At 50.1% G+C, this 132,364-nt stretch overlaps 48 protein-coding genes across 48 annotated transcripts; 26 read left to right on the top strand and 22 right to left on the bottom strand.

Annotated features, from left to right (window-relative positions):
- Window positions 1-449: 449 nt before the first annotated feature.
- M437DRAFT_70049 (mannose-1-phosphate guanyltransferase) lies at window positions 450-1,732 on the top strand (the record flags this gene model as incomplete). Its single annotated transcript, XM_041025396.1, has 4 exons — window positions 450-456; window positions 536-726; window positions 783-1,621; window positions 1,675-1,732. The coding sequence occupies 4 exons, from the start codon at window positions 450-452 to the stop codon at window positions 1,730-1,732; spliced, it is 1,095 nt and encodes a 364-aa protein (XP_040875391.1).
- A 926-nt stretch (window positions 1,733-2,658) lies between these two features.
- Window positions 2,659-4,155, top strand: M437DRAFT_79077 (uncharacterized protein; the record flags this gene model as incomplete). Its single annotated transcript, XM_041027101.1, has 1 exon — window positions 2,659-4,155. The coding sequence occupies one exon, from the start codon at window positions 2,659-2,661 to the stop codon at window positions 4,153-4,155; it is 1,497 nt and encodes a 498-aa protein (XP_040875390.1).
- Window positions 4,156-4,478: 323 nt separating this feature from the next.
- M437DRAFT_79075 (Actin/actin-like protein) lies at window positions 4,479-5,940 on the bottom strand (the record flags this gene model as incomplete). The annotated part of the gene is made up of 6 exons (XM_041027100.1): window positions 4,479-4,565; window positions 4,622-4,699; window positions 4,755-5,546; window positions 5,607-5,753; window positions 5,820-5,866; window positions 5,922-5,940. The coding sequence occupies 6 exons, from the start codon at window positions 5,938-5,940 to the stop codon at window positions 4,479-4,481; spliced, it is 1,170 nt and encodes a 389-aa protein (XP_040875389.1).
- A 369-nt stretch (window positions 5,941-6,309) lies between these two features.
- On the bottom strand, window positions 6,310-8,717 carry M437DRAFT_70046 (uncharacterized protein; the record flags this gene model as incomplete). Its single annotated transcript, XM_041025395.1, has 3 exons — window positions 6,310-6,380; window positions 6,432-7,468; window positions 7,522-8,717. The coding sequence occupies 3 exons, from the start codon at window positions 8,715-8,717 to the stop codon at window positions 6,310-6,312; spliced, it is 2,304 nt and encodes a 767-aa protein (XP_040875388.1).
- A 722-nt stretch (window positions 8,718-9,439) lies between these two features.
- On the top strand, window positions 9,440-10,843 carry M437DRAFT_79073 (PLP-dependent transferase; the record flags this gene model as incomplete). Its single annotated transcript, XM_041027099.1, has 3 exons — window positions 9,440-9,580; window positions 9,638-10,558; window positions 10,613-10,843. 3 exons carry the CDS (start codon window positions 9,440-9,442, stop codon window positions 10,841-10,843), a joined length of 1,293 nt encoding a protein of 430 aa, XP_040875387.1.
- A 166-nt stretch (window positions 10,844-11,009) lies between these two features.
- Window positions 11,010-12,310, bottom strand: M437DRAFT_16932 (MFS general substrate transporter; the record flags this gene model as incomplete). Its single annotated transcript, XM_041018879.1, has 3 exons — window positions 11,010-11,669; window positions 11,718-12,188; window positions 12,242-12,310. Coding segments are annotated over 3 exons (1,200 nt in total), but the record flags the coding sequence as incomplete, so codon positions are not given.
- A 142-nt stretch (window positions 12,311-12,452) lies between these two features.
- Window positions 12,453-16,554, top strand: M437DRAFT_88672 (uncharacterized protein; the record flags this gene model as incomplete). The annotated part of the gene is made up of 2 exons (XM_041028884.1): window positions 12,453-12,466; window positions 13,185-16,554. The coding sequence occupies 2 exons, from the start codon at window positions 12,453-12,455 to the stop codon at window positions 16,552-16,554; spliced, it is 3,384 nt and encodes a 1,127-aa protein (XP_040875385.1).
- Window positions 16,555-16,956: 402 nt separating this feature from the next.
- Window positions 16,957-19,955, top strand: M437DRAFT_70042 (uncharacterized protein; the record flags this gene model as incomplete). Its single annotated transcript, XM_041025394.1, has 7 exons — window positions 16,957-17,519; window positions 17,581-17,671; window positions 17,876-18,163; window positions 18,220-18,582; window positions 18,644-19,139; window positions 19,684-19,712; window positions 19,770-19,955. The coding sequence occupies 7 exons, from the start codon at window positions 16,957-16,959 to the stop codon at window positions 19,953-19,955; spliced, it is 2,016 nt and encodes a 671-aa protein (XP_040875384.1).
- Window positions 19,956-21,107: 1,152 nt separating this feature from the next.
- On the top strand, window positions 21,108-24,507 carry M437DRAFT_59501 (uncharacterized protein; the record flags this gene model as incomplete). Its single annotated transcript, XM_041023591.1, has 2 exons — window positions 21,108-22,017; window positions 22,070-24,507. The coding sequence occupies 2 exons, from the start codon at window positions 21,108-21,110 to the stop codon at window positions 24,505-24,507; spliced, it is 3,348 nt and encodes a 1,115-aa protein (XP_040875383.1).
- Window positions 24,508-24,778: 271 nt separating this feature from the next.
- On the bottom strand, window positions 24,779-26,631 carry M437DRAFT_79068 (propionyl-CoA carboxylase; the record flags this gene model as incomplete). The annotated part of the gene is made up of 2 exons (XM_041027098.1): window positions 24,779-26,517; window positions 26,616-26,631. The coding sequence occupies 2 exons, from the start codon at window positions 26,629-26,631 to the stop codon at window positions 24,779-24,781; spliced, it is 1,755 nt and encodes a 584-aa protein (XP_040875382.1).
- A 346-nt stretch (window positions 26,632-26,977) lies between these two features.
- Window positions 26,978-28,969, top strand: M437DRAFT_79067 (uncharacterized protein; the record flags this gene model as incomplete). The annotated part of the gene is made up of 1 exon (XM_041027097.1): window positions 26,978-28,969. The coding sequence occupies one exon, from the start codon at window positions 26,978-26,980 to the stop codon at window positions 28,967-28,969; it is 1,992 nt and encodes a 663-aa protein (XP_040875381.1).
- A 531-nt stretch (window positions 28,970-29,500) lies between these two features.
- M437DRAFT_59514 (3,4-dihydroxy-2-butanone 4-phosphate synthase) lies at window positions 29,501-30,248 on the top strand (the record flags this gene model as incomplete). Its single annotated transcript, XM_041023593.1, has 2 exons — window positions 29,501-29,561; window positions 29,626-30,248. 2 exons carry the CDS (start codon window positions 29,501-29,503, stop codon window positions 30,246-30,248), a joined length of 684 nt encoding a protein of 227 aa, XP_040875380.1.
- Window positions 30,249-30,582: 334 nt separating this feature from the next.
- M437DRAFT_59518 (FAD/NAD(P)-binding domain-containing protein) lies at window positions 30,583-32,228 on the bottom strand (the record flags this gene model as incomplete). The annotated part of the gene is made up of 2 exons (XM_041023594.1): window positions 30,583-31,281; window positions 31,335-32,228. 2 exons carry the CDS (start codon window positions 32,226-32,228, stop codon window positions 30,583-30,585), a joined length of 1,593 nt encoding a protein of 530 aa, XP_040875379.1.
- A 1,119-nt stretch (window positions 32,229-33,347) lies between these two features.
- M437DRAFT_88665 (glutathione peroxidase 1) lies at window positions 33,348-33,971 on the bottom strand (the record flags this gene model as incomplete). Its single annotated transcript, XM_041028883.1, has 3 exons — window positions 33,348-33,691; window positions 33,749-33,865; window positions 33,929-33,971. The coding sequence occupies 3 exons, from the start codon at window positions 33,969-33,971 to the stop codon at window positions 33,348-33,350; spliced, it is 504 nt and encodes a 167-aa protein (XP_040875378.1).
- A 1,090-nt stretch (window positions 33,972-35,061) lies between these two features.
- On the bottom strand, window positions 35,062-35,852 carry M437DRAFT_59499 (uncharacterized protein; the record flags this gene model as incomplete). The annotated part of the gene is made up of 2 exons (XM_041023589.1): window positions 35,062-35,524; window positions 35,575-35,852. 2 exons carry the CDS (start codon window positions 35,850-35,852, stop codon window positions 35,062-35,064), a joined length of 741 nt encoding a protein of 246 aa, XP_040875377.1.
- Window positions 35,853-40,072: 4,220 nt separating this feature from the next.
- M437DRAFT_59606 (uncharacterized protein) lies at window positions 40,073-42,564 on the top strand (the record flags this gene model as incomplete). The annotated part of the gene is made up of 3 exons (XM_041023607.1): window positions 40,073-41,872; window positions 41,969-42,391; window positions 42,448-42,564. 3 exons carry the CDS (start codon window positions 40,073-40,075, stop codon window positions 42,562-42,564), a joined length of 2,340 nt encoding a protein of 779 aa, XP_040875376.1.
- Window positions 42,565-43,174: 610 nt separating this feature from the next.
- Window positions 43,175-43,975, top strand: M437DRAFT_31745 (uncharacterized protein; the record flags this gene model as incomplete). Its single annotated transcript, XM_041019211.1, has 1 exon — window positions 43,175-43,975. A coding segment is annotated over one exon (801 nt), but the record flags the coding sequence as incomplete, so codon positions are not given.
- Window positions 43,976-44,968: 993 nt separating this feature from the next.
- Window positions 44,969-45,499, top strand: M437DRAFT_59439 (uncharacterized protein; the record flags this gene model as incomplete). The annotated part of the gene is made up of 1 exon (XM_041023580.1): window positions 44,969-45,499. The coding sequence occupies one exon, from the start codon at window positions 44,969-44,971 to the stop codon at window positions 45,497-45,499; it is 531 nt and encodes a 176-aa protein (XP_040875374.1).
- A 54-nt stretch (window positions 45,500-45,553) lies between these two features.
- Window positions 45,554-46,942, bottom strand: M437DRAFT_59426 (uncharacterized protein; the record flags this gene model as incomplete). The annotated part of the gene is made up of 1 exon (XM_041023578.1): window positions 45,554-46,942. One exon carries the CDS (start codon window positions 46,940-46,942, stop codon window positions 45,554-45,556), a length of 1,389 nt encoding a protein of 462 aa, XP_040875373.1.
- A 1,058-nt stretch (window positions 46,943-48,000) lies between these two features.
- Window positions 48,001-49,655, top strand: M437DRAFT_79060 (uncharacterized protein; the record flags this gene model as incomplete). Its single annotated transcript, XM_041027096.1, has 5 exons — window positions 48,001-48,064; window positions 48,124-48,833; window positions 48,872-48,895; window positions 48,951-49,100; window positions 49,155-49,655. The coding sequence occupies 5 exons, from the start codon at window positions 48,001-48,003 to the stop codon at window positions 49,653-49,655; spliced, it is 1,449 nt and encodes a 482-aa protein (XP_040875372.1).
- A 741-nt stretch (window positions 49,656-50,396) lies between these two features.
- M437DRAFT_34551 (uncharacterized protein) lies at window positions 50,397-51,455 on the bottom strand (the record flags this gene model as incomplete). Its single annotated transcript, XM_041019278.1, has 2 exons — window positions 50,397-50,792; window positions 50,874-51,455. Coding segments are annotated over 2 exons (978 nt in total), but the record flags the coding sequence as incomplete, so codon positions are not given.
- A 6,448-nt stretch (window positions 51,456-57,903) lies between these two features.
- M437DRAFT_59532 (uncharacterized protein) lies at window positions 57,904-59,724 on the bottom strand (the record flags this gene model as incomplete). Its single annotated transcript, XM_041023596.1, has 2 exons — window positions 57,904-59,228; window positions 59,286-59,724. The coding sequence occupies 2 exons, from the start codon at window positions 59,722-59,724 to the stop codon at window positions 57,904-57,906; spliced, it is 1,764 nt and encodes a 587-aa protein (XP_040875370.1).
- Window positions 59,725-60,165: 441 nt separating this feature from the next.
- Window positions 60,166-62,192, top strand: M437DRAFT_59605 (cytochrome P450; the record flags this gene model as incomplete). Its single annotated transcript, XM_041023606.1, has 2 exons — window positions 60,166-60,438; window positions 60,852-62,192. The coding sequence occupies 2 exons, from the start codon at window positions 60,166-60,168 to the stop codon at window positions 62,190-62,192; spliced, it is 1,614 nt and encodes a 537-aa protein (XP_040875369.1).
- A 5,904-nt stretch (window positions 62,193-68,096) lies between these two features.
- Window positions 68,097-68,496, top strand: M437DRAFT_18317 (uncharacterized protein; the record flags this gene model as incomplete). The annotated part of the gene is made up of 3 exons (XM_041018950.1): window positions 68,097-68,151; window positions 68,211-68,295; window positions 68,343-68,496. Coding segments are annotated over 3 exons (294 nt in total), but the record flags the coding sequence as incomplete, so codon positions are not given.
- Window positions 68,497-70,652: 2,156 nt separating this feature from the next.
- On the bottom strand, window positions 70,653-71,463 carry M437DRAFT_70026 (uncharacterized protein; the record flags this gene model as incomplete). Its single annotated transcript, XM_041025393.1, has 3 exons — window positions 70,653-70,910; window positions 71,087-71,229; window positions 71,424-71,463. 3 exons carry the CDS (start codon window positions 71,461-71,463, stop codon window positions 70,653-70,655), a joined length of 441 nt encoding a protein of 146 aa, XP_040875367.1.
- Window positions 71,464-74,970: 3,507 nt separating this feature from the next.
- M437DRAFT_59423 (uncharacterized protein) lies at window positions 74,971-78,539 on the bottom strand (the record flags this gene model as incomplete). Its single annotated transcript, XM_041023576.1, has 4 exons — window positions 74,971-77,823; window positions 77,879-77,934; window positions 78,006-78,085; window positions 78,139-78,539. The coding sequence occupies 4 exons, from the start codon at window positions 78,537-78,539 to the stop codon at window positions 74,971-74,973; spliced, it is 3,390 nt and encodes a 1,129-aa protein (XP_040875366.1).
- A 705-nt stretch (window positions 78,540-79,244) lies between these two features.
- Window positions 79,245-79,704, top strand: M437DRAFT_79054 (uncharacterized protein; the record flags this gene model as incomplete). Its single annotated transcript, XM_041027095.1, has 4 exons — window positions 79,245-79,292; window positions 79,355-79,451; window positions 79,519-79,613; window positions 79,684-79,704. 4 exons carry the CDS (start codon window positions 79,245-79,247, stop codon window positions 79,702-79,704), a joined length of 261 nt encoding a protein of 86 aa, XP_040875365.1.
- A 931-nt stretch (window positions 79,705-80,635) lies between these two features.
- M437DRAFT_59547 (NADH-ubiquinone oxidoreductase 51 kDa subunit) lies at window positions 80,636-82,189 on the bottom strand (the record flags this gene model as incomplete). The annotated part of the gene is made up of 2 exons (XM_041023598.1): window positions 80,636-81,865; window positions 81,923-82,189. 2 exons carry the CDS (start codon window positions 82,187-82,189, stop codon window positions 80,636-80,638), a joined length of 1,497 nt encoding a protein of 498 aa, XP_040875364.1.
- Window positions 82,190-83,004: 815 nt separating this feature from the next.
- Window positions 83,005-83,700, top strand: M437DRAFT_59529 (uncharacterized protein; the record flags this gene model as incomplete). The annotated part of the gene is made up of 1 exon (XM_041023595.1): window positions 83,005-83,700. One exon carries the CDS (start codon window positions 83,005-83,007, stop codon window positions 83,698-83,700), a length of 696 nt encoding a protein of 231 aa, XP_040875363.1.
- Window positions 83,701-84,736: 1,036 nt separating this feature from the next.
- M437DRAFT_88651 (uncharacterized protein) lies at window positions 84,737-88,147 on the top strand (the record flags this gene model as incomplete). The annotated part of the gene is made up of 1 exon (XM_041028882.1): window positions 84,737-88,147. One exon carries the CDS (start codon window positions 84,737-84,739, stop codon window positions 88,145-88,147), a length of 3,411 nt encoding a protein of 1,136 aa, XP_040875362.1.
- A 1,654-nt stretch (window positions 88,148-89,801) lies between these two features.
- Window positions 89,802-90,161, bottom strand: M437DRAFT_29194 (uncharacterized protein; the record flags this gene model as incomplete). Its single annotated transcript, XM_041019157.1, has 1 exon — window positions 89,802-90,161. A coding segment is annotated over one exon (360 nt), but the record flags the coding sequence as incomplete, so codon positions are not given.
- Window positions 90,162-91,028: 867 nt separating this feature from the next.
- On the bottom strand, window positions 91,029-91,598 carry M437DRAFT_17843 (uncharacterized protein; the record flags this gene model as incomplete). Its single annotated transcript, XM_041018920.1, has 1 exon — window positions 91,029-91,598. A coding segment is annotated over one exon (570 nt), but the record flags the coding sequence as incomplete, so codon positions are not given.
- Window positions 91,599-92,950: 1,352 nt separating this feature from the next.
- M437DRAFT_79049 (chromate transporter) lies at window positions 92,951-94,778 on the bottom strand (the record flags this gene model as incomplete). Its single annotated transcript, XM_041027094.1, has 4 exons — window positions 92,951-94,030; window positions 94,131-94,391; window positions 94,453-94,679; window positions 94,754-94,778. The coding sequence occupies 4 exons, from the start codon at window positions 94,776-94,778 to the stop codon at window positions 92,951-92,953; spliced, it is 1,593 nt and encodes a 530-aa protein (XP_040875359.1).
- A 440-nt stretch (window positions 94,779-95,218) lies between these two features.
- M437DRAFT_70019 (5-methyltetrahydropteroyltriglutamate-homocysteine methyltransferase) lies at window positions 95,219-96,524 on the top strand (the record flags this gene model as incomplete). Its single annotated transcript, XM_041025392.1, has 3 exons — window positions 95,219-95,691; window positions 95,745-95,905; window positions 95,956-96,524. 3 exons carry the CDS (start codon window positions 95,219-95,221, stop codon window positions 96,522-96,524), a joined length of 1,203 nt encoding a protein of 400 aa, XP_040875358.1.
- A 494-nt stretch (window positions 96,525-97,018) lies between these two features.
- Window positions 97,019-98,272, bottom strand: M437DRAFT_79047 (DUF1692-domain-containing protein; the record flags this gene model as incomplete). Its single annotated transcript, XM_041027093.1, has 2 exons — window positions 97,019-98,124; window positions 98,185-98,272. The coding sequence occupies 2 exons, from the start codon at window positions 98,270-98,272 to the stop codon at window positions 97,019-97,021; spliced, it is 1,194 nt and encodes a 397-aa protein (XP_040875357.1).
- Window positions 98,273-98,546: 274 nt separating this feature from the next.
- M437DRAFT_59504 (phospholipase C/P1 nuclease) lies at window positions 98,547-99,595 on the top strand (the record flags this gene model as incomplete). Its single annotated transcript, XM_041023592.1, has 3 exons — window positions 98,547-98,613; window positions 98,669-99,138; window positions 99,209-99,595. 3 exons carry the CDS (start codon window positions 98,547-98,549, stop codon window positions 99,593-99,595), a joined length of 924 nt encoding a protein of 307 aa, XP_040875356.1.
- Window positions 99,596-99,844: 249 nt separating this feature from the next.
- Window positions 99,845-100,976, bottom strand: M437DRAFT_59429 (uncharacterized protein; the record flags this gene model as incomplete). The annotated part of the gene is made up of 2 exons (XM_041023579.1): window positions 99,845-100,666; window positions 100,716-100,976. 2 exons carry the CDS (start codon window positions 100,974-100,976, stop codon window positions 99,845-99,847), a joined length of 1,083 nt encoding a protein of 360 aa, XP_040875355.1.
- Window positions 100,977-103,514: 2,538 nt separating this feature from the next.
- M437DRAFT_59608 (uncharacterized protein) lies at window positions 103,515-105,297 on the top strand (the record flags this gene model as incomplete). Its single annotated transcript, XM_041023608.1, has 3 exons — window positions 103,515-103,928; window positions 103,986-104,025; window positions 104,078-105,297. 3 exons carry the CDS (start codon window positions 103,515-103,517, stop codon window positions 105,295-105,297), a joined length of 1,674 nt encoding a protein of 557 aa, XP_040875354.1.
- Window positions 105,298-106,757: 1,460 nt separating this feature from the next.
- M437DRAFT_79043 (calcium/proton exchanger) lies at window positions 106,758-108,024 on the top strand (the record flags this gene model as incomplete). Its single annotated transcript, XM_041027092.1, has 2 exons — window positions 106,758-107,075; window positions 107,134-108,024. 2 exons carry the CDS (start codon window positions 106,758-106,760, stop codon window positions 108,022-108,024), a joined length of 1,209 nt encoding a protein of 402 aa, XP_040875353.1.
- A 762-nt stretch (window positions 108,025-108,786) lies between these two features.
- M437DRAFT_17307 (glycerol-3-phosphate O-acyltransferase) lies at window positions 108,787-111,057 on the top strand (the record flags this gene model as incomplete). Its single annotated transcript, XM_041018899.1, has 3 exons — window positions 108,787-109,507; window positions 109,554-109,822; window positions 109,876-111,057. Coding segments are annotated over 3 exons (2,172 nt in total), but the record flags the coding sequence as incomplete, so codon positions are not given.
- A 947-nt stretch (window positions 111,058-112,004) lies between these two features.
- Window positions 112,005-112,913, top strand: M437DRAFT_59441 (GAF domain-like protein; the record flags this gene model as incomplete). The annotated part of the gene is made up of 4 exons (XM_041023581.1): window positions 112,005-112,118; window positions 112,337-112,341; window positions 112,405-112,711; window positions 112,803-112,913. 4 exons carry the CDS (start codon window positions 112,005-112,007, stop codon window positions 112,911-112,913), a joined length of 537 nt encoding a protein of 178 aa, XP_040875351.1.
- A 957-nt stretch (window positions 112,914-113,870) lies between these two features.
- On the top strand, window positions 113,871-115,622 carry M437DRAFT_59599 (3-phytase; the record flags this gene model as incomplete). Its single annotated transcript, XM_041023604.1, has 3 exons — window positions 113,871-113,955; window positions 114,064-114,258; window positions 114,355-115,622. The coding sequence occupies 3 exons, from the start codon at window positions 113,871-113,873 to the stop codon at window positions 115,620-115,622; spliced, it is 1,548 nt and encodes a 515-aa protein (XP_040875350.1).
- Window positions 115,623-115,778: 156 nt separating this feature from the next.
- On the bottom strand, window positions 115,779-117,301 carry M437DRAFT_59573 (catalase-domain-containing protein; the record flags this gene model as incomplete). The annotated part of the gene is made up of 2 exons (XM_041023602.1): window positions 115,779-116,684; window positions 116,738-117,301. The coding sequence occupies 2 exons, from the start codon at window positions 117,299-117,301 to the stop codon at window positions 115,779-115,781; spliced, it is 1,470 nt and encodes a 489-aa protein (XP_040875349.1).
- Window positions 117,302-118,259: 958 nt separating this feature from the next.
- M437DRAFT_70009 (apses-domain-containing protein) lies at window positions 118,260-120,236 on the bottom strand (the record flags this gene model as incomplete). The annotated part of the gene is made up of 1 exon (XM_041025391.1): window positions 118,260-120,236. One exon carries the CDS (start codon window positions 120,234-120,236, stop codon window positions 118,260-118,262), a length of 1,977 nt encoding a protein of 658 aa, XP_040875348.1.
- Window positions 120,237-120,631: 395 nt separating this feature from the next.
- On the top strand, window positions 120,632-121,163 carry M437DRAFT_59442 (uncharacterized protein; the record flags this gene model as incomplete). Its single annotated transcript, XM_041023582.1, has 3 exons — window positions 120,632-120,689; window positions 120,843-120,967; window positions 121,059-121,163. 3 exons carry the CDS (start codon window positions 120,632-120,634, stop codon window positions 121,161-121,163), a joined length of 288 nt encoding a protein of 95 aa, XP_040875347.1.
- Window positions 121,164-123,005: 1,842 nt separating this feature from the next.
- Window positions 123,006-123,296, bottom strand: M437DRAFT_9394 (uncharacterized protein; the record flags this gene model as incomplete). Its single annotated transcript, XM_041029082.1, has 1 exon — window positions 123,006-123,296. A coding segment is annotated over one exon (291 nt), but the record flags the coding sequence as incomplete, so codon positions are not given.
- A 642-nt stretch (window positions 123,297-123,938) lies between these two features.
- M437DRAFT_88635 (uncharacterized protein) lies at window positions 123,939-126,248 on the bottom strand (the record flags this gene model as incomplete). The annotated part of the gene is made up of 1 exon (XM_041028881.1): window positions 123,939-126,248. The coding sequence occupies one exon, from the start codon at window positions 126,246-126,248 to the stop codon at window positions 123,939-123,941; it is 2,310 nt and encodes a 769-aa protein (XP_040875345.1).
- Window positions 126,249-126,548: 300 nt separating this feature from the next.
- M437DRAFT_88634 (uncharacterized protein) lies at window positions 126,549-131,985 on the top strand (the record flags this gene model as incomplete). Its single annotated transcript, XM_041028880.1, has 2 exons — window positions 126,549-126,619; window positions 126,669-131,985. 2 exons carry the CDS (start codon window positions 126,549-126,551, stop codon window positions 131,983-131,985), a joined length of 5,388 nt encoding a protein of 1,795 aa, XP_040875344.1.
- Between the last annotated feature and the right edge of the window lie 379 nt (window positions 131,986-132,364).

Here is a 132,364-nt window from a genome sequence, read left to right as displayed (position 1 = left end):
ACAGATTTAGACAGGTCGACATGTTCAGGTCGGACAAAAACAGACATTTTCATGAACAGAGCCAGCACGTGGTGTCACAAGGTGATTGTCCGCTCAGTCAAAGTGTAAAGGGGCTCAGACGGCTGGCGCAGGTCGTGTTCGTGTCATCAGGAGCTGGTGGCCGTTGTGTTCGAAATTAGAAGCAAGGGGAGTGGCAGCGGCCAGCCAAAGGCCACGGGGGTGCTTGCCAAGCCGTTCGGACTGGCTGCCCCCCTTGAATTGGACTCGGCCACGCTGTTCACTATGTAAAGTGGCAGCAGCCGTCGTCAGCCTCGCTCGCGATCCTTTGACCGAGTTGTCCCTTGTAATTTCTTCCTCCATTCGCTTCTTTACTTTTTTGATCATCCAGGTTCAATCCACACTTGCTACCTTCTTACTCTAATCAACAACCCCTCCACACTTAATTCATCATGAAGGGTGAGTAGCCGCCCACCTGCCCCTCATTACCCTGAGCTGAGGGCCCATGAGAACAACCATGACTGACAATGCCATGCAGCTCTTATTCTCGTCGGCGGTTTCGGTACCCGTCTGCGTCCCCTCACCCTTACTCTCCCCAAACCGCTGGTCGAGTTTGCCAACAAGCCCATGATTGAGCACCAGGTCGCTGCTCTTGCTGCTGCTGGTGTCACCAACATTGTCCTTGCCGTCAACTACCGTCCCGAGATTATGACTGCTGCTCTCCAAAAGGTACATATTCACTTCCACAAGGTCGCTGAATTGCGCAATCCTGACACCTCCCTCAGTACGAGCAACAATACAACGTCAAGATCGATTTCTCCGTCGAGACCGAGCCCTTGGGCACTGCTGGACCTCTGAAGCTCGCCGAGAAGATTCTCGGTAAGGACGACTCTCCCTTCTTTGTCTTGAACTCGGATGTCATTTGCGACTACCCCTTCAAGCAACTGGCCGACTTCCACAAGGCCCACGGTGATGAGGGTACCATCATTGTCACAAAGGTTGAGGAGCCCTCAAAGTACGGTGTCGTTGTTCACAAGCCCAACCACCCCTCTCGCATCGACCGTTTCGTCGAGAAGCCCATCGAGTTTGTCGGTAACCGCATTAACGCCGGTATCTACATCTTGAACCCCAGCGTCCTCAGCCGCATCGACCTCCGCCCTACCTCCATCGAACAAGAGACTTTCCCTGCCATGACCAAGGATGGTCAATTGCACTCGTTCGATCTTGAAGGCTTCTGGATGGATGTTGGTCAGCCCAAGGATTTCCTTTCCGGAACTTGCCTGTACCTTTCTTCCCTCACCAAGAAGGGCAGCAAGGAGCTCGCTTCCACCTCCGAGTCATATGTTCACGGCGGTAACGTCATGATCGACCCCTCAGCAAAGATTGGAAACAACTGCAAGATCGGTCCCAATGTCGTTATCGGTCCCAACTGTGTCATTGGTGATGGTGTCAGACTCCAACGCTGTGTCCTTCTCTCAAACTCAAAGATCAAGGAGCACGCCTGGGTCAAGAGCACAATCGTTGGCTGGAACAGCGTTGTCGGTCGCTGGGCTCGTCTTGAGAACATTTGCGTTCTCGGTGACGACGTGACTGTTGGTGATGAGATTTACGTCAACGGTGGAAGGTATGTTTTAGTCTTTGACTCTCTTCTTGATCCTCAACTAACACAAACTCCAGTGTTCTCCCTCACAAGAGCATCAAGGCCAACGTCGACACTCCCTCGATTATCATGTAAAGACACATACCAAGTATTACGGAGTTTTGGGAATATGATTTTCTTCACGATGAGAAAAGAGAAAAAAGCGCAATTGCATACGAAGACAGATACAAGATCTTCTATACAGGGACAGGGGGGATATTGTGGTTATTACCATCCACGACTGGCGTTTCTTATAAGCTTCTTCTGTATCTTGGTTTTTCTCTTTTTGATGATGATGATACAAGGAGATTGATGGAGTCTGGCCTGGCCGAATTTGCTGTTCTTATTCGGTGCTTGAACTCTGTAGCCTTTGTTTCGTTGCTTATATACAATGTACAATTGCATCTCCATCTTGATGTTGAACAGACTGTGTTTAGTTTTTGATATGCTGTCATGACCTTGGTGGTCGAAGCGGACCCTTGTCTTGGCAGGGGGCAATGCACTTTTTCGAGCCGGTCTCCACTTCCATCTTTGATATCTGCATGGAATCAAGTATGATGGCTGCGATATGCATATTTCCACCGCAGCGACTGGACGGGTAGGTGTTTTGAAAGATCAAGTAGGTGATCGCCATGTGCGTTATCGAAATCTGGATCATTGTGTGCCGAGAAAGATGTTGGTGATGGGCAGCAATAGATCCAACCGTTCCAGGAGAACCGTTTTGGCTACGGCAACCCTTATTCTAGTAGGCACCAAAGGGATAGGAGAAGCCGGTTGATGATCATCTAGGATCAAGGTATAACCATTTTTTCCATTTGTTGTTTCTGTTCTTTCCTGTTGTATGGTACTTTTGATTTGCGATATTGTCTCTGATACCATTTGCTGGACTATCGCTACGACATTTTTGGCCTTGGATATCATTGTGAGTTCTTTCCTTGCGTGCTCAAAAACGAATCTCTGGACTGGATCTGGAAAGGATAGAAGGAGCAAAGATGAAGCCGACCACAGTTCTTGCGTCTACGATGCTCTTGCCAGCAACACTGGCTCTCTCCCTCTCATCCCACCTCACAACCTCAACAACGCTCCTGTGTTCGACCATATACGACACTTCCTCGGCTCCCTTGCCTCTTCCCACTTCAACTTCAACCCTCCCCTCCCCACTGGAACTGTCTCCTGTGGTTTTACACAATTATACCACTACCACTACCACTGTGACGCCGAAACCATTTTCTACGCTGTTCAGTGTGTTGGCTACCAAAACCGTCACTACAGAGGCACAAGCAACAAATGGCACTTTTTATGTTACAATGACCAAGTTTGGGACGAGCACACATTGGGAACACGACACCACTACCAAGACGGTGGTGAGCACGAGGTTTTTGACGAGTAGGACGACCAAATGGGTTGATGCTCCGACTGGGTTTGTGGGTGTGAGGAACAACACTGTTTCTTCTGCTGCGTCTTCTGCATCTGCATCTGCTGCTGTCTCGAACGGAAACCAAAAACGAAAGAGAAGTGCAACTGCAGTGGCACACCACCCTCGCTCCAGACGCCAAAACAAGCCTTCTCCAAAACCCAAACTGGTCAAACCTACATCCGGAAACTTTGCGGCAAGAGTCGCCTGCAAACAATGGGAAGAAATCCACACGACAGAGGTGTTGCTTCTTACAGCAAGTAAACTCGCCACCGTGACATTGCGACCAGAAACCGTATACAAGAATCGAACGGTATATGGGACCATTACATCTACTATTCTTGTTTCCGGCTCTGCTTCAACCTCGGCCTCTGCAAGCACTTCCTTGTCGGCAGCAGTATCGCAAGCAAAGCACAAGGAGAGGAAAAGAGATACCCTCGCCTTCAGCATCACAAGTCCACTCACACCAATCCACTCCCGCGCCCCTCTGGCTTCTATCGCTTTATCCTATCTTTCTTCTTCCTCTGTCGTACCGACATCTATCGTCACAAACACAACCACAGTGACAAAAACTCCCTATACGATTTCGTTCACCCACACGCGTACCCTCACTTCCACCTCTGTCCTCACTCTCCACGCCACAACAACGGTGACTTCCTATGCCGCCTGCGCAACTTCCAACCTCCTCTCCCAGACCTCGAAGAATAAAAGGATCAATGGCGTTTCCCTGCCCCTAGCTGGCCAAGGAATAGAACAGGGAATAAAGACAGAAGTGCAAGTCCTGCAAACAGAAAACCCGGAAATTTGTTGTGAGCACTGTGTCAAGAGGGAAGGATGTGCGTGGAGTATCTGGCAAGCTGAAGGTAGGGAGAAGGGGTCTTGTTATCTTACCCTCCTCTCCAACACATCGTCACAGCAGAAGAAGAGAAACAACGATAACAAACAAGGAACGGGGGAAGTGCGAGAGGCAGAGCAAGACGCAGGGAAAGCAGAGGCACAATGTCCAATTCAACAAGCAAAAGCAATTTTTGGGTATAGTGGCGGAAATGGAGAGGTCAGGTACGTGGTTAGTAATGGGTTATGTGGGTTTTTGACAGAAGCGTAAGAGTGGGTGGCATTTGGAAAGATCTGTGCAGGGCGCAATTCATCAATAAACATCTTTTTTTCTGTCTTTTGTACGACGATTTCATCATTACCCAAGAAGTTGTGAAATCTTTTTTGAGCAAAGCGTCAAACTTTTACTGTATTATCGACCAGCATCGATATCGAATTCTCAACGACGATTTCTTGATGACATGTGTTAAGCGGCAAGAACACATGAGCACATAGCACATCAAAGTCCAATATGGGAGAATGTACTCAAGGCTTTCTGATTTGGTATTTGCATTTGGGAGGATTTCGTTAGTTGTATGAATGTTGATGATTTCTTCATCGAGCGCCCAGCTTGTCCAAGGCACGAGTACCCTGTTCTTGCCACTCTTGCTTGGATATCCACATGCTCTCCTTGTCGGCCATCTGTTTGTCATTGATTAGTATGTGCCCTTGCTCTTTGCAAATATTTCAAGACTTACAATGTTTGCGAGGACTGCACCTCCCAAGAAGACCATATGCCTTCTTCTCGGCGGGTCTTCTATCCTGACCTTGAATTTCTGTTGCGCAATCATTAGCCGTGTGGATGTCATGTAAAATCTCAAGATTACTCACGCTCAATCTCTCTGGGTTTCCTTGCAAGACCTTTGTGAGCCAAAGTTGCTTCAATTCCTTTTCCAATCTGCTAGGAAGACCAGGGTACATGCTGCTACCACCAGACAAGACAATAGCCTTGTACAGACTTGATCTGACATCGACATCGGCGGCTTGAATGGTGTTGAAGAGGAACTCGGCGATACCAGGTTGTTCGACATCGACGAGGTGAGGTTGGAACAAACATTCGGGAGCTTCGAAGCGTTCAGAACCAACACGAATGACGCGACCGTCGGGGAGGGTGTAGGACTCGACAAGAACAGTGGTGTCTTCGCTGAGTTGCTTATCAAGAGCGAGATCGTAGGAAACATAGCAGAGCTTCTCCTTGATAGCGCGAACAGTCTCAAAATCGGCGGTTCTGTTGAGGGCGTAACCACGGCGGGTGAGGAGGGAGATGAGGTTGCGCGTGACATCTCTTCCAGCAACATCGAGTCTGCGGGTGAGGTGGTTGAGGACGGTACTCTCGTAGACGGGAACGATATGGGTAACACCATCACCACTGTCTACGACGACACCAGATGACAGACCCTGGGCGTAGAGGGCAAGCACGGCTTGAATGGCGACGTAGACACCACCAAAGTTGTAACGTTCGAACATGACTTCAGCCATCATTTCGCGGTTCTTCAAGGGGTTCATTGGTGGTTCGGTGAGGAGGATCTTGCGGCCGGTAGGATCGACCTTCATCTTCTCGAAGAAGGTGTAGTCCCAGAGATGTTGCATGTCGTCCCAGCGCTTGACGATACCGTTCTCCATCTGCATGGCGTCGCGTTAGCTTTCACAAGCATTTCGAGGGTATTTCCGAGGGCGGCGTACGGGATAGGTGATCTGGAGCATGGATCTGGCAGCGGCAGCCTCGTCACCGCACATGATGTCCTTGAGCTGGACATCTAGGCCAGTCTGCTCTTCGGTACGGAGGATTGGGCGACCGACGATAGACGGGTACTGTTGCTCGGGGAAGTTCTGTATAGAGTCGGCGTTTCAGTATGGATTGAGCGGTATATGGACGTGTAATGGTAGTTGGCGTACCTGGCCGGCGTAACCAGCCTTGAGGAAACCGGTTCCGCCATCGAGCACTGTGTGTCTGTCAGCGCATTGGACGAGCTGTATGAGGGCTGAATGCGCGCGTACCAATGGGCACGTCAGCCATGTCGAGTGTCTTGTATGAGTGAATGGGTAGAGTTGACGAGCTGGTCGACTCCTTGAAGCATCCAAGACCCCGCGAGATGCAGTTGGTGTCCACAGCCCACGCCCACGCCCAGCCAAGCCAGAGCCCCCGGAAGGCACGCGTCATGCTCCCGCTCCTGCCGACAGCTCTAACTTACTGCCTCATCCTCACCGCCTTTGACCATGAACATCTATCAGGAAACGGCCTTCACCGGCCATGTACATTTCATTGCTACTTCTGTCCTGCCCTAGTCCTACTCACACCATGTCCGAACACTATCCAACGTCTCTTGTCCATGCAATGCCTTCTATAAACGCCATGTTCCCAAGAAATTCATCTTCGTCATGCCCATCAATGTCTGGCTGCCATCATTTTGGCCTTTTTGCCTTTGGGTTCCTTGCACACATCGCAGAACCATTTGACTGTTGAACTTGTCAGTAACTGCATGAACAAAGACACATCATCGCACTCACCATTATCACCTGGTACTGCTCGCAGTCCTGTACACCCAAGATGGAACCATTCCATCGGGCAGTCGTCATTGTCGCATGCAATCATCTCGCCAAAACTGCCCTGTCCACAGTAGCAGTACTTGGGCTCATCACCATCTTCACCTTCTTCACCTTCATCCTCATCAACCACTTGTCCCGCCTCTTCACCTTCTCCTTCCATCTCGACTTCAGCTGGCTCGTCGTCCGCTTCTTGCGATGCTTCTGTTCGTCGAGACGTAGTCGTTCCTCGTGATCCATTTCCACGATCGCGTCTGTTTCTCGACACTGTCGTGACACGAGGCGGTTGGCTTCTTCGTGACGATCTTCCATGTCCATCGTCTTCTGAAATCTCCGAATCCTTACTCTCATCGCGACGCCTACCTGCATCTGGGCTGCGATTAAAGCTGGCGATCTGTTTAAGAATATGTGCTCCACTGCCGCTCTTGCGTCTGCCTCGGCTTTTTCTATCCTGTCCGGATGCAGAATGGTCTGGCGTGTTGCTACCACGAGAGCGTCCATTGTGAAGATGTCTGCCCCTAGTTCGTGACATGCCCACCTCAGGGAACGCCTCTGTGCGTGGAGTTGACGTTATCGATCCTCGCCTTGGTCGGACTTCGGTACTGGCATCCTCCATAATCACATCTTCGTTCTTCAAAGATTCGGGTCGGTGTTTCTGCCCAGTGCTCTCGGCCTTGTCGATGTTCATTGTGTCTTCTTCCACCTCTTCCACGCTCTCCTTGGCTTCTTTGCTTGACGCGATCGAAGGTGCAACTGGCTCGACAAGGCCATTGGTACTGCCATTGACAGATTTGTTGTCGGCGGCTGACGCTGGACGACTGACTTCTTTTTCGGGAAGTAGCGAATGCTGTAGGTTCGACGTGGAGTTTGAATTCGAGTTTTGGCGCATGCGGGAGGATGTAGGTCTGGAGATGGTTTCGGCTTGTAGTTGTGCATTGCCAAGCACGGGCGACGAGTTGGATAATCTCGGTGAGTTTGCGATTTGATTGAGGGCCGTGTTTCTGTCAATCGTATTAGCTGGTGTACGCGTTGTAAGGGTTCCGGCCTTGTATACCTCTTCTTTCCAGCTCCAGTGCCAGGGGCAGGACCTGGCTTTCCTTTCTTCTTCGTTGTCTCGACTGCTGGTGTCGATCTTGGTGTCGTGTTGCCAGCACCTCTTGCGGCTTTGGTCACGTTGCTCATATTACTTGCCGAGCGCTCCATGGCTGGTGCACCAGCAGCAGCAGGAGCCTTCTCGACCTTTCTTCTTTTGGTTGTAGCAGCACTAGCTGTGCCATTGGCAATTCCCAACCCACTGCCTTTTGGCTCTGCGTCTGCATTCTTTCGCGACTTTCCAGTTTGCGCTCTCTTTGTCGGACGATCGTCAAAGTCCGAATCCATGGCTTGAGCACGATTTGTCTTTTTGGTTTCGCGTCTTGCTTCTCCTCTAGCTGCGGCAATGTCTTGGTCGTGGACAGCTGCTGCAGCAGCGGCAAGACTGCTTGTGGCTGCAACGTCTCTTCTGTTGCGCTCGCTTTGTGTAGTTGTAGTCTGTTTCTTGGTGCGATTGTCCTGGTAGGCCCAGTGTGTCAGACTTCCCAGACGCGACTCTTCGCTAATCTCATTCTCGATGTGGGGCATGACGCTGTCGAGACGAGCGAGTTGTTGGGCAAGTGCGCGATTGGCTTCTGCCATGACGACGTTCTTCTCGTCAAGGTTGGTGATCATGTTACCAATGACATGACGAAGGGACTGGAACTCTGCGCGCCTTGCATGATCGGCTTGTTCGTCTTGTTGCGACTCGAGGTCGTCTTGAACGCGCTGGTCGAAGGTGAGAGGCTGGTTTCCGTTGACGACAGAGCCAGCCAGACTCGCCGTGGCGCTAGGAGGGGCGGTGAAGGATAGTAAGCGTGGAGAGGAGGGTTGATTGCGAGATAGAGGGGCGGGCTTATTCAGAATACTGGAGGTTAGAAACTTCAAGGCTTCTGTAGGACCGTAGACCTTGGCCTCGACCTCTTTCATTAATGTAATGTGACGCTGAACCTCACGCGGAAGGGCAGCGATCGAGTCGGCGAAATACTGGACGGCAGGAAAGAAGCCTGGTGGTTCAGGATCTTGGTTGTCATTGTTGTCGAGCTGGCCGAAGGTGCGGGCATAGTAGTTAATTGGTCTCGAGGTAGAGGTTCGCGGCTGGCGAGCAGACTGGCGACGGCCAGAGTTCGTATCGGTAGTGGCTACCGAGGCCTTTCTGACAGAAGAGGTCGGTGGCATGGCGGTTGCGTAGAGGGTGCAGTGCGAGGGGAATCAAAGAGACAAGAGACTGAGTGGCAGAAAAAAGCAGTCGTTGAGGGGATTAACGCAGGGATGGGACAGCGTGCTTCGGCATGGCAGAAGTGTGCTTGAATGAGGTTGCTCTGGTCTGCAAGAGAGTGGAAGGGCAGGACTGGGACTGATTGAGACAAGTTGGAATCGCTTTGGCTGCTGCTGCGCTGCTCATGCTCTTGTCTCCGCCTTCGCCAGTAGCGTCGGTCTCTGAAGCGCCGATGGCGCGCCCTGACTCGGCTTGCTTGAAACCTCACCGCCTTATGACGCGCTCCTGCCTCTTTCTGTCGACCTTTCTCCAATTTATCCTTCTGCCTGTCACGGATCATATCTCCCACCAATACTATGCAGAGCTGAGAAGTAGACGAATCAGCGACTCTTGCTTCATCCCGTTCATGCCTGCATGACTGCAAGGTATGATAGTAGCAAAGGTGTTATCCACGGCTCGTTAGGCAGCTGTCAATACAAGCTCGCAGAGTAGGTGTATATATTCTTCTCCTCTTTGGACCCAACATATGCGCACTTTCATATCATCTCCTGCCAATACAGCAACAATATACCTCGCTCTATCTTTACTGAATCTACAAAAAAACTTCAACACCATGTTTTTCGTATTTTTCTTCTAGGTTCTGGCCTTTTCGATCTTCCAGGCAGCGCAGCCTCTTTAAACCATGTCGGAAGCTACTCTCTCAGACAGAGGTAGAGCAATGGCGCAAACCAGTCTCAAAGCTCGCCTGCAACCACTCCTCTGCAATCTCTACCATCCAAAAGACAATCCCAATGGCATCGTCGACATGGGTACTGCCGAAAATGTGAGACAGCACTCTTCTCTCTAAACATCTCTCACCTCTTCTAACCACCATCCATAGCACGTCATGACCAAAGACGTCTCCTCCTTCGCCAACACCAAAATCCGCACTTCTCCCCACGACTTTACCTACGGCGAAGGTCCATGGGGAAGCGAACGCTTACGTACCGCCATGGCAAACCACATGAACAAATACTTCCAGCCTTTCTCTGCTATCTACCCCAATGACCTAGTCTTCGCCAACGACATAACTTCTCTCTGCGAATTATTTGGCTACGCAATTGGCTCCCCCAACGATGGTATTTTAATCTCCAGGCCTAGTTACCAAGCCTTTCCCGCAGATTTTGGCGCGAGAGCAGGTCTGAAATGTGTTTTTGTGTCTTTTGGCAACGTTGATCAGTTTTCTCCTGCTGCAATTGAGAATTACGAATCTACGCTTCTGGAAGCCAGAGACCAGGGCATTTCAATCAAGGCCTTGTTGCTTTGTAACCCCCATAACCCACTTGGTCGATGCTATCCTCTGGCAGTCATAAAAGCACTTATGCAACTCTGCAACAAACACTCTCTCCATCTGTTTGCTGATGAAGTATATGCACTTTCCGTCTTCTCCTCCTCCTCCCCTTCTGAGACACCATTTTCCTCTGTCCTTTCCTTTGACAGCAGTTCTTATATTTCTCCTGACTATCTTCATGTTGTTTATGGTATGAGCAAAGACTTTGCAGCTGGAGGATTGCGCCTTGGGTGTTTGTATTCGCGCAACACAGCGGTGTTGGAGGCTGTATCGGCGGTCTCGCAGTTTAGTTGGAGTGGTCCTTTGAATCAACTTTTTGCAGCAGAAATGTTGGAGGATGAAGAGTGGAAAAGTGGATTTCTGGAAAGAAGTAGAGATGCTTTGAAGGAGAGGTATGAGAATTGTACAGGTGTGCTGAATGAGTATGGCATAGAGTATTCTCCGGGATCTAATGCTGGGTTTTTTCTCTGGGTGGGTAGAGCCTCTTCCTTTCTTCCTGAGACGGCTTAGCTGACACAACTTCAGGTCAACTTTCGTCCTGTCCTAGACATGACAGACCATAAAGACGAATGGGCAGCCGAAGACGCACTCGTGGCAAATATGGAAGACAATGGGGTGTACATCACAAAAGGCTCGTTGCTGCAAGCGGAGCAAGCGGGATGGTTTCGAATCGTCTTTACGCAGGAGGACGATGTGATGCAGGAAGGGTTCAAGAGGTTGTTTCATGCGATTGGAGCGAAGAAGGTAGAAGTTTAGTGGGTGGTTGGATTGCTTATGAATGTAAATTTGGTTGGTAATGAATTGATAGTTGATCTTGTAGAAATGACTAGCCCTCCTCAGCTGAACTACCCACGGCATTCTCAGCACCACGTCGGTTCAAGTCAATAGTGTCTCTACGCAAGAAGCTCAGGGCAAACACACAAGGAACAGCCAAACAGCTGATCACAGCCTCAAAGATCAACGCTCTCTTCATAGAGTCTTTGGGCTGGCCACCAAGCCCACCCTTCAATGCATCCATGACGATGATGAAGATGGCACCAAGCAACTGTCCTCCTGCCCAACATATCGTGCTGCTGACTTCTGGACTAGCAGGGTATGTAATCTCAACCAGATATTCTAGTGCGCAAGGCAGCAAAGAGAACGAAGCTGCTCCCAATAAGGCGCAAATGATATAAGGCCCTGCTACCGTGCGAGTCTCTGGCATGAAGATGAGCGCCACATAGCCGATTGCAATCAACGGAACCAACAACTGTATTGTCCGCAGATAATGTTTCGTGCGATCCACGAATGGCGAAACAATTGCTGAAGCTCCCAAACCAACGAAAATCAGAATTGCGCCTGCGATGCCGGCGTCGGTTTCGGAAAAGCCATATGGCTCGAAGATTTGGTTGATTAGACTCGATACTGCGTTGAAGAAGCCAACGTATACTCCGAATGCGACAAAGACCAGGAAGAAAGCTTTGTTGCCTTTTAGCAGTGTGATTGAACCAGTGATATCGAGCTTTTCGATATCCCCGGTGGGAGAAGGAGGTGTCGGGGGTTTTGAAGGAATAACGAAAGCGGGCAAACATGCGACGCAGGACTGAGACATGTCAGAACCTTGACGCGATTCAGAAATTGATAGACTTACGACGATGGCTGTGTAGAGAACCATGTTTGGTACATCTTTTGGGTTGGTAGCCCAGAGGGGACCAATGAGCTGGCCAAGAGCACCTCCAAGAGGATTGGCCAGTGAAGCTATAGCTGTGGCAGAAACCCGACCAAACAAACCTTTCTCGGGGAACCAGAGATCACTGTAGCGAGTGGGAGCAGCCAGAACGAAAGGTTGTGCAAAGCCTATGATAATCTGGCCTACGATGACGGCTGGGAAGTGACCATGATGGCCAGAACGAGATCCAGCATATCGAATCCAATTGCCTATGAATAGCAAGAGGGCAGAAATAACGATCGAAGTCTTGGGGCCTCTGTGCAGAGCCCAGATAGTGAACGGAGATGCAACAACAAAAGCGAACAGAAACCCGGTGCTGAGCCAATTGATAGCACTCTCCGAAACTTGGAAGAACTGGGCAGCAGTGCTGGATACGGCCGAGAAGGTCAACCACTGCGGGTGATTAGCGTTGTACACTGAGAACATGATGAAAATTTCCAACACACATCCCAGCTGACGATAATATTGAGCATGACCAGTACGAAAAGACCGATGAAGCGCTTCTTGTATAACTTGCATGGTTCATCAGGACTGTTCAGGGCTGCTTGAGCGACTGCCAGATCGAGATCCTCCACAGTAGTCGTTGTCGGATTGAGAGGGGCCATCTCAGAATCATCGCTATGAGAATGACTAGAATCTATCGAGATACGGTCTATCATGGCAGAGGGAAGGTAGTTATATGAATCACGGGTGAGGGCCTCATGTCGCGATAGGCTTGGTCACGGAAGGATTCTAGGCCATATCAGAGGCTGAAGATGCGACAGCTTGGCGTGCATCCTTCATGTTGAAGCAAGCAGAAGCGACAAGGAGCGACCTATCAACAGCGAGCTTGAATGCGAATGCCCTTTGGTCGATGGGAGGGTCAGATTATTATCTGAAACCTGTCGCTGTTTGTAATGATTGAGTAGTCAAGGGCGGCACTTCCCCGTGTTCAAAAGTATATACGCGTATAGCTGTAGAAATGCATGATACTAAAAGAAGACTAGACAATTTTCCCTCAAGAAGCAACATTATATGAACCCTCAATGGATAGCATTTGTCTAGGAATGAAATTGTGCCTACTGAAAGCATCTACTTAAATCTGTGTTGTACTGGGAGGGTAATGGGACTTAAAGACTTTGGCACAGGGGGCGTCAATAGCGACAGGGTGACAGTGGATTTTCGGCGGAAAGTGTCGCGAGTCATGAGGGAGTGACGTCTGAGTTGTACATTGATAATCCAAGCACTGTTTGGCGGCGACGAGCTGTTTCCACCGCTCTTGATAGCCGACACTCTCTATATCTTGCTTCGAGAATGTTCTCTACTGGCTTCGAATCTTTGGACTAATTCAGCAATCGCCGTCTTTCTCTAGTCGTTCTCGCACGTCCTCGATCAACGACAAAGCCGCAGACAGGCAATGTACCAGTCATTCACCGGAGCATCGCGCAGACCACGCCAGGTCAACCTCTCGGGCAAGAATGCGAACCCCTTCGCTGCCAGCAACCCCTTTGGCGGTCCACAGAGTGCTGTACAGAACGCCCACCAAGATCGCCAACAACGACAGAAGCAACGACAAGAGCTGAACGCCGCGAAGACGATACAGAGAGTTTGGAGAGGTCACAACTCCAGGTCACAGACAAGAGATGGATGGCGCAAACAATGGGATGCTACAGATGCGACGAATATCGATCCGATACAACGCTTGAACGCACTGCTGCTGTTCTTCTCGCCCTCCAACCATAGCGATGTCCAACGCCTCATTTCCTTCGTCCACGACCACTCGCTTGACACGACTGCGTCAAAACACCATTTGCGCCTGGAGAAGGCCTGTTTGGATGCCTTACGGCAGCCTGAGCCTCAACGCGCCGAAGACTTGCTCGCTATCCTGACCTTCCTAGCCACCACGATACCCCATGAGACAGCGAATATCTCAATCGACTACTACACCACCCTCTCCAGACTAGACCAATCATCGCTTTCAAACTTCCAACAAGCTGTGGCAGCTCCTCTTGCCTCACACCTCCCCGCTGCCTACCAAGGCTTCGCCGCCGCCTACCTTACCACTCCTCTTGAACAGCCCGCCCTAGACCACTTCGCCCCCCTAGTCGACTTTCGAAAACTGGCTCAGGCTATTTCGGATCTACCTTCAACTACAACACTCGATACAAGACGCCGTTTATGGCTCCTTGCCCAATTTATGTATCTCAAGAAGGACAATGTACCCGCCTCGGTCTATGTGCCAGTCGTTGCGAACCTTCTCTCTTCTTTGGCCGACGTTATCGCTCCAGAAGCCCCTGCTCTGGACATGACCAACAAAGACTACGACCGACTAGTGCTCGCCACAAATCCTGCTCGTGTCCATCTCAACAGCTTCCTGAGAGATCAGCTCTCGCGCTTGGTTGACAGAGATGCCATCAGTTCGTTGATCCCGAGGCCGCCTGCTTCTTCAGACACATCAGTGCTGGACGAGACATCAGACTCGCAACTTTTGGCTAGCTATGCCCTGATACTACTGCGTATCTTTCCTCTACGTGCTGATGACATTCGCATGTGGCTTTATATCGGTCCGCGAGATCAGGCTTACAAGGAAGACACTGTGCCTGCAATCGCTTACTTCTGGAAGGGCATGCGCTCGACATCCATCTTTGCAAATATTCACAAGGACCCTCGAGCAGCTGTCGACCTTTTACGAGCGCCAAAGTCTTCTGTCTCTGCTTGGAAACCACCTGGCTATGAAGCAGAGCAATCCAAACGAAACGAAGAGTGGCGTGTCATTCTAATCTTCCTTGAGCTGTTTACCTTTGTGCTGAAGATCATGGACGATGAAGTCTTCCTTGGAAACTCACAGGATAACAACAATTCGCTCCCTATAGAAGACCTGAAAGATCTGACTGTCTTCTTGAAGAATCTGGGATTTGCCATGCACTTCAACTCTCAGGAAATATCAGAGTCTTTCGAAACAAGCCTCGAACCTCTGAGTAAGGCCAACCTGAGTCGCCACTTTGGTAGTAACACAGACACTACTGTATCAAAGCCCGAGGCGCCTCCACAGACCGTCTCAGTAGCAGGTACTGTTGGTATGAGTCTTGACTATGTGAAGGGTTTGGTCACTGGCCTACTCCGTTCCATCTATGAGCGAGACTCGAGAAGAAATTTTTTGCCAAAAGGACACTGGCTCATGACATCTCGACTTGATATGACTAATTTCATCACAGCCGTGGTCGGCGAAGATGAGCGACGACAACAATTGCAACGACAGGCTGATGAGGACGGCGAAGATGATGAACCCGATACAGAGTTTGATGAGGCCGAATTTATCTCCATGACACGTTCACAGCGGAACTATCAACGCAACAATCGACACGACAGTAGAGTACGATATCTGCAATCCGTTGCTCCTCGACTGGAAATCTTACAAAACATGCCCTTTATGATACCTTTCGAGACAAGAGTCCAGATTTTCCGCGAGTTCGTTCGCCTGGACATGATGTCTCGAAGAGGTGGGCACACAGACCCAGATCTTTGGAGGCATAGGATTGCGTTTGCATCGATGGGTGGTCCAGAAAACGAGCTCGGACGGCACCATGCAAGCATTCGCCGCAAGAATGAGTTCGAGGACGCATTCAGGCAGTTCTACAGTCTTGGTGATGGTCTAAAGGAGCCAATTCAGATCACTTTCCTGGATGAGTTTGGTCTACAGGAAGCGGGCATTGATGGCGGAGGTGTCACCAAAGAATTCTTGACCAGTATCACCACGGAAGCTTTCAATCCCGAGAAGCTCTTATTCACAGAAAACAGCCAACACTCCTTGTATCCCAACCCGAACAGCGTTGAGGCACACAAGGAGATGCTGCGGCAGTCTGGCTACCCTGATGACATGGAAGAGCATCGCGAATCTGTAAAGGATCTCTTGCAACGATACGAGTTCTTAGGTCGCGTTGTTGGCAAGTGTTTATACGAGGGCATTCTCATTGACATCAATTTCGCTGCTTTCTTCCTCACCAAGTGGGCTCTCTTTGGTGGTCGAGGTGCCGCGAAGAGAGAGTCTGGATACAGAGCTTCAGTCAACGATCTGCGTGACCTTGACGAGGAACTGTACCAGGGACTAATGAGCTTGAAGCACTATCCTGGGGAGGTTGCAGATTGGGGCACATATTTCGCCGTCAACAGCACAGTCACACTGCCCAATGGTCAGTCGAAGACTATCGAGTACGAACTCATACCCAATGGCACAGACACTCTTGTCGATTCACGCAATCGTCTAATCTATATCTCAAAAGTCGCCAACTATCGTCTGTCCCTGCAATCGAAGCGGCAAACCGATGCCTTCCTTACTGGACTCTCCAGCATAATCCAACCAAGCTGGCTCAATATGTTCAACCAACAAGAACTCCAAACCCTCATTGGCGGTGCAGCATCAAGTATCGATATCGCCGACCTCCGTGCCAACACCTACTACAACGGCGTCTACCAGATCGGCGACGACGGCCAAGAACATCCTTCCGTCCAGCTCTTCTGGCAAACCATGCTCGAGCTTCCTGATGCAGAAAAACGCAAAGTTCTCAAGTTCGTGACTTCGACTCCTCGTGCTCCATTACTCGGCTTTGGGTCTTTGAATCCAAGGTTTACGATCAGGGACTCTGGAGATGACGAACACAGATTCCCTACTGCGAGCACGTGTATCAATCTCTTGAAATTGCCTAGGTACACGAGTAAGGAGATGTTGAAGGAGAAGTTGTTGTATGCTGTCAATTCTGGCGCTGGGTTCGATTTGAGTTAGAAGAGATTTTGCATCTTGGAGTCTTGTGGCGTTTTCGCGGGACCATTGGGTCTAAACATGCATATACATAGATTAAGGCCAAAGCATCTGTTCTGTAAACAGGCTACTAAATCAGGAACGACCGTTCGAGAGAAGTAGGAAGTTGCCCCCCCGTGAAGAAACCTTCTGAGAAAACAAATGCTCGAAAGGGAAGATGAAAGCATAACGATTGCATTTCTTCTCCTCGAACTTGCGATGATTCTCTTTCCGACCACGTTTTTGTCCCATCATAATTAACTCACGTTGGTAACTTTATAAGTCTCAACCCTTCCGAGTTCACCACCTTTTCTCTGATAATCAAGAACACTCATATCTGTCAAGAATCCAAGTGTCAAGACTTCACATCAAGGCATTCAAGCAGCGATGGATCCTCCCACTGATCCGCCTCCACCATACTCGTTCCTTCAAGTCACGTCTCGTCTCTCTACTACACCAGACCCAACATCCCCGACCCCAAAAGAACCACACACGGAACTAGAAATTGGTGATGAAGCACTTATCTACGAAGAATGGGAATACCGCGCTCATCCTTGGATATCCATCTGGTTACGCCGCTCTGGGACTAGATCTCCCGACCACGTCAACGTCTCCTATGGCATCAACAAAGATACAACTCGCCCTCCCTTGCACAACGAGCCAGACATTTTCTTCACTTGCCGATTCCAACCCAGGAGGGGAGATGCAAAGGACAAAGACAAGATTCATATGTACTGTTGTATCGTGACGGGTTTGACGGTCCTACACCGTGAGGCTGGAGGAATGTCTTGTGATTGCAACTGGTGGACGTTGAATGATCCTTCTCATGAGTGTAATGTGCGCTCGTGGGGGTTGTCGTGGATCAAGAAGTGGTGGCAGACTATACAACTCTGGGACGTGATATGGGATCATGATCAGTTGTGCTCATGTGGGTGCTTTGATGTTGCTGGGTAAGGGGTGTTTGCTTAGATATGCTCTATAGCAGGTCTCCTTGTAAGACACCTTCCTTAGGCACAGCTCTCTGAATTCTCTCCATGCTCACATCTCTGGTTTCGAGGACAATCGTGCTTTTCTGCAGCTTTCTATGTCGCTATCTGACACCGTGAGAGAGGTGCATGCATAGTTGCAGCACTCAATGAAACAGTATCAAATAGCGTGCCTTTGTTGCAGACAATCACTAGAGCCCTAGGCTGAGAATCGTTTGCTAGTGTCGTTTGCTGCCAAACACCGACTTTCACAACAAGGGGGATCTTCCTTTGTCAGATATTTCACTCTCACTCTTGCTTGCCTACAACTTTCCCTCCAGCGCAACTTCTCATTCATACTTGCTTCCAACCACGCGACTTTCTCACGCGATCTCATACCACAATATCAGCCTTTGCACACCACAATGCCCTTCGCTGACTTCTTAAAGCCTCGCCGCTCTGGCCTACTTGCACTGCTCAGATGCATCGACGAAGGAGATCGCGATGAGCTCCACTACATAAGTTACGATATCATGTCTGACACGCGCAATGCATCTCTACCGATTTACGATCTTAGCTGCTCTGCTGCCGTCATGGGTCTATGCCATGCTAACTGGTTGCAAGCTGAGGTATTTCCATTGCTAATGGCTTGTTACTTATGATTCGCTGCTGACACCGCGAAAAGGGAAGTCGTCTTCTTACTGCTCACGCTTGTGTGTTGCAACGCGCTGCTGCAGCTACCCTCAACCCAAACGCCATCGACAACATTGATGAAGAGCTTCGTGGCCTTTTGCTGTCACGCCTGAACGCAAAGCAAGTGTCGTCTGCTCCGCCCACCGGCTTGTTGAAGGTGGCTCCAAAGGCGCCGGGAGCGAAGGCGCCTATTCCTGGATTTTACAGCGGTCCGATTGCCGATGTGTCTGAGATGAGACAGCTGTATCGTGACCTCGGATATGCTCACAAGATTGAAGAATTCGATACATACCCTGAGAGAGTCATGGACCACGCTACCTTGAGAAAGGCTTGGGAAGAGAGAGCTCGCAAGTTGGTATGCACGTTTTGATTCTTTGCTTCTCGATCCACTTACTGATACTGAAAACATTGACGAGGGTCTGATTGGCTACCTCCTGGTCGATATGGAGACTTTCAGCAGAGATTTCTCTCCCTACTACAACGTCAGGTCTGAAGATACCGTCTCGAAGGTCATCGTCGCGGTCGATCCTAAGGGTATTTCAAATGTTGTTGACGCCAACATCATCAGCGGCTCTAGCGCGACAACCAACAATCAGCAGACCACCGAGACTACCGCAAGTGGTGGACAGCAAACTCAGGCAGCCAACGACGCCGAAGCAGAAGCTCTCGAGCGCAAAAGAGCCAAGAACCGCAAGAAGAACCAGAACAGAAAAGCCAACAAGAAGGCTCAGAAAGCTGAGCAACAAGAGGGAAGAGCCGCCAACTCAAACATTGCAGGCCGCCTGGCTGAGAATTTCACCCTCAAATCAAGTGATACTTTTGTCAACGATAGTGGCTTGATTGAAGGTGTCAATGCATGGACCATTCAAAGTTGGGTTCGCAAGTCTGATGACGAGAAGGAAAGCAAACAAGGTGAGGAAGAGAACTGAGAAAAATTAGGAACAGGAACATTGGAAAAAGGAAGATAGCATAAGGCAAGCTTGACGAGATGAGCAAGCTATGTCTCCAGAAAGGGATGTGAACAGAGAGATCAGGAGATGTGATGACTCGCTGCGGAGTTCGTACTGCCTGAGCAGGAATATTTTGCAACTTTGCAGCTGCAGATGAAGAGCTGTGATCCATAGGGAAGCCTAGCCAGTCTCCATAAATTGAGCATTCGACCCATTTCTCTTGCTCATCTGGTAGCGAAGTCAAGGTAGCCGAGGGGAACCATAACGATGCCTAGATTTGAGAAGGCTGTTGCAAACGCGGTGTGAATTATTGTTTTAATCCTTCGGTGACGAGAAGGATTCTGCTTGTCAACTGGAGGTCGCAGCAGTTCGCTACACAACCACGAACTCTGCCACTATTACAAAACGAAACTACTCAGCAATATCTTGCAAGCTGTGCAACCCACTAATCACGACTTTCCTTTCCAAGGCTAATAGTAGACTGTTTGCGATGTGCTTGTTGCCAGTTTGCTGCGCGGCAGACTTGAGCTCAGAGGTAAGTGCTTCGGGTGCTCTTGCAGTGCACACAAAAGCTGACTCGGCCTGGTAACAGTTTCTCAATCGTTCCATCGAATTGAACATGGAAGAGAAAGAAGACTTGGACCTTGATCTCATGATAGTCATCATCGACGACCTCGACAAGACATACACAGAATTTCCAGAATTGCCCATGGCTGCCACTCATTCACCAGCGCCGTCCAAAGGAAAAATCGCCAGAGAATGCTTTGAGATGCTCTAGAGATTGAAGGCAGATACGGAATCAGATATTGATGTCGAGAACTTTGCTGGTTTGGACGAGAGGTCTGTAGAACATGACACCGTGTTGATCGTACAAGCCTCTGGAATGACCGGAGAGATCGAAACTGTACGCGGAGCCCTTCGAGAGACCATTATGGCACTTGTAAATCCGTGGGTTGTGAACAGAAGAGTTTGCCCTGCAAAGAATGATATTCTAGAAATGCAGAAAATGAGTTTTAATGTTCGTCGAGACAAGATCAGCTTGTATCTGGCCAGATGTTAGCAGCGGTTTCAGACACGTTGGCAACACATGCTGCACGAAGCTGATTCTGCAACTTCTGTTCGGGGGTCGCTCCTTCCAGCGCTGTTCTTCGTACAGCTACAACACACTTAAGCAGCCAACTGCCCCCCGAACTGTTTGTGTCTTCTAGTTGCCGCCTTGTGTTCCTACAAAGGGCTGCTCTTCGATATTCAACTCCGATAGCAAGGCCAGCACGCACATCACCGCATCCATCTGGGGGCAGCCTTGCATGTGACGCATTGGCGTTCGCCTATCCCTGAAGTCGACTTCAATTCGCTGTAGCAAAGCCAGCAACCGCATCGGAGCGCCCATCTTGGAGCTGAGGCTTGGATAATGCATTAGCGTTCATGATGCATGCATAGGATTCATTGGGCTTGCTCCTTAGCTCACCGCCCTCTAGTCGCTGGTCCAACTGGACATGCTGACCTGCCCGTGTGCTAAAGACAGTCAAGAACTTAGCTAACGACTCCAAGATATAAGGGTCATCATAAGCTAAAGAAATTACAATTGCGATTCTCTGGCCATTAAGATAACCTTTGATGGGTTCCTCTCTATGGGAGACCATGTTCTCTAGCTATTGTGGCTGCTTCTAGCACATGGGGAGGGGGGTAAATGCAAGCTACCATGATCAGCAGACCACGGCTGCGGAAACATCCCGTGTATTCGGCGCAGCCTTGTTCAAGGGAGGCTGTGATCTGAGTCTCCCAACATGTTACAGCATCCTAAGCAATCTCGTTCCTACATGCCTGTCTTTCCAGCCTTTCACGAAGCTCTCTTCCTGATTTTATCGCTATCGAACACTCATTTCGTGCCTCTAGCAACTGGTTACTCCTGATTCTCCAACTAACGACCATGGCCAGCTCCGATCTTTCTCCAGAGACTTACGCTATCGGCATTATTTGCGCACTTTTTGAGGAGAAGGCGGCAGTAGAAGCAATGCTAGATGAAGAGCATGAGGCACTGGATCAAAAATCGGAGGATCCCAACAGCTATACTTTCGGCAAAATTGGTAAGCACAATGTCGTTATTGCCTGCCTCCCAGGCGGTCACCAAGGCAAAGCTGCGGCTGCTACTGTTGCTATACACATGACACGCAGCCTTCCTATCAAACTCGGTCTCATGGTAGGCATCGGTGGAGGGGTACCAAGCCAGATACCCAACGTTCGGCTAGGAGATGTGGCAGTGAGCCTTCCAGTAGGCACACACGGAGGTGTCATACAATACGATTTAGGCAAGATGGAGCCGGACGGCTTCCGCCGTAAAGGACATCTGGACAAGCCTCCAAAGGCACTCCTAAGCGCTGTTACTTCACTTCGAGCAAAGCATGAGAGGCATGAGCCTGATTTTCCGAGATATCTCTCCGCGATATCAGAAAATCGAAGGATGGCGAAGAAGTACGGCTTTCAGGGATCTGAGAACGACCAGTTGTTCGACAACAACAACCAGCCCCTCACTCGCGAGCCACGCGAAGATGATCAACCCCTCGTCTTCTACGGTACTCTTGGTTCAGGCGATCTGGTGGTGAAGGACAGCGAAGCACGAGATTTGCGAGCAGCAGGTGACAAAATCATCTGCTTCGAGATGGAGGCGGCGGGACTCATGAACGATTTTCCTTGCTTGGTTATCCGCGGTATTTCAGACTATGCCGACTCACGCAAGAACGACCGATGGCAACCTTACGCAGCTGCAACAGCGGCTGCATATGCAAAAGAGCTCTTGAGTGCAGTCAGTGTGCAAGAGATAGAGAAACTTGGTCCTGCGAGTACGATTGCCACTGTAAACTAGCGGATCAATGCTGATACATATATTTCAAGGAAAACATTCGGTTCCATTTAGCCTTAAAGGCATCCCTGCAATTGATCACTTTGTGCAACGTGATAAAGAGATGCAGAAACTCGAGGATTTCTTCTTCAACCAGATGTCGCAACCTGTTCGTCGCAAAGTATTCGTCGTCCACGGTCTTGGTGGCATTGGCAAGACACAACTTTGTATCGAGTTTGCTCGGAAGCACCAAGCGCAGTACACCGCAGTCCTATGGATGGATGGATCATCCGAGGACGCTTTGCAACAATCATTTGTCAATTCTTTTTTTATGCTACCACCCGAGGAGATGCCGGTAGCACTAGTCGAAGCAGTCAAACGTCAGGAAGCCAGTCCAGAAGTCATAGTACAAGGAGTGCTTGACTGGTTGTCTCTTCCCTCGAACCAGAGATGGCTTCACATCATCGACAATGTGGACCACGATTTCATTGTCAAATGTAACGATCCACTAGCCTACGACTTGACGAAATATTCTGCACAAGTAGATCATGGCAGCTTACTCATCACAAGCAGACTTTCGACATTGGCGATACCTCAAAATGCTCATCAATTGACAGAAATGAATCTCGAAGAAGCACGTGCACTGTTCGAGGATCACAGAGGGCAGCCAGTATCGGGTCAACCAGCTCGCGATGAGTCGAAAGACCTTGAGAGCCTTCTCCAAAAGCTCCAGGGTATGCCTCTTGCTCTAGCTCAAGCTGGAACATATATTCGCCATACCAATATGAGCATTTGCGAGTATCTGGATTACTACAACAGCACTTGGGACGATTTGGTTGAAGCACAGAATTCGTATCCACTGCAAGAATATGCTCACAGAAGCATGTTGACTACTTGGAGGATCTCGTATCAGCAAGTGGAGAGTCAGGACTGGGAAGCAGCCACACTATTGAAGTTGTGGGCTTTCCTCGATCCAAAAGATATGTGGTATGAGTTGATCGCTTGTGCAATCCGGCTTGAGTCTCAAATTGACATACCAGAATGGCTGTCAACACTGGCTAAGACACATTTGAAGTTCCGAGGTGCGCTTGGCCTTCTGGAGAAATATTCTCTTGTAAACAACGGAACAGATAACGACAACTATTCTATGCATGCTGTCTTGCATTCATGGTGTCGTCATCTAGCATCCACGAGTAGTAAAAGCCAGGTCTTCTCTGAGCTCGCAGTCAGCGTTGTCGCGCAGATGTTGCTACGCGAGGACGACAAGGACCGTGCAGCCTTATCAAGACGTCTACTCCCGCACGGTCAACAACTGCTGTGCCGATTACGACTTGGTGTGGTATGGAGGCCATCACATATTCCATCTGGAGCATATACCAAATTGGCCCAGATCTTTGAATACAACCATGCATTTGATGAGGCTGCGGAATTTCACGAGCGCGACTTGGAAAATAGCGAGAAGGTTTACGGTGAAGATGATACGAGGACCCTGCGAGCTGCGTACACCCTTGCTGATATGTATACGGAGATCGGAAAATACGCAGAGTCACAACAGCTAGCTGAGCGCGCTTTGGCTGTCTACGAGGGATTGCTCGTCTCGGATTCCGACGATTCTGCAATCATCTCGGAGCAAATGATAGGCACCCTCATATGTCTAGGCAGAAATTTCAAGCTCCAAAACCGGCTGGAAGATTCAGAAGACATGTTTAAGAGAGCGGTAGCAGTATCTGAACAGCATCAGCAAGAAGATGCAACTTATGGACATGCACTTCCAGCCATGATTAGCCTGGGCCACATGTATATTCGTGAGGCCAGGCACACAGAGGCGGAAGTCATCTTTGAGCGAGCGCTATCAGTGAGTTTGAAGGTCTTTGGTCCAGATAATCGATTCACTTGTAGAGTCTTGTCAGGGCTTTCCGAGGTTTACGACAAACTTGGCAAGGTTGTGGAAGCGAAAATGATGGTCGAGCGAGCAGCAACAGGGTTCGAAAAGATAAAACCTGAAACCTGCAAATACGCTTTCGAAGTTGCTAGAGAGAGGATCGAGTTGTTCGAGAGGCAAGGCAAGCTCGCAGAAGCTTCGGAGCTCGCTGAGCGGGTCCTAATAGAAAATGAGCACAGATTAGGTCTGCATCATCGATATACAATACAAGCCGCCTCCAGGCTAGCCGGCCTTTACAGCCAGACAGGCAGACGGCAAGAAGCAAGAACCTTGTGCGAACAACTGATTTCGAGACTCGAGCATACGTTTGGTCTCCACGACCAGTTCTCGTTACGCGTCATGGATTCCCTCGCGTGCGTCTATGCCAACAACCTTGAAATGCTATCTGAGGCAGCAGATCTATTTGAAAGAGTACTCAAGAAACGTGAGGAATTGCTGGGAGCAGATCACAACAAGACACTACAGTCGGTTTACAATCTATTTTGTGTCTACGGGATGCAGGGTGATAAAATTCGAGAAGCGGAGATGCGTGAGCGGGTTTTGAAGTAAAAAAAAAAATGTGAATGTGAATGTTCCAGCACGCAACATAAGGCAGACCAAAACTCCGATCCTGCTACATCTGGGCTTTCTCAAGAGCCTTCAGATAGGCTTCGAGGGACCCCAGCTGAGACATTATTCATGGACACGATTGATACACATCCGTATCGGCCAGATTTCTGAAAAGGCGCTCTTCTAATAGATTGACAGCTGAAGCGATCATGACCACATCGCATTCTTCAAGATCTCTCTACTCTGTGTGGCTACCAGACTGTATAGGACTCTAGGTAAAGGTCGGTACAATCCTCCTCGCCTTACGATCTTCAAGTCGTTCAACCATGACCAAACCATACATATCTTTGACCCAATCGCATACTACACTTCTTGTATCCTTCGGGTCAATGATCTGTTCAACGCCAAACGCATTCGCCGCCCTGACCGGATTCATCAGGCGCCGATACTCTGTATCCAACTCCGTATATTTCTTCTTCATCGCCTCTTCACCTTCTTTCTTTGCAATCGCAGCCAACTCAGCTCGATGAGCAACTTGAATACCTCCTTCCAGCGGCAGAGACCCCCATTCGCCACTGGGCCATGCCACCACCGATCTCGGTGACCGCGAATCGATCATCACAGCACCAGCAATACCATAACATCTTCTTGTGACTACAGAAAAGATGGGTGTGGTGGATGCGAAATAAGCTTTTGCAAGCTCTACTCCCCATTTCATGGTTGCGCCTCTTTCTGCCGCTGTTCCGATTGCATAACCAGGGATATCCACGAATTGGACGATTGGCAAGTTAAACACATCGCAGAACTTAATCATGCGGGTGAGCTTTTGGCTGCCGAGGGGGTCTAGAGCGCCGCCGGTGGGGGACTCGCAGTTGTTGGAGATGATGCCTACGGGACGGCCACCGAGACGTGCGAGACCGGTGATGGCGGTGGTGCCCCAAAGACGTCCGATTTCGAAGAAGGAGGTTTTGTCGACTACGGAGGTGATGATCGTGTATGGGTTGTACATTCGACCTTGCTTCCGCGGGATGATGCTACGAAGGTTGATGTCTTCTCTGTTCACGGTGTCGCCGGACCAGCTGTCAGGCAGCACTGGGGGGGCTTGCAAATCTCCGCAATCAGGAAGGAATCCCAGTACTGTTTTCAGCTGCTCAAATGCAGCTGCTTCATTCGGTGCCAGATTGTCGATTGTTCCATTGCGACAATGCACGTCCGGCCCACCCAAATCCTGCAGAGTCAAGCCTTCTTCGAAAGTCGCTTTGGCAACAACATCGGGTCCTGCATTGAACAAACTCCCCACATCAGCGGCCATGACCGAGAAATGCGTCGACACCACTCTCGCAGCACCAAGCCCTATCGCCGGACCAACCACAGCACCGAGATTAGGAATGCCTGCATCGAGTTGCTTGATTACTGCCGGAAAGCTCACTAAAGGTGGTAGATAAGACCATCCCTGTTGTTTTATGGTCGTCACTGAGCCGCCTCCCGAAGACCCATCCACGAGTTTAACGACAGGAATTTTAAGTTTCAGTGCTGTTTCTTCGCCATAGAGAGTTTTGAAATGGCTAGATCCATCTGCATGGCCAGCTCTGATGGCATAATCGTCTGCGGTGATATAAACACGACGATGCTGTTTGCTCACCGGACATGTGATTTGTCCAAACCCTTGCGGGTTATTGCTAGGCACAAAGCCCTCGACACTTTCTTGCAATGCATTAGTGGGCGAAGTCTTCCAAGTCGTTGTCCCTGATACTGCGCCCACTTCGCGGAAACTGTCTTTGTCAAGGAATAATTCAATTCGTTCGCGAGCCCACATTTTTCCAGAGGCTTTTTGGCGAGCATAGCCTTTTGAACTAGCAGGTGGGTTCTTTGTGATGGTTTTCATGGTGGCCATTTGAGCCATCAAATCAGAGTAGTCTGCTGGAAGTGCATTTTTGGCTTTTGAGCTTCTTTTACGCTGTTTCGATGGTGGCGCAATGTGCGAAGATAGTTGTGAGAGCCGGGAAGTTGCTTTGTTTGATGTTGTTTTTTGAGACTCGCCATTGTGTTGGCTAGCAAGGTATGGTTAGCTGTCAAGATATCTTTCTGGTATGTATATGAGAGACTACCTCTTCCTTGGACCATCACCAGAGTCTCCCATGTTGCCTTTATTTTGATGACGAGGATGCGCGATATAAAACTGGAACAATTTCGTGCAAATCCTAGGTATGCACGGAATGAGATTGAATGGTGGTATACAACGAGTCGTCTTCAAAGATGAGGTGAGGTAGCTCTCGAGCATGTGCCTCGGCTCGGCCTCAACGACCAACCCCGCGCTCTGGTCCCTCATCGTCAACGACACCTACGCGACACCGAGGCATGCGATGCTTGCACGAAGACTCTAGACTGAGCAATTAAGACTCTCATCTGACCTGTTCTCGAAAGCCAGTTGAGGGTTGGATCACTTGATCACAACTTACCACCAGCAGTAATGCCTACCACGATACAACGACCCATCAAGAAACTCCTAGTTGCCAACAGAGGAGAAATCGCAATTCGCATTCTACAATCAACACGCGAATTACCAAGTCCACCGGAAACGTATGGCCTCTATACATCCAATGATTTGACTCACATATCTCTGGGACGACCAAATCATGCAATCGAGATTCCTTCGCCAGCAACATACATGGACATTCCTGCACTGGTGCAACTAGTAAAGGAAAGAGGTCTTGATGCCATACATCCTGGCTATGGCTTCCTCTCAGAAAGTCCTGAGTTTGCTCGACAGATGTGGGAGGAAGCGGATTGTATGGTAATCGGGCCAGGATCCAACATTCTCGAAACCACTGGAGATAAAGTCGAGGCCAAAAAGCTCGCTGCCCAGTTCAACGTACCTGTGCTGCAAGCCATGACATCGCCTTCTCAGAAAGCCGAGGACATCAGCATGTTTGCGAACAAAGTGGGCTTTCCAATCATGATTAAAGCCGCAGATGGCGGAGGCGGCAGAGGCATCAGATTAGTCAGGGACGCAGCAGAATTGCAAGCAGCAGTACAAAGATGCATCGCAGAGAGCCCCTCCCGAAAAGTATTTGCTGAAAAGGCTGCTGTGGACGGCTTCAAGCATATCGAGATTCAAATCATTGGAGATGGAAAAGGTGGCGCCAAACATGTCTGGGAAAGAGATTGCAGCATGCAACGACGCTTCCAAAAGATTGTTGAAATTGCGCCTGCTGTTATTGAAGACCGGACTACTGTGGCTCGAGTTATTGCAGCGGCAATGCGAATTGCACAAGGAGTAAATTATCTCGGCCTAGGCACATTCGAGTTCCTGGTTAATGTCGACAAGAACGAGTTCTACTTCCTGGAGATCAACCCAAGGATTCAGGTCGAACATACGATCAGCGAAAGCATAGCAAATGTAGACTTGGTGCACGAGCAACTATTGTTAGCCCAGGGGTTGGCAGATCACACCGCCGACCTGCCCACCACCGCAGACGCAAACCCACCTTCCAGATTCTCTGTACAGCTGAGGTTATGCGCCGAAGATCCAAACGCGAACTTCTCGCTCAGCACTGGCAGTGTCACCCAAGCAAGATTTCCAAGCGGAAATGGCATCCGTGTAGATTCGCATATTGTGCGAGGTGCAGTCATAGGATCGGACTTTGACAATCTCCTAGCCAAGATCATTGTCACCGCATCGAGCTGGCAGAGCGTAGTAGTCAAAGCTCGTCGGGCACTTGAAGACACGGAGATCGTCGGTGTGAAGACCAATCTGGGTCTCCTCCGCGCGATTGTTGCAGATCGAGAGTTTGAGAGTGGCACAGCGGACAATCAATGGCTCGAGAAGAATGTTTCACGGCTGCTTGGGGCTGGCGACAGAATTGGTGAGCGCATACAGAATTTGAACACCAGTCTACCTGCTGTGGATGATTCTGCAAGTCAGTCAAGTGGTGGTAGTGCAGTCGGAGGTGCATTGTTGCGGAAAGGCAATGCATGGGCTCTGAGTCTGTCACCCGTCGAGACTTCGGAAGGGAAAGCAGTTCGAAGTCATCATGTGAAGATTGAAAAAGTGTTGAGAAATGACTTCCCAGACACACTATCTGCCGTGGTTGCAGTCAGCACATCAGGTGCAGGATCGCAGACATACAAGATGTCGCTCGAAAGTACGGGTGCAAGTCAAGCGGCAGTCAATTCGAAGCACAAAAAAGGGGATGCAAGCAACAAAGCGCATGTCATACTCCCAATGAACGGTAAGTTAGTCGAGATGCTTGTCGAAGAAGGAGAAGAGGTGAAAGAGGGACAAGTAATTGCTTTCGTACGCCAGATGAAGATGGAACTGGAAGTGCGAAGTCCAAGATCGGGCACAATAACGTGGGCTCTGGAGTTGGAGGATGAGGAAGGTGATGATGTGGAACAAGGTGTGCTGCTTGCGGTTCTCAAAGATGAGCATTTGAGCGATGCAAGAGAATACAAGCTCTAGTATGTGTCTGCAGAGGAAGGAGAGATAGAAGGTGCGAACAGGACTACCTCATCCTGGACAAATAAAGACAGCTAATTAATCAGGATTCACTTAACAAAGAGGGTTAAAAAGTTTAGCTCGGCGGTTTCGGGATTCGGGAGGAATTGAGCGGGTTGCAACTGCCCCGCGATGGGATTCCGAGTGTTCTACCCGCCGAGGGTTCTATCCGATGCTATCGGCATCCATAAAACAAGACACTTTCACATGATCAATTGACTCGTTCTTTCCGTGATTGCGCTCGTGCAGATATACTGTTTTCCAGTTCCGCTGTCTATACCACAGATTGTATAGCAGATTTGGAGTTTCTAGCTTACCAATCGCTCAAGTAATCAATTATCAGAGGGCCGTGTTTCGGGGAAGCTACAGTCATCAGCGACATCACAAAGCACCTTCCACATTTGCGCCAATTCACCTCGACGTCAACTCAGCACTTCTTCTGCTCTTTCGCGACATTTCTTCTCTGAGTCGCATACTCCTCCACATACACACTCCATGGCAGACCATTCCGGCGACCTCGTCTTTGACGACATCCCCTCCGCTATCAAGGCCTTTGGTAATTGACCCACCAACCAATCCTCTCGACTCTCGACTAGCCCTCTAACTGCTCCCTCCAATAGCCGCTGGCGAGTTTGTTCTCGTGCTCGACAGCCCCAATCGCGAAAACGAGGGCGACCTCATCATTGCAGCCTCAGCCCTCACTCCCGCAAAAGCCTCGTTTATGATCCACCACACCTCCGGCTACCTCTGCGCCGCCCTCCCCAACGCCCTCGCCGATAAACTCGACCTGCCTCCCATGGTCGCCGCTTCTTCAAACGCAGACCCCAATCGCACCGCCTACACCATCACCATCGATGCCTCCGACAACGTCACCACCGGTATTTCCGCAACCGACCGCAGCACAACGTGTCGCTTGCTAGCAAATGCAGATGTAAAAGCCTCCGACTTCAGAAGACCTGGCCATGTAGTGCCGCTGCGCGCAGTTGCTGGTGGTGTGCGTCAACGACAAGGACACACAGAAGCTGCAGTCGAGTTTGCAAGGCTGTCAGGCGACAAGAACCACGTCGGTGTTATTGCAGAGATTGTTGAGGAGTCAACGGAAGTCCCTGGAAAAGCTGAAAGAGGTGGTCTGCACATGATGAGGGCGAAAGAGTGTATCGAGTTTGGAAGGAAATATGGCATCAAGGTTGTCACAATCGAGCATTTGAAGGCATATGTGGAGGAGACTGAAGGAAAGTTGTAAATTATGGAAGAGATATGATGTACAAGTAAAGAGCTATGGTTTACATATGAGGGAACAATTGGATCAAGATCTGGAAATGCTGTCCAAACAAAACCCTCTCCCGAGAATGTACAGAGAGGTACAAAATCATTCAAGTATGGCAGGACTTCCTTTTGAATCGGAAGAGAAGGCCACTCTTGTTCAAGCATCAATTACTTCACAGGACGCTTGGGATAGAGTCTTCTCGAATCTGGCTTACCAGGAAAGAAAGACGAACCACGCCTCAATGAGAAAGAAATAGATCGAGCAGATACAATGCTATGCAGAATCACCCATCAATTCAAACCCCTACATTCTACTTCTCCTTTTGCTCCTCTTTCTCCACCGCCTTCTCTAAAATCCTCAAAGCAACCTTCTCACCACTCCAATACGCCCCTGTCGCTGTACCAAGCGCAACAAACGGACTCGTATGTTCTCCCGCAATCCAAATACTCTTGTTTGGCATCCCCTTCCTCATAGTTTCAATATGTTTATCTCCATCCTCCAATCCAACTTGGAAGTTTGCATAACTTCCATAGCCGGCTAGTTCGTCTCCTGCCCATGCGGTTGCGAACACAGCCTTTGGGACGCAAGCAGGGGAGGAGGAAGAATAGTTTGGGAGGAGGGAGATGTAAGGGTGGAGGAAGGCGAGGAGAGCTTCATCGCGTTGGAGTTGGGGTAGTTGGGCTAGGGATGCTATGTGTGCAGAGCAATCACCATAGATATAGAACAGCAGGCTTGGATGTGCGAGGTTACCAGGGAATGCGGCGAGGTTCATGGCTTGTTGGTCCCAGTTGTGTGGGTTTGTGGATGAGGCGTAGGTGGGTGCTAACCAATGGGTAAAGCCTGGATAGTTTGAGGTGTGTGTTGAGGAGGAGTTTTGGTGTAAGGGTGTTGTTGTTGCTGTTGTGTTTGGAGTGGAAGTGGTGGTGGTGGGGAGGTGTGCTGTACCGTTGGGTTCGCCTTTTGTGGATTGAGCTTCTTCCCAGAAGGCGCTTGGGAAGGTGATGTAGATCTGTTTGTCTTGTTAGTTTGATGCTTCCCTGGGTGGGAAGTTAGATGGTTTACCTTATCCAAAGAACCATACCCGATAGCATCAATAGCTTTATCCAGTTCTGGAGTCAATCCATCGACAAACACGTTCTTGTTCCTCTTCAACCATCCCAAAGGCGCCGTCATGACAACCTCGTCAAACTCATACTTGTCGCCTCCCTCCACTTCCACCTTCACCTTATCCTCCTCGTTCTTTCTCTCCTTGATACCTGTAACTCTAGTCTCCAACTTGACCTCTGCCTTCTCCAACGCAGGTCTAGCCACATGTTCCAAAATCTTAGTGTACGTTCCCGCAACGAACGGATTCTCACCCTCTATACACTCCTCCAACCAAAAATACTTCAAACTCTGTTTCGTTGTAGCACTTCCCACATAACTACCCCAAAACTCGCATACCTTCAAGAAGGTCCGTCTTTTTCGTTGCTGTTCTTCTGTTTCCAAGTCTCTCCAGAGTGTTTCTGCTTCTTGCTTAAAGTAATCCATAAGTGATGTTTGAGGGTCGATGGTGGCTGTGTTTTCCCTGCTATACTTGAAAGCTTTGGAGATCAATCCGTCTTCCCAAAGTATACGGCCAATTTCCTCTGCATCATCTTGACTCAAAGGTTTTCCATTAGTATCCAAGATCCTCTGTCTCTCATCCCAATAATGCAATTCCGTGCTCATCTTCTTCGCGATCTCGAAAATGGGATTATCGTCCGTTCCATGGATCCAATTCGGTCCTAGATCGACCGTATGTCCGAGGTGTTGGCTTTGTCCCACTCTACCACCTACACGGTTACGAGCTTCGAGGATGGTGACGCGGTGGCCGTGAGAGAGAAGCACGTCTGCGCAGCGAAGACCAGAGAAGCCAGCGCCCACGATACCGATGTGAAGTTTTTTGGTGCTGTTCATGGCGGCGGCGCGGAGCATTGCTTCTTGATCCTGGGAGGTTTTCTTGTCGTCGAAACTATTGAGGCCACCAGGGACGGGAATGTTGTTTCCCCACATTTGATTTTTTTCTGTTCTGGTGATTCAAGGGCTAGAAGAGAAATTCTTTGTCAGCGTCAGTCACTTGTATGGGGCAAAAGCTGGAGAAATCGAATGGGAGAATTGAGATAGAGAGATTGTGGTCAAAGTGTTTTTTCTTTTTCTGTGCTGCTTGGTCTGTTGGATGCAGACAGTGCAAAAGAAACACCTTGGCTTCTTCTAGGATACTCTATATCTTGTGATACTTGGAGATAGGGAGGAATAGAAGCGTCACAGACTCAAGATACGTGTTCTTTCGGTGTATGTACAAACGAAACAGCAAGCAGCAAGAACAACTACTTGCTTTGAACAAAGAAATCAACATTGCTTACCTACAATTTCGTGTTGCCGTCAAACGTATAGGTATAGACAAGACAAGAAGAAGCCTATTCGGCGGTTGATGGGAGAGTTCGAAAGGCGGTCAGCGTCGCTCAGAGCCGAAGACCTCGTATTCCACCTTGCTGTATCTCGTGTTACGGCCGTGATCCTCCATGTCGCTCAAGGTATGAGCCTGTAGCACAAGACTCATGACTCGTATCCGTCGACAAGAATCATGCTCGCGAGAGATCCGAGAATGACTCGGTAGTCGATAGTCGATACCGTCCCGTTGCTAAAAGCGCAAGCGCCGATGTGCATCGTCTGAGATGGTAGTCTTGACTCGCGGGCTGTTGCTGTTCGTGTGATATGTATTCTTGTGGTAGATGGTACAAGAGTTATCACTATTCGCTCCTTCCACTCTGAGCTTGCTCATCATATTACTAAAGTGCGAGACATGTCAAGATGAGCAGGTTTCGCCACGAGTTACTGCAATGCTATCGGCAGCTCAGAAAGTGTTTCAGAGCAAAAGAGGTCGCGACATCATTCTCGTGATAGGAATATTCATTCTGCGTATCGTAAAAAACACACGGGTATCAATGAGGGTCCGAATAGACCTGCGCATTCTTCTTCGCGCAAGCCATTATGCAAAATCGCACAAGCGTGCCTCCACTTCCTCTCATCCTCTTGTGTCCACTCCCCAGCCCTCTAAGCCTTGAGCTGAGCCTCAATAGGAGCCTTCAAGCTCTCAGGCTTGGTAGTGCTAGCCCATCTACCCTTGACCTTGCCATCCTTGCCAATCAAGAACTTTTCAAAGTTCCACTTGACTCTCTTCAAACCCATGATACCGGGTTGTTCGTTCTTCATCCACTCGAAAACGGGCTCGGCCTTGTCGCCGTTGACGTCGGTCTTGCCGAGAACAGGGAAGGAGACGCCGTAGTTGACCATGCAGAATTCTTGGATGGTGTCGTTGGAGCCGGGGTCTTGAGAGCCGAATTGGTTGCAGGGGAAACCGAGGAATTCAACGTCGTTGGGGTGGGAAGCCTTGAGTTCTGAGGAACGAGTTAGAAGAGAATGCGGGTAACGAGCGAGGAATGGGATAAGCGCACCCTTGTAAAGCTTCTCGAGGCCCTCGAACTGAGGAGTGAAACCGCACTTGCTGGCGGTGTTGATGACGAGGACGACCTTGCCCTTGAGCTGGGAGAGATCGTAGACGTTGCCCTTCTCTGCACATTATCGTCAGCTCTATGTCGCTCGTCTCCCTGCGGTCGCGACACTCATCAACTTACTGTCAAGAGGCTTGAAGTCGTGGAAAGTGGTAGCAGAAGCCATTGTGTTCGATGTCGCAACTTTTCTGAAGCTAAAAAGAGATCTCGTCGCAAGGTTGATATAGGTGACAGAAGGTGTAGAGAGTCGAGCAGCAGATAGGAAGCAAGCGGAAGAAGATAGAACAGGCTTCATATACAAGTAATTTATCGTATCAATCCTTGAACCACAACGCTCCCCTTTGGAATGATTTGTGAGCAGCGCACCAAGGCCCGTCGGCTTTTCTGGAATCTGGAAGCCTTCACATGTCGCGACCCCTTCCCGGATGACGAAACTTCCGTCCTTGTTCTTGATCTATTCGCCGAGGTCCAAGTTTCCCAGCATAACGATAAACTTTCGCTTGACAGAACTGCTGGCTAAAACTTTAATCCACTTCGTATCGCGAAGATCTCTTTACGAGCAATGCGATCAACAATAATCTCTTGATTTGTGTTTTGCTCACCATCCTTGCCCTAATTCTTTCTACTACGAGGACAACACTCATCAAGTATCTTGTATAAAAGTTATGGTCAGCACCGGGTAGATCCGTATTCCTCCCATTGATGACTGTCATATGAGCACTTTGTCAGATGACGGTCGTGTCATCCGCTTGTATCTTGCAAGATCAATCATGTATGCCTATTTTATCTATCTAGAAATGTGCTTGTCGCTACATCGGGTGCCCAAGCATTTACGAGTAACACGAGATCACTCCAAAAAGCCGAAAGAAGTAAAGAAAGAACAAAATACAAAAACGAGCAAGAACATGTCGACGAGAGCTGGTACAAACAAGCTGTTGTTGTCGACTCCGGAACTGCTGGGGTCCGATCTAGCTTCTCCACCTTCCAGGTGAAACCGAGATCTGTGTCTCAATCTCTTGTCCTGACTCGCTGGGCTTCTCACGATATCCTCTGATCCGCTGGCGGGATGTGTCTTCCTTCAATGTTCCATCTTCCTATTCCGCTGGGTTCCAGGTAAGATCTCCGTGTCCGGGGGTGGTTCTACGGCCCAACATCCGTCTAGCACAGTTATCCTCTGGCTGGGGTAGTTCCGTTCATGGGAAGGGCTGTGGTATCTGTTCTCCAATTGTGTTCTGGGTCCTGGACTGGTTCTTCATTCATCCGAATTGACGAGAGCGCCTCTGCATCTCATTGACCTGAGTCTGCCATTGCGCAGACATCTGTTGCTTGCGTGAATCTACTGCAAGCTTCTGCACTAGTCTCGGAGATGCAGACTCCTTCTTTGTTTCACTGGCGGTCCTTCTCTTCTTCACCTTGTCTTGGGATTTTCCAGCTGCTCTTCCTGCACTGGAGGCTGGAGGTGTCTTGGCTGCTTTGTCCGGACGATAACCATGAACGCGCTTCATGTGGTCGAGCAAGTTGTACGCTCTGGGGAATCCATTGTCCGGGCCGGATCGGTCACAGTCTTTGAACTGACAGAGGAAGGGTTTGTTTCCGTGTCCGTGGAGTCCATGAGCCTCGCGTTCGTGGCGGAGAAGACAAGCGGTAGACGAGAAACGGTTGTTGTTGCAGTTTTGGTGCTTGCAGCGGAATGGCTTAATGTGTGAATCAATGTACTTGCTGTGATATCATGTTAGAAGCGACTCTTGGAGACAAAGAAACTCACGCACTCGTAGTTGCACTTGAGCTTAGTAGCCTTGTGCTGGCATCCTTCAGAGGCCAAGAAGGGACAGTGATAGCTGCCGTCCTTGCCAGGTTTGGCGGAGTACAGAGGGTCAGTACGAGCCCGTCCGTCAGTATCCTCGGTCCTCGTCCTGGTTGTGGCCGTGGAAGAAGCTGGGCTGCAAGGAGTATCCCCATATCCGTGAGGAGCAACACTGCCGACGGAACACTCAGAAACGTTGCTGCCCAGAACAGGAACCTCAGGCTGTACAGAGAATGGCACCATGGATCCACTGGAATAACCTGGCATGTGTGTTCTATATTGTTGGATAGGGGCTCCATATGGTAGATCCAGCTCGGTACTTGGCAAAGGCATTGCCGGGACAGATTCATTCGAGGTCACGGGCACAGTCATCCGGCGGTGTCCAGCAATCTCCTGGATCTGGGTATCCGATGGCATGTGGTTGTAACTTACTGCAACATCTTGTGGACAAGCTTGAGTATATAAGCTGTCTACCCTAGCGTGACCAGCACGAAGGCTTTGGTTGCTATATCCAATATATGGGGCCATGGGAACTGGGTTGCCTACAAATCCGGCTGTCTGTGGGATAATCCTAGGAAGGTCTTGTCCTGGGATATCCATGGCAAAGTATGGCTCGGCAGAGGCTTCCGTGGGGGAATACCAGGCATTGAAAGTGGGTTGAGGGACGTCCATACCTTGGGCAGGGAAAGCAAACATTTCGGTGTCGAACACAGCGGGCTCCGCAAATGCGTTGAAGTTGGGCTGCTCAGCTACCCAGCTTTCAGGTCGACAGGCATCCATAATGGGCATATCCTGTGAAATCGATGGGTCCAGTGAGGGGAAGCTTACGTCCGACGCGGGGAGAGTGTAGGCACTCTGATTCGAATCACTCATGACTGGCGAAAATGGGGCGGCTCCTGACAAGAACATGCCATCCGTCCATCCAGGCGTGGTATAAAGGTCAGTCTCCGGAATGTGTTCCATCTTGGTTCCCGGTGATGTGGATGAGTAATGAGCGCTGTGGTCCATACTGTATGAGCTCATTGAGTCACACGAAAAGATGCCAGAGTCCGAAGAGGCGTCTTCCAAAGAGTCTACAGGGGAAGCTGGAGGTGTCAAAGAGGTGGTGTCCCAGACAGATGAATTCCAGTGGCAGATCTCAGATGGTGAAGCAAACAAAGAATTTGTGCAAGTGGAAGGGAGAAAATGACAGTTGCTAGATAGAGAGGAAAAAGTCAGCGACAACGACTCATTGTAATGCAGCAGCTAATGTATCAGAACAGTGAGAAAGAGAGAAGAAAGAAGTAGCCTGCTTCATGTTAGCCCAAATCATTACTTTTATCTCATTGAGCTCTACCAACCAATCGGTCGCCCAGTGGATAGTGTGATCCAGATCCGGACTTGAAAGGTGGTCGGAGTGTCTGTCTGTGCAGAATGAGTATCGTCAATAGTGTTGACAGGTCCGGTCATGGGGATGTTGAAGGGAGCTGAGTATAGACTCAGTAGGATATGTCAAAGGTTATCCAGGACAAGATAGGAGGATGATTACGTGTTGGAAGACCAAGTCGTAAAAGCTTCTGTTGGTATGAGGGTGCAAGAGCCAAGTGACGGGTACCGCCTCGACAAGGGCTTGAAACATCTAGCGACGTGGGAAATGTCCAAGCCTCTCTGAGCCGTACAGCTGTTGGCGACATGACCAAAGACCACAACAAACAGAGTCATGCTGAGAGAAGAGGACCTTGCAAGTCTGGTGTGACAACAGTAAAGCAATAAGGATTCCTGTCCGATGAGAGCTAATGCTTTGGTGTGTGGAAATGTTCCTGCATATCTCGTCAAGGCACGATTTAGCGACTTCCTGAATCTGTCTCATGGCGACTCCGAGGAACAAAGGGACCAAATCCGGTAATGAGATGATCGCACCGAAAGCATTACAACAGACAAACTCAAGCCAAGTCTTCTTCATATAAGTTGACTGACAACAGAGCTGTCAATGTAGCAAGCAAGAAGTGTACGAGTGTTGGCTGACGAGAGAAGATCCGGGCTCTCGAGGTACTTACCCGGTTCCCAAAGGTATGTTGTGCTACAGTGATCCGGATATTGTCCTTGGCTGGTCTTGGAATGGTCCATCCGATCCGGTTGGGTATCCTTGTGTGGCCTGGCATTTTGGGCATATATAGTCCTGGGATAATCCAAATGATTTCCTAAAAAGGCTGGCTCCAAAATGCATGAAAGCAAACGGCAAGGAAAGAACAGTAAAAAGGCCCGGTCGGGCAAACATCCAGGTAGCTTGAAAGCAAAACAAAAACAGTAAAACATGGGTCAATACCTGTCCAAATATTCCTCGCGGGTGCGATATGTCATCCTGGTAGTGTGGTAAACTGGCTCAAATATAAAGCCTGTTACACTTGATTGTGTTCTTGAGATGTTTTCTTGAAGCAAAACAATGTGCAAAAGCACGAGAGACAGGAGAATGCCAAGATAAAGTAGAGAGGAGCGGATTGGGTATCAGCAGAGGAGAAAGGCAGAAACGAGTTGGGCAGCAAGCGGGTTTACATATGCGAGACCAGAAGTCAGGCCGGCAAGTGGGGAGTCTGCAAGCGCCAGCGTGCAATTTTGCCGGACAAGGATGATGAAGCATGAGATTGGCCGAAGCAGCGGTGCATTGCAGCATTGATGTGATGGGATGATCGCCTACAGACGCGTGCGGATTGTCGGTGATAGTCAGGAGTGCGGCCTCAGTGTGTGGTTGGCCAGCATGTGCATTGGCAGAAGACGCCCGTGCCTGCACAAACCTGCTTTGACGGTAAGAGAGTCATTTCTCCCAGAGATGCACCGATGGTCCCCGACGAATAGCTGGCTGGGCGGTAAAGATGATGGCGTAACCTCAATCTATCGCGGACCTGTCAATCACCCCCGTCCTTCGCGTGTCTTGTGCATTTTTGGAAACATGCAAATAAACTTGCTGACCTCGTCATTTCCAGCGCGACATCACACACTCTATGAGTGCTCATCACACTTTTTACCCGCAACCTTCCAACTCGGAGAGTCTCTGGAAGCGAGGTTGTTGTGTTTGTTTGCCAGCGTGTTTTCTCAAGAAGCGTGCGTGGGAAGAGAAGCCCCGACTTTGCGGTCCGTCTCTCACCGCTCTTATCCACGAGTTGAAATCGGGCATTTCTCTCAGCGTCAACTATTTCTGCTCTGCCTTTCGGCCGAGAGCTGCTATGGTACATATCGAGGGCAAGTATAGGACGACCGGCATGTCCTTTTGTGGCTTGCTTGCCAGCACATCTTGGATGCTTTGAAGTTGGCTACAGCTGACTCCCAACCACGCTGAATGAACATGCTTGGCGCATGATTGTGTAATCGCATTGAGACAGATTGTCATGACTGTTGGAGAGACATTCCTTTGCTGATTGCAGGTACCTTATGGTGTCGCTGTTCGGTGTGCGAGGTTGCTTCTCGCGGTTCCATTTCTCAAAGCTTGTGGTACGACCCTGCTTGACTGGGATTGTAGGTGCCCGCCAGTGCTGAGGCTCAAGAACCTGCCTATTCTAAAGGCAACCAGATATACGATAGGAACAGTTTGCAAGAACGACCAAGAGTGTCTGCTGTGTTTGGTGGTGAGAGCTCTTGACATTCGAGTCAAGCATAGAGGAATGCGATGTTACGTGAGTGACAAATGTACTTCAACACACGATGATAAGGGAAGCACAAACATGGTGGCACTTGCACAGGTTCATTTTTTCACGCGTTCTGGTGCGCTTGCAGCAAGCAGTCATTGGTTGAACATGTTGGTGGAGCCTTCTGTGGAAACGAGTGTATTTGATCTCATCTTAAGAGCTGTCAAAAGGCCTCGATTCAGGAAGGAGGATAGGCCAAGAATTGATTTGAGCAACATGAAATAGCACAAGGAAGTGTTTGTGCATGAAGTAGGCACAAAGAGGGTTCGGCAGGATGCAGTCAATAAAAGTGTTGAATTCTGACAGCCTCCTGTTGATGTGTAGACCATATCCTAGGAGAAGGACCAGGGGGTGATTTGCTTCTAGAAGAGAATTGATGCGCAACGGCTTCCGGTCTGTGAGTCTGTGTCTCCCGTGTGGAGCGGAGCAATTGGCCAAAGTAATCTCAGCTCAGCTCAAATTCATGAACATTATCTTACAGCCTCCTGATTTTTCTTCTTTCGCTCTTTCCTGGTATCGACGATGAAGCCTTGATACTTGGCCTCAAATTCGGTCAAGGTAGCATTGAATTGTGGACGCGGTGGAATCAACAGGTCGTAACACACTCGACTCAGCAACCCCGCCTAACCCCTTTCTCCTGGCTCTCATCGCTCAATTGCAATGGCCGTCACGATGCATCCTCAAGAGTCGCCGGCCCACTCGAGGCCTGATCCATTTGATGATCTCAGTGCCGCTCACGACTACCCACAAACATCATTCCTCGATCCCAGCACACCAGGCTACACCGACACAGACTGGAAGGCCATGGCTGTTCTGCAGCAAAATCAGAGTGCCTATGCTCATCAGCATCCCTCTTTGATCAGTCCCTCCGACATGCAACAACCACCCACGCCGAGGACCGACTCATTCGCCAATGGCGACGCCCTGCACAGGCATCTCCTAGTCGAGACTGCCATGTTCGACAGCTCACGATTCGACATCCTGGCTATCGAAGAGGTCGACGCCTTGAAGAAAGAGAAGACAAAAGTCGATGCCCGTATTGAGGGAACACGTCGCAAACTCGCTCTCGAGAGCAAAGTCCGTGAGGCCGCTCGCTCCTTGCACCGTCTGTATTTGCAAGAGGGCCGTCTCTCGCAAGGCCGTAGAAAGAGCTTGTTGGGGGACAGAAGACTTAGTTCGTCCAGTGTCAAGAGCAACAGCGCCGGTCAGGCTAGCGAAGAACTTGCTCAAAGCGAGAAGAAGGTTGAAGAGCTGGTTCAGATTCTGGTTGGTCTTGAAAATCGCAGACAATACATTGAGAGCAGGCTCTTGTGCCATACGGCTGCTGTCTTGCAGGCCGCTCATCTTCAGCGCGAGGCTGAAGCCGCCGACCATCTCTCGCCTGACCATCTGCCTCACATTCGCGACTACGATCAGAGTGTCCACAGCGATGTCTCGAAAGGCCAGTCCATCATCCACAACAGCCAATTGAACGATGTCAACACGCGCCTACAGTTCCTGAACGGCCAGATGCGCTCCCTCATCTCACAAGCAAAGAAAGGCCGTGCAGGCAGCATCGACACTTCGCCCGACGACATTCCATCCGCCTACCCAGAGGACGACGAGCCTTCGATTCGCCTCAACAATCAGCTCGAGCAGTTGCAAGACGGCATTTTTGCCCTACTTGAAGAACACAAATACATTGCTCAATCACGCGAGGATGCAGATCAGGGTCTTGTCGAGAAAAGGCTGGAGGGCGTCAACAACCAGCTATTCACCTTCCTCTCTGGCTACGAAGGTATACAATCACCTCCACAACCCACTGGTCAAGGAATTCAAGATCAGATCAGCTACCTCGAGGAGAACATTACAAACGTCGATCACATGCTGCAGCACTCTGCATCTCTTCAGGACTCTCATCAAGCCATGACGAGAGATCTAGACGAGGCACATGCCAAGGCCAACACTCACGCTGAGAAATCTGCACAACATGAGGCAGTTATGCTAGGCCTCTGGGGAATCATGTCTTCTAAAGAGTCTGCTGCTGCCAACAGAGATGTTGACTTTGATGATGAAGAGCTCGAAAGGACCACATCCGAGCCTTTCAGCACTGAAGCCTTCACATCCAAGGTTCAACACTTGTTCTCCCGCCACAACGACCTCGAGTCCCAAACTGCTATCCTAAAGAGACAGATCGAACAACAACGCGAGCTCGCTGGAAAGTCTACCAGCGAAGATGCTGCTCGTGCCAGTGAAATCGAAGAGCTCAAGGAGCGTGAGCAAGAGGCACTGGAAGAAGTTGAAGCACACAGCAAGCGTATCGAGCAACTTGAGGATCAGATCGTTGAACTCGAGAACAAGATTTCCGAGCATCAAGACGAGGCAAGAATTGCAGCCATTGAAGCACAGCACAAGGAGAGCGACCATCAAGACCGTCTGGAGGAGTTGACTGGATCTCTCAACCAGGCCAAGGTAGCCAGAGATACTGCAGAGGCCAATCTGGCTATCAAGGCCGAAGAGATGGATGACCTCGAGGCTGAAATCGTACGTCTCACCACCGAAGTCGCAATGGCCAAGGCGGAGTTGGATGGTGCGTACGGCAGTCGATCAGAACGTGCCAAAGAAGTGACGTCGCACCCCGAATTCCAAGAGATGGAGCAAAAGTCCAAGAGCATGTCGGCAGAGCTGGAGCAGTTGAGACATGACAAGGGCCAACATGAGAGCCAGATGGCCGAAATGCTCGGACTCCATCAGAATGCCGAGTCCAGAGCCAAAGCGCTGGAAGGAGAGATCATCACGCTACGCGAGATCCAGGCAGCAGGCACACGCGACGACGGTCGTATGCGCGCATTGGAGAAGGAGCTTGCCGACATGGCGACTGACTACCAAGAACTTACGCGCGAGACGGTCGAAATGGAGAAGGAGCGTGAGAAGCTTGAGGGAGTGATTGATTCGCTTCGTGACAAGATGGATGCTCTGGAGGTGCAGCTCAGCGATGAGAAGGTCAGATGGCTTGGTGTCAGAAGCCCTGGCGGCACACCAGAGTTGGGTGGCACAAGGGAAACGACCAGCACCATGGTGCTAAGAAATGAATTCAAGAAGATGATGAGAGAGACTAGAGCAGAGGGAGTCAAGTTGCTAAGAGTGAGTACCATTCCTTGGGTCATTCAAGTAGATCAGACAGCTAACAGATGCAACAGGCGGAACAAGAACAACGCAGACAGATCGAGTCGCAACTTCGCAGTCTCCGAAGAGAACGCAACGGAGGTGTCAGTCCACGTCTGGGAATGAACAGCCCAGGCCTTCGCCCGACTTGAGGTCGGGAGGCGGTCGTTTCGAACAATAGAAGGATTGGTCTTTTGGCATTTACACGAACAAGGAGTTATCAGGGACATGTTACAAGAGCATAGGAGATCATGAGCATCATGGAACTTATGAGCATGAGAAAATGGAGAATTAGAGGACATAGCGCAAGTTCTTAGAGGTGCTAGTCAGCCAGTATGCTTGCAGGTACTGATCAATTTTGTCTACCTATTTTGCTTCGCTGCATCCAATTCCCATCAAGGTGAAATATTTTGGCCGAATCTGAAGCTCGGACCAGCGACGAGAGAGTGCTTTCTCTGGCATTCTTCGCTCCTTCCAATTTTTTGCATAAACACAATTGACGGTCAATCACTCGAGATGGATTCAATTATACGGCGGAGATGTCTTGCGCATCTCGCCCGCAGTCGTATACTGGGTTTGCGACACACGAGCACCGCGACAACCACAGCGCCGTCGCCAGCCCGACACACCTTACCTTCAACCACATCTCCACTCACCACAACCTCAAGACCGAAATCTTCACCTCCCACAACCTCAAGACCGAAATCTTCACCTCCCACGTCCTCACCACCAGTCAAAGACATCGTACCTCCGAAACCAGTCGACCTCCAACGCTACCACGTCTCCTCTCCACCCACACCAGCCCAACAAACCTACGCCCATCGCTACTTCCAAAACCCAGCTTCCCCTCCCATCCATCTCTGGACCGCCGCCAAATTCTCCACAATACCTCGATCCCCATACCCCGAAGTGTGTTTCGTAGGCCGCTCCAATGTCGGAAAGTCTTCCCTCTTGAACGCAGTGTTCGGCCGTCCTAAAGAGAAAATCGCAAGAGTGAGCAGCAAGGCTGGACATACGAAGACGCTTAACGCGTTTGGCGTAGGAGGCAGTCAAAGAGACACAGCAGCCAAAGAACCACTTAAGCAATTGGTTGCAGGAGCTTTGGTGGTGGTAGACACACCTGGATACGGCTACCACTCTCGTCAAGAATGGGGCCCCGAAATTAACAAATTCTTCGAAAAGAGAAGGCAATTGCGTAAAGTTTTTCTACTTGTCGACGCTTTACACGGTATCAAACCTAGAGATCTTGTGTTGCTGCAACATTTCGAGACTGTGGGGATTGATTATCAAATCATTCTGTCCAAAGTGGATAGGATAGTTATGACGGACTCTAAAGTCCCTGGAGCTGAGAAACTCGCCCGTCAAGTCGCTAAACTTGACAAAATTTACCAAGAGGTGGAAGAACAGTTGAGTACACTGGATGAAGGCAAGAGGAGGAAGAAAAGAGATGTTCTGGCTGCGAGTGCTGAGAAACAGATTAAAGGACTGCAAGGGTGGGGTGGTGGTGCAAAGATTGGGATTGAAGCTGTGAGGTGGGCTGTTCTCAAGGCTTGTGGACTGGATTGCGATGAGCAAGGAAACAGGAGATCTTTTGAGAACTTCGAGCTTCAGGCGGCAGAGGAGGATGAAGAGGTTGTGGCTTGGAGGCCTGAGAACTGATTCTTACGTCGACAAGCTGGTCTTTCAGTCCAAACTGCTTATTAGAGGTAGTCGTCGGTTGAAGCCTGAAACACCACAAGACAAAATTCTCGAATGCTCATCATAGACCAAAAATTGCATATCTCTGCAACAAATCAGCATATCCGGCAACAAGACCACGGCTCAGAGGTCCCTGACAAAGCAACCTTGCCTACAATGGTACTTTTCCTCAATTTTGGCAGTACCAGGTCTCGAGGCTTCACAGACAAAAAAAAAGTGTAAAAATTTGGATATGATGGTACCTGTGGGGTTTGAACCCACGCATCTCTCGATAGTGGTGTTTTCGTCATATATCAACTTAAAACCACCGCCTTAGACCACTCGGCCAAAGTACCCAGACTCTAGATTCAATTTTTCTGGTCATATATGAAGTTTTTGGTATAGAAAACAAAAGTGAAGCCTGAAAACCGGTGATCACAGAGACGAGAGGTGTTGCAAGCATCTGTAACTGTAGCATCACTTACGTCGCAAAGTCTGTACTAGCTTGGCACCGGTCTGAACTGCTAGCTACCACGGATCTGCGCGGTTTGCCCCGAAGCCTGGTTTACGGTCACTTCCAATTTTGTGAAAATCAAACATGCTCAGGTGAGAGGTTACATCAGAAACAGCACCTGTTGGAAGTGTGCCGTCATGACCATATGCCAGCAGTGACCTGGCTGTAAGGACTAGCTTCCGAAGGCTGTAGTTGCTTACAGCACTTCCTTCTCTGACCATAGGGTTGCATCAGATAGCGGTGCCGGATTAAGACACCGTCCAGCAAATGGAAAAGGGATATCGTTCCAGTTCTTGTTTCGACATTACTATAGACTCCTCTTCGAAGCTTCTACGGACCTGCGAGTCTCGCTACAATTCTCGAAGATGACAAGATCGCATCTGTCCCCCATCAATACATACTCTGTATTGGCAAGCCCGTCCCCTAGGCCGCCTGTACTCAACATTGAAATACCTGAGAACGCGAGATTTGCAAATTTACAGCATGTGTCATCCGCATCGGCGGTGAGCATTTGTTCACTTTGCAGAGACCTCGAACCTGGCGAAACTCTGGCGGTGCACAAGCCGTTTACACAAGGCATTCACAACGACGATTACATCGCCATGTTTCACCTTTTCGGACCACAGAATAACGCACTCAATGTCCCTATCATCATAATTGAGCTGGGAAATGATGCAGATTTTACTATGTGTCAGTGTTTGAACACCAGGGCAAACGTATCCGTCTCTTCGCTATGCAAGGACATGAAAGCTGGAGAAATTCTAGCTGTTTACAAAGATGGCAGCAGAGGAGATTGCAGAGACGACTTCGTGGGTGTGTTTTGTATTTTGGAATCATTTCCCGCGGCCATTGAGATGGAAGGTAGTACACAGAAGCACTCGTCGAGAATCAGCTAAGCAATTGACCGACAACCATCAATGGGGAAATTGCAGCATGCGCAGCATATCCAATCAGGTAATCTGAAGGATAAATCGCGGTTCGCCAGGTAAAGACTGTCCTACACCTTCCGTATCCGCCAATGTCGCACCTTCGTCAAGCACAATGATATTGTCAGGATAGATCGCTCCCAAACATGCCAAAAGCTCGAGATTGTTGCTGCATTGTATAAGGTGAACACCTCCCTCTTTATCCGTGATAAGCCCAGTAGAGCCAAAACTTGCAAGGAAATCTGCTGCGGAGTGAACACTCGCAACCACTTTCTTAGAAGCAGACTTCGAAGATTGAGCAGAAGCTTTGTAGCTGTAGCGCCAGCCACGGGAGATCTGGCCGACATCTATGGTTGAGCAATTCCCATTGGCGTAGGACTTTTGGAGGTGCAGGATGCGAGTTGTCGACTTAGAATCTGTTCTCCCGTCAATTGCGAATGAGCAATCTGTGAGTCCATGCTGAGTGGCATCTGAATTCGAAGACTGGCTGGGTTGTGGAACATCGATGCGAGGAGTAGTGTAGTAATCTGCAAACTCGTACTCGAAAGACACTTCCGGGGTTGCATCATCGATAATGGCAGGGATGTAGCGTAGCAGACGCAAAGACTGTCCTCCCACGACTGCTGCAGGCAGAATGACACCATATCGGTATTGAAAGCCATAAGCATTGTCTGCAGCCAAGTCCCGCGCCAGGAGAGATTGCGCAGATCTTACGACAGCTTTCTGCGTTGTTAGTTTTGTCATGAGCTCAGCGATAAAGCTCATTCGATTTGATTCTGTAAATCTCATGCCTAGTCGCTGCTTCCCCTCTCCAGCAGTGATTGGAATAACGACTTCCTCATAGTTATCAAACGGCAGAAGAGCATCTCGGAGCAGTACCATCTGGTGCAAATATTCGTTGTACATCTGCATTAGGTGACCCAAGCTACGAGGTCCAAACATCAATAGCGTGACTGCAGGTTTCAGTAGATGTCCCTCACAAGGGCTACGAATAGCATAGTCAGGGTCGAAAGAGACATCCTTTGTCTCGCGAGCATAAGTGACAAGAGTCTTGCCAATCTTGACAGCTTGAGCTGCGAACTCCTTGCGGCTAGCATCTTTTGCAGAAACCTCGAGACTGGACTCGCGAGTGCCAAGAGCGAGGTTGGAAGCTAGATTGTCCAAGAGCATTTCGCGAGCTGAAGGTTGGTTTGGTGGTGAAGGGCTCAGGTGGTGCAGTACAGTCTCGAGCAGTGGTGCACAGCCTTCAACGATTTGACGGGCTGTGTATGCTCCAGACGGTAGGGACCAGCCTGTACCTTTGACTATAGTGGACCCGTCATGCCCAGTTGGTACATGCGGAAGAGCACGTCCGATGCTAAGATTCTGCAGACCCGTGACTTGAAAGGGTTGGGTGCCAAGTATGGGTGACATTGTTGCAGATGCGAGATGGTATGATCGAACAGATGGCAGAGTGAAGATCTGTCCGGCTTTGTTAGCATATTGTCTTACAAGGGCAAATTTGATGTGTACGATCCGCTCAAGCAACGAGCCTTGATGATACTCGATTAGTGTTTGGCATGGCACTTACCCAATTCAGACGCACAATATATGCAGCAACGCCGTGCAGATTTCGTAGGCCAAAGATCATATGAACAGCAGAAAAGTTGCAAGGGCTAAAGGATCTTGCAGATGCAACAGGGTAACTTATGAGTGTCCAGAGTCCTCTTTATATACACAATGGGAGTCACCGGAGGAGGACGTCTTTACTCCGACTGTGCAGTATGAGCATTCTTCCTCCGCTATGTCATGACGGTGCTGCTGAAGTTAATCTGACATGTGGTTGAAGGACCTCTGTCTGTCAGAGGTGCTCATAAATATTGAAATTAATAGTATTCGTGCATTCTGTCAGGCTATCTCGACCATAGCCATTTGAACTTGACCTTTCATCGCTGAGCTCAGACTGCTTTACGGAACGGCATAAATTGAAAGCCCACAGAAACAACAAGCGCGTTCATGAACCCGCAGTTGAGTGACTTCTTATACGGCGTCTTCAAAGTCCGATAGTTGTGGAAGGCGCTTTGAGATGGCTGGAAGCAGGCAACTGCGTGGAGCACGTGATGACTAAGCACAGGCTGGACCCTGACCAATTTTCCCCGGCGCCTTGCTCCTTTCGGGAACAAGCTGGAGGGGCATCAGTCGTCGCAACTCCGTCTGCTTCAGCGTCCAGGCGATTAGAATGCTGAGTAGCACACATGACATGCCTTGAACAACTGATCATCATCATCCATTCTGTAGCTGCCAGACTCTCGATTTATGTTGTTGCATCACACTTCATGCCGTTGGCGGTCTTCAGGTTTAGCTAAGCTATAGCTTGTCATTTTGATCTGGCTGCTGAGATAAGCCTCCTCGCTCTACCATGTCGTTGTCCTTGGCTGTTCTCAAGATGGCAGACATATTTGAACAAGCTCTTATCTGAGGTTGAGTTCATCATGCAGTCTACTAGTGTAGATGATCAGCATGAGTGTGACCTCTGCCACAAAACGTATAGGCGACGTACGACATCTTATGTACGGCTCTTCAAGGAATCACGACTGATTAAATGCCTGTTGTAGGAGATCTACTAGTCCGACATAGACGTCACTGCAAACCGAACAAGGTTACGTCGAAAAGGAAGGCCTGCAGCGCGTGTGTACAAGCTAGATCAAAGTGTTGCCTGAGACAGCCGACTTGTTCTCGGTGTACTGCACGCAATCTAGTTTGCGAATATGTGATTCGCCGTTCCTCGGCATCACAGAATCCGGATTTCATGACTCTAGACTTGCAACATAACAACGACATTGATGAGAATGTCATGAGAACCAACACAACCGTATCACTGGATGGCTTAGTTGCTACCACTTCAACGTCGAACCCATCTTGGACAGCCCAAACCGCCAATTGGACACCCAATGATATGGATATCATGCAGGATGGGTCTTACCTAGCTTTTACGCCGTTCTCCACGGGACCTATTGATCAGCGGCCCATCCAAAACATCGTTGATCAAGGGGCGTCATCAGAGTGGTTGCAATGGAATGTTACGCTACCCGATCCAACAGCGCCAATAGCTGCACCAATAACGCCTGCAATATCTCTTGGTAGTCGAGAAGCCTTCAGAGCAATCGACGAATCTCCTTGTGTTCTACAAATCGACAAAGTGATACGAATGCTGCGCAATTACCCGGCATTACTAGCTTCCATTGATTATCATACTCCTCTTTTACATCATGAACTTTATAACATGTCTAATCCAGAGATCACGGCATTGCCAAAAACAACAACAGTAACATATCCTTTCTGAGACGTGTCATCTCTGCGAAGCGTCAGCGTCTCATCGAAGGATTCGTAAGTTCTAGTCACCTCCAAGCTGCCAACTTCCAGTGCTGACGCATATGTGCAGCCGAAAACTTCTTGCCTTGAAGAATGGGATTCTCTTCATGCCATGTGGCTCTATGAGATGATGGAAGTACCTGACCACTCAGACATGACCAACGATGATTGGAAACTGGGTCCGCGGACGAGAGGTCTAAACTTGCCTGTCGTGCTAAAAGTAAGTCGCATGCTTTATTTGTTCCTATCGTATAATCAAACTAATTGCTGCTAGATGACCCGCCGGTTCTACCAATCACACCCGGAAGCCACAGATCCATCAGCGGCACTGAGCAATGACTCACTTACTCGATACGGGACAGTTTCATCAGCATGGGTGACATGGCTAGTTGGAGAGACTGCGCGCAGAACAGTCTTCCTCGCACACATTGTCAATCATTTTGCCAGCAAGGACCTTGAAACTGGTGAAGCCTCGCCGTACTACGAACCGCTGAATGATGAGATGGAATGGAACATGCCTCTGCCTTGTTCGTCCGCTGCCTGGGAAGCGAAAACAGAGCAAGAGTGGCTTGGTGTAGTGCATTCCCAGCATCAAGTAGACGACCAAGCAGTCTCGCTCTCGTCAACTTTTGCCCTTGAGCCAACGATCAAGTCGCTTCTCACAAAGCTCACGCCAGAGCAATTGAGGTTGGAATATGCCGGCAACCTCGGACTCGACAACTCGGACTCTCTACGCAACTTGGTCGTACACTGTGCTTTAGCGCAAAAGTTCTGAGCATGAGAATCTGTAGACTTCAACGAATGCGCATAGCAAACCCAGTTTTTTTCGTACCTCAAAATAAAACCAACACGTCCAAAGCACTTTCTCGCAAAAACGTCATCCGCATACCACCCGTCAAGAATACGAACTCGAAAGTCTAAGACATGTCATCACCACATAACAGCAAAATGTCTTACCTCAAAACGTCCTTGTGAGCGCTACTTCGGTCACCCCGTAATGTCTTACCTCGACCAAAGCAGAAGGGAGATAAAAAAAACTTGGACAGATAGGAAATAATGAGGTAGGGCTGAGTGCCAAGGCTTAAAGTTTTCTTCGTTGCATCCTTCGCCGTTGCTTCTATCGATTTGGGGCTTGCTTGTGGCGTTCGAAGCATGATACAATACGACCCTTTTGAGAATTTGGAAACATGAGGGTCCCGAGGGTCTGGAAGCTGAGAGGGGTCTGATTGCAAGGTCACAGATCAAAGTCGGAGAAGTAGTAATTGTGTGTGAAAAAAGTGGTTTTGGTATGTATGTACAATTTTCAAATCAGATTCTCAAAGATCCAAAGCAGTAAAGTATCAAACAAGAAAAGAAGAAGAAAAAAACCCCGGTGCTGTCAAAGGGTCCCGTACGCGCCCGCTGTCTATATCGCTCGGTAAAACTCATGAATACATGTCTTTTTGTAAACTCGTCAGATCTCAATCAGGGTGGAGTTGCTGATCTAGCAACGGCCCTGGTCAAGAGTCTGGCGGGTGTACTGGTAAGACTGTCTGCAGTCGTACTTGTCGTTGCCAGACCAGCCACCGGTGTAGGTAGCGTAGCTGGTGCTGATGCTAGCATCGTACAGAGCACAGTAGGTACCGTGGGGGATACCGTTCTTGTGCAGGTAGTAGGCGTTGAAGCTGTTGCAGGGAGTGAAGTAGGACAGGCCAGCGGCGATAGCGGCCTGCTTGTTGAGCAGGTGCTGGTAAGCGGCGTAGTCGGCGCAGACCTGAGGGTTGAAGGGACCAGGGTAGAACTTGGAGCCCATCCAGTAGTTTGGAGCGTTGATGGCCTTGCCACCGCAGGTCTTGGGGCCGCTCCAGGTAGGGCCAGAAGAGGCAGTGGCGGAAGGAGCAACGGAAGAAGTACTGGAAGAAGTGCTGGAAGACTTGCTGGAGACAGGAGTAGCGCTGGACAAGACCGATGAGGCAATGCTGGTAGTAGAGACAGTGGTGTTGGTGGTGTCAACAACGTTGGGAGGAAGAGTGGTGTTGGTGGCATCATATCCGTTGGAGGCGGTCACAACAACCTGGAAGTCCTCGCGCCACTCGCCCTGGTTGGTAGCAGTAGAAGCATCAAGGTTGGAACCCCAGAGAGTGCACTTGAAGTTGGTGATGGACGAGGGGTTAGGGCACCAGTAACCCCAGACAGTGGGAGCAGTCGAGTCGTTCTTGGAGGGGTTCTGGCTAGGATCACGCTCGATGTAGATGTTGAAAGCAGTGCAGAGAGAAGTGCTGTCGCAGTGGGCAGCGCAGTCGGCAACGCTGTAAGAGGTCAAGGTGTAGAGACCAAGGTAAGAGTTGGCGCTGGAAGAAGCGTTCAGGTCAAGGAAAGTCTGCTGGTAGGCGTTGCCTGCTCCAATGGCGGTGTTGTTGCTAGGGACAACAGTAGGGGCAGCAGAGGCCATGCTGTGGAAGGGAGCGTAGGCAAGGAAGGCAGAAGCAGTGTCAGGAGTAACCTTGGGGCCGTATCCGTCTGGCTGAGGAGCGCAAGGGTCCTCAGGGTTGATGAATCCACAGTAGGTGCCCTCCTCAGGAGTAGTAGGGCATGCGGTGGTGGAAGAGCTGGTTCCGGAGACAGTGTTGACGGTGGCAGAGCCGGAAGAGGTCGACGAAGCAGCAGCCGAAGAGCTGGAGCGGGAGTTGGAAACAACTGAGGAAGAGGAGGCTACTGAAGAAGTCGAGGCAGCCTTGGAGCTGGAGGAGCTGGAAGAGGCGGCAGAGACAGGAACGTAGTAGAGAGGAACCCAGGAGCACCAGAAGGGGATAGTGGGACCGAAGTAGAGATTACCATCGTTGTTGCAGGTCATGGCCTGCTGGAAGACACCGTTGGCCTTGCACTCCAACCAACCCTGGGCTGTGTTCTGCGAGCAAGTGATGAAGCTGTAGAGGGAAGAGATGGTGCTGAAGTAGGTCAACTGAGGGTTGACGCTGGTTCCAACGTTGGCAGCATAGGCCTGGCCGGCCTCGTAGAGGTAGCCAGTCTTGCTGTCAATGGTGAAGGTGACAGCAGAAGCCTTGTTGGAGACGTAGCTAGCAATACCGTCTTGTCCAGAAGCGCATCCAAGGTAGTTGTTGTAGGCATCCTTCAAGTAGAAGGAACCAGCAGCAGCAGCAGTGGTGGAGGCGGCAGCCGAGGAGGAAGAAGTCTTGGTGCTGCTGGTGCTGGTAGCCTTGGCAGCGCTGGTGGTGGTGGATGAGCTGGTACCACACTGGGTACCGAAGAAGAAGCAGTTCCACCAGTTGTAAATATCACGCTTCTCGACACTGCGCTTGTTGACAACCTGGGCAGGAGCAGACGAGACAGCAGTAGCGGTGGTGCTAACGGCAGCAGAGATAGACTGGGCAATAGCAGAGCTGCTAATGGTGACAGTCTGGTTGGAGATACCGTTCAAGACAGGAGCAGTCTGGACAGTAGGAGCAGCAGCAAGCAGATTGAAGTCAAGCTGCTGAGGAGCGGGAGAAGCAGCTGCCAGACCGGCAAGGGCGGCAGCCGACAGGAAACCTGCGGCAGTGCGCATATTGATCAGATGATCAGGAATGTGATTGATAATTGGGTGTTATAGAGAGTGGATGATTGCTTGAAGAGAGTGTATTGGGTGAGAGTGTAGAAGATGAGAGAATGATTGAGATGCTGATAATGAAAAGAGAGTGCTATGGAGGAAGACGAAGGCTAGATATATACCTTTGCTGGATGATGGCGGCTACTCGTGGCTGTAGGCATTTGGCATAGCATGAGGGCTGTGCGCTTTGACATCAACAGTGCTTGGTGGTCTCAGAGATCCTTGCCCCAGAGCCGGAAGCATAAACTCATGGTCGGAAAACGCTATGATTACGGTGACGGCCCAGTCCTCTGGTATGTCTCAGACGTCGGGACCCTCGATTCGGCTTTACTATGCTATCTCCTTCTGCTTCAGGGATGGTTCCTCGGCGCCCGAGCCTAATCTTTTGGAATTCGAGAAGACGGGGCCATCAGACTATTGAAGGCGGCGGCGGTATGGCTTGCACTCCCAAGATTTGCTTGTCTTTGGCAGACGTCCAGGCATCGTACTGCAGGTTGCACTGCGCCATGATTCCATGAACAGCCACCACGAGTTGGATCTTGTTACCGACATCTGGATCATTTTCAACGGATCGGCTGATTAGTTTCGACGGTGTGATTTCTCGTGGCCAACGTCGAGCGGTCCGAGCAGGTGAAAACGAAGAAGGAATCTTCATGTTCCTCGAGGAAGCAGTTGCCGACTACTTGCACGGCCACTTGGTGCTCAAGCCCCCGCCTTCGACGCTACCCTGATGAAATTGCCTTGCTACCATATTGTCCTTGAAATTATTCTTCATGATCTGATTTAAGCCCAACAAGATACGCTCTGTACAGTCTCACAAGATGATTTAGCTTCGAATGACATGCTATATTGCACACAATGACTACTATACAGTCTGGTTTGGTCGTGAATGCGAAGAATGGGGGGAAAGGAAGACGGGGGGCCAGCTACTCGAAAGCCGTTGGCGATCTCCCGGAGCGATATTACCGCGTGCACGGAAAAGAGGCCAACGCTCGAAAGCAATCGTCTTTCCAACACTGGTGGTTCGATTCGACGAGGCGCATATCGATCACACGTGCATATCGCGACTCGCGACAAAAAGCAACCCGAACGCCTCTATCCTTCTTCTTCAACTGTTGGGCGCAGTGAAGCAGTATGTCTTCTTGGCTATGGGTCCATGGATCAGTCGGCATGGGCGAGCCCTCTGGGGTAACCTCCACGTCTGAGACATTGGCGTAATCGATCTTGATCTGTAGTCTGCAGCATCGTGCTGCCTTCATGCGAACTCCTCTCTACTGACGCTGCCAAGCAGATGCCTACAAGAATGATTCTATTCAGCTGCCGAAGCGAGTCTCCATAACCGTATGTTTCGCCCTGCAAACAGTCACGTTAACCGCTTCAACTGTTCACGGAAACGTTGGAAGTTCGCTAACAGTCCCTGCCACATGGATGGTTCACTTTGCAAGTTGCTTGTTCTGCCACTTCTCGTATCAACCCTAGTTGTTGTGTCAGCGATCTGTATTATCAATTCTGCTGTCGACTCTCGATCTATCGTAAAAGTCTTTCTTCGACTCTTCTGGCCATCGATCAACATAGGGAGACTTTGCCAACTATTGATATGTGCCAAGAACCCTTACTCCAAGGATCCAGCCGTTGACTCCTTCGGATACTGCGAGACACTGTCTCAGAGATGGATCTTTGGGTTTTCGGTGGCCTTCTTCTGATTTGTTCAATGTCGACACCTTATCCCTGAAGTGGGCTTCATGTGTCAGTTCAGGGCAACAGCGCGTCTTGACATGATGTTGCGCATCCACACATGTCCAAGACATTGATGTAAACTCGATTCATGTTTGACCTCAGCTCCTCGTTTCAGACTGGATCTGCGTTGCAAGGGTCAACTTCTTTGGTTTGCAGCTCGAACAAGCAGATATACCGTCTCTCGGCGCCGAAGTTGGTATGGCACTTCCTGACGAATACAGCGACAATGCCGAAAGAGGACGACTTTTTTTTTTCCGATTCATCCGTAAACGCGTACCTTGCATGACTTCACTACTAGATGCTCTCATCCCGCAACCCTAATACTCTAATGATACTGTATGCTTGGATGATCAGGGGCTGTCGGTATTCATTACCTTCACCTATAAGCTTCGATTGTTATCTGCAGGTCAATGTCGTTGTAGAATCTTGTACAAGAGCAACCTTTTCCCAGTCTCGACTCACACGAACTATGCTCAGGAGGTAGAATACTACCGTCAGAACCCTCAAGAAAGTCTAAAGCTCGGCGGATTTAGTGATGTTCCGCACCGAGGGGTACCTAGATCTCTTCCGCCCAAGCCCCGTGCCTAAACTTTGCTTAATTTAGCAGGTACATCATGGTGCATCTTACGATTCTTTATGACCATCGTGTTGTGCCTGTGGTATGTGGCGTAGTCGCTCTCGCTCGAGTGTCTCTATGGGCGTCGAGTCTAGAGCGCAGCTGCTTATTATGCAGTCAAAGTATATCGAAGGCTTCTTCAATCGTTTTCTTTTGACGAAACAATTGTGCTTGATCACTGTATGATCTCAAGTGTCCATCTCGCAGTCTCGCTCTTCCGAACAGCAAGAACAAGCGTTCCTTTAGCCGCCTGCAGATACCACGACTCAAGAGAAGCTCGAAAAATGTCTCGAGTACACGCTCCACGTTCGGCGCAAGACGGTTCAACTCTACTCGAGTATACCATGATGAGTAAACAACACAGAGTCGTGATTCAAGCCCTCGCAAGCCCTTTCACGATCAGCTCCACCCTGCGCAAAAAAACGTTTTGTGGCGAAGTCTGTCGGATTTCTGCGGACGTTTCGAAGAGGAACAAACAGCGAGTTCCACGGTCGAGACTCCGAGACAGGGGGTGTGGTTCTTCGTGGATGCTATGTTTTTCGTTCTTTCGGTGATATGCAAGCATCGTGTGGTCCTTCGCAGCTTCTTCGATGGGAGGCTGTGGATTGCAAATCAAGTGCGATGGAGCTGCCTCCGGCTTTTGTTTTTATCCGGTGTCCGTCCATGACTCCATCGTGTCTGCAGAGATAGGGCATCGAAGTATACGAATGCGACTGTGTATCCACAGAGCAGGCTGTAGGATGAGAGTCACCCTCCGGTGATCATTGGCCATCATTCGAGATCCACATGTGTATCTACAGTTTAGCATTGTCTCTATGCTTCCCAAACACGCATCGATCCTTCGTCGCGTGAATCGCGTCTACCACGTTTGTACGATGGGTCTTTGTGTTGTCGCATTGAATGCGATCGTAATGGCCTTGCTTAGCCAAGTCGCGCGAACAGCTTGCGTGGTTTGGTGGAAGGAGCGGTGCGAGATCGGTCATTATTAATGACTGCTTTTGCCTGATGGCATCACCGTGTAATCTTGTCACCTTCATCACATACATCAAGAACTTCGGCAGCCGTCACCATCATCAGCAGCCTCATCATTATCATCATTATCATCATTACCATCATTACCATCATCATCATTATCATCTTCGTCATGATCATCAGCGCCGTGGTAGTCATCATCATTACCATCATTGTCATCGCCATCACTTTGAAGACTTGTATTTCTGTACTCATGTGTCATTCCAGAGTTCCTGCGTCGCGTCTTCGGGTTCCCTTGGTTAGGTGCTCTCAATGATGTTTTTGACGAGAATGTTCTTCGTGTGAATCGCGTCTTCGGGACCTAGTGGCGTTGCTGGAAGTCACACCCTGTCTCTTGAGTTTTCGAAGCAGATGACAACGACATCTGCAGTTTCGCAATGCGATATGATCAACAAGAGCTCTTCGTGGTCTATAGATTGTTTCCGCTTCTTTGGCTGCTTGTTTATTGCACGTTTATTGCTTGTTTGTGGTATTTATGCTGTAATTGAGAAAGCTGGGTCATTGTCATAAGTTTCCAGTGGCCATTCGGAACGTAAACGATTAAACTAATAGATCTATTCATTACGATCGCAACAGCCAGTAGATCAACTTAAGACCCAGATGTGTCATAGTACTGTACACTGAAAACGTCCATAGCTTGGTCACAGACCAGACGAGATGGATGTCGTTGTCTCATCGCAAGATATGTTTCAGCCATACTTGCTAGGGGTAGCACCCTGTCTCCCAGACGCCTCTCGATGCTGACGGACAAAAACAACAACCAAGCTCAAACCTCATTTTCTGTATGCTGAAAGCAGGAAATTGGATCAAGATACATATTTCTGAAGGCGTAATCATCAGAATCCCGGAATTGAACTATTTCATGCTAAGAAGGAGAGCGAGAGGGAAGCTGAATCTGTGACCCTGTCTTCAGGCCGCTTCTCATGGACATGATATGATGCGTAAACATCAGAACTGATCAAAGTCACATACGAAAGCCTAGGAATCAACAGGAAATTTGACAAATATCGGTGTCGTAATCGGAACTCGAGCTCTTTGTATGCAGCAGCTGACCAGGCACGTCACAGCCATCAGAGGAAACAATCATTTGGCAAGCAAGGCAATAGCTCGACAATGACAATAGAGACAGTCGTCAGTAAGTCACTTAGATCTATCCAGCCTGACACATAGAACATCCACTCGTCGTAAGGACATACGTTATGCCTGCATTACACGCCCATGCACCAAAAAGCCAACCAAGTGATGCACCATTTCACAACACCACGCAAGCCTTTAGCAGTGATCTGGCCTATAGTCACGGGAGGAAGCGCATCGTTCCCTTCATGACAAGATAAATCTTGGTTGACTAGCATTGAAGACGTAATAAGGGGCCAAGAAGATCTCATCTGATTTGCAAGAGAGATAAGGTATGACAAACATAGATACTTCACCTGAGGTATCTGTCGATTAAAGTCATACTTGAATGATGGTGCTTGGTAGAATAGTTTTGTCGGTAGACATAGTTCATGGGACGGGGTCGTTGGGATGCATATTAGCTGCAGTATCTGACCATCTCACCGCTAGCACGTAGGCTTGTGCAGCAGCAGTAGGGTTCGCGGCATGCTGTCTAGACATTCATTGGAAAACATCGGCATACGATATAACAACAGTCATTGATTCGAGATGTAGACAAGTTACATCTAGATAGGCCTTTGCCCGAGTCATTGATGTACATTGTCGATCCCCGCATAAGCTTTTGAGATCGCTCAACCTTCTTTCTACCTGCCGATTGGTACAAGGTACATGGGTGCACACCCACCAGAAGAGTAATTGCATAATGATCGACCAGGGGAGGCAGGGATGGATGGATGGAGATGGTCGGATGAGAGGGTGCAGGAGTCATACTCGAACACAGAACCTCGGCGGGAGCAAAAGGCTGCTGTATCTAGGCATGCATCCTCGTTTTCGTCGTACACACCCTGAACCGAGGCTTAAATGCAAAGTCCATTTCTAGTAGTGGCGACCGAGCCGTGTTGTTGGTATTCGTGATTCTGCCCTGACTCGTATACCGTTCTATTGGTTCTCCTTCCAACGCTCATCTAGGCCAGCAGGATTGATATCCTGACCGAGCGTCTCCTCAACACTGCGTTGAGTACGTAATTTCATGGCTTCTCTCGAGCCGTCTGTGCCCTGGGAATACATGGCCAGATTGAGGATATCTTGCTTGTGCTGGAGATAAGAAGAAACACTGTCCCGTCTATCCTTCTTCCCGACGGAGCTGCCGAGAAAGATTGGATCTGGGTGCTTGTCGAGCACGGAGGAGAAGTTGAACTCAACAACGGCGTTCTCCACTCCTGCAAAGATGAATGGGGAGGTTGGTGATGGCGATGACAGGTTGTAGACAGAACCTTCGGCACTTCGGCGCATCCAGCTGTTTGGTCCTCTCCAAGCCGAGTTGACGTATCTATCGCGAGGGTTGATGAAGATGTTCCAGTCTCCAGTGGATGAGTCGTTTGTGTCCGATACTCCAGCATAATCGTACACGCTGCCTCCTGATATTCGAAGATCAAACACCTTGAGCAACCCGTGACGTGAAGCACCAGCTACAACACGATCTCTGCCTCGAGAAAGAAGAGAGTAGATGGCGGCGTCATCTGTAGGATCATGGTAGATAGCAGTGAAGGGCGATGGTGAACGCATATCGTGCAGTCTCACAATGCCATCGTAGCCACCGCTGAGGAACAAATTCCCGTTTCTGCCTCCATTGCTGTCCAGCAAAGGCTCGATTGGATATATCGAGGAGGCTTTGACCTGGTCCAACTCATCCGCACTCCCAGTCAGACCTATCTTTCTCATATGTTCCTCGACAATACCCTCGGGACGTATCTCGAAGATGTTGATAGGTTCCACGGATGGCCCTAAGCCGACAGCCAGGCGGCTTGAGTCTAGGAACTTTGTTGACCAGATGCGACAACCCTTATGGCGCTGTGGCATGGCATTGATCTCGCTGACTGGCGCAATCTTGAACTGAGCGGGGTCTACTTGATACAGAGCAATCCGCGAATCTGATAGGTTAGCCGCCAAATGCTGAGGTTGGTCCTGAGTAGCTTCAACATCTGTCGACAATGATGCTGATCGCACCGAAACGCCATTCGTGACATAATAAGTCTTGATGACACTGCTGTCCTCTACAGGCGGCACTTCTACAAGCTGTAGATCTCCGTTGGCAGTTCCGATGATGATCTGTTCGCTGCTGTCGATACTGCTGCGCGATGGCTGGTCGTTTCGCTTGAGTATCCGTACACTGGTGATGTCGTCGCGCCCTTCAACGCTGCTCAGTGGCTTGTAAGTCCACCACCGCACTCGCGTGCCATTGTTTTCGAACTTGTCCAATCTTTCTTGTGGTGTTGCATTTCGATATGCCTCTTCTGTTGATGCGTCTCTCACCTTCACACGCACCACAAGCTCTGCGCCTGCACTCCATGCAACGACTTGTCGTCGGTCTACCCAACGGCTGCCGGTGAACTGTTCATAACTATCGACTGCAGGCTGAAAACCCATAGTCTGACCAGCCGGCCGCCTCCATTTCTTGATAGCTTGTCCAGCGGGCAGTGCAGTGGCATCGCCTGAAGGTGTAAGATATGTTGCAAGAAATGCCCGGCGTTGCCAGTTGCGCGACAGGGTCGTCAAAGAGCGCGCAGCATCCCGCCAATACGACGATGGTCCCAGATTCGGGAAATGAGTCTGCGTAAATGTTCGCCAGCCTTCCTTTTCCGCAAACTCGTGTAAGGATGTGGATGTCCTTGACAGGTGTCCCACCGAAGTGGCTGGGCAGTGTGAGACGACTTGATTCAAAAGCTCGACTGGCAGATCTGCCAGTGTAGTCGTGGACATCCTCCGGTCTTTGAGTCGCACGCTGAGATGCTGGTTTTCGAGATTCATGATGTTGTGCTTCTTCAGGAAATCGCATTGGACTGACGTAATGATATATAATTCTGGAAGGCACCAATCATCTTATCTCTTGGCGAGAGCACCATTTCAACATATGGAACATTTGAGTCATCTGTGACAGAAATTGTTGTACATCAAGCACAATCCCAATGGAGAGGTCACTGATTGGTGAAAAGTCGCACAACGAATGAATCTTTGGCCCAGAAATGACTGTGTATCTGTGTGACTGGTCGGATCTCTGGGAGAGAATAAAGACAGTCATAAGGTCTTCGGGACGTTCTGATTCGTTGATCGACCCCGCCATCCTCCGGAGCGAGCTGTTTCGACTCGATTTCTCCTTTCCTCACTCATCCATCAACATCTCCATTGTCTGTACTTACCAGGATGCTGATCCCTGCTGTGCTGGGAGCAGCCATCTTGTATGCTTTCTCTGTTGTTGTATACCGTTTCATCATCGGGCCTATTTTCATTTCTCCTTTGTCCAAGATACCAGCAGCTCATCCAACCTCATCGTTGAGTTCTGCATGGATTTTATGGGCACGATGGTGCGGCAGGGAGAACGCAACTGTGCTTGCTGCACATGAACGACTTGGCCCTTTGATTCGTCTTGGTCCCAATGAGATAAGCGTGAACTGTGTCAATGGAGGCATTAGAACGGTGAGTCATGTTGTTGCCAATATGTATGAGCTTGACGTAGGGCTGTGAAGGTTGCGCAGAGTTGAGTTTCCCTTCATTCGAGCGTCGTAGCACGGTTGACCATCAAGGCTGTTGACAGATAAGGTAGGGCGTGACCTGGAACAATACGCGCACGTAGGGTCCGCAAGATGCGCTTGTCACAATACGCGAAGCTTTCGAAGATGAGGCGCGTTATCAAAGAAGCTCTTGAAGCAACTGCTCCCTGCTCAAGGGATGCGGCGAGCATGTTCAAGGACACTCTGTCTTTCGATGGCCGACACAGTCCTCAATGAAGCGGATTCTCAACTCTGGTGCGGTTGTTCGACCCATACTCTTGCGTCTTCGCGATGACCGTTGTCATATATCCCAACATTCGCTAACAAGGTCTCTGCAAGGTGTACACCGGAGGATTCGAGAAGGGCGGGTGGTACTCAAACGCCTTCTCAGCATATGGAGGAGTACACAACATGTTCTCCATGGAGAAGAGAGACGTCCACTCCGCACGCAAGCGCATGATCAGCAATGTCTACGCCAAATCGTCACTACAAGCCTCGCCGGCAGTTCGCGAGATTTGCGACACAATCTTGTGCCATCGCATGCTTCGCAGGATCTCCGCTGCTCCCGAAGGTGTCTTGGAAGCCTACGAGCTCTTTTCTGCCGTGACTCTGGATGTCGTGACCGCGTACATCTTTGGTCTTGAGCAAGGAAGCAACTTCACAGACGACCCCGAGGTTGGCGCGAAATGGCTCCATGACTACAAGAGTCGCCAGCCATACCTGTTCTGGATCCAGGAGATGCCTAATGTCTTCCAACTCTTCTCAAAACTCGGGTTCGGTCAATGGTTGATTCCGGACTGGGTGGGTCGGAAGAGCGTGGCTATCGAGGATCAATGCTTGGAGTGGTGCGATGCCGCGGAAGCCGCGATACTGTCCGGAAAAGCTACAGAATCTGCTCGGTACTACCCCACTGTGTATGGTCAATTGAGAGGCATGCTCAAGAAGCAGCAAAAGAGCACAGAGAACCGAGACAACCAGCTCAGCCAAGAGCAGAGGCTAGACCTAGCTTCTGAGATGCTGGACCATCTTGCGGCTGGGTTTGACACATCTGGAATCACATTGACCTACCTGGCTTGGGAGCTTAGTCGTCCTTGCAACGCCGCAATACAATCAGCGCTGCGAAAGGAGCTGCTTTCGCTGCATCTGAATTGCCCTACGACGACCAAGGAGTCTGCCACATCTTTGCCATCCCTGAAGGACATTGATGACCTTCCATTGCTCCACGCAGTAGTGATGGAAACCCTGCGCTTACACGCTGCAATCCCTGGAGGACAGCCTCGAGTGACACCAGCAAACACCACATTGGGCCCGTCAGGTGCCGAAGTCCACGGCATTCCAGCCGGTGTACGAGTTGTCTCAGCAGCGCACTCACTCCATCGAAACCCCGAAGTATTCTCCGAGCCAGGCTGCTGGCGCCCCGAGCGCTGGCTCGATGAGAAAGGTGGTGTGGATGGTGGTGGCGAGAAAGCACGATGGTTTTGGGCCTTCGGTTCTGGCGGAAGAATGTGTGTCGGAAGCAATCTGGCAGTCTTGGAGATGAAGGGAATTGTGGCGGCGATATGGTCTAACTTTGAGACGACGATAGTGGATGATGCCGGCATGGAACATGTGGATGGTTATCTGGCCGAGCCGCGGGGTTCAGATGGCAGTTTTCTTCGTTTGCGTTGTGGAAAGATCTGAATCAAAAGCTGTCGTGATCATGGTGACGACCAGTTGCGTCCCTTTAATTTCCCGCGATCAGGCCGTTTCCGATCTGTGTGCTAATCTCCTTGAACCAAACTTCGTCTTCGTTTGGTGGAAGTGAGTACTTTGTGCCTTACCGAGTGCTAGGGCTTGTGAGTTGAGCTGTAGAGACATACAAAGCCCTCGAGATAAGACCACTGGCTGAAAGACAGGACTCCGCGCACTTTCGCAAGCAAGTCCGTGGTCCGGAAAGAGTCTTGTCCTTCATGTACGTAAACCTTGTGGCTTGAGCCCAAGTCCTGGAAACGTCGTGTCTATGACAAAGTTCAACACAAGAAGCAAGTCAGAACCATGGGTGAAGACGGTTTGTGACGCGCACACCCGTACGGTATGGAGCTATCAGAGGACCCTGACAGCACTCAGGTCTCAGCAGGGGTCATTACTCATGTCAGTACGGAAAGGCTTGCTCAGCTGACCACTGCTAAGATTATTCACAACAAGAGCTTCCTTCTCATCAAACGCAGCGGCGCATAATTTGAGATGGCACTTTGGTGGTTTCTGCCTAGCCCAGACCCGTAAACGAGACTTCAAGCTGGCTGCTGGCTGATGAAGGTGGCTGCACGCCAAGTCGGTGGCACTAGTCAACATGGCTCGATCTTGGAACTTCGAATCGTGTTCAGAGCTTGGAGTGACGCTGAACACTGGATAAAATGACTCCCACTATCGCAACGACTCTTGATTCATGTCTGAGACTTGAAGCCTCACGGTTTGCCTGTTCGGACGGGCCGAGGTCCCATTCCATTGTTGCACCCGGAAGCTACTCGTACACGCTTTGTGCAGTTCATTGGTACGTGACGTCGCCGGCACGGCACGATAGGACAAAGACATATCAGTCGCACAAGACGGTTCTGGTAGGTTGGCTAGGGTTTTCGTGTCAGATATATTATGGCATGCTCATAAAGTCAATTGCATGCTGTGCAACTTCACGCGCAAGCCCCCATGATAGCGAGGCTTAGCATGTCATATGATGACTTTTGCGCAAGAGGCTGGCTGATCTCGGAATTCGGATGCCACGTGTATGGAGACGAATGAAGGGAAGCGCCTCCATAAAGAGAAATGATCGATGACAAGCACATCCTAATCGGTCCTTGGAGCTGATATTGTAGTGTTAACTCAAGACGCCTCCTTCCTATCGAAGAAGCGCTTCTCGCAGCGATGGATTCAAGACATGAGGGTCCTACGTCTTGGTTCCAAAGCCGAAGGGATTACGAGTAATGATCCGTTCTTTCCTTCCAGAAAACGGTTCGGGCTTCATAGTCGGCGACTATTGTCGTAGAAGAGAAAGATCAGAGACACGCCGTACCGGATCGACAACGTAGACTTGTCGCAGAATATCAAATAATGAGACATATGGCGGCGCTTGTCTGGTGGATAATCGCAAAAACAGCGAGCACGAAGGAAAATGTGCAAACGTTGGACTCCACGTCAGAAGTTCTCCACAGCACCAGCATGACCACGCACCGAGGCTCGCTCAAACGTACGCCGCCAATCAGCTTCGGCAGCGCGGCGCGCGTTTAAGGTTCTGCTGCCGAAGAGTGTCGCCATAGTCGATTCAACAGCCATGGACATTTATTCTGCTTTGCGCAAAGTCGCAGCTGAATAGTGTTCGAGACATCTACAGGGCTGTGCTAACTAGCATGGAAGGATAGGTGAAGCTCCCGAACACGAGAGCGCATGAAGAGCTCGCCCTGCCGGCCGACGGTCAGATACATCCGGCGACCGAGAGTTGCACAAAATAAGCATGTATCTCGCGAGAGGTACGCACTGCACGCGCTTCATTCAGAACCTTCCATCCCTCCTTTACGCGTGGGATGTGCCAGGCTCGGCGATTTGATGACTCAGAGTAATGCCGTCAAAGAGCGCAGCAATACTTTCTGAGCTTAACAGGTCGTCCATCGGGCATCTTCCGCGTGCTTTGTGTACCGTGTACGTGTAGTGTTGCTTCAAGCTTTTCCAGCATCTTCTTGTGTGCTGATCGAGATCAGCGTTCTAGGCACAATGAGATGTGCGCCTAGCGGTAAGCCGGAGCAGTACGCAAGAGGAAGATTACAGACATAGAGGGAGGCCCCAGTTGAAACAAAGTGTTGATGCTTCCGGATCTAGATGGCGCAAATTGGCACACGGGAATATGAGTGGTGTGCATCCGTGTCATCTTGCTAATTGCCCATGGAAGGCAAGGAGCAGCTCATTGTATAACGAAATGTTATGTGCATTGCCATTAGCAATCGAGTCGACGGCTGAGTGAGCGCCTATCAAGCAATATGAAATATTGCCCTGCATACTGCATGAACTGCGGATGTGACGAGTCCGCACAGCTGAAATCCGGAGTCAAGTACATTGTTGTCCTGACTCGTTGTAAAAGCATCAACGTAGGATGCGTATCTGTGGAGAAAGATCCCAAACCGGCCTCGCTTCCAACAGTCGTGTCTCTAGAACAGCGTTGCGTTAACCTGTCTAGTAAGAAAAGCCGAGGACATATGCATACATGCTTGAAATAGCGATTAGCTGTCGGTGAGCACACTGCATGTTTCTTATGTGATGTTCATGCATGAGTGGTGATAGCGAGAGTGATAAATAACACAGACACAAGGCTCTCAAGATCCTGACAGTCGCTTAAGTATGTATGCAGGCCCTGTCCGGGTTAGACTCTAGCGCTACCCGGTGGGATAAACCTACAAATTTAGCAAATCCTGATGATGATGCGACTCGGCTTATCCATTTTGACGCGATTAACGCGTGCATCTGTCGATATAATTAAATGTTTCGGAAGACATGCTGTAGATAGCGAAAAAATACGCAAGACTCCTCTTCCATCACAATGACAGGTTGGATGCACGTCAGGCACAGTTCGGAATTATTTTGGTGTCAAAGCACGTGGAGATTTGAGTGCAAAATGTCTCTGACCGTTGATTTTCTTTGCGAAACCCGAGACGAATAGGAACCATGAAAAATCCCTGGCTTGTGAGCTGCAGTAGACCTGCAGGTTGTAAGCCAGGATGCCACGCGACTGCGCGTGTCCGCGAGGAAACGTGGCGCTTTGTGTTCAGTATGTCGACGTCCTTTGACAGGGGACGGCGCTATCTTCAAGGGCCCTGATGCACAACCTTCCGATGGACGGCGATGGCGAGAGTCGCTTAGATGCACAAAAGGGTCGCCGCATGTTTTGTCTAGCAGGCGACATTTGATTCAGCTGCGACGAGGTATGAGCGAAGCAGTGAGACAGAAAGACCGAGCGCGCAAAGGCAGGTCGTGAGTCTGTTGACAGGTCAGGATGCAGAGACCGGACAGCGCGGTGCAAAACGGCCATGTCTTGCATGACACACAGACGTGATGGCGCCGCACCTTGGCAGGTTGGAGCTGGCTGCTGCTGAATCCTGATATCATTATGGTAAGCCATGGTGCTGTGACGGAACACGGGCGGCGGGACAGGAAGAATCCATATCGCCGTCCCACGTTGACAGCAGCAGCTCCCGCGCGTCCCGGCGAGATTTCCGAGAACGCGATTAATTGATGATGATTACCTAGGCAAGCCCTGATGATAATTGTACATGCGATATAGCTGTACGAAAGGGAAGCAGCAGCAACAGCAGTAGATGCGACAAGGAGAGGAACAGGGTCAGCGCCGCGCGAGGCGCCCTTCTCTTTATGCTTGCATGTGAGGGAGGAGCAGCAACTGAGGGGTGCTGCGCGGTGTAATGCAGTGCTGCATTGCGCTGAGCTGCGTGCTGCGTTGGGGACTTGCTTGGTTGCGCTTCCTTATGGGGGGTCGTTTTCTGAAGGAACATGCCACGACGGCTTGAAGCTGCTGTTGTTGCTTGATCGGGTGAAATGATCGCAATCTCCCCTTCTCATTTCACCAACCACCAGCCAAACTCCAGGTCCGACCATCGTTTTTTTGTGTTTAAGGCTGACGAAAAACCGTTATTTCCATCTGGAACATCGCCGCCACACAGTCATAAGGCAAGACGTTGATTCCGAATGAATTCTCCCTAGTCTCAGGTCTGAGACAGTAGGTTTTGTCAGTTCTCAAAGACATCCGGTGACCGTGTTCGACTCGGCATTTGGGGGTTATTATATGGGTGCACTGAAGCCTTCCCGAGACGCTTGCAAGGACTCGGGATTTTGAATCTTTGGTAGCGAATCGAGCGAAAAAGACATCGTTCGCGGGAACACTGCAACTTTGAACCAGTCAGATCGTCGACCAGCGCCCAGGGCCGGTACTTTTCCAAACATCACCCACGGTTAGTGCCCTTTTGTGCTGAAGCTACCAGTCGATTCAAGGCCTCACTGTAGCGCAGCACGAGAAATACCATTCGGCATCCGCCCTTTTTCTCAGCCCTTTTTTCATTTTTTGGCCAGTTGCTAGTAGCCTACCACCGACAAGCACCGCTCCTCGGCGCCGCTTCCAATTTGCATCTGCCCGCGACGGCCGCTGCCCCTCCCGCGCGCGTGTGAACCACGCCTTGCATAGGCCACATTAACCAAACTCCCTTACCCACATACACAACAGTCTGAAGCTTTGGTGCCCTCTGTACCGCAGGACTCGACTCAGCTTGTCCTTTGCACAGGCCATTTAACCACGCTTTTACTACCACGCTCCCACGGATCTGTTCCGCTGGCTCGTCCCGGTTACAGCCCTCACCCATAGGCCACCCGCAACCATCTCGCCGTCGATCGAGAAGACGTGTGGTTAACAATTTGCTGTCTGTCAGGGTTTTGTTCTGCGGTCCTGACATCGTCACTCGCAAGCCTTCCATAAGGTTGCCGACCCGCTCTTGAACGTCTGATAGCTTCTACCAATTCGACGCTGCATACTCCTGCTGCGAGGAAGGATCACGCGAACCGTTTCTTCGACTGGCTGGATGCGACCTTCGCCATTCTAACGTTTACGGACTTCCAACCACCACGACAGACGACCACAACATCTTGTATCCCTGTTGTCGCTGCGCATGGAAACTTCTGAGCCGCAATCACCACTTCTGAGACAGTTCTTCTCCGCGAGCTTTACGAAGTTTTCATCTCCCCGCGCCACGCGCTTGATGCCCGACAGGATCCATTTCTGCCTGTCCAAATTTCATACGTCAGAATCACATTCAATTAAACGCGACACTCCCGCCAGACGCGTCCCATCCTACGACTCTGGTGTCAGGATCCCCAACTCTGCTCGACTGGAACCCGAGAGACTGGTTCTTTCATCTTACCAATATTCAACCGGAAGCTCCCGATCTTTCTCATCAGTCCAGGCAGGATCGCAGCACGAAGTCCTGCTAGGTCGACTTGAGAGTGCAGTTTGGTTGGAGAGCACCTCACATGCTGGATTCTGATGAACTATCCATATCATCTTCAGCCAGAGCAACCACCCTCCAGCAATCGAGCGCTGGATAGGTAAGGCTGCCAACTCTCGCGCCAAGCCCCAAAACAGCGATACATCTGTTTTACCACGGTTCGACAGACAAAACTAACCATGTTGTCCCACAGCGGCGATTATGAGCTCGTGGTTCGCCAACAACCAAATGAAGCCCTCGTGACCCAGGCGGGCAAAGAGAAAAGTATGCATCCACCCCTGTTCGCAAACTACTCCAAGTATGGCTGCTGATTGCGGTGCCGTGAACAGATAGAAAACCAGTGGACCCTCCTCCGATCATCGAGCTGAGAGTGACATCCAATGCGGACCCCGGAAAGTACGTATAGATAGCGGCATGACGCATTCGTGCAGAGCTGACACCCCTGCGCAGACAGTTCTTACAGAGTCCATACCTGTTCATGCAATGCACTCTTCAAGTGGAGCAGCAGTCTAGTTCGAGCGACAATTCCCCATCACAAGTCGCTGCCGGTCAGGAGATCACTGGCCAGAGCGTCTCCTCTCTCCACAGACTCAAGGACATCAACAATGAAGGTAAGTACTTGCGATGCAGATGCTTTTGTCCCAGTTACTAATCGTTCTTGCGACCTCAGATGGTGGGTTCTTCGTATTTGGAGACATCTCGATCCGCGTGCTGGGAAGACACAGGCTCAACTTCAGTCTGTTTGAGCTTAGAAAGTGAGTAGTGCAAAACAGTACGCTAGACAAGTGTTGACAGCAAGCAGGGACACTGGAGAGGTCGTATTCCTCAAGTCCATCACGTCCGAGCCCTTCGATGTGGTGCAGCAGAAACAGTGGCGGGGCCTTGTTGAGTCTACACACTTGTCCAGGACATTCTCGGACCAGGGTGTGCGACTGCGCTTGCGCAAAGAGAATCGCAATGTAGCTGGGTATGACGAAGGCGACTATACAGCGGAATTTCAGCGCTAACAGTCATCCACAGCTCTAAGCGTACGCTTCCCTACTCTCCTAGAACCAACACTCAGGCAGGATCTTCTCTCTTCGGCTACGACGATGACCCGAATAAACGCCATCGCTCCAATGACCACGCTCCACCACAAGGCTACTCGATGACAGAACGGGCCCCTCTTGCGTACGACCCTCGAACAGCTTCGCAGAACATGCCCCCTGGCCCCTATGGCCTCCAGCAACAAGCCTTGCTTCAATCGCCGCAAACATCTTTCGGCTCCCGAACGCCTACAGCACCTCCTGGCTGGTCGCATACCCAGGTATTTCACACTCCACACAGCGCCGCCTCTGCGTCAGCGAGGTTTCTAAAGGGTGGTATTGATGTCGCGCAGGGTATTGCTCCAAGTCCAGGAGCTGCAGGTTATGGTTTGCAGCCTGCACCGCCACTAGGACCAGAATCCGGCCCTGCTTTCTCGCGAAGAAGCACCGATTCGTACCTCTCCATGGCACAACATTCGCAGACAAGCCCAAGCACACCATTCCAAGGTTCAGGTGCCGCCATGTACATTCCATCCAGCGGCAGCTTGCCAGGACCGTCTAGCTACAGCACCGAGCACGACCCTGTGGCTATGGCTAGACAGCACACACAGACGCACTCTGCCGCAAGTCCTGCATCATCCACAAGATCGGGCATGATCCAAGCAGCTCCCGCTTATTCTATGCAACAACAGCCATACGGTGCCCTTCCAGAGAACCAGCAGTTTGAGTACCAACCCTTCCGACAGCCAGCCTACCAACCTCTCCCTACTCAGACACTCCTGCAGCAACCTTCGAGCAATCCGGCTCATGAGATTGGCCGACACCAGACTTTAGGCAACCCTATCGAGATGCGCAACACGCAGCAACCTAGTCCTTACATGCCGCAATCGCACTCAAGCTTGGCCATTCGCCCGCAGCAGCCTGGACAGCCCTATGCTTCAACACAGCAGCAGCAGCAGTACCAAGCAGATCTAGGCAATCCTTACCAGACGTCAGGAGGAGTGACATACCCCACTACGCAGGCACCGGACCAGTCCAGGCAGTACTAGAAGTATAAACACACAACGTAACGGCCGGCAAATCACGTACAACAAGACTCTCCTATGAATACAACAAACACGATCACGAAGATTCTACTGGATTCAGATAAGGACGAAGAACCACGATCATGATCCAATCATGTTGCAAGACAAGACGGACTGGGCTGGATACATGGGCACACCTGTCTTCTGCTGAAGCATCCGCGAGCAAGAACACTACAAACACGAACACAAAACGATCTCAAACGCAATCCCGCATACATATACCACAACAACTTCATCACTATATACCCAATGCTAGGCCACGCCCTGCACCTGTTTTTGATTTTACACCACTGATCATTCCTAGCGAGGAGTCCTGGAAGGCACCTTGGGGGCGGGGTACCCATCGGCTGGATTTGGTCCTTTGATCTTTGGAATTTTTTGCTTTTATTGTATGAATGCCGATGGGTTTGCACAGGACATCACATGGCTGGATTCCTTGTCTTTTTATTAATGTTGATTACCCTTTTCCTGTATCTTGTATATTTTTTTCGCTTGTTCGTTCTTGATTTGCACTGTTTTCCCGAGTACTATATCCATATACCCCTCGTCTGAATAAGACAACAGCTGTGATTTTTGGTTCATACATCTCCAACGCAACATTCATGGTTCTTACCCTGAGCTTGTGCCTCGCTCTTGCCACCTCATGATGATGAATTGCAGTTGCCATCGCAGCACTGTGGCAAAAACATTTGAATATCCCAACACATTCTGCACCAACCTCACCGTAAGCACGTAAGGTCTATCATAATTGTCCAACTAGGGCTGATGACACGCCCTGATGGCCTATCTCAAATACCTTGATCCAAACTTCCCACCTCGACATCATTCGGAGCACATCCCGGCAAAGCTTCATGAGCTGGCCCGTACCGCGACAGCGCCCAATTCAGCACGGTCTTCCGTACACCAACAAAGCCAGTACGTAAGCTTTGCTCTAGGCGCGAGGCAAGAATGCGACGAGCATCTATCTTGCTGACCACAGGAATGGTTGTTATTGGCATCGACTCAACCGCATGCTCCTGAGCCTTCATTCTGACTTCGTGGCTGGATTTGGCAGTCCCTCGACGCCGCCATGGCTCCCAGAGCAAAACGTCTGGCCAACACCCAGCCCTTACGCCCGTTCAAAGACGTGAATGCCGACATAGCTACGAACGAAGCCGAGCCAGAATGATGAACAAACGATGTGTGGAGTATGTTGTTATCTCCCTGCCCGGCTGGCGTCGGCACGAGACATCGCGTTCGGGTCTGTACGAAGCCGTAGGCCTGCAGAAAATAGTCGAATTCTATCGCCCTTGACTTCTACCTTCTACACATCAGCTTCGAACGCCGTTCACACAGAGTCATACCATATTGACTCGTGACTATCTTGCTTCGGAAGCGCACTTTTGAGGGCAGACCTTTTCCCCCAAAGGGCAAAGCGTGGGAGAAAACAGACATACCGTCTGTTGGCTTCGGGCTCTACGAGGCGTTCGTCGTGGCGTTCTCGGGCATTCCGCCTCGACCGAGACCGTTTTCCTTGCCCTTTTCGCATCAGGCAGCGCCGTTACTGTCTGGCCCTTTTTGATCAGACGCGCGCTTAGGACTGCAGATTTCGAGCATTTGTCTTGCCATGCGATTTAGCCGCGATGTCGGCCGAGCCCGGATCGGCCAACCTTCGCACAACGACAACCGGACAATTGATGTTGGAGTCCAATTTCTGGATTATAGGATGACGGCAGCATAACATCTCCCCTTTTCTGCCCCGGATCTTCCGTCCTATCTAAACTTCCTACGTACGTAACAGAGGGGTCCTCCCATCACCACCAATCTCCTCCATTAATCATACGCTTTTTATGGTATAATTGGCCGACAGACTACTTATTGATTTACGGTCCGGTTCCAATCAACTGGAATTATTCGATCTTGCGCGGCTATCTGTGAATGATCAGCGAATCAACAATGTTGGATCTACAATGATTAGGCAACCGCGGCAACAGTGCCAATGAACATCACCACAGCAGACGGAGCTCGAGTCGTTGAATCATACTCCGATCAGTGGAGACCAACGACCAAGGCGAATATGCAAGCAGTGAGACTTCTGAATCAGACATAGGTCACAAGGGAAAGAGATGGGAGTATTGAACGTTGGCGATTGGGGATGTGGGCACGAACAACGCCCGACCAAGACCTTGCACACAACAAGATTGATTGTACTCACCCGATAGACCGCTCCATCCACTGCGGTATCCCAGCATCTTGCAACACGCTCTTCACTTGAAGGTTTCTCGCACAGATCTTCAGGACCACGCATACAGACGGCTGAGAGCGGGAGAGCTCCAAAGCACGCCTGGAGTACATAGGCGACCCCTCTGACCGACCTTTAGTCGATACGCTACAGTTCGGCGCGGTCGAGTGACGAACATGTTCATTAAGATCTACACCGACGTGCTTGCTGTACCACGGAATTGCACGCACTCTGGAGGTCGTGTTGCGTAAGATGTACACGATAGGATCTGCTTGCGAGTCGTGGTCACTGGGAACGTACGTCCATAGTCCCTTTTAGTCTCCTTTGTCAAACATGACGGAAGTAGATCTTCCCGGCGGGGAGACCTGACTGATGTTCTACTGGCATGGATGTGATATTGGCCATACGATGTTTGGCGCCCGCAATGACGCCGACCGCTTTATTCTACAGTAGGCAGGTCCATCCAGTCCTGCCCAATGGGTTCGGGGAGACAAGACTCGTGTTCAGATGAACAGCAACTTCGGCCTTAGGTCTGATAGGTGACCAGGCAGAAGCCTCAGGCATATGAATCCGAACGCGTACTCTCCAGATTCCCGGAATTTCATGCTGGGGCTCCGGAAAGCTTCATGACGTGAGACAGTGATACAAATCCTTGGTTTATGAATTGATGTGTGGAGTAGTATGGTGTAAGTCTGTTCACCTGCTGGGTGCTCAGATGTACAAGGGCGTGAGAGCAGCAGTATTTGGTTCGTCGCTACGTGGAAGCCAATCAAGTCGAAGGTGGCGCCTGTCACTTTCAATCTTTGGTTCAGACGTTTGATCGCTGGCTGTCAGGGGGGAGGTGCCTCCATCGCAATTTCTTCACTCATCTCTCTCCATCAATACTCTCGGTGGGAGTATGAGATGTTCCTCAGAACCTCCATGAAGTCGAAGTCGTCTTTTGCACGGTCGAGCTTCGTCTGACGGTCTCGATGCAGCACGCCAATTCTTCACTCACGCCGATCGCAAGTACCTTTCGGTGGCTGCATGAATCCATTCGACCAGAGATCTCTCTGCCTCGTTGCTCTCGTCGTCTTGAAGTCCACAGCTACACTACCGGCCAGTGGTCGAGCATCAGACTCTTCTTCCACCACCGAACGAATCTGCCTGACAACACCAACGTTACTCGTCTGCGTGATGAGCTTACCCGCTGCTTCCAGACCTTCGATAAACAGACCCTTTTCTCCCCTGTTGTCGCTGCATCTCCCTACTCCCGATACTCATGCACGCAGAGATCCGGCTACAGATTCCCAAAAAACACGCGCGAAATCCTTCGTATCCCTGTACCTTATCGTTCAGCCTCCGTTCTCGATGACGAGCTCGTCACAGCAAGCCCAAAAGATTGCCCGACTCGCCGTCTCCTCCTCCTCCTCCTCCTCCTCCAGCACTGACAAGCTCACCGAAGATGAAGATTCAATCTATCCGAACAGACGCGTCATGAAGACTGGCCGAACATACCCCCTCTGCCACTATTAAGAACTCAGTCAATGCACACAATCAATGTTGAAGCCATCAGTGATGATGTGGTAAGATCATGGTACAAAGAAGGTAAGATGAATGGAAAAACCATATCTACGGTGCTTCTACAACCAATTCCTTCAGGATCTCAGGAACTTGTGGTCGCGGCGGCAAGCAGTTCTGGGTCTGTTGTGTCTCTTACCAGGCCCCATATGTAATGTGGCAGTCACACACTCAATGTCGTGAGGTTACTCGATTTGAATGACTCGGTGTCTCGGACTCCAGCGGCGCCAGATCGTCTTCCCCTTTGCCGCGTACAAAGAGAGTGTTCGCTCAATCATATCATACCGTAGGAAGCAAGAAAATTTGGGTACAAAGAAGGTATAGCCACATCTATGGCGCTTCTGCAGTCCCGTGTAGACTCAAGGCTTGTAGCCTCTTTTCTTTTTTTGCCCATCCGTGCCCCTGATGTAGTTCTTCCACACGCAATGCCGCGTAGCTACTCCGTTTGGATGAGGGTGTCTCGAGCTCCAGCAATGATTTGAAGTGGGTCAGGTTATATCCTCATGATCACTGTCAATCGAAAGGAGCTTGATAATACTGTACAGCAGGTAGAGAGTAAGCAAATCCCAAACACCTCCTCTCCTCGTCCCGAAAAAAAAAAGAAAAAAAGCTTTGCCAATACTCCCATAGCACATTCGTCAAGACCTGCAAATATTCTAATCTTTGTTGTATCGACCAATTTCCTTTGACGGCTCCAGATCGAAGGAAAAAATATATTCCTTTGATGAACTTTGGAGTCCACCAAACCAAAACATATACTTACAACTTCCTCTTCGACACGTTTCTGAGCAGTGACCCAAGCCCTGAGCAAATGTGCTGTACTCAAAACAAAGAACTCTACTACAAAAAGCCTACAAGCAAGATTTGAATGAGAGAAGCTCAGGGAGAGAGAAACCTCTTTTTTTTTTTTTTTCTTTTTTCTCTTTTTTTACCCTTTTCTTGTCTTTTCTTTTTTTTCTTTTTTTTTCTTGTCTTTCTTTAACAGACTTTTTTGAAAACATGGATTCCAAGCAAACCTGTACATCATGCAACAAAAAACACACAAATTTTTGTTCTTAAAAAACACGAATTGGGAAGCAAGATTCTGTTTTTGATCATTGCGGCAGGTAGAGGCATACATACGCAACAAGACGAAAAAAACAAAAGCAAGGCGTTGGTAAGGCACAATCGAAGTGTCGTGCGCCTGCCCTTTTCAAAAAGCAATGTCTTTTCCAGTTTCCCCACCGTCAAAGAGGGAATGCACACAGGGCAGTCGCAACACAAGCAAGAAAGGGAAGTGAAGAGAAGAGAAAAGTCTAAAGTTCAATCGCGAAAAAAAGAAGCAACTCCTGGTATCGAGCATTGCAATAAAAGTACATGAGTAAAAAAGGGATAGAAGAAAAAGAATGCGCCCAATGGTATCGTCCGTTAATAATTCCTCAGAAAACGCCCTATTTTGTGTCCCGTAACAGTAGAGATTTCCAGAAACCGAGAAAGCAAAAAAAGCAACAACAAAGGTTGGTGGGTGATGCAAGCGAGCAAGAATACTCAAGACCAAAACTAAGCGTCCGGCATCTCATCATCGCTATCCCCATCAGCATCAACATCTTCCTCATCCTCTTCATCGCCATCGTTGCCAGGAACATATTCGTCCTCTCTTTCTATAGGCAGAGCTGCACCTCCTACGCCGTCATATCCAGTCCCCACTCCTTCTTCCATCTCCACATCTTCACCTTCAGCATCTTCGTCTTCCTCGTCATCTTCAACAGCATGTTCAGGCACCTCAATCTTACCCATAAATTTCGGCCGCGTGAATGCTGCGCCGTTGTTGGTGGAGACGATATCTTCTAATGCGCGCTCGTGTTCAGAAGAGATCTGGCGTTGAATCTCGTCTTCTTCGGCTGAGGGCGCAACTTCCATTTCGTCGAGTTTGCTGCGGGCACGACGGGCGGCGTTGGTGGGTCGGCCGCGGGGTGTAGCTGTTGGGTGAGGAGAGCTTTCTGCTATGCTGTCGGCGTGTCTATTGATAGATGGGGTGAGTTTAGAGCGAGTGCGGCTGCCCATGGGACGACCAGGTCTGCGCTTCGTGACCTGGCCGGGAATGGGTGGGAAGATTTCGAATCGCGAGGCGGGGATGCTGTCTTCTGTGTATGCGGACCCACGTCTGACCGATGAAGTGTCCGAAGTATCGTTTTGCGAGGTTGGGTCATCTTGTGTTGCGCCGTTGGCCTGCTCGGGCTGTGATTGAGATTGCGATTTGCGAGGCGAGCGGCGAGGAGGAGAGCCCTGGGTGATGGAGGGCTGAGGCGTCAATGTCGATGGGGGAGCCTTGCGAGTAGCCTTGGGCGAGAGGTTGTCGCCATTCGTTGCGTCCGGATCAGGTGTAGAGGTTCCATTGACTTGAGCTTGCTGAACGCCTTCTTCAGGTTGTGCGGTCTGCAAATCCTCAGGCTCATCGCGACGAGCCTTGGTTTGGATAGGACCATTGGCTTCTTCACCGACTGGGAAATAGCTTGTAGGCTTACCCATCACATACGGTGTCCAGATGAGTTTTGCAGGATCGATCTTGATGTGACGTTTCTTGTCGTGCTTGTCGAGGTATTCTGCCATGTACGCCCAGTCGCAACGAAGGGCATATTTGTTGGTGACGGGATCCTTGACAATAGCACGAAGCGCTTCCAGTGAAGAGATGACATCGTCGACAGTCATGCCTGTAGCACGAGCCATGCTCGAGAACGAGATGTCATGCGAGCCTCGAGGTGCCTCTTTGTACCCGAGCAGTAATCTGCACATGACACCACGCCAGTAAGAGCGGTAGGAGACAAGACCCAAGTCGGAGAGTGGCTTTTCAGGAGAGCCCGTTCTACCTTCCACTCGAGTCAATAGGTAGGAGAACTCGATCAGAGTACGACCAAATCCGTGACGCTGATGGACTGGGAACACCAGGATACACGAGACATTGTTGCCTGGCGGGTCATTAGCGTTGGCACCTGCCTTGGCTTGAAGACCATTTGTTAGTGGATCAGAACCGATCTCGATAGAAGCACGAGGATCAGTAGGTGGCGTCCAATCTCGCTTCTCCTTCGAAAAGTAGCCAACAAAGTGGCAACCGTATTCATCGTTTTCCGTCATGACATAGAAGAGAAAAGGCTCGACATCATAATACAGGGTCTTTGAACCAAGAAACAACTTGGCCAAAAGACAAAGATTTTGACAGTAAAGTGGACTGCGGCGACCGTCAACCTCGAAGAAGGAGATGCTTTTCTTGTTACCGTCGGCATCAATGATATCGTCGCGATAGATCTCATCGCCAGGGGGATGTTTGTGTGGGCATTTGAGTTTGTGTCTGAAAGCGACATAAGACGAGCTCATATACTTGAGACAGAACTCGCAAATACACAGGATAGGGTTGCGATTGTATTCCTCAGGATAAGGCGCGGCATGCAGTGTCTCAATCTCCCAGCCGCCAAAGTGGATGTACTTAATCTTAGTAGGAAGTCCGCCGGATGACTTGGATCTTGAAGGTAATTCGATAGGGTTGGCAGCTTGTTCGGCCTTTCTGGCTTCTTCGGCCTGGCGGCGAGACTCCTCGAAAAGATCACGATCAGCTTGCTGAGGAAACGTTTTGGTTGTGTCAGCTTCGGCATCAGTGAGGATGCCACCAAAAGGCTTGCCCTGCACGGTGTCCAATTCTCGGTCAGGAAAGGGGTAGTAAGGATTGTCGTAAAGAGTTGTGGCGACGGCAGGGTAGTGTGAGGAAGTAGCTTCGATTGCTTCGTAAACATCGCTCTGCGCGCCACTCTTCTTCTTGCGACTGCCCATTAGTGCTCGTCGCGCTCTGTCTCTTTCGCGCCTTCGAGCCTTTCTTTGGGCGTTGCGCTCAATGCCTTCGAGAGCAGCGGCGCTGATGGGGATGGCGATAACAAGAGTTTTAGGGTTGTCCTCGTGTGTTTCGATGGAAATGATCCTTGCGTTTGTGCTTGACTGAGGCTGTTTCCGAAGGCGACGCGTTTTGGAGGACTTTTCACTTTCCGCTGAACCAATACTTTGCCGTGTTGTCGACTGCTCCTTCACTGCGTCTCTTGGCGTGACATTGATGTTGGTTTGACTGCCAGATGCAGTTGATCGTCTCCTTTTCCGTGATGCCGCCCTTGGTGTTGGGTCGTCCAGCTCGACGGAAGAATTCTTACGTTTCCTAAGCGAGCGAGAACCATCCATCGGATCATCGTCCAGTATGAGATTGTTGAAGACTGAATGCGAGTTTGGTTTGATGCCGCCACGAGCAGCAGGCAGGAGATCTCGGGCTAACTTGGGAACAGACGATCGACGTTGAGAGCCATCATTAATGGTCGACCTGTCGACAGAAAGGAAACCATTATGTACACAATCATGACATAGCCAGGTCTGAGGATTCTTGTCTAGAATTGTTGTTAGCAGGAGCATGAACTGATATGCAAGTCACAAAAACCGACGTACCTTGATCCGAGCTAAGCGAGTTAGCGTTTCTGGCGCACTGCTTGTGAGCTGCACGCATCAAGTCAGCTTCAAGGACCCTGGCAAAGCTTGACACTAAACACGATGATACAAAAACTTACCATGATCCCCGCAATGACCGCATTCGAGATATTCTTCATACTCGTCGCTCGGATCATTTTCTTCGTCTTGTCCGCAATATCTGCCAAGTCAAAATCAGCACTCTTTCGAAAAGCAATCAATATGGCCACATACACGCAAGTCGAGTCTGTCACAATGTCTTGGTCCTGTTCTTGAGCAGTATCGCTCTCCTTTTCCCAGGGCGCTTGAGTGGCAGCAGATTCGTCAGACGAGTCGGAATCATTGTCGCCGTCGGATGCAGAATCGTCGTCCTCGCTGCTTTCAATGTCGCGACTTTTCCTGGCTCTTGAAGATCTACTCCTTGTAGGGGCTCTCTTTACAGCACCGACAATCTCGCTCTCGTCATCGTCCTGATCTGCATCTGCATCTGCATCTTCGTCTTCCTCGTCATCATCTTCTTCGTCTTCGTCATCGTCCTGATCTTCGGGAAGATCGTTTTGAAGGCTAGGCGACTGAGTTTCGGGCATGTCGAGATCATCTTCCTCGCCCTCTGCGTCAATACTACTGCTGCGCATGGTGCTGTAGGTGGTGCTTCGACTACGGCGCAAGTATGCAAAGGTGTGAGAGTGTTATGAGTCGCAATTCGAGCTACAGTCCTGTAGAGCCAGACACGTCTAGATCCTGTTTGTAGAGCGCATGGAGAGGTCACAGGGAGACGTGCTGTTGAAGCCTTGGCGCCCAAGCAAGCAAACTGGTCGCAAGCCGGCCCGGCGGCAGCAGGGAAGCTCGGAAAGCTGGTACGAGTAGCCTAATAGGTTGAGGAGACGTCCAGAGGTAAAGAACACGTAGAAACGCGGTATTCGTCAAGGTGGTGGGTAACGTGCAGTGGGTGTGCTGAAGCTTGGACGTAGGCTGAGGTCGACGCGGCGACAAGGTAGGCGGCCGATAGGGACTCTAGCAGACACAACGAGCGACTGCTTTGACAGTTCGAGATAGGGCGACAACGGAAACAATGAGCTCAGAGCGGCAGATCGTCTTGTCGAATTGATGTTGGATTACTGGAGCCTCTTGTTCAGCCCCCTCAGGCTTCGTGTTGTGCTCTGGCCCCAAAGCATGTGGAGAAGTCGCAGCTTCCCCTACCGCATAGTTGCCTGTTTTGCGCTTGAAATCCGGCTCTACTCACGACTCCAGCGCCAAGACGTAGCTGGTCATCAATCCCGCTGGGTCAATCGACGACGAGGGTGTCAGAAGGACCATATCACACAACACAACACACAGCCATGGGTGTTCCATTTGAAGCTCTATTGCCTTATGGCATCTGTCTTGCCGTACGCCGCCATCTCATCTTCCCTCACGCCGTCAATCCCACCACTAACATATGCACGCGCAGTTCTTCGGTATCACCGGTGCCGGTCTCTCAAAGATCAGAAACATTCAGAACGGCGGCAAGCGCGCCAGACACTCCATCGACCAGTGGGACAGACAAAGTGCGCAATCCCGTCGAATGCGATATCCCAACGACTCAGAAACGCTGACCCGACTTCCCTTCCGCAGTGATGGACCGCGACCGTCGCCTGACAGGCTGGCTCAGAGGACAGAGCGACCGCCCCATTGCCCCCGCTGGCTTCGAATACAGCAATGGATGGAGAGTATGTACTCAAGACAGATCCGGCATGCTGCAAGTCAAAAGAGGGAGAGGGCTGACATACAACAACACAGGTCGAGAGAAACTTGCACTAGACACGCTACAATGCAATCAGCTCACACGCCCACGTCCTTCTTCCTCTTTGTATATCTTCTCCGGCGCTCATAAATCCTGCTTTCCGAATACCAATTTTGTTCTTCAAATACTCCGGTTGTGACAACCCTCAAGCCATGCGACACATTCATAGAAACACCCAGCGATGTAACAGAAAGTTGTGCATCTACCATTTAGAAATCGAATTTCTGCTGTCCGTCTTTAAAAAGATCAAGCACACAACCACTCAATGGTCCATTTGTCTCAAGAGCAATTTTATGTATCTTCGACCAGGACTACGTACAAAGATGCATTGCTAAGGCATAGAGATGGCTCTACCACCGCAATTGAGTTCAACAGATACTCCAATCGTTGAGTCACCAAGATAGCCCGGTTCCTGATATTTACCTTATGCTGCACTGTTCCGAAGACAAGCAATGCTTTAGACACCTTCACTCGTGACTCCTGTCTTGTGTAATCATTCTGCCTACTATAGCATGAGATACCACCCAACCTGCTCATAGCGTTCACTCGTGTCCTCCACTGTACGGGGCCTATCAAAAGAAAACAAGAGTATCTCGAATGATCAACGACCTAGAAAAGCAGAAAGACGTGACAGACAGGTTCACCTACTCGACTCACACTGTCTCCTCTCCATCATCTGCAGCAGTCAAGTTTTACATACACATCGATACCAACATGCAAAATGAAGTCATGACCATCAGCACAGCACACGATAAAGTGGAAATTTGGGGAAAAGTTTATCTTGCATTTTTCTAATTCCCAAAAAAAAAAAAAGAAAAAGATATTGAACTATGGGCTAAACAAAAAGAAGAAAACGCCATTGATACACATTGGTACTCACGTTAGACAACACAAGGAAAAAGGAGGCCGCAACTGAATATTTACACATCACTCAAGGAAAAGAAGAATCTACTGTCCGGGAGAGACAAGCAGACCATCCTTGAGAGAGTTGTGGTGCCAGCCACCAGCAAGTGCCTCACCACCCTGTGCCTTGGCGTGGTCGGCGATACGGGCCTCAAGCTCGGGGCGGAAGTGGCGGATCAGACCTTGGATGGGCCAAGCGAAGGCCTCTCCCAGAGCGCAAATGGTGTGGCCCTCGACCTGCTTGGTGAGCTCTTGCATCATGTCAATCTCACGAGCGCGAGCCTGTCCCTTCTCGAAACGGTGCATAATCTGCTCGGTCCACTTGGAACCCTCACGGCAAGGGGTGCACTGACCGCAAGACTCGTGGTGGTAGAACTTGGAGAGACGAGCGATGGCGCGGACAACATCGGTGCTCTGGTCCATGACGATGACGGCGGCGGTACCGAGACCAGACTGAGAGTCCTTGAGGGCGTCGAAGTCCATGAGTTGGTCGTCGCAAACCTTCTTGGGAAGGATGGGAGTAGAGGAACCACCAGGGATAACAGCCTTGAGGTTGTCCCAGCCGCCAATGACACCACCACAGTGCTTGTCAATCAGCTCGCGGAGAGGGATAGACATCTCCTCCTCGACAGTGCAGGGGTTGTTGACGTGACCAGAGATACAGAAAAGCTTGGTACCGGCGTTACGCTCACGACCGAAGGAGTTGAACCAGCTACCACCACGACGGATGATAGTGGGCGCAACAGCGATGGTCTCGACGTTGGCGACGGTCGAAGGGCAACCGAAAAGACCGACGGCAGCGGGGAACGGAGGCTTCAGGCGAGGCTTTCCAGGCTTGCCCTCGAGCGACTCGATGAGGGAGGTCTCCTCACCACAGACGTAGGCACCCATACCACGGTGAATGTAGATGTCGAAGTCGTATCCAGATCCACAGGCGTTCTTTCCAATGAGACCAGCTTGGTAGGCCTCCTGGATGGCACGCTGAAGAACAGTGGCCTCGTGGTAGAACTCACCACGAATGTAAATGTAGGCGGCGGTGCAGTTCATGGCACGACCAGCGACCAAACATCCCTCGAGCAGCTTGTGGGGGTCCTTGCGCATAATTTCACGGTCCTTGCAGGTTCCGGGCTCACCCTCATCGGCGTTGACGACCAAGTAGCGGGGCTTGGTGTCCTTGTCCCAGTCCTTGAAGTTCATGAAGGACCACTTCATACCAGAGGGGAAACCAGCTCCACCACGGCCACGGAGACCAGATGCCTTGATTTCGGAAATGATCTAAAGCAGGCGTGTCAGCAGGGCTGCAATAATCTAGCAATGCGTGGCAATGCATACCCAGTCGTGACCCTTGCCGAGGATCTCCTTGGTCTTGTGCCAGTCACCATACTTCATGGCGCTCTTGAGGTCGGCTCCATGGTGGCCGTAAAGGTTTTGGAAAATACGGTCCTGGTCCTGGAGACCACGCTTGTGCTGAACTGGAGGAGCGTCCTGGACGGTAGCGAGACCACGGGCGGAGGTGGTCAATCTCGAGGTGGTGGCGTTGGCCGAAGGCACGACGCGGTGCGATGCCGCCGATGTGATTGCTGATGTGGCGCGCGACATGTTGCTAATGTGTGTAGAAATTGAATTCACAGTCGCCGACCGTGAAGACAAGACGGGTATGAGAGGCGTAGGTGCGAGTGCGCTGAGGTGGTGGCCAAACTCATGACATCCAACATCCAAAGACTCTGCCAAGACCATGACCCTCAGCCAATCACAGCTTTGCATCTGACCTACCCCCAACTTTATACCCAACCTTCTTCACTCTATCTTGCATCTTCTTTTTGAGATTATCACTTGCTTTAACATTCACACAGACTGCCTCTAAGGCTTGAATAAGAATCCAGTACAGACACCGGTAGAAAATATAAGCTATGTGAAAATAGTCGGCAAAGCATGTGTCGATCAACATGCCATAGCTCCGACAGAGAATGCTTATGCCATGCCTGATTGCTACTCTCGAGAAAATGTCAGAGCGACCAACAAGATGCAAGTTCCAACTTTTCAAGAAGTTCAAGTTGGTCCTGCAACAGTGTCGATTCAAGGTAACCCGTGACAACCCGAAAGCATTAACGATCGCCTATACAACTACCAAGCTCGGCCGCAAAGGATTCACTATACACTTGGCTTTGCTGGGCATTTGCAACATGAACGCATGCGCATGACTCTGAAGCAACGAATACACCGATTCCATACTACATCGGTGCGATCGGCCAGCCTGTAGTTGTTGTTTCCGAGCTCATGGAGCGTCACATCGCATACGCCCAGCCTCTACAGCCTGGCTGGTATGGCATATATAAATAAGTATACCCCCAACTGCTCAGTTGTCTATCTTTCTGTTTACCTTGGAGTCAACTTTGCATAACTCATTCAATAACATGTTCACCATCTCAGTCATCTCGGCTTTCGTGTTGGCTTCCAGTCAACAAGTCTTAGCACAGTCCTGCTCTGGCTTCAATGTCACCACGAGCTACGCCGACTTGACCTACACATCTCTCAGCAGTCGCTCGTACATCATCAGCGAGGGCGTTTCGTGTCCCGCCGCACAGAACTGCTCGGTCGACATTGGCGGCTATGTCACCGACGGCCGTACACTGAACATCTCGGACGATGCCTCAGCAGACTCCATCTACGACACTATCTCCAAAGTCGTCAACCTCCAATTCAACGAAACTCAGACCTATCCAGTGGCTCTCAACCATGGCCCATGGACAATCAAGAATGGCACAGATGGTTATGTCGTCTTCACTCCCAACACCAGATGCGCTACAGGAAGACTATCTGGCTGCCAAGGCAATAACCTCGAAGGACAAATTGTATCGGCATGTGCGCTCGAGGGTGAAAAGTACGGTGATGGACTTAGTGGTGTTATCAATGAGGTTGTTACCGATCGAGAGACTGTTGCAAATTTGACTTGTAACCCTTCCAACACAACACAAGCCAAGAATGGAAACTACACGGGTGGGAGAGGTTGCACCGGTACCCAAGACGAGACTGGTGCAGCTGGCACAGTTGGCGGAGCTTCTCTAGCTCTTTTGTCTGTTTCGATGCTTGTAGCCTTTGTTGGATTTTAGCCTTGCTGATGACTAGACGAGAAATCTCGACAGTGCTGCATTTCTAACCATTCCCGAGCAAGGGATTAAAATCAGTAAATCCTTGTCTATACTCCGTCCGCAAACATTATATTAAAGACTAACCTTGCGAGAAATCCGCTCCACGGCTCATGAAATATGTTGCTGTGGTAATGATGAGGAGAGCCGAGATAGGCATGAAGGGAGAGTTATGGACATGCGGCTCAAAAGACTTCCTTGCATTCCTCGACAGGCAAGCAATGCTAAGCTGTGTTGGCTGTTCTACACACACGTGGCAAGTTACTACAAAGGTATCTGTCCATTCCATGTGGAAGTGGATACGTTGTGAGGCGCGGAGTATGAGACGAAGAAGCGATCTAGACATTAAGTACCGCTGTCATCTGAAGATAGCCTAATCGGCGTGCAGAATCATTCAAGCAGTCATCTTCAAGAATCCTTGTAGATGTGCAGATGATAGCAACAGATAAGCAGGCGATTGGACGGATTGTTAGACAGAATAAAAGGTTCGGCGGAAGTCGATGGGAAATGCGTACGCCAAGAAGTGGCTGTTTCGCGTGGGTTACCTTGGTGGATGCTTGCTTTTCTGAACGTTGCCTCATAACGGTGTGGACATGATGTGGCTGGACTCTGCAGTACGAGAGAGTGTGATGCGAGAGATTGAATTATGAAGACGAATAGACCTAGAGTGATATACGAGCGATGTGTCAGATTAGGATGGACAGAAACAATTAGGGAATGCGGCTGGATCGCTAAAAATAAAATAGTCGTATGTAGCCAAGCTTTTGCTAGGGACGCCGGTGTTGTAACTTTCAAGGGGAGGCTTGTTAGACTCGCATGGCTGCTTTTTTGAGCGGTCGTTTGGGAGGGTTGTGCGACTGTGTCACACTTCTTTAACCTTTCCTTTTTCCTCTAGACGACCATCTGGACACTGCTTTTCATCCCTCGTATCCGACCAAGACTAATGGTGGCAGTTCGTAAAAGTGGATTACGATAGGGCCGAGTGCTACATGGTACAGGCATGTCTACAGGTGCACCGCCACGTGGAGCGCTGATGCGCACGGCGTCGGCTGAACAAGTATCGCTACAACATCCTTCTCCCGGACTCGAGAGCCTGCAGGGGGCGTACATCAAGAATGTCGAGCGTTTGGAGCAGTCAGCAGAAGAGATGAGTCAGGGGGGAAGCGACATTGGCGACGAGATTCGCAGGATGAAACAGGAACAGGACCGGGCGTCATTACGGTCAAGCAGCATTGCCTCCGAGTCGCTGTCACAGTCACAAACTCGTGAGGGCCGCCAGCAGAGCATCGACAGAGTCATCAGCACACGCAGCCGCAATCACTCGACCTCCAGCTACGCCAACTCGATCGTCGACGTCAACAACCACGCTCGCTGGGGAGGCTACTCGCCCGGAGGATACATCACGAGCCCTGCCGTCTCACGAGTAAGCAGCTTCCATCGACCCTCGGGCATGCCTGAGCCCGTTCAGGAGGGTCGTCCCCTGGATTCGCCCCTCGCCTCACCTACCTCGTACTCGAGTCCACGACGCCAGCCATCCCACTACTCATTCGCACCGACCATAGAAGACGCCGAGTTGCTTGACGACCAAGAGAAACCTGCAAACGATGCCGACAAGACCCCCGAGCCTGAACATCAAGAGTGGGACAAGTCCAGTCGACGACTCTCCGATCTCGACGAGCTGAGCCACTATTCCCATGACGACAAGCAACGCTACGATGAGCAGGATGAACAAAGTCTCTACTCTCGCGATCAGCAGAGCCATTACTCGCAACCAGACCAACAGAGCCACTACTCGCACGACGACAGACAAGCTCCTGAACAACAACAATATTCTCAACAGCACAAACTCAGCCAAGAGGAGGAATGGCAGCAGCAAGCCCACGACCTATACCAACAGGCTGCCGATCAAGATGCATACAACGATTTTGTCCAAAACCCCCCGGATCGCCCACCAACCACTGACACTTTCCGTGATGCCCGCTCACTCTTCAAGGACTTTGATGGTGTACACTATTCGCCAGGCCCCGACGAAGACGGCCCTGGAGGTGCGCAACGACGAATGTCGCGCATGTCTCGCCAGCCTCGACCCATGTCGTATGCCCGTCCAATGTCTTACGCACAACCTCCGCCCACCGAGGGCATGGTCTACTATCCCGCTCCAGTCCCTCGCATGTTGAACCTGCCCAAGCGATTGTCTCAGCTGCCTTCAGCCAACCAGCAAGCCCAGCGTCGCTCTCAGGTCTTGAGCGCCATGCCTCTTGCTTCAAGGCAAAGTGCCCCCTGGCTACCTGGTCTTGATCTGGAAGAGCAAGAACCGGAAGAAGGCGCACCGCAATCTGGTCCCTCCTCCCCACAAATAAAACAACAAAGACGAAGCATGATGGATCTTCAAGCCAGCCGAATGAGCACCGCCAACTTGCCTCCACAACTGAGAGCGTCTGTCTTCTTCGACAACGAAGGTCAGAGGTCACCAACAGAGGTCAAGATTCAGTCAGCATCGGCTGTTGCTACTCTAGACAGTATTCTAGCTGCATCCGTCAATGCTCCAGTCAATGTCTTTACTGATCATCCGTTCGCTGGTACTAGCGGACAAGAAATCTATGCCCAGGAACGTTCTGCAAACCGTCGCAGTGCAACTCTTTCTAAGCTCGATATGATCATGGATGACAATGAGAAGAAGGGTCACGATCGATCCGTCAGCGCTGGCACGATTGAGAAGCCCATGATGTCCAAGCGCAACAGTATGATGACCGTACTGACTGACTTTGGTGGTAAATCAGAAGGCAAGAAACTAAAGAAAAGAAACAGCAAGATGAGTCTGATGACTGATATGGACCTGAACGATGGTGGAGACACAGCTACCGAGTTTGCAAAGTCTCGTCCCGCTAGTGTACACTTTGGTAATCTCGAGGTTGAGGAGCCAGCTGAGCCATCTCCTGAGGCAGAAGCAGAAGATACCCTGATGCCTGCTCAGGGAGTGGGCGCAGACAGAGAGAGTATCTACAACGACGAACAGGATATGCAGATGCCATTCTTTGCCCAGCCTACTACTTTGCTGGCAGAGTTACAGGCTCGCAAAGCTCATCAAAAGTCTCGTAATCGCGCCGCTGCAGATGCCTTTCCTAATGGAATGCATAGTACTCTGCTTCAGATGGACGCCGTCAAACAGGTGGAAAAGAATAAGAAGCAGAAACACGGACGTGCTAGACTTGCATGGGAAGCTCCAAGCGCTGAGGAGGTCGAAGAAGAAGAAGATGAAGACGTCCCACTTGGCGTCTTGTATCCTACTAAGAATGGCCTGATAAACCGAGGCAAGAAAGATGAATCAGATTGGGATCGTCCACTAGGTCTGATGGAGAAGCGTGAATTCGAGGACAACGAGCCGTTGAGCAGTCGTCGCTTCCGTCTAAAAGGTGTGCCTGCAGCCGAGGCACGACAAATCCTCCAAGAGATGGAACGACAACGCCGCGAGGCTGCTCTGCCACCACCTGAAGCAGTTCCGTTACCGGGAGAAGATTCGAACGATGATGAGGATCCAGACGAGCCGCTGGGACAGCGTTTGCGTCGTCTCAAGCAGAAACAGATGCTTAATGCAGCGTTGGGTGATGTTGCAGAAGCCGACAAACGCAAGTCCACTGCTTTCTCCGAAGACATCCTCAGCACGTTCGGAGGCATTACAGGAACGAAGGCTGAGACCGAGACCCCTGAGCCCGAAGAGGAAACACTGGGTCAAAGACGAGCACGCTTGCAACGTGAGCGCGAAGCAGAAGCCAAACGAGGCGATACCTCTGACCCACCTTCTGTTCGTACTGTCCGTCCTCCTCTCCTACGCTCGTCTTCATCTCTCGCAAACCTTCTTGCTGCCCATCCTGTATCCTCTCCTGGCGGCCCTCGCTCTGCCAATGCTCCCGCAGCAGGCTCTCTTCTAGCAGATGCCGCCCGTGCCGAAGAAGAAGCACGAAGAAAACTCCGCGAGCGCAATCGCACAAGTTCATACAATCGTCTGACCAGCGGCATGCCCCAACACTTCACCCCTCAACCTGCACCCTACCTCCTCTCCTCCAAATCCACAGGTGCAGTACCCCAATACTTCAACCCGCAAACACTGCAACCGCAACAAGCACCAATGATGTATCCTCCCCAAATGGCGGCTGGAGGCTTCCCTGGCTATGGCTTTGTTCAACCACCTCCTTTCCTGCAACCTACCGCTCAATACCCAAATATGATGTTTGGAGGTGCATATCCTTACGGACAAATGCAGATGCCACAGCAGCAGATGATGATGCCTATGCAGCAACAACAGGCGTATGCGCATATGGCACAGATGCAGGCTGCGGGTGGCATGCACGATCCTAATGTTGTTGCGCAACGCGATTTGATTGATCGGTGGAGACAGAGTATTATGCATTGATAAGCATTTTAGCATTGTTTTTGTTTTTAGTTTTTGGAAAGGAAGAGGTGAATGTTCATTGGAGTATCTGTGTTGGTGTTTAATTGTTGGTTCTTGGTTAGAGTTGATTTGGGGTTTGTTTCAGTCGTTTGGCATGCATCTTTTTGTTATAGGCATAGCACACTCAGCACACAGCGCATCATTGCATCACCAGCTATACAGAATAATCACACAGCATTCAGTAATCTTTCCAGCGAGACTTCTTTGCAAAATCGGACTTCCATCCCATCATGAGCCAATGCATCCGTCGTACGTGCTTGCCACAGTTCTCTTCAAACCCCCATACTCATCAAAATCATTGCGCAGTATGAGCTCTTCCACCTTATTCAATCAAAAGGATCCTGATTATCATCTCTGCACACCAAACCCCAGGAAAACAATATGAAAAGCCCTTTTCGTCTTGGTCAAAAGAACTTCTATTCTCCCCTCTACGAAATACCTGCTAGAGAGGATTCCACATGACGATCGACGGATACTTCTTGCATTTATGTCGCTCACAACCTATGGTTCTGGTATCTCTTAGCATTAGAGAAGACGGTGCCATGAAGGACAAGGGGTCCCATCACCCTTAGTGCATAGGTTAGCAAGTGAAATCCATCTCTTCCCGATCTCGTTACAGAACAATTGCAATCTATAAGTGTGGTACACATCAAGCTGCTGCAATTGAGGAGCTATTCCAGGACTCAGGGATAGAGGAAATTTGGCCATGGACCTATAGCGCTTCTTGGGGTCGATACTCTGCCAGGTCTCTCCGTAGATTGAGCTCCAACGACACCCAAGGATTTCTGACGATGAGGTGCGCGATGACATGCGAGCACATATTCTGAAAGATCTTGTGTATCAACCTTAAGGACCATTGCCAGGAAGAGATAGCGGCAGCAGGTTAGATGCTTTAAGAGATATCGACGATGTGGTTGGACAGAAGAATTGTCTGCATTGACGGTTTGAGGGTTGAATGTTGTGACGATGATGGGGAGTTTGAGTATGGTTTTGGTGGTAGAGTTGAGTTGACTGTCGTACGTGATAACTGCATGTCTACTAGAATCGCTAATGCGTTTCTTTTGGATTTGATATGTAAAGGTCTTTCCATCTTTGCTAACGAGAGCCGAGCTCTCAAGGCGAATAAGGCCTGTCTGGTCGAGCGCAAATTGGCGCATCTAGATTACTTCGAGACATCAAAGGAAGAAAGCACCAACTTTGCAGAAGGCTTACCTCAATCCGCTCCAATGAAACCTTATAAAGCCTGCAACTTATCATCGGTTCTCTTGAGTACACTTTCTAGCTCTGCTATGGCATCGGCAGACATATCTCGCCTCGCACTTGCTGCACCAGCGATGCCCTTACCATCGGGCGAGGCTTTGGCAATGCTGCGTACTCCTATCAACATTCAGAACACATTGACAACCGGGCCTGGGCTCTTGGATGGTGTCATAGATGCTCAATGTGTCGCCAAGTGCGCCTAATATAGAGACGGTGCGTGCGATAGTAACGGAACTTGCTGCAGAAGTTATATAGATTTTCTTTCTCGAGACCATCTCGGAGAAAAGGTGTAGGAGGAAGATGTGGGGCAAGCCTATCCGCGCAGGGCCTGCAATAAAGTGTGAGCCTCAACGCTGTGATTGCACATTTGCGTACAGAGGCGAAACATGATGGCCGGATGCATGATTACAATCAAATCCTCTGCAACGGATTCGTTTTGTGAGAATCTGTACAAAACATCATCTCTCAACTCTTGCCTCCACTCCTCAGCAGATTTTCGCGTAAAATCTTGTGAAGCAGTGACATTCTTCCCACGTTCGCAGCGCTCAGCTAGATCGTAGAATTTGTCGATTTCGGTCTCGTTGGAGACTGGAATGATTTGTACTGGGGCATCCCCTAGTAGGCCGAATAACCCTGTGCCTGCTGCAGAGCTGAGGTCTAAATGCACCACGACGATATCCACCACGACTAGCCAGCTAGGCAAGGTCTTGTAGGCATCAATGAATTCGGTCTCTTTGTTGGGCCTGGGTACATACTGAAGTCGCCCATCAGGTCCTCTGATTTCAGGAGGGGGAGGTCCGAAAGTAAGGTTGTGAATAGACTCCAGCATGATAGATGGAGTGGCAGAAAACCTCCGAGACTCCCATATCATGCAGTTGAGAGGGTAGCCAGACCATTGGTATTCAGGCGCGTACGTTCCACTCCAGTTGAGGTGAGGTGCACCATGTGTCTTGTCTACCCAGGCATCTTCGAACTCAAAGTCTGACCACCACTCCGTATCCGAGGGTCGATCAGGGTCGCGCTCTGTGACAAAACCACCTGATCTGGTCGCCACGGAGCGTGATTCGCGACAGACACGGCTGATGAGTGGCGGACGCCCATTTTGAAGCGTTGTATGTCGAAGGGTACATGGCGAAGGTAAGAGAGGTTTTGGGTATTCCCTGTTCAACCAAAAGACATATTCGTCAAGAGCAAAATCCAATTCAAATACTCGATATGGAAGACAGTACTGCCATATTTGCAGTCGCAGCTCAGTCGGAAGCCGTCCAAAAAGATGGAAAGATGCCGCCGGCTTTGTCATGATCGTTCGAATGATTGAGTGTAAATGTGCTATTTGGTCGCGCAAGAGTGAACAAGATAGAGGAGAGAAAGCACATATTTATAAGGGAAGCTACGATCGTGCATGCCAAATACGTGAGTGTTCATCGAAATAGTGTCCAATGGAAGGCTCAGGAAGACTGGAAGGATGTGACTGCCTGTTTCTCTTGGCAAGCAATTTCGCTACGTTATATGACCCCCAGCCACATTTTGATATGACGGTCGGCCAACTAACTTATTCCATGACACTCTGAGTTACTGTTGCGAGTATCTTGGCAGCACTCTCTTCGATGGATTGTCCGGACGTATCCAGCTCGAACAGCCTTCGTTCAACATCTCCTTCGTGACTTTCGTCGAGGTCTGAGAGACGCATCAACCGATGCTTGCTCATCATGCTGTTCAAAATTTCGGAGTCAAGCAATTTCGTTTTCGTGCCTGCAGACCTCTCTGGGGCGGATAGTCGGACTTTATGCTCGTTTGGTGCGCAAATGATATTGAAGATGTATATGGGTATACCTCGACAGCTGGCGATGCGGAGATGTTCTTCAAAGACTTCTCGATCCTCTGTTGCAGAGCTTAGGCAAGATGTGAGTATGATGGTCACATCCTGGCCAGGAATGTTGCACAGTGCATCGAATGCAACCTTGCGGAAAGCACGACGAAGCTCTTTGTGGTCGCTATTTCGTCCGGGTGCAATAGCCTGCGCTGGATCTATCAAGACATGGTTGTCGACAAATCGCACGTGAGCGGGTTCAAACAAGGCGTGAAGTTTGCGGCCGATAGAATACTTGCCGACGCCTGGGAACCCGTTCAAGAGAATTATACGGCCAGATCGTGGACTCGCGCTTGAAGGTTTCGAATTGCAGAAGATGGAAATTTCCTGCCTGGTCTGCTTCTGGTGCTTCGCCCATATTGCCTTTAGGTAACCAATGACATCCGTGCGATCTTTGTAACCGAGATACTCCTCACCATAGCGAGTCCCCTCGCTGATAACTCCTCTGATAAAAGAATCACAGTCTGTTGCCGCTGAATTTCCTGTTGTAGGTAGATTTTGTATGAAGGTGAATAGAGTCTGACTCGCTACATCTCGAATGTGGTTAGTCAGAGATCTATTCCCGCAGACGTGAACCTGCGGAACTGTGAGTACGTTCAGCACAAGTCGTTCGAGCATCTCGTCCGAGCTCAAATAGGCTGCTGTTCTGGAGATAGAGAGCAGCCGACCATCGCAAAACCGGAGACCCGAACCTTGCGCAGCTTTGAGGGCAACTCCCAGTGGAACGATAAGCTTCTTTTCCAACGAGACCTCTACATCTAAGGTGACTTTGTGAGTTGCCATGGCCTGCTTGAATATTCGAGCGAAATCGCGCGCTTTTTCGGTAGTCAGATCGAAGGAATCCTCAACGAATATCATGAGGTCAATTTCCGACAACACTAGAGTGTTCGGAGAAGCGCTTGATCCATAGATGACAGCTTCATAACTGAACCCGCCAAAGAAAGTTGTTATTGCGTTCTCTAGGGCTTTGACGACAGGCAGACCAATGACCTTCCTTGCAACGTCCTCAGACATTTGTGTTGTGTCTTGAATGATGAGGGTAGTAAGAGTTTTGGCAACGGAAAGAACGGTGACTGTCAAGGAGGCAACTATATAAGAGGCTGAGACTGCGCTCTTATCAGCTCAGCATTGATAAAGGTTGCTGAATTCACGCTTGAACAAGTGAGGATGTATGTTGTTGTCCTGGGTTATCTAGAGTCGTGATTCGTGCATAACGCTCACAAGGGGGCATTGCCAGAGGAAGAATTGAGCCAAAAGCCAATTCGAGACTCGGCAGCTGAAATCATGCAGTTCAAAGCGGCTCGTCGTCGCCGTCACATCTCGTCACACTCGCTACGCGCCAGTCAGGGAGCGTTTATCGCGAGATATTAATGTCACATAGTACTCAAGCGACAAGAGCTGGCGTACGACGGCAAGCTCGTCGATTGGTTCCAGCAACGATGAGATGGCTGAAACTGGCGCGAAGTACAGTATTTCGCGCTTCTCAAAGGATGCAAGACCACCCTGTATGTCGTAGCCAAGCAATCGCGCTTTCACCGCTCAATCGCTTTCTATCTTCGATTACACCAACACGCCCATCAGGATCGGAAATAACCTGCTTGAGATCCATTGACCACTATCCTCATTTGGACAATTCATAGTCCCAAGACCTGCTTCCCGACTGCACCATACCAGCACAATCCGAGCACAGCGCCTGCAAGAATTGCCAGTGCTGGAGGTACCTTGAACCAAGCAGCGCCAGAATATGCAACAGCAGCGACAACAACCCACCAAGGGTCATTAGCCAAAGACTTGCCTCTGCCCGAATCTGGAGTCAAATATCCAATCTCCCAAAGCCGGTACACAGCAGTAAAGACCAAACCGACTGCTGTAGCATTGATGCCTCTAAGCACGCTTACAACGAAAGCTTTTGTGCGCACAATCTGCCAGATACCTGATACGGCTGTGCTGAGAGCAAGGCCGGGAAGGAATATACCGATGAAGCCCAGTATTGCACCGGCTAGCCCTTGCGTATGTGAAGAGACAGCCAGGGCACCGAGGTAGACAGCGAAGTTGAAATTAGGACCGGGAAATGCTTGGATGATGGCTAGACCGATGAGGAAGTCGCGAGAAGAGACCCAACCGGGTTGTACAGTGTACTCTCTGAGCAGAGGGATGACGACAGGACCGCCACCAAAGATGATGGTGCCTGCTAGGTACATGTTTGCAAAAAGATCAAGGATTAAAGGTGGGGCCGCTAAAGCACCACGTGCAGCGAGGACTGCGGCGAAGGAGGCGAAGAATAAGAAGATGATTGAGATACTTTGCCATATAGACAAAGTGTAGGCGTGAGCTTGTGTTTCTGGTGTATCTTCCGCGACACGCTCGGCAGCTTCGGCATTCGTGATTAACTGTTTAGAGGGCTGCTCTTGGTTCGTGACTCGTCGTTGAGATGATGATGCTTGTGTTAAAGACATGTTCTGAAGTGGGATGCTTGTTGTGATGATTGGGTCGCTTTCTTCCACCGCGCGCTGTTGGTTGATACGCTTTTGCTGCCGTTTGGCACGAAGTCTACCAATCGCGCGGCTAAGGTAAAGATCCCAGACTACTGCCACAGCACCACCGATACCTACCAAAGCGGGAAAGTACCACAATGCCGTGTAGCAAAGCCCAGCACATGCACCGAATATGACCAAGATGCGAGAAAGAGGGTCAATGATGGCTTTGGTAGCAAGCTTGCAAAATGTCTTCGTCAGCATACTGGGCAAACAACTGAACAACTGATGAAGGACCAAGAGTGCAGCGCGGAAGCGGGTTTTCAATATGCCCACTCACCTGTACAGCAGCTAGAGCAATTATTCCGACTGTCGACGCGTTCAAGCCAGATAGAAGGCCATACACAGGGCCCGGCAGTACGTCTTTGATCTTGCCAACACCAATCGAAAGCAGGAACATACCGACAGCTCCAGGAAGACTCCAAACCAGAAACGCAAAGATAGCACACATAAGACCGGCATGATACGCAACCAGGGTGAAGAGCATTTTCGTACTTCCTGGTCCAGGTAATGCTTGCGTAAGAGCGAAGAGTTCACGATACTGGATCTTGAGTACCAGCGTTGTTTTATCAAGACTGCACAAAGAACCTAAAGAACCATACAGTTTGCTCGTCCACCCATGCAGCATAAGCGCCTCTGCTTCCCACAAATCGTTGATGCAAGATTTGGAAATGCACAGGGGGTCCGCCAAAAGCAGTAAATCCTAGATCCCAAGTTCTGAGAAACACATCTGCAAGACGAAATGCCAAGTGCTGGGTGTTTGGTTCGCAGGCATTGCTTGCATCCCGCTGGTACTCGTGTACGGTTCGAAAGCTGAAGGGGATGTACTCTGGCCTCAGATGGCGAAGAACACTCTGGATTGAGGAGTGCATGACAAGCAGGCAGTGAGTCGCGGACTCTCACGCGTATCGAAAATCGTTGAAGGCATGATAAGATGTTTTCTCAGGGCAGTTGAGTTTCTGGCTTGGCTGTAGAGCACGTGGAAGGTCAAAAGAGCGTGGCTGCAAGGTTGAGCTCGAGGAAGGGGCTTGACTCTGGCCAATCACATGTGGTGAGAATGATGGAGTCGATAGAGAACATAGCGAGAAACTCTTGGTGACATTTTGAGTCTCATGTACTGTCGACCTACGGTCACCAAAGTCGATTGACTTGCATGAGTTCCTAGTATTCTTTCATCTTGTGTTATAGCATCAAGTCATTCTCGATGACGATGGTGGTGAGTGCATCTTGGAGCGCCAACAATCAACAACTCCACAGTGGGGCTCCTCGCAGATCACCCCGCATGCGACATCACATAACCTCAAGCTCTCCACAACTTTCTCCATTACACTTTAACACGTTTCCAATTGTGAATTGAAACTCAGAACAATGTCAGCACCCAAGAATCCTCCCTTCAGAGCAGAGCACCTGGGCTCTCTCAAGCGTCCAGACAATCTTTTGGCCGCTCGCAAAGACGTCCACGAACACAAGGCAGGCCAGGACTCTTTGCCTGCAATTGAAGATCAAGCCATCAAGGACGTCGTCAAGATCCAGGAACAATGCGGTTTCCACGCAGTCAGCGATGGCGAGTATCGGCGCCACATGTTCTGGGGCACTTTCTTTCCCTCTCTGAAGGGATTTACTGAGATTCAAGGACCTGATGCTGATATCTTCCGTGCTTATGTCCCTGATATTGCTGCATTCTTGGAAGCTGACCATGTGCCTGGAGAAACGGTGATTTGCACGGGCAAGATCGAACATACTGGAAAAAGCAGCTATATCGAGCAGTTTGAGTATATGAAGAGTATTGTTCCCAAGGAGCAGTGGGGTAATATCAAGCTCACGCTCGCCGCACCAAACTGGTATGCTCGTTTGATTTTCTCTTCATTTGGTATCTTGCTAATCAATTGATAAGGTACCACTTGAGATACAAGACTGGCAAGGCTTATCCAAAGGATGTCTACGCCAACGACCAAGAATACTTTGCCGACATTGCAAAGGCATACAAGACCGAGCTCCAAATCCTCTACGACGCAGGATTGAGAAACGCTCAAGTCGATGACCCCAACCTCGCATGTACGTAATACCCATCATCTGTCTTCCCTCCTCGACTAACTGCCTCCCAGACTTTTGCTCGGAGAAAATGCTCGACGGCTGGGCAGCAGACACCTCCAACACCCAGACCGCCGACGAGCTCTTTGATGCCTACATTTCCTTCTACAACTCCTGTTTTGAGCGTCCTTCCGACATGCATCTAGGCATCCATCTCTGCCGCGGAAACTTCGTAAACTCACGCCACTTTAGCGAAGGAGGCTACGACCGCATCGCCACCAAACTATTCCAAAACCTCAATGTCAGTACTTACTACCTCGAATACGATACCCCACGTGCTGGTGGCTTTGAGCCCCTGAAGCACCTTCCCAAAGACAAGTTCGTCGTTTTGGGAGTGGTAACGAGCAAATTCCCCAAGCTCGAGGATAAGAAGGAGATGGTGGAGAGAGTATTGCAAGCCGCAGAGTTTGTGGCACAGGGAAGTGGGGAGAGCAGAGAACAAGCATTGCAGAGGATTGGTGTTAGTCCTCAATGTGGGTTTGCTAGTCATAGTGAGGGCAATCTGTTGACTTATGATGATATGGTGGAGAAGTTGAAGTTGGTTAGGAGCATTGCTGATGAGATTTGGCCGGGCGAGCCTTGAAGTGGTTGGTTAGGAACGATGGGCTTGAAAGTCTTGGTCAAATGTGTAGAGCTTTTTGGATGACTGCACAATATTTTTTTTTTTGGACGATTGAACAGTATATGCTGGAGCGTATTGATCTTACGTATTCCATTGTGACTTACATACATACAGGTAACATCGTATGTACAGTCACTCAATCTCGTAGTTCTTGCTCGGGATTCACAGGGACCGATGAAGATCTTGCTCGCGTACAGGGGGATCAGACTATAACAGGTTGTCGGTGCAAGCCGAGCAAAACTGTGAAAGTGTGAGTATAGAAATATTTTTCCTACTGCTGGTGAAGATTTGTCTCATGCTTCAGATCTCCTGAGATAGTGACCAAATTATGGAAGCTTTGGAGGTACAGCGGAATCGCACTTCTGTGGGCGTGAAGTTTCACCTTACGGGGTTGCAACCGTGCCATTTTTGATTGTGTTTGTGTGTATAAGGAACCAGAAAAAGCAAAGAAGAGACTAGTGCTTCTCGTCCATGCTCTTTCTTCCTGTGAGTACACCTCCCATTCCATCTTGTCTTCTTTGCCTCCTACGTCCAGCAACCTCATTGGCCCATTCTTGAATCTGGAAGACCCAGCCACCAGCAACCAACACACCACTGACAACGTTAACAAGTCTGACCAACAAGTTCAAGAGACCGCCCCACTCTTCAGCGATGGTCAACATCAAAGGCTCAATGTCAAACTTGACAAAGATACCAGGGACCTGACGCTCAGAGACGATATGCGATTGTTCTGTGACGGCGTATTGGTTTGTGAAAATAGTGTTGCGAGGCAAACGAGGTTGAGGAACCGAGTCATCGCCCGAAGACAAAGGAACAGCAGCATCAGCGTACTTTTGCAGAGCAGAAGGGTTATCAGTATACACGGTCGGCACAACACTCAGATAATACTGGAACTTTTCAAAGTGCTGATCGGTAGTGGTGCGCGTGTTGTCCAGAGGGTTATCCAGACCAGGATAAAAAGGACCAAAACTCAACTCGTTGATCTGGTGTGAGAAGTTGAAGGCGTTGTGGTCGAGGTGTTGGCCAAACTCCATGTATCCGTGGCCGCGAGCGGTGATGTGGAAATCGCCTTGGACTTTGTTGAGTTCGAGGCTGCCGTAGATGCGACAGGAGTCGGGTGTTGCGCCTCTACCTAGTCGTGGTGTCTTTGCGAACTTTCTCTTCTTGCGGGCGGCGCCGAGGTAATCGTGGACATCCTCCTCTTGGTAGTCGGACCCTCCTCTTTCGGCAGCGCTGCCACCGAGGTGGTGTGCGCCTTTTGTGTTCTCCCATTGGGACCAGAGGGTTCCGTCGCGGGTGAGGGTTTGGCTGGCCATAATGCGATCGCCAGAGGCATCTTGGACGTTGATGTGCAGGTCGCTGCACTTCATGGCAACGACGACATCGAGGTTGAGTTGCAGGTTATGCGAGATACCCTTTTCGACGCTAAAGGTGTGGTGTGTCTCGCCAACGTACCAGCGGCGCACCTCGGTCACTGCCAGCAGGAACGAGGCAAAGGCGAGGAAGAGCGTCCACACTCCTCCATTCTGCGTTTTGGTCTGGTACGAAGGTTTGGTTTTGGCTGTTGCGGGTTTAGATCAGCGGGCGTGTCAAGAGGGAGAAGGGGACGAATGTCGCGTACGAAAGGCGTCAAAGGCCTTTACGACCGAAGTGGCCTTTGACTCTCCGAAAGCTCCCTCGTCGAGCCCATGGTCGGAAAAGCCATTCATGGTGCCTGTCAAGACTGGATTGACATGTGAAAGAGGGAAACTATGGGAGGCCACCTGTACCTGTCCCTGACATGTTTCACCCCGCGTTTCCCGAATCGCTGCATCATCTCCACAATTCCATCTTATCGCGACCTCGCTCTGTGTTCAACCATCTACCGACTGCAACACACTGGGCAGACACGCGAGAGCATTACAATCATCAGTCATATAGGTTTTGATTTATTGGGTTGACTTTTTGTACACTGCCAATCACATTACTGAACAGGGACGAGACATGCTTGTTCAGTCACTCGTCATAGCCAGTGCCTTGATGGCCTCCGGGTCCATCGCCTGGAACAAAGGTACTTGAATTCTAGTATATACATTGTTATTTTTATGTTATTGACTGCTATACAGATGTCCACCAACAAATCGGCTACAGTGCAGAACAACTTCTAACTCCCACCACAAAATCCATCCTCTATCAAATCCTCGAACCCAAATACAACAACAGCATCGGTCTCGCAGCAGCATGGGCAGACGACTACGCTCACACCACCGAAGGCGCTTTCAGCTACCAATGGCATTGGATAGATTCTGCCGACAAGCCACCCCATTACTGTAACGTTTATTATCACCGTGATTGCTCTGAGGGCGGTTGTGTGGTTTCTGCCATTGCAAACCAGACACAGATACTCAGGGATTGTGTACAGAAAGTGAAGAGTGGTGTTTTGGTTGGTGGTGAGGATTTGCAGTGTTCATATGCATTGAAGTGGGTTGTGCATTTCTTGGGTGATATTGCTCAGCCATTACATGCGTCCGGTGTTGCCGCTGGTGGTAATGGTATTGAAGTTGTCTTCGCCAATCAGACCACCGACTTACATGCTGTAAGTATCGCAAGACTTGTGTCTCTCTTTCATCTTCATCAGTCATGCTAAACGTACTCCTTTCTTGCAGGTCTGGGATGCCTGGATCGTCTACGCCGATGCAAACGTCACTGCCTTCCCCAACACAACCATCCAGCCTTTCTTCCAGCATCTCATCTCCCGCATCCAAGAAGACGATTTCTCAATCCCTTCTTCCGAGTGGATAGCTTGTAGCGATCCTGCTAGGCCTGTGGAGTGTGCACTCAGCTGGGCTCGGGATAGCAATGCGCTGAATTGCGACTATGTATTTGCGCATGCGATCAAGGATATTGATTTAGCCACTAGCGGTTATGCGACTGGTGCTTTCCCCATTGTCGAGTTGCAGATGAGTAAAGCGATTTTGAGGATAGCCACTTGGCTGAACAGATTAGTGGCTGGCGATCATGACCATGAGGCTGGCCTTGTATTGCAGACGTAGCCTGGCTCGTTGCTGGGTCTCGGTAGCAAAGAGTAGAGGGATCTCAGGTCCATGTTTGCAGATAATCTTTGTATAGTAGAGGTCAGCTCAGACTGCTTTCGCCAGATCCAGAGTTAGCCGACCAGGAGTGATCAAGATCCGATTGAACCCTCTTTGGCAAGGCTTTGTGCAATCGAAGTGCCAGGAGTAGTTGATCTTCTCTCCCATAAATGTAGTGATATAATTATCCCTTGATGTTTCGAAAGAGTTTCATCTTTGATGTTTGTCGGCGGAATAGACACTATCCAGAACACCATATCGTCCAGAGATCTCCGAAGGCATGGAGATAGTCGCAATCACCTGATCATTCCAGTGCGAATCTGCGCGTTTATCCTTGGGTCTCGCCATCTCAATGTCGATAACCTCGTATCCTTGATTTCCAGAAGGACCGGCAACAACCTGAGCGGGTGTGCCGTTATTCATAGCACCAGCGACCTGGCGCTCCACATCCTCAGACGAGCCCGAATTTTTGCTGCTCAATGCATCCATCCACGTCTTGACTAGTGGTCGCAGTGTGGCCAGTGAAAGCGCAATGATGCCAATACCTGCCTCAATGGCTGCGAGAATGACCACTCGAGGCAGTTTTGCGGTTGTATTGAGTTGATATCTTCCTCCGCGAATGAAAGGGATTCTTGCGATTGACACGACGCTACCCATGGCGGCCAGAGATAACAGCAACACAACTGATGTCTTTGCTCGTGGTGGCATCTTCGTTTTCAAGACGAGGGCTATAGTAGTGAGGACGAAGATCCAATCCGTAAGTGCTGTCAAGGCTCCGCTAAAGTAGCTGATTGGTCCCATTACCGAATCCCAGTTCAGACAGTCCTTGTGGATGAAGATGTTCGAGGGAACTCCGCATTGGAAGATGGTGATTAGGATGACCATAGTCATGACCATGACATAGATGGTGATGGATATCAGAATGACACGTCTCTGCCAGATCTCTTGAACCAGTCGAAGAAAGAACAGTGCAGCAGATAGTTTAATGAATATTTCAGTCGCGTTCCAGACGGTGATGCCAGCAATCGAGAGCTATCTCGTGTCAGTTTGGCCATCAAGACTTAGATCCTGGAAAACTCACCTTTGCAAGTTTTCGACCAGCAGCAGCGTCGAGACCATCGACCGCTTGTGTTGATCCCATGAGTATGAGGGTAATGCAATTGCCTGTGTAAAGAAAAAACGCGAAACAGAGAAGCCTGTCGTCCCAGCCGAACGCCTTGATGAGAGCGCCTCGTACGTAGACTCTCAGGGACAGCGCAAGCCCCGTCAACACGAACATGACCGCGCCAACTACAATCGTAGATATAGGATCGAGGCCAAACTCCTCGACGTCGCGATGCATCTTCGACGGCCGATGCACCACGACTTGCCCAAGAGCATCCGGTCTGACTGACTTTGAGAAAGTTGAGAAGAACGTAGAAGGGGGTTCAGAAGGCGGTTGGGCGGAAGACAAAAAAGCTTAGATGTGCATTTTGCTAAAGGTGCAGAATTTAAGGTTGGAAGGGTGGAGTTCAGCTACTACCTATCTAAATGATGATGTGATGCGGAGCCGGAGGGGCTCGGGCCCTTGGCTCAGGGCATCTGGATCTCTATTATATCTGTCATGTCTTCTTATGTGGATAAATACCACCAATCTTATGAAGCAATAGATGTTGAAACATCGTGAATAACAGTTTTGCTGCATGTGCAGGTGCAGGCGTGGGCGAGCACGGCAACAGGAACGAACCCGTTGACAGTCCCACCGTCCACGTGAGAAGATCATTCTCCCGAGCAAATCCGCCCAGTATTTATTTCCGTGCTTTGCGCATCATCAGGTGCTATCGTCACAGCGATATAGAGCCACAACATCCCTTCTTCTGCTACTGAGAAATTTTTGCTGGATGAATACTCCGAAAGAGGAACGCTGCCTGGGTTGTCGCGTTCTTTCTGCCGTCCAAACTGTCAAAGACCTCAGGAGGTTTTAACGGGGCGGCACGGGTCGGTCAAACGTGGACGTGAACGTTCCGTGGCCTCGGTCACTCTGTCTCAAGCTGCTGTTGACCTCAACTATTAGCGGCTAATAATCACGGTTGTTCTCTGCATGCTGATCTGCCTATTGGGCGTTTTGCCTCAGAGACCATGAAAGTCGGCACTTGCGAGTGGCAGAGAAGAAGTGCGTTGTTGGAAATATGGATGCATGGAGGAGGCTGAGTGCTGATGAACAAGCACGAGTCGAAGGAAGGAGCGTGCTCTGTGGATCTTGAATGCTTGACTGCAAGGAAGCCGCACGCCTGCAGATGCGACTCTCAGGAATCACGAACGACTTGAGACTGACACATCTCTCGTTCGTATGCGAGCATCAAGCCGCCCTTGTCGGTGGCGAGAGGCTTTCTAAGACCAATCAAGCAAGTTTCGACAGTTGTACATATTCTGAAGACGTGGATCCGCCATACATCGAGCTGTGGAAGTGCACGAATGTCTTCGAATAGCTCTAGACCTCACTTCTCATAATGGGCATAGACTTGTTGCTGCAACATCTTGACCTTCTTCACGCAGCCTTGCTTTGGAACCACCATCGCACACCTTGATTAATGATCAAATGTGTCATCGTATAAGATAGAGTTCTGCGATAAACCTCTAAGTGAGATTGGCGTTATGCCCTGCGTCTTTGGTACATAACCCAGACTGTGAATCAGGTCAAACTTCAGTAGGCGGCCGCCCGCTGCCCTTGCACTGTTCATGCATCTGCCAGATCAAGACTCATACCTTTCTTACCCTGGTCCTTTCGAAGCGAGTACAATTGCGATAGATATTTGGGCTCAAACACGGTCTTGAATATGTTGTTTTACAAGGTCAGACTCCGCCATGTGTCTTTGCGACAACGAGAAGACGCTAATTGAGTAGGCTGTATGATATCAGAGGCGGCTCGAACTGGCGGTCAGCAGGACATGTGGTGCAGCGGATGCTTGGGGTTTGATCTGAGGACTGCTGCAAGGGCCCTTGACTCCGCTTCTGAGACGACCCGACGCAGATACTCATGACAAACAGAAGAAATGACAAGAGTTTGAAGAGTGAACGACCATTTGAACAAGCGCCCACGCAGACCACTTTGATGGATGGGAATATGCGTAGCCCTTGGAATCTTGGAGAGGACGGAAGATAGTGGGGAAGCTCGAAGATGATGGATTGGGCCGAAAGTCGTCAACGGCACGAATTGCGAGCTAAGATACAGTTTGAGTAACAAAATGCGCGAATCAAACACGCAGACGCGCTCCAAGAATGGACGAAATGGATTATCGGAGGAAAAGCAAGGTGATTTGAACGGCGGAATGAGACAGATGTTGCTGAAACCATGAGTTTTGACCAGCTGCAAGATCAAGAAACGACGTTCCGAACAAGATGCAACCAATGGCATCGCGGAGCTAGCGTCGCGCCTGCACATTCGGGTGGCTGGTGGAAGACCAGGTCTCGATAGTCGATACTACCCCTCTTTATACCCCCGTACTCCCGCTTTCATTTCTGGATGATCCTCTTTCTTATTCACTGCGCATAACTATACACTGTCCAATTCCACTCGGGTACTTTTGGACACAAACGCGCAACAAACACTTTGCTCAAACAGAAGACCAACAACACCCGCGAGCTGATCAACGCGCGTGCCTGGTAGGGCTGGCGCACAACTGACTCTCGGCCCAAGTCACACTGATAGCGTCTTGCGCTCTTGCCTATCGCTCTTGACCGCTCCGTCTGTTCATGACCTATTCACCCAACTCTCTCTCATATATCGTTGCTCCTTGGACACATATACAACAGTCTATCTTGTACACTCGTCGTCGTCGACCGCGAAAGCTTATCAGTACCCGTTATCTTAACTCCGTCAACGCGATACCGCCGCCATAGCATGAGCACGACTGTTACTCGACCCATCTACGAATCGCACCCTTCGGTCGACGCGTCTATGGAAGATTTTGAGTTCCGCGCAAACTCTCCTGAATTTTTGCGACCTGATTCGCATGCGCGCATCCAGTTCATGAGCCCCACTGCTTCAGACTACTCCGAGGCAGCAACCCAACCCGATATTGACGGAGGTTGGTCACCACCTGCCTGGCGCAAGGCAGGAAGTGGTTGGTTCAAGCATCACCTTCAGCAGACTGGCCTCATGTCGCCGTACGGAAGCAGAGAGTGCAGTCCGGAGGAATACAGAAAGGGTCTAACGCCGTACGATGATGATGAAGATATCTTGGTAGCAGCGGGCATTCCTCTTCCCATCAGTCCCCTCAAGGGAAGGAGTCCAGATCCTAGTTACAGTCCTACCGTTGCCGCAGTCCTCAAGCAAGATGAAGACCAGAGAAGGCAAATGGCTCAATCGCAGAAGGAAGGGGAACAATCATGGCCGGACAAGCCTGATAACTGTATGCATTGTCGTGTGATTGTACTGATCATGACGGCTGACCAGGATGGTAGATATCCGTTTTTCCGTTCGAGCAGATGTGCAACAGCGCACAGAACCCATCGAAGCAGTCATAGCCCATTTCCGCAAACTTTGGGGTCGCTTTACCAAGAATCGATACACTACGTTCCTCTCATTGATGTCAGCTTTGTTCGTACTGACTCTCACTCGCGCCTTGTTTGCAGAACCCGTGACTGGACCTACCCCTGACCTTGTCAAGGTGGCTGGTTTAGCCAAGTCCTTTGAGCCTCTGATGTACTATAGTGAAAACGGCCACAGCCAAGTCGTCCAGCTAGGCGAGACCGGCGTTGCAGTATGGGACTTGGGTGAGAGCGTTCGCTCAACCAACATGACCTCAGGTCCCATCATTGTGCGCGAACTCGACGAGCTGTCAGACAGTCTGAAGACCCTTGCTCTTGAGTTGACTCGCTTCTTTGCAGGAGTCGATGGCGACATTGACAGCATCCTTATTGTCATGGAGTGGGCGCAAAGAGAGCTTGCCAAGCTCAACACCTTGCCAGCTTCACACATGTCGCTGGCCTTCTCAAATCTCCACTCACTACTGTCGCGGGTTGGTCTGCTTGAAGACCATCGTACAGGAGAACAAACTGCTGTTGGAAAGATTGTCGCTGAACTCTTCGGCCATACCGCACCACAAGTCACACGCGCCACTCTCCAACGCACCTTTACCGATTTCCTCGGCGTCCTCGAAGAGAGCATCAACAATGAGTTGACTGCAAGTATAAGCCTATTCGCCCACTTTGAGGCTATCGACCGACAATTCCTCAACTTGCAGCGCGTTGTCATTCGCGAGACTGATGCACAAGAGCGAGAAGAGAACGAGGCTTTGGCTTCGCTGTGGGCTCGTGTCATTGGCGTCAACGCATCACGGCTGAAGAAGTTCGAGAAGAACAAGCAGCTTCTCTCATCTCTTCGTGAGCGTACTTTTCAGAACAAGCATGTTCTCGTCGACCACAACGGTCGCTTGCTTCAACTCAGAAGCAACCTCGAGATCCTGCGCAAGAAGCTTGTCTCACCTCTTGTGAGGGCTAATGGCACAAGCACTCTTACTGTCGATGAGCAGATCAAGGGGTTGGAGGGCACTTACCTCAGCCTGCGAGCCACGAGAGAAGCGCAAAAGAGTCGACTCTACGAGATCATCCACGAAGCAGGTACCAGAAAGGTGGGAATGATCAGAGGCCCTGATGAGGGATACGCTATCGAAGGTCGTTAGACGATACAGTACAGTAATCTTTCTGACTGCTGCATTCTTGCGATGGCGTCGATGGCGTACTCAAGAGGAACAGGCGTTATATGCGAAAGGCGCATTCATGGGAAACGATGGGTGGGACTGGTATACACCGAGGAGTTCATGTCTTTTCTTTTGTTTTACCTTGAATTTCGGGTATGAGGTGGTCTTTCATTTTGGGGGATTGGGGTTCTTTTATTGTGGTTATTTCGCTTCTCTGACTATAGCATGAATTTATTTCTTCATGCGATGCTCACTGTACAATGCTTCATTTCATCGCATACCATTGATCCTGACAGCGCACTGGTGACATGAAGTCTGATGCAAGAGGACGTGGTAGGTCACAAGAGGCCGCATATCTCGCATGAGCCTGCATAGACGATCCCCGGCTGTCATTGCTTGCTTTCTGGCGCCTACACATGGCTGACATTTGTAAGACTGCAACAATCTCGAGTTATTGCGGCCCGAGCAGTAGTGGTGCTACCACGGCATGATGAGCAGGGGTGAGGTACTTGGAGCTACCCCGTACATGTAGCTTGTAGAAGAAATCCTCACTTCACGCTTAGCATTCTCTATCACGACACACTTCAGCTGCTTGATCGTCTCCCTGCGCGAACGTCTTTTCCGCTTGAGAAACACGAAACCAATTTGAGATATCGTGTTTCAGAAAAATCATGACCGACGGGTATAAAGATGGGGAGAGCAAGGTGCTCTAAGCAAAATTAGGTTTAGATACACCAGTTTGCACAGCCTCAATGACTTCATTTTACGAGAGCTCCCTTCTGCGCAAAAACCACAAACCAAGAGTTGTTTGGCGGAATGGTGCGGCCAACCCCTTGTGCAACACCTTTTCTCTTGGTTCCTTTGTCACCTCTGCGCCGCTCTTCATTTCGCACCATCTTCTTGTCTCCAGTTCGTTGCTGCAAGTGTGCTGTGCTGCGCCTCCACCACGGTTCCATTCCTCTTGGCTTGAACAGTGCCAGCGGCTTTCATTGATTCACAACGGGCCTTTTTCACCACTCACCAGGCGCGACAGCTCACATTGTAGAATAGAGTTATCCTGGAGCCAACGAGTCCGGTGACATTCTCAATCAGCTAAGACCTTCAGCCATCCTGGGTCCTCTTTTCTCTCTTCTCTCTCTTAAACATGAGTGAGTGATATCCAATCGATCCTTGTCCACTGCACATCTGCCTGTCCTCGCGTAGAGGCGTTCACGATTCATCTTGATTCGCTCCGCTTCCGACCATTCGGCTCTCACTTGGCGCAAATCACTAACCTTAAGTGCTGGTATAAAGACAAAGTAAGGTCCAAGTTTGGACGCGCTGGACGCACTTCGACTAGTGAATCACGCACCTCGATGGATAGTAGTCGCAGCTACGGCGCCAATGGCGACGCCGACGAGAACACTCCTCTGGTCAATGAGAGCACCTCGCGTTTGGGCAACATGAAGAGCTTGCGCACGCGCGTGGACTCATATCGCAACGATGATAGACCTTGGATCGCTTATCCCATGAGCTTCCTCTACACTACCTGGGCCGTCCTCGCCAGCAACTATGTCAATGTCCTGCTTGTCTTCGTCCCTGTTGGTATTGTCCTCGGAGCTCTGGGCATGAACCCTACCGCCGTTTTCGTTGTCAACTTCCTGGCTATTGTTCCTCTTGCTGCTCTCCTGAGTTTTGCTACCGAAGAGCTCAGCGTGAAGCTGGGCCAGACAATCGGTGGTCTCATGAACGCAACCTTTGGAAACGCTGTCGAATTGATCGTATGTCGCATCTTGCGCCCATAACATGCAGGCTCCAAGCTAATCGATGTTTGCCTAGGTCTCGATCGTTGCTCTGCAAAAGGGCGAAATCCGTATTGTTCAGGCCAGTATGCTCGGCAGTATTCTCTCCAACATCCTCCTCGTCCTTGGCTGCTGTTTCCTCTGTGGTGGCTGGAGACACCAGGAGCAGTCTTTCAACTCGACCGTTGCTTCGACCATGTCCTCGTTGATGGCAGTCGCGTCTGCTTCCTTGATCATCCCCGCCACTCTTTACGCCGCCCTGGCCAACTCCAAGGAGCGCACTGACGACAACATCCTCATTCTTTCTCACGGCACTGCTATCATCATGCTTATCCTTTACTGTCTCTACCTCTTCTTCCAGCTCAAGACTCATGCCAACCTGTTCGATGAGGAGCAGCAAGATGGAGAGGAAGGCAAGGAGCCCGAGGTCCTGAAGCCTATCCCCGCAGCCATCGCACTCGTCATAATTACTGTTGCCGTTGCTGTCTGTGCCGAGTATCTGGTAGACTCGATTGATGCCATTGTTGAAGAGGCGCACATCTCGAAGACATTTATTGGTCTGATTCTCCTGCCCATTGTCGGCAACGCCGCAGAACACGTCACAGCATGTGTTGTTGCATACAAGAACAAGATGGACCTTGCAATTGGTGTTGCCATCGGGTCGTCGCTCCAGATTTCTCTGTTTGTCACTCCTTTCCTTGTTCTTCTTGGTTGGGCTATGGGACAGCCCATGACTCTGCACTTCCAGATGTTCGAGACTGTCGTCTTCTTTGTCAGTGTGCTCGTGGTTAACTACCTGATTGCTGATGGAAAGAGCAACTACCTCGAAGGGGCCATGTGCATTGGTACATACATCATCATTGCTCTGGCTATGTGGGTCTACCCTGACGATGCTGGCGACCCGATCTCTAAGCCTAAGCTCTTCTAAACGAGCTCCAGCAAGTGGGGATACTATACTCAGGCGTCGAAGGTCACAAAATAGGTCAGATTGATTTATGTTGATTCTTGTTCTGCAAGCTTCAGAACGGATGCGATCGGAAGTTTGGTGCTACTGGAGTTGGCTCTGCTTGAGGCAGGCGCAATTGTTTCTTTGTGTACAAATATTAACATTTCTTTTGTCCTTTCGAGCAATCAGGTATTGTCTCGAATCTGAGAGTATGATGATATTATTACTTGAGTGACATGAACTATCTGGCTATGATGACACGGGAAAGCGGGCAGATTTGGCGCCGCGGAGGGTCAGCTTTCCCCAGGAAATGACAGCCCCGCCAACTTCCCTGTTCCTAAAAAGATTCCCCTTGTTGTTGAACTCCCACCAGCATATGCAGCGCTCGTCCAGGATACGTTGAGGACACGAACTGGACACACTGCGCATTCCGGAAGGTGCTTTCCTCTGGACCGACTACAGCTTGACTTCCCCTCACGCGATACATTGCAGTGAGGCCACTCCTCTCCTGCGGCGCGCCGCAACGGATGCCTGCAACTCGCCCACGTCCAATCGCGAACATCTTCACTTCCGCCAAGTGATACAGCATAAAAAGACATCCCGCAATCCTGCCGCCCGGGGGGATCAGAGGCTATATATCTGTCCTGTGGTTCCACACGAGACGTAACATCCTACTCTCTTTTGCATCAGTCCACATCAGATATGGCACCATCATCTCGCAAGACCACGTCCGACTTCTGGGCAAACTTTGTCTACGATGCCTGGTTGTGGACTTTCTCCGTCCTCGTTGATCTCTTCTTCCGCGAGGTCCACCCTCGCAGTTCTTGGAAGGTTCCTCGTAATGGACCCGTCATCATCGTCGCCGCTCCTCACGCCAATCAATTTGTCGACCCCTTGATCCTGATGCGTGTCCTGCGCAGAGATGCTTTCCGCCGCGTCTGTTTCCTGATCGCCGAGAAGTCTATGAAGAGAAAGTTTATCGGATGGGGCGCAAGAATGGTTGGCTCAGTGCCTGTTGGCCGTGCCTTGGATTTGAAGAAGCCTGCCAAAGGCAAAATATATCTGCCAGATCCCGAGGGCGATCCGCTTTTGATCAAGGGTGTTGACACGGATTTTGAGAACAAGGAGATTTACATGGTTGGAGGAGTGCTTGCCCTGCCGAGCTTCAAAAACAAGTTTGCCAACACTGAAATCAAGGAGATTCTGGGACCCAACGAGATTCGCCTGAAGAAGCCCTTCAGCGGAAATGTCGCCTTGCGTCAACTCACCGGGCAAGAAGTCAAGGACGAAAAGGCCGATGCCAAATTGACTGAAGGCTTCGAGGGCACAAAGTTCGAGATTGCTCCTCATGTTGATCAGGGTGAAGTTTACTCTTCTGTCTTCCAGAAGCTGCATGACGGTGGTTGTATTGGTATCTTCCCTGAAGGAGGAAGTCACGACAGGACTGAATTGCTACCCCTCAAAGGTATGTTGCGCCTTCATCGTTGTATGACTTGACTGATTGTGAGCAGCTGGTGTTGCTATCATGGCTCTTGGTGCGCTAGCAGAGGATCCCAACTGTGGCGTCAAGATTGTTCCTTGTGGTATGAACTACTTCCACGCTCACAAGTTCCGTTCGCGAGCTGTCGTTGAGTTTGGTACCCCCGTCGAAATTCCAAATGAACTGGTTGAGATGTACAAGAATGGTCAGAAGCGTGAAGCTGTTGGCCAAGTCTTGGAAACCGTCTATCAAGCTCTCGTTTCTGTCACTGTCACAAGTCCTGACTACGACACTCTTATGGTATGCTTGAAGTCTAGTTCGACATATGTCACTCACACGCTGACACCATCCAGCTCATTCAAGCAGTAAGACGATTGTACAATCCAAAGGGCAAGAAGCTTCCTTTGCCTATGGTTGTTGAATTGAATAGACGTCTCGTCAAAGGCTACACTACTTACAAGGATGATCCTCGAATTGTCAATCTGAAGAAGGCTATCCTGGCGTACAACAAGGAGTTGATGATGCTCAACATCCGCGATCATCAAGTCAGCTACGCCAAGTTTTCTATCTTCAAGGTCATCGTCACACTTCTCTACCGCATAGGCAAGCTGCTCGTGCTGGCTGTTGCAGTGCTTCCAGGTCTAGTCCTCTTCGGTCCTGTCTTCATCACCGGCAAAGTTTACTCGATCAAAAAGTCCCGTGAAGCCCTGGCAGCATCAACTGTCAAGATTCAAGGTCGCGACGTCATGGCAACTTGGAAGCTGCTTGTCTCTATGGTCGTCGCACCTCTTCTCTACAACTTCTACAATATCATCTTGGCTATCTGGACTCACTATAACCGTATTGGCGGCCGTGTGCCAGAATGGGTTCCTCTGTGGGCCGTCTTTGCCTTTGGCTATATCCTGTTCCCTGCCATAACATTTGCTGCTCTCCGCTTCGGTGAGGTTGGTATGGACATTGTCAAGTCATTACGCCCTCTCATTCTCTCGTTGGGACCATCGTCAGGCAATACCTTGGTCAAGCTAAGAGCTCAGCGTGCCTCGCTGGTCGAACAAGTGACACAAGTTATCAACGAACTTGGTCCTGAACTCTATCCCGACTTCGACCACCAGCGCATCATCTCAGATCCTAGCCACCCACTCTCACCTCAATACTCACAGCCTCAAACGCCCCGCTCTCGTCGCAGCTCTGAATACGACCGCATGTCCATGACTTCTCCGGACCTTGCGGGCTACTTCAGCACCACAGGCACCGCAGGCGCCAGCATCGGAGGTGGCAGCGGACAAAACTCTACACACCTGCCTCGCAACGAATCCTTTGGCAACATCGGTGGCTTCGGCTTCTTCTCATCACGACCTCACACTCCCAATCGCTCGCGCAGCCGCAACCGTAGTCGTACGGACAGTGATGGCGGTATGGGCTTTACGGCAATGAAGCCCATGACTACCATCGACTCCAAAGGCGGATACGAACAAGTCACTGAGAAGATCAGAGATGCGATGAAGCAGCGCGGGCGCAGAAGAAGGAGTGAAGCCGCCTCTGTCGTTGATGGATGGGAGATGGCTGATGCGGATGTGGAAGTTGAGGATGAGGATAAGAAGGACATTTGAGATCATCTCTGCCTTCTTGTCTTTCTTGCATCATTTGTATGGTGTATGCTTTACACATTGTTTCTTGTTTTCTTTTCTGTTTTGCTTTCAGAGATACCAAAACGCCTCCTGCGGCGTGCATTCACAGAGGTCATAACCCCTGTTTCCCTCGTTCTGCATTGTTTGCCTTTCTACATATCAATCTTCATTGCGTACATAGATTATCCAGATCTTTCAACAAATCTGTTGCGGTAACACCGTCCCAAAGGACTGCATCAATGGACCTGCTTGCAACTTCCTTGCACTGCTTCGCCGCGGACGTGAGCAGAGATACTAAATGTGCCCCAACAACGATGCCACGAACGTAGACCAACCACACAGGCGTGTCTTATTATTATAGATTTAGCACAATCGTCTATACACATGCAAAAATTCATTGTTGTTTTTCAGATTTGTTCGATGTTCCGTACGAACAGGGTAGTCCCTCTAGCCACGCTGACATGGCCGAAAATATGCAGTCGTCGGGTATCAGCGGCTAACTTCTTGCGACGCCCTCAAGTATCGGCATGGTCTGCTTTGCATCGTAGTCACGGACAATAGATGGAGTTTGTAGTTGCTATACCAGGTGTCTGTTGTTATTGAGTGCTTATTAGCGATGGCGTGCTTGCCTTTTTTGCATTCTTCCACCTTCCACGAAATGGTTTGTGGTCCGAGCAAATTGCGGAGTGGAGTTGGGATGCCCGACACAACCGTAATTTTTTTTCTCTTTGTTATCGCGTGACTCTTCTATATCAAGTATTTCCAATCACTGAGAGGGTTAAGGAGAGCATATACATCATCATGGTAAGAAGGCTGCAAGAATGAGAGCTGGAAATGCGATTGCTGAAGATATCATGGCAAAGGTGCATGCCGACGCGTCCAACTTTGTCTCCAATGTGAGCAAGCAAGAGGCTTACTCGCAAGTTCTTGAGCAAGCGAGGGGATTGTTCTATGAGCAGAGGAATTGGGTAAGTCTTGTTCTTCTCTTTGTTTGTTCAAGTTATCGGTAATCATTTTTGCATATTATCGTGATCCCTCGGCTACCCCCATAAGAAAGAACCCATTCATTTAATTGCTCTGGTGTGCTCGATACATATAGCAGCAGAATCATGTCTGTACACAAAAACACCTTTTTTAAAGTTTGCAATTCAAAAGTACGGTATGAAGCTAACAGCAATCTATCTAGGTCTGGTAACCACCTCCCCCTCCCACCCCTCCAATCCTTGCCCACCCACTAACAATCCCAACTCATAGCAACCTCTCTAACGCCGCCTCTCTCCTCTGGCACGCTCTCCACGCTCTCCCATCCCCCTCTTCCCACACAAACTGGGCAGGCTTCTACGTCCTCGATCCTTCATCCCCAACCAACCAACTCATCCTCGGTCCCTTCCAAGGCAAAGTAGCTTGCCAGACCATCAGGTTTGGCAGAGGTGTTTGTGGCACTGCTGCCAGCACCAAAACGACACAATTAGTCGCTGATGTAGAAGAGTTCCCTGGTCATATTGCTTGTGATGCTGAGAGCGCTTCTGAGATTGTTGTGCCGATTTTGCAAGATGGCAAGGTGAGTTTTTTCTGTTCTCGTTATTGTGAGATTTTGATGACGTTGGAGTGGTTGGAAGCTGTAGGAGAGTGTGAGCTGATGAAGTCTCTAGGTTGTCGCTATCATTGATATCGATTGTGCCGTCAAGAACGGCTTTGACGATGAAGACAAAAAGTACTTGGAAGAGCTTGCAGAACTCATTGCCGAGTCTTGCGACTTTTGAAGAGAGTTTGCATCTTCTTTGTATGGAAAGATTCGAATAGAGCCGAGGCGCTGTCGTGTCTGTGACCACTTTTGAATGGTTCGCTTGTCCTGGCCAAAGAGCCGGATGCTCACCAAATGTGCGACCAGGATATCCTTCAGCAGGCTTGCTGAAAGCATTCAATCCAAACCGCGGGACTTTCTGAGTCCTGGAGGGTACTTTTCTATTGAGGAACCATGCAACCATCCACAACTTCAAGTGGTTTGGCAAACAATGGTTGCTGGATCTCTTGACTTGAAGCCGAGCTCCAAATAATCTATTTACCCTAGATCAAAATCGCCACAAATTTTGTTTCGATACAATTTAGACCAAAAGAGCTACTCCAAATGCAAAAGAGACGCACCTCTTAGCAATTTGTTTTGGTATCGTGGTTTCCACAGTAGTCCCACAAGTTTCCCCTTCGAACAAAACCATGCCCCTCCGCTTCAGCAGCTCCTCACGTGTGGCTTTTGCATTCACACGTGCCCGCAGCCGACCCTTTGAACTCAACCCACGTTCCAAACTTTCGTTTTGACAACATCTCGAATCGAAATTGATCATCTCCTCTCGATCGGAATCCACTTGATCATGGATCTTCAAGGCGCAGCACGCCGCAGAGCGGACATCAAGTCTTGGCGCAGACGGCTCGGCTTTCGAACCAATCAAGGTGTTTGACCTTCCCTCGTGGTCTCCAGAGACTTGGCCAGCAGGAGTGGAGTTTTGCTCAGGAGAAGGAAAGGAAACCAACCAAGACACCTGTGGCAATGTTCTGTTGTATGCACAATGACTACTCTGTGGGCCGCGGAGCTCAACCGCCTCCCTAAGATTCAATGTAAGTCTGTAGGTAGATGGTATAAAGAGGCAGATGGCTGCTTTTGGTGTCTAGGGAAGTAAGTACACTTTCGCCTGTTGATCTTTCAGTTGGCTTCTTTTGGCATCATGTTGCTGCTTTCTCGTTTGGCTGCTATGGCGGCTGTTGGTGGTCTTGTTACTGCTCTTCCACCCAGTCCAGCTGGTCCTCCTAGTCCTCCTGGTCCGGCTGGTCCTCCTGCTCCTCCTAGTATGCCCAGTGGACCAAATGCACCAAGTCCACCAAGCCCGCCCAAGGCACCCATCCCACCCAATTCGTCAGTCGTCAATTCCACCATCTGTGGAGGACATACCTATATCTACCAGGAATTGGCCGGCTACGGCTTTGTCAAGAGCGATGCCAGAGACAAGTTTGGAGATACTTTGGGTGGGATTGGTTCGTCCATTGCCATTGATCAAAAGACCTGGAAAAAGATGGGTCCAAACTCCTACCAAGGCATATTGTGGGCATTGCCTGGTAAGTTCATCCCCTGCTGCCCTGAAATGAACACGATAGTTTGACTTCTTGGTAATCTCTGAATAACTTTTCGCTGATTCTGGTGGATGGAAACAGACAGAGGATGGAACACCCAAGGTACCTTGAACTACCAGAACAGAGTCCACAAATTCTTGATCAAGTTGTCTCTGCAAGAAAACGCAACTGTGGAGGAGCCATCTGGTCCTAATCTTCACTTCGATTATTTGGACACGATACTCTTTACCGATCCCAGGGGGACTCCTGTTACTGGCTTAGACGCCGATGCCACAGGTCCTTACCTCCAATTCTCTGGCTTCCCCGACGTGCCATCAGCAACATACACCGGCGATGGCTTTGGCAACAACGGCACAGGCGGCCACCGCGTGTCCGTAGACTCTGAAGGCTTGATCCTCAATCCCGATGGTTCATTCTATGTTTCCGACGAATACGGTCCTTATATTTACCATTTCTCTGCTTCTGGAAAGATGGTACAAGCTATTCGTCCTCCTGACGCTTATATCCCTTTGCGTAATGGGACGGAGAGTTTTAGTGCTGATTCCCCGCCAATTTACGACCTTGACGAGGAGGTCAATCCAGAGGATCCGACGCAGGGACGAGCGAATAATCAAGGATTGGAGGGATTGACTGCTTCTCCTGATGGAAAACACCTCTATGCACTCATGCAATCGGCACTGAACCAAGAAGGCGGGCTCAAGAAGAAAAACAGACGTTATGCTCGTTTGCTACAATACTCTATCCCTGCCTCGCCCTCTTCACCTCCCGTTTACTCGGCCGAATATGTGGTGCCTTTGCCTCTCTACAACGACAACGACAAAGTAGCCGCACAATCCGAAATCCACTTTTTAACCCCCACCCAATTCTTTATTCTGGCTAGAGACTCTAATGCCGGACATGGTCAAGCCTCTTCCACATCAATCTACCGCCACCTCGACATTTTCGACATTTCAAACGCGACAAACATTGCCAGTGCTACTTACGACGCTTTCAACGCGTCCATCGCCAGTTCAAAGGGCGTCTTAAACACAAACATACAACCGGCAACGTATTGCACTTTCCTCGACTTCAATGTGAATGCCCAACTGAATCGTTTCGGTGTTCATAACGGCGGAGCTCAAGATGCAGGGCTGTTGAATGAAAAGTGGGAGTCTATTGCTACTGTTCCTGTTACTGATGGGGTTGATGGAGAGTACTTTGTTTTCTCGCTGAGTGACAATGACTTTGTTACTCAGAATGGATTTATGGATGGTGGGAAATACAGCTATAAAGATGCTTCGGGGTATAATCTTGATAATCAGGCTTTGGTGTTTAAGGTTCAGGTGCCCAAGGGTGTGCATCCTTCATAAGCAGGAAGAGCTTGTTGGTGGTTGAAGAAAAAAGTGGTTTCTTGCACCCACATGTTTTTGATGATTCGAGATGGACGTTTTTTTTGTTTAAGAAACGTAGGGCGTATTCATTATCGTCATTAGGAATAACCTGTCATATCATTGTTCAAGACTCGCTCAAACAATAGACTTTCCCTCCTTGTGGTTCTTGATACCTTGACGGATATCCTTGCCAAGTCCCTCATCGACTCTGCCAAACATCTTAATAGCCTCTTCAATAATAGGGTCCGAAGCACCACCAAGATGAGGACACAGATTCTTGAGGAAGTTCTCGCGTCCACCTTCTTCCTTGAGCATAGTGTGCCACAAGATTCTAGGTTGTTCAAAGTCCTTGTCGGTGACATCGGATGATGCAGAGGTGACTTTACCAACCCATTGCTCGTGTGTGGCGAGTTCGTGGCTGCCGTGGGCGAGCTTGGTGTAGCTGCTGCGAACATAGTCGGGATCGGCGCCGTAGTTGCCATCCATGCGTCCGGGGCCGTCACGTTGGTAGGGCGAGTAGACTTGGCTGATAGGTCTGTTGCAGGGAAGTTGTTGGTAGTTGGGTCCAAGACGGTAGCGAGCAGCGTCAGGGTAACTGAACATGCGTGCCTGGAGCATCAGATCGGCGGAGGGACCCACTCCGGGAACCATCGTTGAAGGAGAGAAGGCAGCTTGTTCAATATCCTGGAAGTAGTTGGTGGGGTTCTTGTTGAATGTGATCTTGCCAATCTGACGCAGGGGGTATTTCTCGTGAGGCCAGGTGAAAGTGTTATCGAAGATGTTGATACCTGAAGCCTCTGCTTCCTTGGGTTTCATAATCTGGAGGTTCACGGTGTATGTAGGGTAGTCTCCACGCTCGATTGCGTCGTAAAGATCTTTGACGTGGTAGTCGGGAGCTGAACCAGCAAGATGGAGTGCCTTCTCTGCCGTGAGGTTCTCGATGCCACCCTCAGGCTTGATATGCCACTTGACGTAAACAAAGCTGCCATCCTGCTTGCCGAGCTTGTATGTGTGAACACCAAAAGCGTTGATGTGACGGAGCTATGGTATTTTGTTAGTGCCGTACAGAAGCAATTTTCAAGAACGATACACACCGAAGCAGGAATACCGCGCAGACCAAAGAGATGCATCAATGCGTGGATACCCTCCTGGTTGTTGACGTGGTAGTCCCAGTACATGTCCGGATCAGGAATGTTAGTTACAGGATGTCTCTTGTGAGAACGGTTGACACTAGGGAATTTGATGGGGTCTCTGATAAAGAAGACGGGCAGACTGTTGAAGACAAAGTCCTGGTTTCCTTCCTCGGTGAAGAGCTTCATGGACCAGCCACGAATATCACGGACAGTGTCGGCAGCACCTCTCTCACCAGCAGTAGTCGAGATACGAGCAAGAAGAGGAGTCTTCTTTCCCTTTCCACTGAGGAATTTGGCATCAGTGATGTCTGAGAGGTCGTCTGTAACTTCGAAATCTCCCCATGCTCCGGCTGCCTTTGCGTGGACTACACGTTCAGGAATGCGTTCACGAGGGAAATGGGCGAGTGTCTCAATGAGTTGAGTATCGGCCAGGATACCTAGACCACCACCGCCATATGTCGTACGGACCTGCAGGGAAGCTGAAGGATCAGAGACAGGTGCACCTTGTACCAATGTTAGTTTCATGTTGGTCCTAGTTGCATGTTATGAGACTTACCCTCCTGCAAAGTGTAGACAGGCGGGTTTTGACGTCTGCTCTCTTGGTTGAAGTCTGGAGGTGCCATTGTGAATTACAGTTCAGGTATAAAGATGATAGAGTAAAAGTCAGGTAAGAATACTCCGAGAGTATGAGCAGAGCAGTCTATTTATGAACCAGTTTTCCAGCACCTCGTCAATTACATCTGGTCAGCGATGACCATGATCAAAGATAGCAGGTACGACCGTAGACGACATCGTACCCGCAATTGTGACGTTTGGGATGTGACTGGGGAAGGACGTCCTGGTGCTGTCAAGACCAGGCTTCTCGTCTATCCTTGTCAATGCTCGACCTTATTTACTATCCGTTACGACCACTAATATCAAGCTGACCAATGTCTACTCGGCAGTTCCTTCCTGTCTTTGGTAGATCGTCTTCCGGGGTTGATTCCGCGAGACTCCGAGATGTGAAAGCGGTATAGGGTATGCGGTCACCGTGACGCGCAATCAACGTGCATCGTGTCTCGCAACAGAGAGCGACATTTCTCCGTACTTGAACTCACCGGATGTTTCCGGACAGGGTGATCGAATGAAGGGCAAACTTCAAACGTGAATCTCAAACCATAGATGCATAGATAGACTCGATCAGAGAGACGATCCAAGGTAAGTTGTGGTTGAGGTTGGTCAGCAAACATAGGAAGCGCGGAGAAGCCTCGGTCTTGAAAATGCCTCGACGAAAAGTCACGGGAATACATCAACGATCGCTTTTCGTATACTCAGTACGAAATCTTATGAAGTCCATCGATGATGGATGGTAATGACAGGAATGCATATCGAAGATGAAGAAAACCTCACCATATGCACAAAGGCGTTCTTGCATCTTCGATTGAATGTTCTTCCTCCTCTTCCAATCGTACAGTCCTGAACCAAACTCCAGATATCGACACCACTATGCACCGACCCCTACTACTCCTCCTTCCATTCCTTGCCACTCCTCAAGCTCACCTACAATATCAGGCAGCATACCATCAACATCTTCATCTCTAACCCCCAACGCACCCACAATCAACCTCCGATATTCTTTTTGCCTATCTCCCATGCCAGCCTCTGCTTGGCTTGCCACAACTTCCCTCACCAATGCCATTCTCTCTTCTTTTAACCTTTTGATCGATAACAGCAGAGACAACTTTTCCATGCCTTCGTCTTGGTAGTCGTTCATGTCCATGTCGTTGTTTGAATTCATCTGTGATGAGACTTGTCGAAGTAGGTGCTGCAGATCTGAGGCTTGTTCATCCTCAATCAAGCTCTCGCATTGTGAGACCAAATTGCTGAGCTGCCTTTGTAGACGAGCGTCATACTCATCTTCTTGATCACTCATTGCAAGGGTCATTGATTGCTTTTTGAGGGACTCAATCTCGGCGGTGCGGACTTGAACAACTCGCTCGGCTTCTGCGACATCTGTTTCACGCTCATTGATTTCAGCATCAAATGCTGCAGCCAGCTTTTCTGATTTGCTGAGCAGTAGAGGGAAGATTTGATTAGTCAGAGCAGACCCTGCTTCAGAGGTGTGATGTGGCTTCGAGGAAATGGATGTGTTGCCAGGCGCAGAAGCGAGAAGTGGATTGTTGGATGAGGGCGTTTCGAGAGTTGGGTCGAGATTTATGGCTGTGTTGTGAGAGGTTGAGTCCATTTGGAAGGGTGACGAAGACATGGCACGATGGCGGCCATCTCTTCGGCGGCGGTTGAGAGAAATAATAAGATCATCTGCTGTTTCTCCAAGGTCGTTGGGGATGGTAACGGAAGCATGTCGACCAATAAGACTTCGTACACACTTCCTTGCGCCATTCCTAGCAGCAATGTGAATAGCAGTATCTCCGTTGCGATCTTTGATGTTGAGTACATGCTCAATGTCTGTAGGAGAATAAGTCTCTGCCATCTTTGAAAGAATGCAGTCAAGATAGTAGCGAGCGCAAGCATATTTTGATTTTGACGAGGTTGTTCCTGCGATGTGATGGAAGACGGTGCTGCCGAACCATTCTACCATAGGCACAGTAGTGACGAGCCAGCCAGCCAGACGGTCCATAGTGCTCTTGTCGTAGTTGTTTGTGAAGATGACAGCACGCATCAACGGAGTCTCGCCATTGTTACTGACGGCGTTGATGTTCGCACCACGGCCAATAAGATCCTTGACAACAGCCAAATCTCCCATAGCAGCAGCCCAATGCATAGCAGTATGTCCTTTTTCATCAATTGGTCGGTCGAGATCTATGTCGCTAGGTGGAATAGGAGGAGGTTGGAAAGGATCGTTGGGGTTCTCAAGCACCATGAAGTAATCGAGTAGTTCGTCAGCCCACAATTGGTGATGTTGGTCAGCTAGCGACATTTCATCATCTGGATGTTTACGTTTGCGAGAGTCTTGGGGATAGCTGTAGTCGTCTATGTATGATTCTGAAGCAACCGTGACGTTATCAGGTGTTTCTGAATGATGGTACATCTCAACATCCTCGGAGATGTGAGACAGTGCAGGTACCCTGTTGACAGGCTTTCTGTTGGCGCGCGGCTTGGAAGCAGCAGTTGTGTGTTTGGGAGCAGGCGGGGGGCTCCTGTCACCAGGAACGAAATCGAAGATTGGTCTTAGCTTGTCGAGGACTCTGTTTCGTTCAGCCAGCAGGCGGCCCTCGGGCAAGGGAATCCATGTGCCTTGGTATTTTCCATAGCCACCCTGGACCTTTTCGTGTGTTCCCTTCTGGACTTCGCGCTCGAGGATTCGGGTACGGGTTGGCTTGTCGAAATCAGCGACTTTGAGAATGTGAGTCGCATTGATCCAGTTGTCGGAGCGACGTCGCATAACATGGTTGCCGTCGATGTTGAACTCATAGACGGGCACATTGCTGTATGTAGCCGAGTAAATGCGAGTGTCGGTCATGGTCGATCATGTAGTGAAGACGGGGAGAGGGGGTGGAGGAGCGAAAGGAACAGGTAGGTTGCGACGCTTGGTCGAGCCGTGGTCGCAATGGCGAGCTGGAGCCAGATTGATTGCTGAGTTGAATGATTGCTACCCTGTATGCATTGTTTAGCATATACGAGCCTTGTCAGTGTCTGGAGTGCCGGGTAGCGACGCACCGATGCACTCTCTGATGCGACACACGAGGAAGACACGGTCGACTTGAGGTAGACGTGAGGACGCGTTGGACTGGCCTTGGCGCTTCCGCACTGTGAACTCGCACCGGCCTTGGCACGACAGAGTTGCCGGCCAATGCGACCGCAATCCAATGTCATAGCAGGAGCTGTCGTGATCCCAGTCAAGACACATACACAACCATGGCCATTACCGAGACAATCAAGCATGCCGTCGGCCTCGAAGCTGGTCCTTCGACCAGTACGTCCTCCCTCAGTCGCTACTCCCAATGCCTCCAAGACCGACCCAATCCCGCTCGCGCGCCAATACCCACCATCTTGCAACCCGCTCCATACACTCGCTCGTCAATTGGATTGCTTGGTACATAATGCTAACCAGAGGATGCAACAACAGCTGCTTCCCGCGAGGAAATGTCCGACGCAAGACTCCCCATCGCTTACAGAGACACCTGCGCCCACCTCTTGATCCCGCTGAACCGCTGCCGACACAACGAGTACTACCTTCCCTGGAAGTGCGAGGTACGATTACCCTCTCTTCTACCTCCTCTCCAATCGACTTTTCATCAACCCACCTGTCCTTACGACCAATGATCCTGACACCGTGAAACAGAACGAGAGACACTCGTACGAAAAGTGCCAATACGAAGAGTTCAAGAAGCGCGTCGCAAAGATGGACGAGTTGAGAGCTGCAAAGGGCGGCGAGAGAAGCAACTAAAAAAACCAACCTCTCCGACCTCTTTTCTATACATATTTTACGCCTGTTCTTCCACCCTACGTTCCATACCAAAGACAGCGAAATACTACATTGGGCGCCTTTGCTTGTTTTTCTCTTCTCTCGAAGTCTCACAAACCACACGGCTACCATAGGATGATTCATGATCGTCCACACGTTTGATGCAAAACATACTCATCCAATCTTTGAGCAAAATCAGGCAGTCTTGCTTCGCATTATCAATTCTTCACGGCTTGTCAATCAGCAACGTTGTTTTCTGATGCAGAATAAGCAAATTGACTGCAAAAGATTTGATGACTGATAAGAAAGTGCTCATAAGATAAAAAGCAGCCCTCTGCTCGATGTACCAACGCTCGTTAGTTCCACGAAGCTGTCAAAGATCCCGCGCTGCTCTGCGTCTCTGCCCCTAATTCCATAACTTGCAAGAAAAGAAAACCGCATCAAAAGAATGCAAGGAAACAAGATTAAGCCCTTTGCTCCGTCGGTTGTCTGAGCTCGAAAAGCCCCAGCCGATGCAAGAAACCGAGACCATGTGTCGTAAAGTCGTTAAAGTCGTAAGTTGTAAGTCGAAGGTGTCGTGGTGTCCTCGAATCAAGTCAGAGTAGTAGGAGCATCGACCATGGTGAAGTCCTCCTCGCCAACTCCTACTCCAGCTCCATTGCCAGCAGTGTCTCCAGAGTCAATACCCTGCATCTCGACATCCTTGCCGCCAGCAGTGACAGCAACATATCCATCCTCCATTTCCTCATCTCCATCTCCATCTTCACCTTCTTCCTCTTCCTCTCCACTCTCCTCTTCTTCCTCATCATCAGACTCAATAACCACAATCTCCGGCTTCTGATTCTGTCTCTTCAACGCCATGCGTCTCAATCTCTTGATTTCTTCCTTTTTGGCTTCCTTCGCAGCAAGAGTTTCTGCACTTCTGTCTGCTTGCTTGCCGAAGAGATCATAAACGTTCTTGGTGGTTTGGCGATCGTAGTGGGAGCCATCGGGCATCGTGCCACGAGGTTGACCTTCGGCAGGAAGACGGTAGCGGTATTTTTGAGCCGAGAAAGCGCGTTCGAGTCTCTGTTTGACCATCTCGGGAGTCTCTTCTGCGGTTTCTGCCTTGGTCTTCTTGGTTACCTTCGACAGCTTTCCAGGAGGAGAGTTTTTTGCAGCGGGAATGACGGTGATGGCAGGGCGAGGCAGAGGTGCCAAACTAGGCCCATCGCTGAATTTCTTGACACGGTTGTCCCAGGATACTCCAGTGAGGAGTTTGAAGTTGTCGCGCAGGCATTTGAAGGCAGTAGGGAAGTTGACGTTGTGGACGGTTGTAAGGTCGTACTCCTCGGGTGAAGTCTTTTCTGGGATCTTGACGACGACAGAGTAGTAGCAAGGTGGTCCGGCGTTGGTTTCGTAGAGCTGAACAGGTCAGTGAGATAAATCTTCCAGGGCAGAGGAACAGAGGAAGGGAAATGGACTCACGATAATAGAAGCCTTCTCCAATCTCCAAAGCTCGACCGAAGCCTTAGTAACCACAACATCATAGACAAACCCCGTCTGATCCATATAGATATGATGGTTCTCACTCATCAAATCCTGCTTTGCCTGTTTAGCTCCCTTAGCAAACTGCTGCGCCATAGATTTGGTCTGTTCAGCAGAAGAGTCTTCCTCGCTAGACTCTTCATATTCACTGCTGTCTTCAACACGAGCAACAGCATTGGTGTGTGACATGAACGCAGCAGCATAATCAACCTTTTCTGCTTCCTTCTTCTTGCGTTCTTTTTCCTTTTCAGCACGCTTTGCCTCGCGTTCAGCGACTTTGGCCTCTTTGGCTTCTTGCTTTTGTTGCTCGGCATCGATGGTAAGCCACAAGTATTTGGTCTCTGTGACGCGGGTGGAGAGACGCAGTCTATCGTCAAACCATTCGTAGTTGACGATCTTGATGGTGGCGTCTTCGAGTGCGGTCGTCACTTCGGGGACGCGGGCGCGCCAGTTGGCTTCGCTGACGATCAGGTGGGTGGTGTCAGGGGTCAGTTTGCGGGTGTGGGTGCCGCCGTTGGCTTCGGTCCACTTTTGAAGGGTGGTTGCGGGTTCGTCGAAGGTTCCGGAGAAGCAGATGACGGCGTTCTTGAACTTTGGAGCCATGGTTGTCGTTGTGTAGTTGATTGGCGTGAGATCGTGAGATGCTAGTGGAGTAGTGCCGACTGATTGACGTGAGAGACTGCACGGTGCTGTTGGAAGATAGTTGACTGATGGGTCTGAGAAGTAGTCAAGATCTCTCAGGGATCTCTGGAGATCTGAAGCAAGCTGCGCCAGGCAAGTGTTCGTGATCTTGAAAGATAGTATGAGAATGCAGAGGTATATCGTATGAGATGGTGGAATTAGAGAGATCAGAAGGTGGAATCAGGGAGAGAGATGAGAGATGGAAGGATAGAAGTAGTGGAAGTTGGTTGATGTGTGGTGAACGGAAGGTAAGACGGAAGGAGATAGAAGAGAAATGAAGAATAGCTGCAGCTCGATAGAGCATCTAAATAGTGATGCTGAGTGATTCCGAACCAGTAAGTGAAATCACGATCGAGAGAGACTTACATCCGATGTCAAGAACAATAGACAAGGCAATTCTCCTTGATCGGCAGCCTACGAGCGCGAAGTGATCGTAAGTAGTTATTGTTGGCGATGGATGTACTAAAGCCAGGGAAAATCAAGGAAGTGATGCTGTGAAGGAGTCTGAAAGTGAAAAGCTTTATTCTTTTATTTTTGTTCGTTATATGATCAAGGTCCAGCCTTGACAGCAGTAACAAAATCACGAATCTTCGAAAGACTCTGCTCACCATTCTCTTCAACGCCACTACTGACATCAAGGATAGCGATTTGATTCATGTTAGAGGCAAGCCCGCTGAAGACTTGCTTAACGTTGCTGGGGCTGAGGCCGCCAGCAAGCATGATCCGCAGACCACTGTCCTTCTGTAAAAGTTCTTGTACCTGTGTCAAGTCCACTTGCTCGCCAGAACCGCCAGCGCCAGAATCGACCAGTGGCAATGCATGGTAGCCACGAGTAGCAAGACCAGCATCACCAGGGTGGAAAGCGCGAATGACAGGAACAGGAATAAGTGATGCCCACTCAATAGGTTCAGATCCATGTAGTTGTACAATGTCAAGACCGAGAAGCTTCTGTTGTTCTAGAACATATGACAAAGGCTGATTCTGGAAGACACCAACAAGCAACGCGTGTCGTGGGTGGACCAACTTGTGTGATGTGGTGTGGTCGAAATAGTTTGTTGCTGACACGGGCAATGAATCCTCGCTTGAGACGGCATCCGATCCAGCGCGGGGTGTCTCGTGAATGACCTTTGAGATTTGTAAAGCGGTCTCGGTAGACACGCATCGCTTGCGACCCTTCACCAAGATAATGCCAATGAAGTCTGCGCCAGCCTCAACTGCAGCCTTGGCTGCTTCAGGAGAACGAGTGCCGCAAATCTTGACCATGGGTGTCTTCTTAGACTCCTTGTGAGCGGACTTGACACTGCCACCGAGCAGTTCACCGATGAATTGAGCAGTGTCTTTTGCGCGCATCAAAGCCTCACCAACAAGAACAGCACCAACACCGTTCTTCTGGTAAGGAACGACGTCTTGTGGTCCAGCAATTCCGCTGAGAGCACAGACAACAGTCTCTTTGGGAACGAGCGACATGAGACGGCTCGTGGTCTCCAGGTCGACCTCGAAGTTTGTGAGATTACGGTTGTTGACACCAATGACCTTTGAACCCATGTCGACAGCGATCTTCATTTCTTCCTCGTTGTTGACCTCGACCAAAGGCTCCATGCCAAGAGACTGTGAGTACTTGTACAATCTGTGAAGAGTCTCGGTCTCGAGCATCTTGACGATGAGCAGAACAGTATCGGCACCAGCCAATCTGGCTTCCAAGATCTGGTACTCGTCGAAGACAAACTCCTTGCGCAAAACAGCAGGACGGTTGGGCATGCCATTCAGAGCTTGGCGAACGGCCTTGAGGTCGTCGATGCTACCCTTGAACCAGTCAGGCTCAGTCAAGACGGAAATGGTACTGGCACCGGCGAGAGCGTAGATGCGAGCTTGAGCAGGAGCGCAAGTGGAGATTGAGATTATGCCTTTGGAGGGAGAAGCACGCTTAATTTCAGCCATCAAGGACAGCTGGTAAGGAGATTGCTTGAGGCGGTCGGGGAAAGAAATGAGAGGTGGTGAAAGGTCGAGGTCATAGGCGGCCTGGAGGTCGATAGGTCTCTGCGAGGGGATTTCTTTTTGAGCAGCGATCAACTCCTTGCGACGGGCGAAAATCTTCTCGAGAATGTTTGTCTGCTTGTCCTTGACCTGTCCATTGGTCTTTGCTGGTTGAGCGTTCGACTTTGTCTCTTTCTGTAGACGCTCGTTCTCGGCCCAGGTACCGCCCTGCATGTACAGGAAGTTCTTGATCTGCAGTCTTCCCTCCTCGGTCAAAATACTCTCGGGGTGGTATTGCACACCCTCAATAACGTATTCCTTGTGGCGCACGCCCATGATGACACCCTTTCCTCCGTCAGGACCAACAGCAATCCAAGAAGAAACCTCGAGACATTCGGGAAGAGTGGGGTGGGTTCCAGCAAGCGAGTGGTAGCGAGTAACGGGAATGTCCTGTGGGAGGTTGGCGTAGACGCCCTTGCCGTCGTGTCGCAAAGGCGAAGTCTTGCCGTGGAGGATCTCGCCAGTCTTCTCAACAGTACCACCAAAGACCGAGTAGATGCATTGTTCGCCCATGCAAACACCGAAGATGGGAATCTTTCCAGCAAAGTGTCGGATGGCATCCTTGCTAACGCCAGAGTCTGTCTCAGGGTGACCAGGACCGGGACTGATGACCAACTGAGTGGGGTTCTTGGCGATCAATTGATCGATTGTGATTTCATCGTTGCGGTAGACGGTGACGGTTGCGCCCTCGAGACACAGATATTGGTAGACATTCCAGGTGAACGAATCGTAATTGTCGATGAGAACAAGATTCGAGGCGGTGGGAATTGGAGCAGCGGGCTCGGCGTTGAAGGGCGAGTGGTCGACCAGGCCCAAGTTAGACATGTTGGAAGTCTGTCTCTTCTTGTCGGTGGAGGGATGGCGACGGTATGCTAAAGAAAATCGTCAATAAGATCTGGAAGGCATGGATGAGTCAGCTGGCGGCGGTGCTTCCCCAGATTTGGAGCTCCTTCCTTGTTCCTCTCAAAGTCGCGTTTCGTTGTCTTGGCGTGTCTTTGGTCTTTGCAGCTACCATTTCCAGGCCATCAGATACACCCTCTACCGCTCTTTCCTGCTGTCGCGCAATTTGCCATTCCGAGGTTTCTGGACCGGCGCGCATGCTCATACACTAAAGCTATCTGCACAATGGTGCCCTCTCCACCGGCCGTCTACTTTCCAGCTCTGGATAAATGTTTGGCCCGCGAGCTTCCTCTTCTGTATGCGCCTATTGCTCTGTCCAGCTCCAACTTGTACTAATCCTCCTAGATCATGGGAGTCTGCTTATAAAGCTGTCATCGCTCTTGACTCCGTCACTTCTTCTCTCACACTAGACGCCTTCTTCCAAGATCCTACTGTTCTCTCCATTCTGGGTGCTCCCCTCACGCCCTTTCAACCTCCTACCTCCCAGTCAAAGTCTGATTTCGAGACACGCACTTCCGCTATCAACGCTCTTCCTTCAGAATCTGGCCAGTATGACATCAATCAGATCAAGGAGGATGCTTTGTGGTTATCGAAAGAAGCTGCTATTCAAGAGACGGATGCTTTGAGAATTGTTCTGGTCGAATGGCAGCAACGTTCTGCTTCGCGCATGCTGGCTGAGTGGTCTCAGGATGAACGACTTGGAATTCAGAACGCTGCTGCGAATGCCCATTTCCGCCAGTCCATCAATCCAACCCCCGAACCAGATCAAAAGTCGGTATTCGATACTCAGCAACAGAGACGTCCCAGGCTGTTGAACACGCTCTACGCCGAGAAGTCAAGTATCTTGGCTTTGTCTGCACTATTGGTCGGTCTCGCATTGCCTCAAGATCTGCAGTCGACGGCTGTCAACACAAGAGTTTCGCTTCTGGAAGCTGGTCTTGCTGTCTTGCGGACCCAGACAACGACATCCAGCCCATCCTTTTTCTGCAAATGTGTGAACGCTCTGGATGCAAAATTGCAATCACTCAACCCAGAATCTTGGTCAGGTCTGCTTTCCGAAGACGACGACCTCGCCAACTCTTACATAAAATCTGTCTTTACCCAGCTTGTCCTGATTCTGCGTCTGGCATACATCCACATCTTCACCCAGAAAGATATTCCTGATTCCGAGCCGGTCGTTCTTTGGTTTTCTCTAATGGATGCGACATACTTCTTCTCTGCGCTTCCCGAAACCCCCGAGACTTCAGACCTGATCATTGTTATTCGATGCCTAACTTCGCTTATATCCCTGGAAGTACTCAAGGTCAGAATTACCGTGGACTCGATCAGCGAACAACCAGATACTGCAAATTACCCTCAACTGCCTGGAAAACCCTACATTGATGACGAGGCCTGCGTTCAATTGGTCACTTCCACTCTCCTTGGTGCTGCACAAGCTCAGCTCGGTATAAGACATGCTGGGCCTGCCATCCTTGCATGGAGCATTATCGCACAGAGCCTTCGTGGAGCAGTCCTAGCAAGTCGTGCTGAGGCACAGTCTCAAATCGAGGATGGTTCTAGCAACGCGACAAAGACCAAGACAGAAACTTCACTAGACGCTATTCTCAACGCACATCCCGTAGAGGGAGAAGACGTTATTGGCTTCATGGCCAATGCTGCAGCCGCCGATTTACAAACATTCGACATGGTGACTTCTCTGTCTGAGTGTCTGCTGCTTGCGTACGGCGCTGAACTTGATCTTCACGTTGCTGCTTGTGGTAAAATGTCACTCTTCAGCTTAGTCTCAGCAGGCTACCATCTTTTCCAGTACGGACCCGATATGGTCCAGGCAGTGCTTTCAATCCTTTCATACGATACAGTACCTCCAAATCTCTCACGGACACGAGCTCGGAATCCGGTGCAGCCAGTCAAAGCTTTTTTGACCGACGGCAGTGGCATGGGCGGCAAGTTTTTCGATCAAGTCAAGCAACGCTATGCTTACGAAGTTCGACCTTTCCTTAACTGTCTGCTCTCGATCAGTCAAAGCCGGGCTTCGAAAGATGGACAAGACTCGGAAATTCTCGCAATCCTGGAAAACATGTCTACCCTCACTCAGATCCTCCCCAAAACTTTTGAGAGAAGCTACGAGAACTACCGAGAGGACGAACTTCAGAATCACATTCAGCTTCTTGATGAGATTCCGCTCTTCGTCCCGAGAGACGGCAGGACTCATCACATGCGTCTCACGTCAGGCAGAGATGCTGGTCAAGCTAAGACTGACCTGACGATTCCTCCAGGAACTGTTGGTATCCTCGCAAACCAAAACAGTCCCTATGTGGTCTGCTGGCACCACCAACACTCCGCACTTGAGTATTTCGGCAAGCTCCTCGCAACCAGACTGTCCAATGCAACTTACATCGAATTGGCGTCTGGAGCTGTTGAAAAGGAGGCAGCCGCTGAGATTATTGCGCTCGTCGACTCGCTCGTCTATGCTGCTGTAAAGGCGGATGACATCAATGCTGCAAAGCACGTTCTAGGTCGCTTGAGCTATGGTCTCGACAGAAACGATGATATCGTCAGAGTCATCTTCCAGATGTTCGAGGAAGAGTTGCATGCTCAAGTCGAACAACCAGGATCGGAGGGCTCTTTGTATCTGTTAGTGCACATCGTTCGATTCATGCAATCGTTGGTGTCCATTTACCCGGAAAGAATCTGGTCTCTTTTGACACGCAGTCGACTGCTATCTGTTGACGACAACGTCGGCGGTCTCGCTGCCATCATTAGCGCTACGGAGCTTCCGATCGGACAGTACGATCTGCTTCGTGCTTGTGTTGGTCTCTTCGAAGGGTTGATACAAGATGTCGCTACCCGGGCTGTGTCGCGCAAGTCTAACACAAAGGCTGTTACTCGCTTTGACGACCCAGCCGATGCAACTGGAACCACACCGGAGAAGTTGACGAGTGCAGTGCTTGCAGCATTCCAACGTATTCTTCTCGATGTGCTGCAAAGTTCGCCGAGCTGGCGTTTCGTCTTCGCTTCAGAAAGATGTGAGATCAGCACGCGTATACTTAATGCAGCTACCGAGATACTCAACTTTGCCTACAGCGTGGACGACAACAAAGCTGTTACTGCAAAGTTGACTGGTGTATTTGCACAAGCTTCGGAAGATCTTCTCAAGGTGTACCTGGCAGAAAGCCCTCATTCTCTGACTTTCCACCCCCTCCTGAACATTCTCACGTCGGGTCTCGCTTCGATCAACCCCGGACCGCTTGAGAACGAAGGACCAATCAGACTCCAAACTAGTGCTGCTTTGTCTTTCTGTTCAACGATCCTCGACGTTGGCATGCTCACCGATCGTAAAGCTGGTTACCTCACCAAGAACCTCCTTCAGTCCATGCCTCTTCTTGCGCGCCTCTTTGCTGCCCAACACTCTTACAAAGCACCAGTCGCTACCCTGTTCACAAGCATTGTTCGCACGTTGAACCAATCTGAGTCAGAACCGGCTTCTCTTCTTGGTCACCTGAGTCCGGAGGCCGCAAAGAGCTTCCTGACCGTACTCGCAGAGCTTGATCAACCTTTGCAAGACATCAATGTGGAAACTACAATCTGGGAGATGTTCTCGGCTGTTGTCAGCAACAAACAGCAGTGGCTTTCTATCCGCTTGCTTACTGGCACTACACCTCGTGATAGACTGAAGGCTACCGAGAAGAGCGAGGTTACTGGCAGCAAAGCATTACTGAAGTATGCTTTAGATCAGCTGGCTGACATCAAAAACATCTCTCCTAGACGGGCAATGGCTATCTTGAAGTTCGTCGCTTCTGCACAAAAACAGTGGGCTTGGGCAACACACGGTATTGGCAAACATGCCGACTTCCTGAAGAGCGCAGCAGATTGGCTGGCGGAGATCGAACCAAATGGCAAACAGTCCGACCTGGAGAGTACCATCCGATACGCCAACGAGATTCAGATGGCTTCTTACGCTTCAAACATTCTTGCACGTTACCTCCACAATGCTCGCCAGCTTGGTGACACTACAACCGCAAAGAATGTAGCCACTAAACTGCAATACCTTACTGAACATGGAGTTGCAGTCAATGCTTACAACCACTCACTACACAAGAATCTATCGAAGAACTTCGTCATCAAGTTCCCGCAGTGCAAGCTCGAAAACTTCAAGCGCACCTCTCTCCAACAAGCAGATTTCGGTCGTGATTATTATTACGATCGCAAGATTGCTAGTCAAATGCTGGACTTTGAGTCATCCTGGAGTGGTCGCAACAATCAAGGATTTGTCGAGGAAGTCGCAAGGGCCAACGTCAACTTATCGCTGGTCGAAGCTCAGGTCAATCTCCTGAAGAGCTGGAAAGCGCTAGCCATCATGCTTGGCACATTCGCTGAGGATATCCCATCGTTACAGAAAGACCTTGCAACCGTCGTTCAAAAGTCTCTTGCTGCGAACATGGAAGCTTCGATTCCGGCCGTATTATTCGATAACATCGCACAAACTCGCGCTGATCTAGCATTCGTCTTGTTGCAAAAGCTGACCTCGATCAAGTCTAAAGAGCCCATTGTTCGTGACTTGCTCTCTACGGCATGGGACATCGTTCGCACTTCGAACCAGGACTTTGAGGTTGCTTCTACTCCTCGCGATGTTGAGTACTACCGCACGCTCCTGCGTACTCTCTTCCTCGCACTCCAGCCCCAGGTCTACAATCCTGTACAGAAAGAGAAGCGATCGGCTCCAGTTGTTCCTGTCATACCTCTTGAGATCCTGAACGCTGTACACAAGAACTTCAGGGCACTGTGCAGTAATGTCCATGCCAACCCTGAATCGGTTCAGCCAGCAGACTTTGTGCTGTTGACAGCTTTGCTTCAGAGTATCCTCCGCATCCCTGGCATTGCTTCTGCGCACTCGACTATTGCCACTAACTGTGCGGACGCTGGCACTCTTCGCTACGCCACAAGCTTGTACTCTTGGTCTGATCGCCTCGTCACACCTGATTCGGTTGACCCTGTTTATGGTGAACTCGCTATTCTGTTCTTGCTTGAGCTTTCGTCCATCACATTCATTGCAGAACAGATGGCGGTCGAAGGTGTGCTATCGCGCCTGTCATCCGCCAACCTGTCTCATTACCTTCGCAACATGAATGGCAAGGGTCCCTTTGACGAACCTGTTCGCGTTTTCGCCATCTGGTCAAAGGGCATACTTCCTCTGTGTCTCAACCTTCTTGAGGCAGTTGGTCCGCCAATTGCCGCTGAGATTGGTGCTTTCCTCAACAGTTTCCCTGCTCAACTTCGCCGTGCTGAAACTGATCTTGAGAACAAGCAACCTTCTCTCAGACACCCATACGCTGGCTGCATTACTCTTGGACTTGCGAGCGAGACTCACTCTCTTTCCCTCATCTCTCTCATCCTTGAACGACTACGAACAGTAGGCGCAAGCTCAGGTGCTTCAGCTGCTGAGATCCCTAGCTTGGAAGTTGACCGTTCCAATGCAAAGGAACAGGTCGAGGCTATCGTGCGCACGAGACGCAACCTGCGTGAGCGCATCATGCCTGTCGGTGAAAGAGAGACGGAATGGGCTCGACAGAAGCCTGCTGTCGTCGCCAAGGATATTGAGAACAAGCTTGAGGAGAGAGTCGTCGATGAATTCGAAGCTGCTCTTGTTTGCTTGACTGGTTAGATGAAGCTTGAAAAAGAAGCACAAAGGAGACAATAGGAAAGGAATATAGTTTTGCGAATTGGTCATAAGGGAGTGAATGGCATTCAAAGCGTGGCGTTAGGTTTTTCTCTCGAGGGGGATGGTGATTACTGTAGAGAAATGGAACTATTCGTGATTATCAGCAATTCTTGTTGTTTGGCATGAGAGACTTTGTATCTTGCGGACAGATTCCAAGCTGTGCGAGTGAAACATCAGGTTCATGTCAACAAGATCTCATCACAGTACTACAATACAAAGGGAAAGAGATGGAAGAAGAATGTTTTTTTTTATCATCATCCAACCAGGGACGACTTTATTCTTAATTTTGCTTTAACTGTTTTTTTTTTTTTTTTTTTTTTTT

The sequence above is a fragment of the Aureobasidium melanogenum genome (genome assembly GCF_000721775.1).
Source record: "Aureobasidium melanogenum CBS 110374 unplaced genomic scaffold scaffold_33, whole genome shotgun sequence".
Classification (NCBI taxonomy): Eukaryota; Fungi; Ascomycota; class Dothideomycetes; order Dothideales; family Saccotheciaceae; genus Aureobasidium; species Aureobasidium melanogenum.
The sequence above is the reverse complement of the archived record's forward strand: the minus strand, read 5'-3'. Positions and strand labels throughout refer to the sequence as shown.